Source organism: Protopterus annectens, chromosome 11.part0, assembly GCF_019279795.1.
Source record: "Protopterus annectens isolate FY-2018-M chromosome 11.part0, PAN1.0, whole genome shotgun sequence".
NCBI classification, from domain to species: Eukaryota; Metazoa; Chordata; order Ceratodontiformes; family Protopteridae; genus Protopterus; species Protopterus annectens.
Window position 1 is genome coordinate 963,009,127 of NC_056745.1, and position 144,179 is coordinate 963,153,305.

The following is a 144,179-nucleotide window of genomic DNA, read 5'->3' on the forward strand; positions in this document are numbered from 1 at the left end:
ATATAAAGTCATGGCTTCTTGAAAAAGCTGAAGAGAAAAGCAAAATATGAGAAATGGAATAAAAAGTAACTTGCATGGTGTGGGGAACCCAAGATGGGGAGAAACAAAGGCGAGTACTGGATGATATATGTGTGTTTGGGGGGGGGGGGCTGAAACGGTAGGCAGTGCACTAGGGCACCATTTCACCTAAGTCCAGCAGTGTACAGAGTTGTAATGTATCCTTGTTACATCTAAATGACAATAACTGTGACTGTCCCTTTGTGAGAAGGGCCAACATACTGTGGTACATAATCTTGTTGTAATGTAAGAGCATTGTAGCTATAGGCTAAACTGTGTGTACTACTCCTAAAAGTTTGCAGCATGAGCTAAAAGGATGGCTGGGAAGTCTGGTAGTGACAGGATGATACTTTTACAAGAAGTGCTCAGGGGGGCCCCCAGCTTGACATTTGCTGGGGGCCCCCAAAATGCTAACACCGGTCCTGGCCATTTTTCTAATTTGAAATAACTGTTAAATATGAAAAGAGTTAAGATAAACCAGGGATATAAGGGTTGTTATTCATGTGGACATTGTAAAATCTGCAGGAGAATCCTCAATTTAGATGGAACTCTCATAAATGGTAAAAAATATAAGGCTATGGAGTTATTTAATTGTAGATCCTGTGGGGTGGTTTATATTATTGGTTGTGGATGTGACCCTATTAGGTGGTCCATTGGGCAAACCAATATAATGGTAAAACATCGTCAAATGGAGCATCTGGGTGACATCAGACATGGCAGGATTGAAAATCCTGTGGCAGAACATTTTCAGACTGTTCATGCTGGTATTGATTCCAGTTTATTTTTTAGTGTCCTGGTCAAACCATTCTACAAACAGGGTGATGTTTTTCTGACTGAATTATTAAAATTAGAGACCAAATGTATTATTAATTATGGTACATTATTCCTTAGAGATTTAAATCAGGAATTTAACAATAACATTTGTTATTAAATGATGGTATGTTCATCTTATGCTGCAAACATTTGAGTTTTGGTTTAATTTAATGTAATGTGATATTTCTCTTCTTCATAAATGTTTTTTCCTCTTACAAAGGAGGTTATTCATGTACAACTTGTTCACAATATTTTTTATTTCTTTATATACTATGCTATTATAGCAATTAATAACTGAAGGTGATATTTCATATTGGGCATATAATGCATTTATATATTTTCATGTATTTAACCTCATGCGTCACACAACTTGGATTGTTTTGTGCATTTTTTCATGGTTTATTATGCACTATGTTTTATTCATTCATAAGTTTAAGTGTTTTTGATATGTTAAGACTTGGATGGACAAGATGGTGAAGGGTTACTGGGAAATGCTCACTGTTCAACACTGTAATTGAATGAGTCTCTCATCAAGTCTAATTGATGTACAGTTAAATATGTTGCGCCTTATGGTGTAAAAATTATTTCCTTTGAAAGGCTATTGAGCATGGAAAGCACCAGTAAAGAGTTTTATTTTACCTTTGGTGTGTCTTTGTTTTATTCAGCCTGGTTTTCAGTCTGGGTGTGTTTTTTGATATTGCTGGAGTTGGTTGGAGGATAATAGAACTCCCAAACTATAGCAATATCTTATTACACATCCATCTCTCCCTACTTACCATAAAACACAGTTCAAACCTGTCAATGTGCATACTGTTTTCTTCTTTCCTTTTACGATAATCACAGAGAACTTGGATTTCATTTAAAGCTTTCATTTCATTTTTTTCAGCAAAAGGATTGACACCCATTTGCTAAAAAAAAAAAACCTCTCATTGCAACAGTAAACTTCCCTACTCTTGTGACTCACATTTATTAAAATGCATCTGGCAATCTATTAAACTACAAGAGACTTACTTGGATTCATAGTCAAACTGCATATATTATAATACTAATTTGACAGCTATACGAAGGGTGCTGGGATTCAAAAGCGTCTATATCATGTTATCGAAAGTTTACTAAATCGAATTAATAAGGGTTGAACTTTATTGATCGATTAAGTAAAACATCGAATAACGTAAAAAAAAAAAAACTAAATGGCATACAGAGATTTCTGTTTACTTGCACGATGTTTTTCACTTTCGATATTGTTGTGCCGACAATATCAGACTCGATATTGTCAGCTTATGACAACTTGAAGTAGACCTGATTCAAAAGACACATTTGCTAACAAATGGTGGTCCACAGCTCATTGGGTGCAAGTGTCCATTTCCAGAGGCAGAACGGGAGCAGTCTCAGGTGAAGTGACTTGAATAGAGTCACACAGCAGAAAAGCGTTGAGAGCTTCAAACCTTCCACTACAGGAAGCAACCCATTAACAGCTGATGGCCTTATTTATCTTCCTTAGAAGCCAGACAGAGTTTGTTGTATCCCGACACAGTGCATTTCACATCTACCTGCCTGAAGAAAAAGCTAAATTAAAAGTGTTTTCATAGTTAAAATATTAACATTAAATTTTCAGACCATGCTATCCAGTTCATTCACGGTCAAATAATAAATATGCTGTTGTAATAAACAAAATAAGGAAACCAAGGATCAAAATTTAAGAACATAGCTCATAAGATTGAACTCCTGTTTGCTACAATTGATTTCTTTCTTTACAACATAACTAGTTTGGTATACATGAAGCAAGTATTTAGACACACACACACACACACACACACACACACACACACACACACACACACACACACTCACACAAATGCGCCATCAGTTACAACAACAGTGTAGACATCAGTTAATTCCTTATGACTAAATAAATGAAAAAGAAACATAAACAATTATATATAAATGTATTTCAGTTCACTGCTGTGAGAACCATATAGTGATACCAATTGCATCCATGAACTCTTTGCTCAAGAATCAGAAAAACACCAAAGATGTGGATTAGATTTAAACATAGCTATTGTATACATAGAAAGCATTCCTTCATTGAAGGTTGTGCATTAGGCCCGGCAAGCCAGCATGTAAAAATCTACTGCCAATCATTAGTGGACCGGAGTTCCCCTAACCGGGAAAAGCCGAAAGAGGAAGTATTGTATACATAGAAAGTCACTTGTATAACAGGCTTTGCATTGACAAGTATATTCTAAGGATATTATTTCTGAAACACTCACATTTCTGGCATTATATTGTGACTACAGTTTACAGTATTTTGCCAGAAAGCCTCAAACTGCATGAAGAACAGATGACAAAGATGAGATGAACTAGGGAATTTGTGAGAATTATGCCTTTTGTGAAAACACACACAGACACAAACACTTGCATGCACACTTGTGCACACACACACACACACACACACACACACACACACACACACACACACACACACACACACACACACACACACACACACACACACACACACACACACACACACACACACACACACACACACACAGATGTGACCATCAGATATGGTCATTTATATAACTATACCTCAGATATCTGCTTGAGATTGGATGACTGATTAAATATAGACATAATGTTCCAGAAATGTATCTCAGCTTGCTGCTATCAGAAACATATGGAGTAACCCACTGCAACTCTCCCCTCCCCTCTTAACTTCTATAACTCAAGAATCAGAGAAAATGACAAAAAAATCAGAAATAGTTTTTAAATATTCCTCTTATGTGCGTAAAAAGTTGCTATAATAAAACATTTGCATTAGCAATCATTTTTTTGAATTATGCGAAGACTGAAACTCACATCCATTATTATTTACTGATTATAATCTACAACATTTTAAATTGTAATCCAGTACATTTTTGCCAGAAAGCCACACATTTTACTTGTGACAGATCAAAATACCTCACACCTTCTTTGCTGGAGAATTCAGGAGAAAACCAAATATAATGGGGGTGGGGGCAAATTTTAAATATTATTCTATCTAATTGTTAACCAGGTATACATACTGGACAATGTGTCCCTATTTACAGAGACTTAGGAGTACTGCTGGATTAAATGACTTGTTGAAAGTCATAAAGCAGGCAAATATATGTGAAAAGAATTAAGTGCAGTACTTTTGATTACATTTCAGGCAGCTGCAGTGGTGCAGTGGTTAGCGTTGCCACCTCACAGTAAGAGGTTCTCCTGTTCAATCCTCAACTGAGGTGCCTTCTGTGCGGAGTCTGCATGTCCTCCCTGTAGTTGCATGGGTTTCCTACAGGTGCTCTGGTTTCATCCCAAAGACATGCTGTAGGTGGATTGGATATTCTAAAATTGGCCTTAGGTGTGAGTGTGTGTGTGTGCCTTCTGTGGAAGGTTGGGTGTCGGGCTAGCAACTCAACACCACTGCCAATCATGACCAGACAGGTGACCCCTAACCGGGAAAAGCCAGAAGAAGACTTTTGATTACATTTTGGTAACAGCTGAGAGCCTTACGATCCAGACAACACTAACTTTAAAAGTTAACAGAACAACAATTGTTACATGGACATGCATTTTTTTGACCAATAAAAATTATGAAACTCTAATGACTGAAATTACTGATTGAGTTTAGTCCTCATTGATTTACCAGAAAATGAAGAAGTTAATGGGAGATAGGGTAAAACATGAAGCAGTGTAGAAAACATTCTAAAAAATGGGGACAGATGAGAACAGATAAACTGAATAATTTGAAAAACTTTGCAGTAGGTTTGGCATTGATATTCATCTCATGAAAATTAATATATATGAAATGTGAATGATTAGCATTGTAGTGACACACTATAACCCCCACTTCCACAGTGATTTACAACAGGAAATGTAAGGTAGGTTTCAGAAAGGTTACCACAAAAGGGTGAATCACCACATAGCCTGCCTCTTTGGCTACTGCAAATGCTAATGAGAAATTCCAGTGGAGAGGCTTATACTAAATAGCCATGTGTGACACCCCCCCCCCCCAGAAATGTAGGCAATAAGGAATTTACACAGTTAAGTGATTTAGAGAATTGCTCACCTGAGTATGTTAGCTTGGCCAGTCATTTTAATGTGCATGGCCAAAAGCTTCTGTTCCCTCATTATTTCCAGTGGGTTGGATCACATTAAAGGAAAGTGCTGAGGAGTATAGCAGACAGGAAGAAGTGGTGTGGGGTGTGCATGTGTGTATGTATGCGATTGCATGTGTGAGTGCACTGGAAGATGATTGACCATAGGTGTGTGTGTGTGTGTGTGTGTGTGTGTGTGTGTGTGTGTGTGTGTGTGTGTGTCTGTGGATGTAGATATGTATGTGTTTATTTGCCTGGGTGGTGGCGGTAAAGGAGTTAGTTAGGAATAGGTAGGGTAGAGCATTATGGGTTCATATGAGTGAATGGGTACGTATGTCCGTGAGTGTGATCGGGTGAGGGGGTGCTGTGAGTGTGCATATGTGTGTGTGTGTGTGTGTGTGTGTGTGTGTGTGTGTGTGTGTGTGTGTGTGTGTGTGTGTGTGTGTGTGTATGTGTGTGTGTGTTTGTGTGCGTGTATTTGAGTGAGCTTTCACACCTCCACATTCCCTGACAAAATGAGCAAATACTGCAATATTGTGGGAAACCCCAGACTCCAGGGATACTCTTGTATTATAATTTAATATATTGCAGCACAAAACATGTGGTGCAGTGGAACACTAGACACCAGGGATATTATTCATATTATACCCTACATGCCCATAAAAAATAGACCAATATTTAGTGAGCATACAATGTGGGGCAGGGGGTGCACTAGACACCAGGTCTACTGCTCATATTACTTGAAGTCTAGAAAAAAAAAAACTTAAAACAAAACAGGAGTAGTATTTTAAAACTCTGCACACTCAACACACAATTCTTTTCAGAATGTTATTCCTCAGTGCCTGCACTAGAAAACAAGGATGCTTTTCACATATTACCTTAAGCCTAAAAAATAAATAAATAAATAAATAAATAAAAGAAGGAAATGTTTCAAACCTTGCAGTCTTAATACAGAAAGCTGCTTGACAAATCAAAGCTTTAAATATCTATACTTACTAAGGTGGTTTTATGAAGGTGTATTTTTACACTATAAGAAGTTTGAATCTAAAGTGTGGCATTATTCACTGACTGCAAGGGTCCATGAGTTACGACAAACCATTTCAAAATATTACTTGAACTCACTTAAAAAGTGAATCATGACGCAGTAGTCAGAAGAATGTAACTCTAAAGTCTGGCATGATTGACTATAAGGAGCCAGGATTTATAACAGCAAGGAAAAATAAAAAGAGACATTGGGACACGCTGTCAACTAATGGACAAGCAAACAGTGTGTGTGTGTGTGTGTGTGTGTGTGTGTGTGTGTGTGTGTGTGTGTGTGTGTGTGTGCACTTGTGTGCGTGTGCACATGTGCGTGTGTGTGGACGTGTGTACATGTGTGTGTTTGTGTGTGTGCATGTGTGTGTGTGTGTGTGTGTGTGTGTGTGTGTGTGTGTGTGTGTGTGTGTGTGTGTGTGTGTGTATACGTGTGTGTGTGTGTGTGTGTGTGTGTGTGTGTGTGTGTGTGTGTGTGTGTGTGTGTGTGTGTGTGTGTGAGAGAGAGTGAATCGGGGGGCCTGTGCCAATGAGATACATGGGCTGACAGTGCTGACTACCTCAAGAAAATGCTGATTCGCACTCATAGTAGTTACTGGCAAAGACATAAAACTTTGCTAATAATGAGATATTTTCTCATTGCAGCTAACATGTCAATGACTTGCATTTACCATAAAAATGGAAACAGTCTTTTTTGGCTGTAGTTTTTATGGTTGGCAGTGGGGTTCTTTCTTAATCCCAGGGGAAAGTTTTTATGAGGAAGGGCAACATACGGGGCAATATCAGAAATGTCAGGGACAGATGAGAGACAGATGGACAACTCAAATTCACTGAAAAAGTTAAAAGTGCAAGAGTTTCTACATTGACAGGCAATTTTGAACAAAAAAAAAACTATAAAATGTTAATGACTGGCATTTACAAGGATGAAGGCAATACATGAGGCAAAATCAGGGACATTCTGCAAACTCAGGGAGGATTTCTGACATGTGATCTGCTAGTGGGTGTGCATGCATGCATACATACACACCCACGCATACACACACCTATACACACGCATACAAAGACATGCATGAGTTTGCACGTGCACACACACAAACACATTGACATATCAGATACAAAGTAAACATGTAGTGGCCTTCAGTACAACACTGCTCAGTAGTGACTTTTTCCTTTCTAGTGCTAGATTAAAGGCCTGTCCACCACTGGTTCCTTTTGACCCTGACATCCACAAGGAAATGTCTCTCTCTCTCATTTGCTGTACATTCAAGATACTGAAAGAAAAGACAGTGCAGCATTTGCATGTCAAAGTTGAATGGTAGAACAGACTCAGGCATATATGTTGTTTAAATGCTTGATATCTGTGGACCTACCCAGTGAGCACTGGGTAGTAAGCAGCTGTATACGTCACCTTCAGATGAATTCAGCCTAAAGAATAAGCAGATTCTTATTTTATCATTAAACCGATTCTTATTTTCTTTGATTCTGTGAGCAAATTGTGTTTGTGCAAGCATTGGTGTTTGTCTGCTTTGCATCCACTATGGCAAACATTTCACCCAGCATCCTATGCTAGACCAGTTCTAACATTATACTATTAAGTAAATATATCTATTTGTCAGACACTGATGTATAGATGTTTTGTCTAAGCCCTGAATAACAAGCCCTGCATGCCTTAAAATGCCATCCTCTTTTAAAAATAGGCTTTTAACTAGCATCCACTGCAAAGCAAAATCTACCATGTCTATTGAGATATTGTGGCCTTGGTATATGTAATATTATTTAGAGATGGGCAGCATATATATGCCACGGTGGTACAGCAGTAGCATTGTTACCTCACAGCAAGAGGTTCTCCCATTCAATTCTTGGCTTGGCTTGGGAGTGCCTTCTGTGTGGAGTCTGCATGTCCTCCCCGTGGTTGGGTAGCATTTGAAAGACATGTGTACATAAATGGGAGTGCCTTTGTTGAAGGTTGGGCATCGAGCTGGCATTTCATAAAAATCTACTGCCAATGATTAGCAGACCAGAGTCCCACTGTGGCGACCCCTTACCGGGAAAAAGCTGAAAGACAAACAACAACATTTAGAGATGGGCAGCATAGCAATGAAAGGTAATCCATTTTACATGCTACTGGATATACTATCCATGTAAAGGAATAGTAAGAATGTATAGGCTATAATGAAGTGAAAACTTGAAGTACTTATGGAGAAAGACTTCAAAAGGTCAGCTGCACTGCAATTATGACTGTCACAGGAAAGAAAATACATTTCATGATAAGCCCCTCTTGGCAGGCAAGCACAATAATGCTGCAATGAATACACTGATCATCTGGGTGTTTAAATAATATACAGAGTAGTAAATAACTTGCAGTTTTTGTCATCCTTGTCCATTACAATAAGACAATTCTTTAATGTAATCAAGGTGCTTGAGATCTTACCAAGTGGCGTAGGACTGGAGCTGAGTAGCCATATAGGTCCACTGTCCTATCTTCTAGGAGGGAATATATTGCTGCATGACTATCCCTTGGCCTGCTTAAGACAAGGGCTTGCCCTAGGAAGAGAGGCTGGTATTCATGCCCTAAGTAGCAGATTTGTATGTTTCACACAATGCTATCAAAATATATGATCAGAATAACAGGTGGCTGTCCAATGTTTCTTAGTCTGTCAGGATCTGTTAGCTGAATCTAGAACACTACCTTCCTATCCCTGCTTTCTAAGATCCGTGACCTCTCTGCAACCTTAATTGCATCTTTGACAACAAAATCTGAGGCATATTAATGACCGCTGTCGTGTATATGCCTGTTTTTTTTCTTTTATACCTTACCATTTTTGTCCTTTCACCTGAATAGGTTCTAGAATATTATATTATGTTTTGTACAACTGCTTCTACAACATACTCTATTTAGAAATGAAGACTACTCTTATTTGTGTAACATGAGAATTATCATGTAGGAAATTAGATAATGAAATTTCTGTCAGAGTAATATTAGCATACGATCAAACAGCTATCTGCTGTCATCAATACATATATATATATATATATATATATATTACTGATTTCTTCTCACTTGAGTGTGTACAATGCAATTATATTTCACTATCTTGTAGCATGCATTTACAGGTATTACTTGCTCTATATCCATTTTGCCCTTGACCCTCAACAAGGTAAGCAGTCTCAAAAACTGGATGGATTCCATCTGACAGCAAGTATATACAAACACTGTCTTCTCCCCAGATTATCTGCTATATGCTTTTGCAGTAATTGCTGCTTCTGGTTACATATGCACATGGAACTTTTCAACATGGGTTGATGGATGCTAAAAATGAGTTCTGTTTGTATCAGTCAAATTGCTTCAATAAAAGAAATGTTATTCATTTTTTGTCTCTGAATTATTTAGATGCTTATGTCCCTTTTTGTCAATGCATATCATTTACTCCAATCTGCACGATTGTTCTGTGAAATTCTCTTTTAGTGTAGGTTGTTTTTGAATGCCATGTGGGTGGCCAAGATGGTGCAGTGGTTAGCATTGTCGCCTCACAGCAAGAGGTTCTCTGGTTCGATCCACGGTTGGGGTGCCTTCTGTGTGGTGTCTGCATGTCCGTCATGTGGGTTTCCTCCGGGTGCTCTGGTTTCCTCCCAAAGCCATGCTGCAGGTGGATTGGACACTCTAAAATTGGTCCTGTGTGTGCCTTCTGTGGAAGGTTGGGCACTGGGCTGGCAACTTGCCACTGTAAAACTCTACTGCCAATCATGAGTGGACAGGTGATCTGCTGTGGCAGCCCCTAACTGGGAAAATTCAAAAGAAGAAGAAGTTTTTGAATGCCATGCCTTTTTTTACCAAGAAAAAAAATGAGAATCCATTTACTCAGAAAATGAGTAGTATCTGGCAACAAATGGCCTATTTGCAAATCTTCTGCAGACTGCATACTGACAGCATGACTAGGTTTTATAACTCAGCGCCAGTGAATGCAAAAACATAAAACTGACACTGTACAGAAAACGGAACACTACCAACAGAATAAATGGTAATATGAGAAAACAGTTACAGGGTAACTTCAATCAACTAACATAAAAGAAGCCTGGTAACACATTTTGGTACCACACATTAAGAATGCAGATCTGATTAAGGTAGAAAATGACGAAGTAGGTAGAGACATGGTGGTTGCAGTGTAGTATATAACTTTAGCAAACAAGTAAAGAAAGACATATAACTCATAATACTCACCTTGTAGCAGTAATATTAAGATGGCTTAGAGTGTAAATGCCACCACAAAAGGAACTTAGCCAAGGTTATTTATCTAAGTTATGGATTCAGCAAGGGCATAGCTGGCTCACTCAGCACCTGATGCCATTTCCTGCACCCTCAACTCAAAATTTATGAGAAAAAGCAGTCCTATTGCAGGATAAAGGAAAAAAAAGTCTGTTTCTATTTTTATCAACTAGCAAGTAGCTTGCTATAACTTATACCGGCCCACACTTTAAGTGCTGAAGCAGTTCATTTCTGGGTCCCAACTGCAGAAGCATTCTATCAGCATTTTGCAGTGATGCACAGTACCACCTTATGCTCAGGGTGGCTGCCTCCTTCGCCCAGCCTAGCTACACTTATAAGATTTAGGATGTAAGCAATAATTAGGTGAAACTGATATCCTAAAACTCTTAGAAGAACAAAACATGGAAATACAAATAAGATATCCACCTTTATTGCACTGCATTAAATGTAATGTCTTTTACTAAGGAAATGTAGGTATTTATTTATTTGTCAGTTTGATCACTGACTGCGGTGGTGGTGCTGCGGTAGCGTTGTCGCCTCACAGTAAGACGTTGTCCTGTTCGATTCTCAGCTAGTGCGACTTCTGTGTGGAGACAGGCGTGAATGGGCATGCCTTCGTTGAAGGTTGTGTGTCAGAGCTGGCAACTCCGCATGTAAAAATCTACTGCCAATCATTAGTGGACCGGAGTTCCGCTGTGGTGACCCCTAACCGAGAAAAGCCGAAAGACACAACAACATGTCAGTTTGATCACTGCATAAGTGAACTAGTCAATAGATCCCTGTCACTCATGACCCTGGCATTATACTGAACTGAATTTACTTTGAGCTTACTTCATGGTGTATGCTAACAATCAATGCAGCAGCCCTAATTAATCACCTTAACTAATTGTGTGTTATGATTGGTTCATTATACCAGTTTAAATGTTTTTAAAGGAAGTTTTTAAAAGTTTTTTTGTATGTCTGAAGAAGTCTGCACACAGTGCAGATGAAAAGCGCTTCATTAAATTGTTTTCTGGTGAACATTAGCTTTTGACTTCACTTAATACTGCAAACTTTTGTTTGGACATTTTGGTGTTTATCTTTGTTTACATTTCCATTATATTGAAAAACACAAATAAATATAGATACATAGACTAAAGAATGTACACAATAGTACATAGTACAGTGACAAAGCAGAAGCAAATACATATGAATGTTGTTTACAATTATAAATGCAAATGACATTATTATTTACAGTAAGTACAATTAAGTAAGACATTCATGCAGTGGGTATTTGTTAAATGTTTTTCTTTATGTCAAAAATGTGACTACAGAATGAGCTGCAAGGACTAGCCATTCTCATGGAAGCAAAAGTAATTGGTGTCCTTAAACCTTTGTTCATTTAATTTGTAAACAATCGAAGTGTCTCTTACTGTCTCATGTGTGCAGGTAACTGATTTCAAACAGTCGTGCCTAGCCTATTGAAAGAGCTTCTCCTTGTGGAGGCTTTAAAGCAAGGTCTAATGAGGGTAATGTCAGCTTCTTGGCTGTCTCTTAAGTATGTAGTTACTCTGGTTGACTGTAATTTTGTTTTCAGGGAGGACAGTGTCCCATTTCAAACACCCTGCAGTTTTGAAGTGCGGGTCTGTCATTTACTAGTAGCCAGTTACACCACTGTAGAAGAAGCCAGTGATGAGTTTGTGTTTCTTCAAGAAGCACTAATCTGCTGATTTTCCCTATAGGAATTTGCAGTTTACATGTCTTTGAGCTGGAATTTAAACTTACAAGAGGGAGCCCATATTCAATTTTAGGGATAAGAACATTTTTAGCTAAGGCAATACACACTGTAAAGATATGGAGGTATGCGGCTCTATAGCATAGTTTTAATTGGTGCAATGTTTTGCTAATAATATTTTTAATATTCTTGGCCTGGGAAAAAGAAGGGTCCAAGGCAATTCCTAGGTACTTCTTTTCTGTTATTAGTGGTCTACATTGTTGTCTGTGTTAATATGATTAGATTTGGGGATTTAGGGAGATTTTGAAGTGTGCCAAATATCATGATACTAGACTTGAGGGAATTGATTAGGAGCATATTTTTATTGGTCCAGTAACATACCTCTGTAACGTCAGAGTGTAGTTTCTTTTGAAGGGCCAAGGTATTCATAAACAATTCAAGTAGAGAGATATCATTTGCATAAAGGAACAAACTGGGGGTTAGGCAGGTCAGCAGATATATCATTGGTGAATATGGAAAATAATAGTGGAGCAAGGACAGATCCTTGTGGAACTCCTCTGTTAATAATACCATCAGCCAAAAGGTAGGTTCCTAGGTACACTTGAAATGTTCTGTTTTGGAGGTAAATCTAAAACCATTTTATTGCATTTTACCCCAAAATTAATTTGCTAAGTTTATAGAGGAGCAGGTTATGTTTTACTCTTTTGAATGTTCTTGTCATGTAAATCAACAGACTCCCTTGAATCAATCACAGTGTTATAAACGGTGTCAGTGGCTGTGTATATTGCTGTCATGGTACTGAAATAATTTCTAAAACTGAGTTATTGTTCACAAAGAAGTCTATATTTTATGTGATCCCAGAGTTGTTTGTATATACGTATTTTCAAAAGTTTTTTTTTTTTGTTATAGGCACAGGTATGAGAGGTTGAATATATGTGTGAGAGGCATTGCTGGGAAGGGAGCTGTTATTTTCATGAAGGTGGGTGTAATTTTTACAGTCTAAAGCTGGCTTTTTCATTTATGTTGAGAAGAGCTGTCTTGACTTCTTTAACAGTGAGTTGCCCATACCTCTCAACATCTTAGCTCAAAACATCGGGACAAAGCTTTAAATAATGGAGGGAGAAAGGCCACAAATAGGTGTAGATCTTAACTATTGCTTCTATAAAATTTCAAAGTTGATAGAATAACAGGTTTTGCATTAGCATGAATTTCTGAAAGATATAAAATCTGAAACTCATATGTATGGCATTATTTAGTGACTTCAGTCTTCAGTGATTTACCAGAAAAAAAACATACATGTTATGGGGAATAGAACAAACATATGTGCGACAAATTTGGACATTCTATGAAAATCTAGTCAGTTGTGAGGTATGGAGTTGCCTGAAATAAAATGCTGTGCTGTAACCTGTTAAGGTGTAGAGTTTGAAGAACTAAATTTGGGAGTCTTGTGTTGTATTGTCATTTCATGGTGGGAGGTCTGAACATGGGCATGGTCATTAACAGTGTCCATTAGGAAGTTTTTATAGTCTTCAGCTGTATCATTGTTGGATTTTGTAGAGTTAGGGATGCTGCTGGATAAATATTTTAGCTCTTTCTAGAAGTGTTTTGGTCTGATGGCTGGTATGGTCTTTCTGTCTCTAAGAAATGAGACCATTGCTGCATAGATTGCAATTCTAATCCTTTCTTGTAGTGGTTATATCTTTCATGTAGCTGGTTGTTTGAGGGTTGCCATTTTAATCCATTCCAAGATGAATCCCTGAATTAATGTAGGTGTTTTAGTTGCTGCAAAAGCCAAGGACATTTTTGCCCTTTAACTGCCGTTTTCCAACTGGGAAGACAGATTCCTGAATTTGGCTCAAAGTTTTACTGGAGTGGCAAAAGACTGCTTTTGGGTTTGTGCAATTATAAATAGTGTACCAATGAATGGTTCGTAGGTTTTCATTTAATAGTTGATGTTTAGTTTCTGAGACTATTCAGTAGAAGATGGTACAAGGTGTGTGTGTGTGTGTGTGTGTGTGTGTGTGTGTGTGTGTGTGTGTGTGTGTGTGTGTGTGTGTGTGTGTGTGTGTGTGTGTCTTTTACTGATTCAAAGGATCACAGAGAAAGAACTTAAAAATATGTGGTGCAGATATTACATGAGAAACAAATGTCAATGATTGATAGACAACAGGTGACAAATTTTCATCATCTGGTAAAATCTTTAATGCCAACTAACCTGAGCAAAGCTGGTAGTTTTTTCACCAGTAATGAAATGGCAAAATAGTAAGTGTAAGTTATTTTACTGTTTAAGGCTGAAGGAAACTTCTGGTAAATAATAATGGGCTGAACAAGAAACATATAAAGTGAAGATGGCAGAAGCAACACAACAGAAAAAAGCAACTTACTTATTCGAAAAAAGGAAATGTGCTACAGGTTTACAACTATTACAGCCATTCATTTTTGTAGATGAGCCCTGTGGTTCAGAAAGACCATCACAAAAGTTTAGAAATAGGATATTGTTTGGAGTCTTTACTATGCTATTACTGCAGAAAAGTAAAAAGAAGAACTAATGAACTGTAAAATAAATCGGTACTTATGTATTATCGCAACCACATTTCTGAACTGGCAGAAATGGTTGTGTTTGTCAGAAAGGATGCCTGGTAACCTAACAAAAGGAGGGTAAAGTGTTTCATTCTACCATGTTACAACAGTTTTCACATAAGAAGAGGAATACCATGAAAAATCCTCTTCCAGGGAGCGTCCACTCCCGACCTAAACATAGGACTGGTGCTTCACAGTTGTCCTTAACGTTACAAGTCACCCAGACAACCAGACTCTTTCAAAACCCTTTAGCTGTACATGGTAGCATCTGTGATTGTGGAATTTGAAAGGATTATGTGTAAATCATTTCTCATTTACAGCACTTCTGGCAAGCAATGTAAGGGGCTGTGATTAACCGAGGTATCTCTGTGAAGCAGGAAAACTGTTACCACCTCTGGACCAGGAGTCCCACTAGCAAGAAAGGCAGCAGTCTTTGAGGGATCACTGTCCCGTTACTTAGTACTGGAGACAGATGCCTGTATTTGGCATGAGTGCTGGGCAGTAAAAGTTGCATGAAATATTCCTCAATGACTTGCATGTGCTGAGGTTGTGATCACGAATGGCCGAAAACTGATGCACTTTAACAATGTTCAGTTCACGTAAGAAATGAGTCACACACCCCCACCCCAGGAGCATGAAAATTGACCGTTGCAACTTGCTCCTCTTGCTGCCTCATTGCCACTGTCAGTGACTTCTGCCTACTTGCTTACACAACCATTTCAAGGTTAAGAAACTCAAAAAACAGTTTTCGCATAAACACAACCATTTCTGCCTTTACAGAAAACTGGTTACGATAATACATAAGTAGCAATAAATCTCCTCAAACTCATTTAATTTACTTTTGCTCAGGATATATGCTATTATGGGAAATACAGCTTCAGCTTGTATTAATTCAAAACCATAAACAGAAAGTTAGTACAGAAGTGAGACTAAGCTCAATAATGTTTGGAAACAAAACTTGGCAAGCTCACACTTGTATATTAGAAGTAATAAGACTCATATTCGATTGGTTATACAGCCAGCTCATAATATTTCTACTACACTTGCAAAATAGTTTTCATATTTTCAGTTTAAATATTTTTTTTAATTTTAGCTTATAACAGTAGCAGCAGAACATGTGTGTGTGTGTGTGTGTGTGTGTGTGTGTGTGTGTGTGTGTGTGTGTGTGTGTGTGTGTGTGTGTGTGTATGTGACAGTGTGCATGCATGATGGATTGTCTGCCTGAACATCGCAGGTATACAGCCAGAAATAAAATAGTTAAAAATTAAGAGAGATTCTCATGGTTGGAATACAAGGGGTCTATATTAGAACATCAAAGTTTTGAAACTTCAAATGTTCTAATATCGACTCCTATTCAGTGAACACTGAAAATAGCGAAGCTGCAGAACACCAAATTTTTTTCTAGGGAAAGAATTTGGTTGGCCATTTCTGTGGCTTTGCTATTTTTAGCACTGTGGTGGAAAGTTACAGGTCGGGTTCAGGTAAGTGTGCAATTTTGTGGACATGAGGGTTAGGGAGTGGGTTAGCTGAGTTAGGGTTAGGGTGCAGGTCAGGTAAGTGTGCAATTGTGACGGATGTTAGGGTAGGGTGGGGTAGGTGAGTTAGGGTTAGGGCACGGGTGAGGTGAGTGTGTGATAGTGACGGACCTTAGGGTTAGGGTTTGGGTTAACGTAAGTGGATAGATAGTTGTGTATGTACAGTTTAGTGTAGGTTTAGATGTGAGATTTTAAGTGTATGTGTGTGGATTGCTGTTTTTTTGGTGTGCTTGTGTTGTGTGTATGTGTTTCGGAACAGCAAATTTTTTCCCTGGGAAAAAATTTGCTGTTTTGCATGTTCGATATTGTAAGTGTTCGCTGAATAGGGGTTGATATTAGAACATTCGAAGTTTTAAAACTTCGGTGTTCTAATTTAGACTCGAATACAAGAAAACCTAAACAACTGTGCCATGCACGATACAGTTAAAAAATAGAACTGCTCAGTGGCATTTTAGACTACTGCTACATGTATCAGCATATGGAAAAGTGCTTTTTATTGCACATCTGCTTGGCATAAAGAGCAAGGAAAGTGCTTCATAGGTGGGGTGTTTCTCTTCAAAATTTTCCAGTCCCCTCACCCACATTCATTTACTGTCACTCACCCAAACAGTACTTCTTTTGTCTGAATCAAGAGATTAAATTTCATTCTGAAATTCAGAGGGCAGACTGGATTTGTGTACTGCTTCATCATTTTAAATTTCATCATGACAGTATTGCTGTGTTACTATGAAAAATCAAATAACAATGAACATCATTTGTGTTTCATTGTTGCTATGCATGATAAATAAGGCCCAGAGGTGAAGTTTCTGATATCCAGAAAAAAATATCTCATTCCTTTCCCTAAGACATTGCACGCTAAAAGTTTCAATTTGCAAAGTCTGCTTGTGCATGAAAATGGTAAATGATACTTTTGTTTAGATACTGGGAAAGTGAAATGAGAAGTTTAATTTTTATCTCAGTCTTTCCCATCTTCTATGAATTTCTGCTTACCTTGTTTTGTTATTGTCAACTTAGCTGAATGTGCTCTTGGATCAGAAAAGGCTGCCATCCATTATTTCTTTTAATAAGGTATTTACATCTTAAAACTGCTGGATAGTAAGCTTACTTCTATGCAGTAAATGGGATCTCAGTTAAAGAAAAAAAGAGTATAAAAAACAACGAGTTTCACTGATACATATGGAATATTTTATAATAATGTCTGTTAAACCAGCAAGAACATGTTTGGGAATACTGTAAGCCAAAGTCAGCCTAAATATCCATAATAAAATTGGAACTTCTAGCATTCATTCTTACATTAGCCAGGCTCCATCAAGAACAAGATATAATCACAGTGATTTATGAAACACAAGTGGCATTTATACTAGTTATGGCAGTTTTGATGAGAAGATGAGTGGAAATATGTAGTACAGCATGCTTTTCATTTCTCAGTGAAATCTAACTCTAGTAAATTGAAGAATGCGTGCTGAAGTTAACTCCTAGCTTGTATAGTAAGCACTTTATTTGTATTTATTTATTTTTTCCTTTTTAAACTGGATTTTAATTTCTTTAATCTGTTTCAGTCTTTTGATTGAAAATAAATACAGTCAGAGTTTTATAGGGTATGCTTTTTGTATACCTACTATTTTGGCTTTGTTTTTTAAAACACACAGCCCATGCATATTTTTATTTAATGGAGCAATTCACATTCTTGACTTGACTGTATTTCTGTATTTTTATGCACTCTCTCTCTCTTTGTGTGTATATATATATATATATATATATATATATATATATATATATATGTATTTTTTAACTAGTCAGCAAGCAGCAAAAAAAAAAAGCCCAGTTTCTTCCCTGCAGTCATGCATTACAGGAATTTACTGGGCAAGTCTAAATTCCTTTGCTTTTACTTACTGCGGCCATACCATTATTGAGACATGAACTGTTTATGTAATTTACTTTGAATGTACACATTCAGGAAACTGTAAGGAAAACATATGCTTTCTGTTCAAAGTCAGTGATGGAAACATCAGCTTTCAAAAAGCTACACCAAGAAAAAAAAAGAAAAACATAGAATATTTCCAGATAGATGTTATAGAGACCCAGCAGCTGTTCACACCACTGATAACCTGAATTCTAGAAGAGACTGCAGCTGCTGGCATGCTTGGCTGGGGTGCAAAAGAATGGAATGGCCAATGGCCAGCTTTCCTATCTGGGGGAGACTTTCTGGGGAAACACACTGCCAGTGTGACCTTTGGTGCAGACCAGGAGCCCTACAAATCATCTCACTTTAATACAGGGGGGTAATGATACTATCATGATACCACAGCACAAATTATTTGCACATCTAGGGTAAATAACCAGTTATGTTAGAATGCCAGTTTCTCATCTCAATATTTGCTGCTTCCCATTTGATTTGTCACTCTCAAGTCCTAGTAGACAGTAAACATTGAGATCAACTCTGTGAAGATTCAAGTTCCCACCTGATGAGTCCTACATTTAGTGCACCTAGAAAGGCGCAACAGTTGGATCCATGGACGAGTAAGCGGGAAAGTAAAGTAGGAAAGCCTGATAAACCTAATTGAAAAAATATGTTTTCAAAGAATAGTGCTTTCCTCCTTGGCTAATGCTGTTAAAATTCTTGTTAAGATGTTTCTCCTTGTTTCTTCTTTAAAATAACTTTTACTAAAATGAGATCTAAAGAAGGTTGATAAACCAAAAGTGCTCATCTCTCTTTTTTGTGTTACAACGCTAACTTTCAAATGGTTAGGTTGTAGTTTTTATTTTGTTTTTTGTTTTAAACTATTTTAGTAAAAGTTCTTTTAAAGAAGAAACAAGGAGAAGCGTCTTAACAAGAATTTTAACAGCAGTAGCCAAGGAGGAAAGCACCATTCTTTGAAAACATATTTGCAGCATTTCTTGGGTTTTCCATAATCGTTTGCTCACTTCTCTTTTTACCTAATTGAAAAAATATGTATTTATGCAAGAGCCAAACCCTGTCTGCATTACATGCGGATGCTGACCTCCCCTCCAAATTTTATTATATAACTGAGGTCATATACCCTTGCAGGAAAGGGCATATCTTTTTCCATGCTAGCATGAACTGAAAGGTTATGACATTCTATTCGTTCTCTATAACCATCCATGACATAGAACTGGAACCATTGCCACCAACTGTGACAAAAGGAACGCATCACTGTCACCAATATGATACTCAGATGATAGGATACCACCCACTGACATAAATCTGGTTAGCACTAATGAAGTCTGACTCTCACCTTTTCTAAACAAATGTGAAATAATAACAAGAAAAAAACAAAAACGTCTGTTTCACTACTTAATTCACACAATGCAAACTGGCTCCAAAAGCATAAATGAATATGCACTGCTGTCCTAGGTAAGAACTTCTAACATCCACATGCTGTCTGGAATGGACTGCACACAGGCTACTTATAGACCTAAGTTTTTGGCCAATCAGCCCCAGCCTTAGTCTTGCCTCCTTCTCTGTAAATCAATTAATTGCCCCTTTATCCATGTAACTATCTTTCTGATAAATTATTTTCATACACACACACATGCAATCTCCATATAAGGCTGGCAGAATGCTTAAATTCCACACAGCTTTCTTCCTGACATAGCAGTACTGACACTACTTTCAGTTAGAGCCAGAGACCTCTAATTACCTGGCTGCTCATAATCAAGCCAATGTAAGCACAGTAAATAATATCTCTTCACTAGTAGTGTAAATAAGGATTGCCCTCTTCTCAGATATATATATATAGTGCATAAATAAGTGTCAGCTACAAGGGCTTAATGATTACTAAGTGAACTTCACTTAAATAATAAAGAAATCAATGCAAATACAGATTAAAATATATGCAGGTTTTCACATAAGCAAGTATAGAATAAAAGGCAATCATATAAGCAGGGTGCATACAAAAAAAAAAACTGCAGATGCTTAAGTTTCCTGGTTATAGATAACTGCAAAAGTACTATCTCTGACTATTTTGTCATCAGATAAACTAATAACAAATCTTCAAATACATATGTTTTCTAGAGAAAACACCACTCAGAAAAGTCAAGATAGCATCTGTTACATAGCATAACATGGTACACAGTTATATACACTGATGTTTACTCATCCTATGACACCACCTCCCTGCCGTTCATCTGGAGGAAACAAATAGCCAGACCATTATGGTGTCTTAGTAATATGCAAGTGATTGCATTCATATGCATTTACTTCTCATTGGATACTTTCTTGTCCTCTATCTTTTTTTTTACATTAACAGAGGAAACATCAATTCTGGAGATCCAACAAACTTCAAAATACATTTTATGTGCTTTTATATTTGAAAAGGCAAAAATCACATATTCCTTTAGCCATGACAACCCCACACTGAGTGCAGATGAACATGAATGAAGTGAAAGAAAAAAATACATTATATTTATATTTTAGCTTGGCATTAACCCTGGCGTCATACCATACAAAAGGTATCTTATGACTTTCAACCATCTGGAAGAAACTGTAAAATTCTAACACATCCAGTGTAGAAACCACTTTATAGAAACATAATTGCATTTTACAGGACCTTGTAACAAACCAAAAATTAAGTGGTAGCATGTCCTTTTTATTTCTCAGTGGAGTTCATCTCTTGTACAATAAAAAATGTTTTCTGAAGTTAAGGTAAAATGTGTTTAGTGACATTTGATGAAACATGCGTTGTATTTATGGTTATAGAGCAGCTGTCTTATTTTCAGTTATTTATCAAGAAAGACATTGAATATAAAAAGTCATTACTTGTCGGTAAAACACTCAGGATTTTACCTGTTCAGTACATTTGAGACATTTCCTTGACTTCAGTAAGTGGTTATTTAATATGGCTTATCTATTCAACTTTATGAAATGTTCAGCCAGCCCAGTGGCTTAGATGGATAAAACCTAGATTAGGGCCCAGAAAACTTGGGCTTGATTACTAACTTTAGCATCTGATGGAGATGATCAGGAGGATAGACTTAAAAAGTTATAGGGATGGCAGTTTAGTTGTTGACCCCAACTGGAGTCCCAGGCTTAGAGAGCTTGCCAGGCAGGGCATGCAGGATATAGCTGCTCTAAGGTCTAGGGCACGCACATTCTTAGGCCATGATTTATTGTCTGCTAAGCCTAACAGTACAGTACCATCACACAAGGGAGATAATTTTAGGGTAAAAAATCTTTGTGCACTGGTCTGTGTGTATAACAGATCTGGCTTCATACCATGCCTGTTTTCTCGGCCAGAAACAACATCTTTAACTGCGGGAAAAACTGGTCATAAGAAGGTATTCTTCTTTCCACTACCCCCAGCAGGTGGTACTCAGCGGAGGCTAAAGCCCTGGAAGACATACATGTAGCTAATGGCCAAACAGATGGGTAATGAGGAACCACAAAAAAAAGTACTTCATAAAATTTTCATAATCAGCTTTCTTCCAAAGTCATTACAATTATAGGAATTCCAAATGTGTAACCAGGGTCACAAGGAACTGAAAACTATTAGAGCAACAATTACAAGATGTCTCCTCAAATCATAGTGTAATATGAAAGGTCAACTCATGCTGAACCCCTCAAGTACAATTTGATGCTTTAAAAGTGGCATGGCATTATTTTTCCCAACATTATTATACTTTATTTGCTGTAGAGTTGCATTGGAGTGCATTTTAAAAGAAATAATCCTTTCTCACAGTGCTATAACTAAACTCAATATACCTGAAATCTACATCTAGATAAAGGATTAATAGATAGATAGATAGATAATAGATAGATAGATTGATAGAAAAATACATATTTTTAAGTGGATCTTAATTGCTTCAAGATGATATAAACTTCCAATTTGCACTTTTTCACTGGTATAGAAGTTGTATTGTTGATCTTGCTATCTGTAATTCACATTTGATTGGTAACGTGAGTGCAAAAGGGTGCACATTTTGGAAGGTGTTTGGCATGAGTGATCAAGTAATAATATTCTCATTCAGGAACTGGATATAGGTCTTGCAACACTTAGCCTGACACCAAGCAGAAGCCAGGTCAGGGCTGCCTTTGTGCATATTACATGAGATGTCCAGGTGGGATACTGCAGAATAATCCCCTACATCCACAACGTATGCAAGCAAAACCTTGGAATTTGCTTCTAGCTACTGATGCTGGCTCCATGTCTCTGTCATCTTTCATCTGCCAGATGTCAGATACGAATACTGGTTTCGATGTCTATTAGAACAGTTCCAACTGCTGCTGGAATTGTACCCATGCCTTTAGCTGGTGAATACAAAAATACATTTATTTTGAATCTGTACTGGATTTGTTTCACGGTTTCTAAAATCATTTGATCAGTTTTGCATTCTTTAGTTTTTGAAGAAGACTAAAACGGAAAAGTAATTTTATTTATCTCTTTATTAAGTTTATGTTATTTTTCACTAGACTAATAATAAATCTCAACCCTCCCACTTCATTCCCAGTGGATTTGTGATAGATATTAGGACAGCTGTATCATGTGCCTTGTTTTTTAAACACTGAATCTACAAGCTTAATATGTTTCATAGGATGGTCTAAAGCACTTATAGTGATACAGCAGAAGCATTGTTTAGTGTGGGATTATATTTCCTTAGCAAATAATAGTGCAGGTCACCATGTCTGAACACAAGACACCTTGTTAGAGTACAGAAATCTAACTTTTAAGGGTGGGATAACATTAGAAAAGAGAACAGTGACAGAAGAACATAAAGTATAAACTAAGGAAGCAGGGCACTCAGGAAAAGACAAAAAGTGGAAGTAAAGGAATAAGAAAATAAATAGATGAACATATGGTCTCAACAACAGGCAAGGGCAGAGATGATAGACAGAAAAGTATACTAAGCAGGAGGAAGCCAGGAATTACCTCAACATATTTAAGGCAAAAAGTAGGATCTAAGATGGAAGTTGAAAGAGGCATGAGAAGGGGACCACTGCAAGTTAGAGGAGAGCCAGAGGAGGGTAGTCATTGAGATGGTTTGCCTACAATCAGTTATAAGTTGTGTGCCTTTTTCTATAGGTTATTCTATTTATTTATTTATTTTCCTTTGCTAGAAGTGATTGCTTAATTTGTCAGTTGAGCCATGAGGTTATCTGCTTTACAATTTAGGAAAATGTTAATTTTCTGTATTGTACAGCACTTTTTTTGGTTGCAGAGGTGTAGGCCTTTCAATAATTTGTTGTGCTACTTTCTGTGGCCTTTTGATCAAATGCTAGCTTGAGTATTTCTCTCCCTTTGGTTATATGTGACTTAGCAGGACTGGTATTATTTGGTATTGTTTGACTTTTGTATATGTGTATGTGTTTGCTTGCTTTTAGGTCACTGGTGCTGCTTCATTATCAGTGTTTGGGGGTCATCATCACAGAATCACTGAGTGAGAAGGCTGTGCACCGATTTCTAGAAATCACCACTTCTGAGCAAAACTTGAGTTAGTGTATGAATGCAAGGGATGGGGTGGGAGTACAAGTGTTTGACTCAGAGTAAGACTTTATTATTTTATTTTTTGGTATTCTCTTATGTTACAAAAGCATGTTTTGATGGATTGCTGTCACTGAAGTGCTGCTTTTGGCTGACTGATTCAACAGAAGGCAAGGGATAGGGTGAGATTGTCGAGCTATGCCTCTTTATTTTGGATAAAAGTGTTTGAAGATACGTTGGATATAGAGCTGTCAAGACATTGGAGAGGGATGTAAGGGGAAATAATAGAACTATATAGCTAGGTTAGTAGTGTATGAAGGGTCAGACATGGACTGGTGAGGTCAACCCAGTAGGAGAACATGAAACAAGATTTGGTTTGAATGGATAAGAAGACAGAAAAGAAAGGACAGCAGGACATGGGCAGAATTGTCAGTGGAAAAGGGGGAAGAAAAAGAATAAAAGAATGAAGAAAAATAATGTCATAGGACAAAAAAGTTACCTAATGAAGACATTACATATAGGAAAGAAGTAGGAAAGGGAAGCTAGAATAAGAAAGCAGTAGACTTGAGGAGTGAGTTGCTGAGAAGCAAGTAAACAAAGCAGAAGATGAGTTATGATAGCAAGAGAAGGAAAGTTAGAAAGGCCAGAGTTGTGCAGGAAAGAAGTAGTATCAGAGAAACGACAAAAAGAAAACAGAGAAAATACAAATACACAGGTAGCTGGATGAGTAGAAGGAAGGGATAGGTAGATAGGAGGACTGGAGTTTGGTAATTAGGTTGCAGGTGGAGCAGGCAGGTAAACTGGGTTACTCTGTCACTAAAAAAACTAAGAGGTGTTTGATAAATGTGGATATTAACTACCAATCTAACCCTTGACAGTACAAGCCAGAGACCAAGCTGAAATGAAGGAAAAATGATGGTCAGAAAATCAGAAAAAAAAATGCTTGGTTGGTAAGGTAGTAGTAGCAGCAATATGCAGGGATTATTTCAGCATGGTAACACAAATGTTACTTAGGCCATGCTCCAGAAATCTGAAAAAAAGATGTGAGCTCAATTTCAAAGGTTGTTAGGAAAGGTCAGAGGGGGTGAGAAACTGAGAAAGTGGGGACTGTGGGAAACTGTCTGAGAAAGCAAAGAGCTATTCTGCAGAGATATGATATAGCAAAGTCTCTGTGAAATGTACAGCTAAGGCAGGGGCTAGAAAGCAGCATTAAGAGGAATGTACATTTATAGTGATACATGAGGACGAGGCAAAGGAGAAGCAATGCAATGTAAAAAAAATAGAGTATTGGATGGCTGATGTTTGTGCAAAATTACAAGAATTAGAGGAAAACAGCATGAAAGTAGTTTGAAAGTGCTGTCATAATGGGCAAGATGCCAATTATTTTATGGCATAATCATAGCTGGCTTAGCTATAGCTGTTCTGGTACCATGAAGCAGTATCCCACCCATCTCAGCTCTTCAGGTGAACAAAAAAAGAAAAACAGACATTCCTTCTATTGACATAACAAAGGGGACCAGAGGTACAACACATCTCCCTCCTTCCTGTCCAGCCATTCTGGTCCCAGTTCTGTGCCCTGCCCTAAGCCTCATCCCATTTATTAAAAATAAATAAATAAGAATTTCTTCTTAATAAACAGTAGAAAACTGCTCGCTACAGTTTATAACCTGCCTACGTGGAGTGCTACAACGTTCGTGTTTTAGTTATCAAACAAAAAAATGTCTAACTTGTGAACTATAGCAAACTGTTTGCTACAATGTAGCAACCAGTATCTATAGGTTAGAGCCAACATAAAATGCTACAGCTCTCAGGTCTGACTGCAAATGCAGTACTGGCTTTTAAAAGCTGGTATTGCTTTAGATATCAGGATCAGCTGATCCCACCCCCTCAAACACTTTGCTCCGTGGGAATTTGCCCCTTCCTCACCCCACCTTAGTTATGCTACTGTTTTAGGGATGGACTAGAGGTGGTGTAAAACAGTAGTAAATTAATAGAAAAAATTGAATAGCAACTCAATAAAGATGGGTTTATAGAGAAAGCAGGACATAGAAACAATGGAAGGAAAATGACATGAGAGTTAAAGACCAAAAAAAAAAGAAAAAAAAAAGATGCGCATTTATGTTTGCCTATTTATTTAGAAATGTCAGACTTCATTAGCTGATGGCATTTATTTTATTTAGCTGGAGTTGGCCAACAAGCCTATTTTCAACTGTGATCTTGTTATAAAATAACAGCAGTGACTTATGTACAAGTAACACAAGAGTAGTACAGTGTAACATTACAGGCACAATGACAATGATGGCTAGTTCTTCATTTAAAAAAAGTGTCTATCCTCTTGTCAGATAGCTAGAGCTTACACTTGATTTTGGCTGTAGAATGTATTTATTTAGCCTGACAGCTGCAAATGAATGATTTGTGAATGTGCTTGCTAAGAATGACTTTTCCAGTTGTGAAGACTGTGAATGAATGCGGTGTGCAGCAGAAATGTGTCATTTTATTTAGTTCTCAAGTATAACAATGCTTTTGTGAACCACTCTAATAAATAGCTAGGGTAAGAGAAGTGAAGGGATTAACAAGTAATGATTAAAGTTACCAGATGGAAGATTTATTTCAAGGAAGGAACCTAGTGAGGGACAACAGCTAAGGTTAAGGATGCTGTTTGACAGTAGTGGTAAAGATACTATGGCTGTTATCTTGAGTGGTAAAAAGCTTTGGTTTGAAGGGAGGGTTAGAGTTGCTTGAAGCAGGATTTGATATTTATGCATCTACTGATTTCATTCAGCAAGGTTTGGTATCTATTACAGTTTGTGGAGAACTGTGCAGTCACAATAGCAGGCTATGTTCTAGTGTTGACAGAAGTACACCTTTTGACATGGTGTACCTTGCCTCAGTTAATGTGAGATATTCAATGTCTGATAGCCTGGAGGCTCTTTATTCCAGTAGTAATATAAACCAGATCTATGAAAAAGAAAAACACAAATATGTTTGAAGTGGTGCAGAGAATGTAATGCACCCCCTAATTATGAGACGACTTCTTTGAGAGGTGGGTGGCTTAAGACAGGCATTTAGTTTTGTCAAACTCTCTAGCCTCAGTTTTCTTGCCACATAGTATTAAACCTGAGGAAATGAACCAGAAGAGTGATATGCCCTGAGGCAACCTTAAAGTGTGAGCTAATGTGAGAGTGAAGTAAATCTGAAGCCTTTCTGATCATATCATCTGCACAACATAGTGTGGGAATATCAGGGTGTATGATCAAAAATGTTTTAAAAATAATAGTAAAGAACCTTGGATCAGTAACAGAGCACTGTTAGACTTCAAGGTTAACCTGATGAAGATGGATAAGAATTCTCTTCTTCAACCTGGAAGAAGTATGAATAAGATAACTGCAGCAGTTAAAGATATGATTAATAGCCAAACATAGCTAATAAAGTGTTACTCTTGTTAGAGATGGGATATTAAACTTAAGCTAACATCTTGGCCAAATTATTAAAGACTGTGCCATGAGTTTCCACTTTGTGCTAGTAACAATGTAGGTAGTGAGGTAGAACATAGTAGTTAAAGTACTATGCCCCTTTCCAAAGCTATGTTACTGGACGCTAATGTTATTTAAGGCAGTAACCCTGGTTGTGTAGACTACCTTGTCCCATTCAAACCAATACTGCTTGAAAGGCCAGCTGCACAGGGCTTTTATTTCAGTTTAACTTAACTCTACTACTGAATTGATGGTATTATCTGACATGAATGAGCATAGAAAATGAATTCAGTTTAGGGTGGAGCCTAGATGGCCAAGTGAGAGCAGCAGCATTTTAGAGCTCTGCAGATTAACTGAAATAATATAGCAAAAATAAATGTCTATAGAAATTTTCTCATACACTATTTGCTAACTATCTAAATATACCTCTCTTCAGATATTGAGAACTTTGGATAAAGTTTCATATCAAAATCACATGAAGACTTACTGATGAAATAAAATGAGCAATTCAAAGCATTCCTACCCTAAAACTTCCTTAAGGAAAGATAAACAGCTAGCAACCACTAGTCTCCAAGAATTATCAGTGAAAATGAATGGCTTATAGGAGAACCTGGAGAATTTGAAGGAAATTTGTTCTAAACAAACTGATATTTTCAAGGAGATGCTTTGGCAACATCAAACTAAAATTCAAGACATGACGTATGATATAAATGGATAACTGAAAGAAGGGGAAAACCAAACTGAATATCTCCTTTAGCAAAACACACGGCTATTAAACAAAATTGATGATATAGGAAACAGAGAATGAAGACCTAACCTTAGAATCTTTGAATTATCAAAGGAAACTGAAAGAGAAGACTTAATTTCCTTCTTAAATTCCTGACTACCAGATATATTCAATCTTTAAGAAGTGCTAACCTAAAGTACGGAGAGAGTTCACAAAGCCATAGGAAAGTCTATGCCTACTTCTCTTTCATAATTTCTGAGATCTATTATAGTTATTTTTTTATTACACAGATAAAGAATTAATTTTAAAAAGATCATGGAGAAATCCTCACATTAAATTTGGACAAAACGTCATAAGATTTGATAATGACTACTTAACTAAGACCATAGAACTGTGAAAACAGATGTTGGCCACTTGAGAATTCCCTGAAACAAAATGGTCTCCAAACTTAAATAATGTTTCTAGTAAAATTAAAAATACACCTACAAAATGGATGCAAAACCTTAAGCAACTTAGAAGAAGCTATTAACTATGCAAAAGACAATAATCTCATTTCATCGACAGCAGATATGGATTGGTCTTGTCCTTTCCTTAAAAGATCTTCAAAGAAAGGCAACTCGACCAACATGAAGAAGAAAAAATAAAAGACTGAATCCTTTACAAGTACCTAAACTAAAACAGCACAATAACCATGAAATTGGCGCCTATAAAATAATCAAAAAAACAATATTTTCACCATCAAGACTGAAACCTTTCTATAATGGCATGGTAATCCATTTAAGCTCTTATTTCCTTAAAGATAAAATAAAAAGTTTACTTAAAAACATGTGGAAGGAAGAAAGAAATATATAAGAATTAACTATAAAATGGATGTTTTTCTTCTTGACCATGAGCAGGTAATCCTTCCACATACCACTTAAAAACAGACACTTTTTACTTTGATTTCAGATTTTAACTAGTCTTATATAAGGCTAAATCCTGACAGTTGGGGAGATAGGACATTAGAAATTAAATAATTGGGTAGACTTAAAATGGCCTACAAGGGCAGTTAGCCTAGTACTAATCTATGAATGTATAAGAAAGGAGACATTGCATACTAAAAGTGAATGAAAGCTCCCCTTGCAGACTGAGCAAGAATAGGTATTGCTAGCATTTCTGGCGACTGCTATGATGCGTGGATATTAGGGAGATAGTGTCAATTACCAACTCATAGTGCTTTACTAAGCACCAATAAAGCAGTTAGCTGCGACAATGAAAAAAAACTAATTTCATTTAAAGATTATAGGGCTTAAGGCAGTACTATAAATTATGGGGTGCAGAGACCAAAAGCAATGATTATCACTAGAAAAAGGTGATGTTGAAATCGTCTGGAAATTAATACTAGTCTGAGGTTCAGGAGATGGAGAATAATATCATAGTAGCTTAGCAGTCATTGTTTGCAGAAAATATATATTTGGTCTGCATATCAGGAGTCTTCAGCTTACTCCACTCTGTAAATAATGTTGTGGAGGTTGGCTGTTTGTGTTTTAGGGATAAATATATGAATAGACTGTGGTAGCAGCTGCCTTTAGTATGTTTCTCTTCATGATAGCCTTAATGGCGAGTGTAGGCATGAAGGAAGCAGCTATTTCCTTAAACAAGATTGGAGCAGTGGAAACATTTGCATGCAACACAGACTTTTGTCAAATTTTTGTTCTGTTGCTTCTGGAAGCCAACATTTTTGCATCTCCCTTTCACATTTCAATCTTTATGAATAGATCACTAACAGTCTGATATCTGCTCAGGCCATATATATTCACTTTCAAAGCAAAATGTCATGCTTTTTTGTCTGGAGACAGAGTTAAGGTATTTTTTAATTAAATGCTATTCTTAGAAAACAGAAACACATCTAAAGAGATTTTATCAGTTTGGCGCAGCTCCAGGTTTCCAGTTACCATGATGTTTTGTTGTTGTTTACACTGAAACACAGTTTGTGACTTGTCACTGGAAGACACACAAAGGTATGTTACTGTTTAAATCTGTTGTTGTCTTTTATTTTATTCTATTTTATTTTATTTTTGTTAAGGCTATTGATCATAGCATGACAGAGCCTATCTACTACAAAAGAGCAGAAAGGCAACTTGATCTTGAAAAATAGTTCATTAAAACAGAGGGTATCTGTTTTGATGTTGGTTGAATAACAGCAATAGCTGTATAATGCAATGCACTAAACAGCTATATGTCGGGAGGATGATTCTGAAATTAGGATGCAGAAATGAAGGGAACATCATTTTAAACATCATAGATATTCAGAGGTGTTAGCCTGCAAAGTCCACTGTTTATATCAATAAATATATTAATTAAAACATCATCACATTGTTACAAAAAATGCTGTAAGTTCCATGTAAATAACCCTCAGGTACAGAAGTACAAAGTACAGCAAATCAGAAGCTAACGAAAAAAAATAAGCCACCAAAAATTGTTTCAGACAAAATAATATACTTTTATATGACATATTTCATCAGCATGCTGAAGGAAGACTTCAGCACACCAACTGCAGACTCGATTAATTGTGGATTCAGTTCATGTCTACTGGATTCCAAAGCACATTGTGCATGCCCAACGCAACTTAAATGCAACAAAGTACAATGCTGTCCCTTTCCAGAGTCCTCAGCAAATGACTTAAGGCAATATAAGGAAGGGAAGCTATTCCCATGGAATCATATGGCATCCTTAACAATACCGACAAAAAAAAAAAATGCAACCTGCAGTGAATGAACTGCAAGCTATGGAGGAGGATCTTGCTGTTTGTCCCACAGGCAGCCAGCTAGATGGACAGCCAGGCTACAACTAAGCCAACTCTCGTATCAAGAGATCTTTGACAGGTTCCACTAAAAACATACAGCTGGTATAGCCCATGTGCAACATGTGTGCTTTACACATTTCTGTGTGGACATTGCGAGGCAACCCTATACCTCTAAAATGAAAGTTTGTTTGAACTTAGGAGTACCAGCATCTGGGTCATTCCAATGATATATGTGATATGCCTTAAGAGTGTCCCAGACAGCTGCCAGTCATATTCTAGCACAATTTTTGGCAGAAATGTGCACCAAGGGAGATGAACACATGCACTTTCTATCTATGCCCACTGGGTGGCAAAATATCATGCGCCATTTTTATAACATCACAAAATTTTACTATGATCTTGGTGCATCCAAATCAATATTAAAACCCGCTTGCACCTAGAAGCAGAAAGCTACATCAGTAGAAAGAGGTGGCCATCCCTGAACTGCCAGGTGATGTGCACTGCAGATGGCAGCATAACAAAGGAGTGTTCTAGATGCTATCATATGGAGTGAAAGTGTCTGAGGGCTACATTCCAGCAAGGTGAAGTACCTGAGGGACCAGTGCTGGGTAAGTACAGGCGTAAAGCTAGGATGTAAGCTAAATACATCCCTGTCAACAGGTATAACTCTTTTAGTATAGATAACTCTTATTTGAATGCTCATTGTGCCCAAGGGTCTCAGGGTTTACAAATACCCAAACAAAGTTATCAATGGAAGTGACTTCCATCAGGAACTGCTATAAATTTTCGATAACTGTGGATTAGATATTTTAAAAGTGATTGTGAATAACAACAATCAGGAAATGGACCTTTTACAGAAAGAGATTGATGTATATAACACAAGTGTGACTAATGATTTATTTGTTGCTGTTCGATCTGAAAAAAGTAAATACTTGGATTTGAAAGTCCAGATTGATAAAAAATATAATGAACTGTTAAATAGAAAATATAGAAAATTAGATAGGGACACAAAGGAATATAAGAAAGGCAAATAGTATCCTTTGCCTAAAACTTTTAATCATACTTATGACACTGAGTATGTTGTACATCAACAGTCTAATTTTAATGATTATAATTTTCAGGTTGACAATATTAGTGACCCACCACATGATAATGCTGCCCATAGTTATGAAGATGTTGGCCCATGGAGATCTGATAGATTGCATAATAAGAACAATACCAATACCCATTTTTACAGAGGAACATACCATCAGAGGAGGGGAGGGACCAGGGGAAATTATCATCAGAATTGTTCATAGTGGATACTATGACAAATCAGGAACCACTACATGTGGTCAGTAGAGCAGGATTTCATATTTTGAACTACAGCAGTCTTGTGATTTCTGATGATTTTATTAATTTATTTATCAAAGGCTTTAAATTTGTGCCTACTACTAAAAGTAAATTACCGCAAGTACTTTTAGATTTAAAATGTTTATCAGACGGCTCAATTTATTGAATATTTTCGGTGATACTTCCACTGTGTCTGGGCCAGTCACTCCCAAGAAATTGAGTACTTTCAACCCTCCTATCCACCTCTAGCTTAGAAATTTGGAAAATGTACTTGAAATTGAGATACGTAAGAAATCCGAATCATTTAGAATTATTCCTAATCTTGATGATAGGGATCAAAAGTTATTGGACACTTTATGTTCCAATCCTAAGATTCATGTCATGGAACCTGACAAGGGAGGGTGGGGTAGTCATCATGGATAAAATTTTATATGACAGTAAAATGCATACCATTCTACATGATGGTTCTAGATATACTAAAGTGTCCGTCAATTATATCAATATTTCATGCAAAAAAATTGATTTGGCACTTAAAGATCTGTTTGATCAGGGTGTCATTGATCATGACACCTATCAATATTTACACCGTCCTTATCCCCGGGTATCCTCTATCTTTGGGATACCCAATGTTCATAAATGTGTAGATGACCCCCCACTTAGACCTATTGTGGCATAAGAGGATTCTAAGATTTCCCCCATAGCTAAATATTTGGATTGGAAACTAAAATCCCTTTGGGGTGGTGAACTTCATATACTTAAAGATTCATGGGATTTTCTCAGCAAAGTCAAACCTGAGTATTTCTCACCAGACCTTTTATTCACTACAATTGATGTATTGGATTTATTATCAGTGATTCCTTATGGTATAGGTTTGACTTGGCTAGAAGAAGCACTGAGAACTAGACCAGGAGTAACTGAGAATGAAATTTTTTTGTGTAATGAATTCGCGGACCTTGTCCTCAAAAATAATTTTTTATTTTTTGAGAGTGACTTTTACCGTCAGGAATCTAGAGTTGCTATGGGGACTAGTTGTGCCCCCACTTTTGCATATATAATAGTATCTGTGTGGGAACACAAATTTGTACACAACAGTCCCTATTCTCAGTATTGGAACTTTTACTCCAGATTCCTGGACGATATTTGTATTTTGCGGTTGGGGGAAAATGCACTTTTCAATGATTTAATTCTCTATCTCAACCAAACTACTGAATTTTTTAAGTTTACTCATCAGATTTATGTTTCCAGTGTTCATTATTTAGTTGTTTCTTTACATAAGATATATACTTGATTCAAATCAACTGTATTTAGAAAGCCCACCTTCTCTAACACTTACATCAGTTTCAGCAACACACATCCATTTTTTCAGAAAAAAGGTATCGTCAAAGGACAATATGTGCGCATTAGTCACATGACTTCTGACGATCTTGATTATGTATCTGAGTGTGCTGTGTTGAAACAGATGTTTCTTGAACGTGGCAATCCCATCAAACTTATCAATTCTATTCAGTTTGAGGTTACACAAGGAAGGAAAACTACATACAGTCCTATTTTAAGTATAGGAAGTCATTTTTCTAACCAACATGGATCTAGGACTCTCAAAGAGACAGGTTACAACAGGGCATTTGTCGCTAATTTTAGTGCCAATGCCCATCAAATCAAGAATATTGTGTTAAGAGAATGGGACAAGTTTTCAGATTTTACAGATTTACCTAATTTGAAAGGTAAATCAATCAAGGTGGTGTTCAGGAAGGGACAAAACATTAAAAATATTCTTGAATCAGTTAGATATAATAATGTTTTTACTCATAGAAGGAAGGGCACTTTTAAATGCAGGGCCTGCAACCAATGTTCTTATATTTCTTCAAAAGAACAGATTGTTTTATCAAGCAGGCAAAGAACCTTAAGTGCCCAAACTTATACCAACTGTAATTGCCAAGGCCTTGTTTACTTAGTGACCTGTGGTGGTTGTGACAGTTTCTATGTTGGCAAAACTGAGAGACAGTTAAAACATGGAATATACAAACATATGAACAATGTTAGTAAACGTAATGTTAACAAAGCATTATACAAGCATTATACACTTTTCTAATGCCAACTTTTCTTTTTTGTGTTAGAAACTGTCTCTAAGGAATTGAGAGGCGGGGCTCTGGGAACACAGGTTGGGATATAAAGAAACTTTTTGGCAGATATTTTTGGAATCTAATAAATCCCCTGGTCTCAATGACCATATATCATTGGTACCCTTGCTCAAACTGAGGGCAGCAAAATTATAGGAATTATATAAATATGTAAGAGCATATATATTTATTATATATATATTTTTGTATATTTGTTATATATTCAATATGTGTTATGCCATCCAATATCAATAATATTTGGTTTCTGAATGTGTTACATCTATTGTATTTATCCATGTTTTCAAAAAAAATTAAAATACATGTTTTTCACATTTTTGGTTTTATAGTTTTATATAACTACTTAGTGCTTGACATTAATTTATTATTTGTGTTAAGATATTTATCTACTGTCTATGTCCACAGTCCATCAGCATTTATTTATTTGTGCATGGAATTTCATGATTTTTCAGTGTTTATAACTTTGTAAATTATTCTGTTTTTAGATTTGTGGCTTTAACTCTTTGATTATTAATTAATTTATTTAATTGATGTGTGTATAAATTACTAATCAGAGTGGCATTTCAGTGATTGTTCTGAGGAAGTCTGAGGGTTACTTGGACGAAAACACGTATATTTTTCACGTTTGTGGTGTTAAAAATAATAAACTCATTGTACTTCTACCAGTAACCTTTGTGGTGCCTTTTGCTGTCCAGATTGTGGATTACAAATTTCTAATAAAAATAATTAAGTAAGGTGAAGGGCAATCACAGCCACTTGGCTAACAGTAGCTAACAATGGGTGTGGGACAGTTAGGTCCTGTTTTTTGTTTAGTGGAGAAGAGAAGGAAATAAAAAGACACGGAAAGAGAAGGTGAGCAAAAGAGCAGGTACACATATAACAAATATCACAAGGCATGACAGACAAATGTCAGTAATACACATAAAGAATAAGTAAGGTACATAGATACTACACATATAGACTACACAACACAGCTGAAAGAAAATGACCAACCATGTAGGGATACATACTAGCCATGGCACCACACAAACATGCATGCATACCAATGCACAGATCAGTGCTGAGATGCCAGAATGAGTATGAATGATGGTAGATGTGTCTGTGTTACAGGATGGAGGTGGACTTCAACAAAATGGGTATATGTCCATCACTAACAAGGAAGTTTTCCCCATTTGCAGTTCTAAAACTACACACAAACCAGCCCCGGTGAACTACAGACATGGACGGACTCTATATATATATATGAGTAGTTACTGTAGAATAACCTGTAATGCATGACGTGTGTTTGCAGTGACCAAAGACTTATGAGTTTTTCCCCAAGTTGTATATTCATTGACTGATTTACAGATACACCCTGATGCTTAATCATATAGTAATAGTAGTTGTGATTACATTCAATGAGATATAGGCAACATTACGATAACTTATCCTGTATGTATATTGTTTTTTGTGGTTATATCCATTAATGACTGCATAACAGATCATTTTCATAAGCTGATGTTTTACTGCACTATTTCTATATAAATTTCAGCAGTTGTGCTTTCTACCATATCTTGATGGTCATGTTTGGGATGCTGTCTATCACTTACTGCAATAATATCTGAAATACATCCCACATTCTTGAAGAAGAATTGGCAGGTTTGTTCAGATGTTCATCTAACTGTGGCAACACAAATATTTTAGTATTGTGTTTGTAGCACATTGATTATGTGTTTGACTCTTAGTTGTCATAATATCTACTGACATGGGTTCAAATACCATCTTTGCATTTATGATGTGCAAATTTGTTGAATGGATTGATAGTTGTGTATATGGATGCTGATGGATTAGCAATTATGTTCATTCCATTTATCTGCACATGACAGTGGTATACATGGCACAAACTGTTTTGAAAAGCTGTGCATTGTAAATGAGATGTAAGCCATTCATTTAACATATGCTTTTAACATTAACATGTCACTATGTAAGCCCCTATATAAACCGTAAGGTGTGCATATAACCTTATCTTGCAGATATCAAACTGCAATAGAAAAAGCCATTTTGCACTTCAAGAAAAATGAAATAATAATAATAGAGACTCTGTGCCAGCATGGCCACAAGCTGCTTGGACATATGGGCAATACTTTGTGTAGAGAAATCAAGTGTGGATGGATCTTACATAAAAGATAAATTGTTTGGGTGGACAAAATAAATCTAGGGAGGTCTGCCAGTGATGCTGCTCTGACAATGATCCAACTTGCATCCAATAACTCCATCACTATGAAAGGATGAAGAATGCCACTGAAAGTGAGTGAACATTGCACCCCTGGATAAGATAACAATGTTCCTAGCCTCCCGTCATAACACCTGCCAGGATCGTTGGATATCTGGGAGAGGTATTCAGTCAGGTACTCTAGAAAATATGAAATACAGGTATGCCCAACATTCACAAAGACTAACGCATACACCAGTTCTCACTGAAGGACATTAATTCATAAGTCTTAACATAATATCTGTGATGCAGACACACAATGAAGTGTTACAGCATGCTATCTTACCTACACAGTATATACCTAATACCGTTATCAACATGTGTGATGTGCTTTTTCATTTGTATACACCCATCAGTATCATATCAGTGGCAACATGTGTCACGTGTCTACATATCCTGTTAGTGTGATTCATAGCTCTGTATTTTCCTACTGTAATGACTATGGAATATACTCACATGTTGTTTATGTACCGTTTAACCCACAAATACATCTTTGTGAGACATGAGCCATGAGGACTAGGGCACAGACAGACCTGGCAAGGTTGCTCATAATGTTGCTATAGTGCAGCTCTATTTAGCACACCTGTGAGCTATGATATTAATGTTGGCTTACTACCTACACAGATACATCTGTACGAGGTATGAACCATTTGTCATGTAAGTGTCTTCATATCCTTTTAGTGTGATCTGTAGCTGTTGTGTGCCTCTGCCTCCTGTTATGACTGTGGTGTATACTCACATGTTGCTGTTTGTGTGCCATGAGACATAGACCATGAATCATTGGACACAGATGGATTTGATAAGGTTGTTCACATTGTTGCTATGGTGCAGCCCTGTTTAGCCCACCTGTAATCTATGATATTAGTGTTGGCATGTTCCCTACACAGATACACCTGCATGACATGCACCATTTATCACAGATGTGTTTCCATAGCATGTTGTGTGATGATGCATAGTTGTGTGCCTCTTCCTCCTGTTATGACTATGGAGTGTATTCACATGTTTTTGCTGTTGTTTGTGTGTCATTTTATAATACTGGTTAGGCTTTTACATTGGATGACATATTTCCCAGTCAGGGAGGAAGTACCTAGTAAGCCAGTTTGCATGGTTGCTACAGTTCATTACAGATAATTACATATGTGCCCTTCATGAGTAATGTGGTCTCGTTCACCTGCATAAGACATGTGCAATTTGAACTTCATTATTGCCTATCTATTATGCATATATCTTTTTTGCTGTATGTTATACAGCAAGTAGAATGCTACGTGATGCCTTATTTGTGCTTAATACCAAGTTGTGTACATTTATCTTTTCATATGATAATGGCATTTTGTCCCTCATCACTAGCAGTGAAGTTAGAGGAGGCCATGCCAGGTAGGTTTTAGTAGTTATATTGATATTATCAGTCATATTTGTTTGATATATAAATTACATGTCATATCTCAATTATATAGGGTCCCACAGCCATGAAGTCCTGGTAAGTCCATATCATAATTACCATTGTAGTTATATAGTTCTCCCATATTTCAGGACTATGCTGCACCATTTTTCTTCTGTGAATGTATATCTGTCTTTTTGTTTTTTTTTTGTAGCAATAACTGACTCCTCCACTAGCCCATCCATTGAACCTAAGGTGGGATATGATGTGCCTTACTGTGATAGCATGCCTCATGGCACATGAGACACTGAATTGGGTTCATTGTCCGGCCCAGATGGGGACAGAAATGTGGTTCTTGATGTATCTTCTGATAGGGAGGATAATGTGGCTAGCCATTCTGATGATGTAGAGACATCAGATGACAGACATTATGATGGCCATGACCTGTTGTCTCATGTATAGTGTTGGAATACTGGTGACTCTTCCCCATGATGGACCAATGCTGTCTGTCGGACTACACATGGTTGTGTAGCTGATTCCAAGAACCTATGTTAGAGGGTGTCCATTTACAGGCATGTGAATGTTCACAGTGACATGGCTCTAATCTGCACACACTTGTCAATGCCACTGATCATGTAGCACATCATCTGTATGTGTGACATGAAGGTCAGGACTGCAGACATGGAAAGGTCCTGGCAGTTTTGGCTGCAAAGCATGACACTGTTGTATCTGTTTCATGCTCTGTTTAAAGTCTTGTTATGGCGGTGATAGAGCAGTGCCATAGTATGAACTGGGTGTTACTTGTCCTAACTGTACTGAGCAGATTACCTCCAGTGGGGGGGAGGCAGACCCACTGTCATTAGACCCACACGAGGCCCTCATACATCAATGTCTAATCTGCAACATGCTACCATATCTGCTGTTGGATACTCACTTCCAGACAGACACACCACACTACTACTTCTTCTACCCACACTGCTTCCCCACATGCTAGTGTCACCACATCCGGCTCCTTGCTACAGTACCATGAGCCAAGTATTTCTGGATATGGCTGGGGTAGCCAAGAGTGCTGTAAGTGGCTTTTGGGATGTCTGATGCCACAGGAATTTGCTGATCATTTTTCTGACCTAGGTGACTATCTTCAAGTTGTGATATATAGTACATATTTATCATTAGTACATGTTAGTACAGATATTTTACTACAGCAATGCTTTATATGACAATCTCCATGTTTCTATGTTTACATCTCTTGCTAGTTGACATATAGCACATATTTACATAGTTTCCATCATGTTATATTAGTCATCCAGCATTGATTGCTAAATTACACATTTTCTTGTAGTCTGATATTTGCACATTCACAGGTATGCCTTTGTATGCATACCTGTATTACTTATAGCATTTTAATATGGTACAGCACATGCGTCACCCTCAGCACTCTCTACACTTCTGCGGAATGGCTTGCATTTTGTATCCTCATGCTGATATATAGATCACATGTGCACCTTTTCATACATCCCTGATTCCACACATATATGTATACTTATGTTGCCATATTGCAGACATTGCTGCATGTTCCACAGCTGCCGTGTAGTCACTGTCATTGGTGCTATGCATGATTGAATTATTCTTACATTAACTGGGTCAGGTTAGAGAATATCCTGTGCATCCAAGCATTGCCTTATGTTTACATTGCATGTCAGGCATGTTTGTGCATTTTTTTTCTTTCTTTCAGGTCCTTGGGATGGTTGCAATTATAAATGCTGTATGCTGTTCACCATGTTGTACCACACTGTTCCACATCACACAATGCTTTATGTGATGCATCGTTGTTAGTGCGTAGCCCCTGCTTTTAGGTTATGCTTGTACTGATACATTCTTATACACTATATGTGTTTAGATTTCTTGTGGTGCTGGCTATTTTATGGCTGCTTTTCCATGGTAGCTATCTGTATGATGACATCCTACCTGTACAATGACACCTTTTTTGTGCAAACCTTCTGCATGCCACACATTTGCCTGTGTGGTACTCTTTGGTACCTTGCAGAAAGACTTCCTGTGGTGATATTTCCTCTGTATACACCCAGATGGGTTCCTTGCTGAAAGTTTTGCATATGTTCTTAGAGGTGTTTCATATGCTTCTGTTGTGTATGATATTCAATCTGGACAACTGATGTTTTCTTTCTGTTAGTTGTACTTTGTGCTACTGCTTTGGGGCAAATCAAGAACATCACTGTTTAGTCTGTGTGCATGCATACTTGTAACTCAAACATGTGTGCTAGACACTGTTGTGTTACCTGAGATAAGACATATGGCCACATTCTTCATCTGTTTATTTTCACCATTGTGTTGTCCTTATCATCTTGTGGCAGCACTGATAGCTCAACATCAAACATCTGGACTGGAGTTCTTTGGGTAGATCACCCGCACCTGTTGCTGGCAGGTCCCCACATTTTAATGTTATCATGTTGTGACGCATGACACATATGGTGACCATCTGTGATGCATTTTCTGATGTGTATTGCAGTGCACCCTAGATGTGTCCAGACATCTGAATCTTGCTTTTAGAATGGCAGATACATGCTTGATAGTGTTCCATGTCACGGTATTTGTTCTGTTGTATGTATACACTGCAGGGGTTGATGGGGCTTTGTATGATGTTATTCTGCAAGGCTGCAGTGGATAACTGCAGTCACCTGTTTACAGCGGGAAGAGAAAGCATATTTGTTCATTTTGTTTCCTGTGGCAATGTCTTGCTACTGTTTACAGTGAAGTGGTGGTCATGTACTTACTGAGTAAGAGCCCCTCTGGTATTTCATCTTATTGGAAAGCAGACCTCAGAGCACCTTCCCTCCATATTGCTGCATCATTAACACTACCAGGGCATGCTGCCATTATATGAGTAATAAGGTCATCTGCAGAGCACACCACCTGACAACTGAGTGATCACACCACTTTCTATTGATGTACCATTCAGCATCAGGTGTAGATGGAGTATTGATTGGGACATTGGGGTAATCTATTGCACAGATGACATAGGATAAGTTGGTTATGACAAATAACTGTTAAATGAAAGTTCTGCACTTCATAACTGTCATTGCGACATGGATATATTCATTCACCTTGGTGCATATTGCTGCCAGGAGATGTGCGAGAATAACACTGACAGCTGTCTAGCAGTGTCTAGAGCACTCATCTGGCATCAACCATATGCTACTGAAATGTAACAAAGGCCAGTATACCTACACTCAGGCACATCTTCGACATACTGGATTACCCCAGAGACTGCATATATATGTGGTGCATACATCCTGCCACAGCCTGCATGAGCTCTCTGTCTAATCTGTATCTATTATTTCCTGTTCAGAGAGTTGGAAGCCTGCTATGTGCCTGGTTGTCTGCTTTCTGGGATGCCTTTGTGGATCATCCTCTATTATGGGTTGCAGCACCTTGGCCTGCTGTAGTGCATTAAATGCAAGCTGCATTTTTTTTAAGTTAGGTTTGCAGAATCCACAGGATTCCCTATGAATTAATGGAATGCTGTTGTGTTAAAATTAAACACACATGACTTCTGTTAAGTACTTTCAGAAAGTTGATGGGGAAGTACTGCGTTGAATTTAAATTGCATTGGGTGCACCTGTTGTGTTTTGAAATCCAATGTGCATTCACAGTCCACAATTTTCCTACACTGAAAATATAATTAATTGGTCTTGTTTTAGCATATGCTATGAAACTGCATCAGCCACTGGTGCTCTTATATATTCCTTTGGCGTGCTGCACTGAAATGTTGTCTTGGAATCTGGACCTATTTTATAATAACTGCAGCCATAACATGATGCCTACTGAGTTAGTTGTCCAAATTTTTATTTTCATTTGCAACATAGGAGTAAATAAATTGATTATTATGCAGGGCTTTGACCCCAACCCCATTCTGTATTGTTGAATATCATTTGTTTCTTATTCTTTTTTCTGCATTGTAAGATACTTACAAAGGCATTGCATTTCATTGCTTCAAAGCAAGTTTATTCATTTTTTTCTGAATTGTCCTTATAAAGTTTGATCTTTACTGTTTCTTTGTCACAAACAATTCATTGTCATTTCCTTCTCTGTTTTCAGTGTTCCTATTAAAATGTCAAGACTGATAATAGTGAGCCCTGAAATGTTTAAAAGGAAAGAATAAAAACACAGGAGGACAGCGAAAGTAGAACATCACTTTTTTCTTTTAAGCATGGATTTTGTGTGGGAATGGGGTAAGCTCCTCTACACCCCTCTACTGTTGGAGATAAGTTCTCTTCTTCTCAAATTTTACATACCAACTCTGAGATTTCCATACCTCAGGGAAAAGAAAATATTCAGAGGAATAGCAATCTCAGACTCGGTATATGCAAGCCCAGATTTTCTATCATTCCATCTTGCTATCTAGGACTTGCACAAACCAGTCTTTGAATTTCAGATGGTTACCCTGTTTTTGTATATTTTCAGTAACATATTTTCTATAACTAAGGTGACTAATTTATGTATCCTTTCCTTTTCCATTTTAGCAGTTCATACTATTGGTTGCAAAGTGTAAGTTTCCTCAATATCTTTACCTGTCTCACGTTCTTGCTTACATACATCAGTAGTTTCTAAGCAGGATTCAATAAACTCTATGTAGGCTTCATGTGAAGCCTACTCAGAGTTTACATGCTTACGTGGTGATCAGCAGCGCTACTTACATATCCATGCTGTTCACCTCATATAAACATAAACAAGTGCAGTTTCAAGGTAGGCAAAAGTGTTGGTGGCCAGGAAACTGCATTGCTACACGTTTAGCAAACCTGTTTTCCTTACAGCAATCTTGGTTAGGGGATTGTGTCGAATGCCATAATGATTACCAGAGTTTATCATATAGTAATGTATATGTTCCAAACACAGTACAGGACAGTGTATACAGTGTAGAATAGTGTAAAAACCCATCCAAGCCATTCTGTGCAAAAGTTGGGTAGATGATCTCTAAGGGTACATGGACTGCCATTTAAAATAACCAGTCAGTGGAAGTATTTGTATTGGATAGGGACACAGATGAATTGTAGGAATCAACACAGGGGCATAGGACAGTTGAAACATTTTAATGTACAGCAGATGAAGGCATGTAAATGGAAGACAGTTGTAGCAGGAACACTAATCACATATCAACATGGGACAATACGGACTTTACAGTCAAAATGTATATTATGTGACTGTCAGACAAGGTGACATAACAATGTAGAAGATATGACTTTGTTAAATAAGCATCCTGACATGAACAATGGAGATTACATCTATCAGGGATGTAATATACAATTGGGGTTGGGTGCATACTGTGAAGTTATGCAAACTGATATACCCGAATATGAGTGCAATGTCAGCAGAGATTTCCAAAAAGTGAGACAAAATTACAGACCCATGGACAGCAGTAAAAGAAGCACGCACAATCATGGAGAATATCAGAACAATATCACCAGTAATACCATGTCTCTGACACAACATATATGATTCTGAGTGATAATAGATGGCTCTGCACAAACACACTTGTACAATTATTATGACGTGCCAGCAATCTATGAAGGTAATCAAGCACACTGACACTGTACCATCTGCTGAAAGTGTTAGGAAGAATACTGCTATACCTGTATGTGACATTATGATAAATCCAGGCTAGTTTACTGGTGTGCATGTCATATATATGGCACAATCCTCAGGTCACATACCAACTGGTCTGCTTATAGGGTATGCTCTCTGCATTATCCTTGGTTTGTGCATTTGTTTTTATAATGTAACAAATTCTCCCAGTGTTTTTTGCTTCATCTCATGTGTTGTCATGGCTGTGGCAGCTATCTTTGGTGTGTGTTGATACTGTCTGAATTATACTTTTAGATAAGTATTGATAATGCAGTACAATTTTACTTATTCTCCCTTCTGTGTGTGTTAGTGTATTTTGACAAAGTGGAGTGTTTAAGCAGCATTGCATGGAGATAACCACACCACAGAAGAGATGCTCACCAATTCTTGACATTGGTGCATGATGTCAATCTCTGCAAGCATAGAGGCTGAAAAGTGAAAAGTTCTATTTTTTTTTTTTTTTGTAATTATATCTATTGTGTGTGATTCTATTTTTTTACCATATCATAGGTGTTAACATGGGAGAAATAGAAAAATAATGAAATGAGGGGAAGCAGGGGGAGAGCAAAGGGAAAACACCATAGAAATGTTCAGGAGGGAGGTAGAAAAGAAAGTAGCTATCCATTTCTTCAGTAGTGTAAAATGAGAATATGTACAGAATACTAGATAAATTTGGACTGCCACTTCCACAAAGACAGGTGACAATAATTTGCAATCATGTTGTATAGCCAATTGGACCAAATCAAGTGTGTCAAGAAAACATGTATGCAAAATGGAGAGCTATGTATAGGACAATATTTTTTGTGGGACAGATGGTCATTTTTTTTTATTCAGTAAGAGAGGGATGTTGAGTAAGGGATGTTGGTATTGCTGGGTCAGGTAAGTTGGGTAGGTAAGAAAGCAAATGTAAGCAAACAGAGCAAACAAGACATCATAGAGATGGTGAAGGTCACAAAATGTTATGGGACACCATGATTGGGGTGAGAGAAGGGACAACGCAAACTTAGGCCCATCAAACATGGGAATAGTGAGAATCTAGTCCTCACCTGCAGGACTGTTATCTCAGTTCCCTTACTCTGCTGGCTGACATCTTGACCTCCTACAGACCATGAGGGAGAGCACCCTCTCCATCTGGCATAGGCATACATCTATGGTACACTGCACGACCCTATGCACCAACCCTGACAGCTCCTTGTGGGTGATAAAATCCCCGACTCTGCCAGTACTCCCATAGGGTACCACAGCCCCAGCTGCCAGGGTAGTGCTACCTGAGAGTGTAGGAAATGCAGGGGCAGCAGAGGCAATATTGCCAGGTTGGGTCCCAGATGTGATGGGCATCAGTGCTGAAGCTTGTGGATCTGGAGCAGGCTGATCCACTGGGGCTGGTTGGTCTATATTAGAGATAAACCAGGGAAAGGAAGCCAACAAACTACTGAAACACAAAAATTAAGTCAGCAGCACCAAGACCCACCACAGAAAGTTTCAGGAATCAAAAAAATATAAAACAAAACAATTTATTGAAGCACTTTTCGTTGCTTGTAATGTAGCAACTTCTTCAGAAAAGATGCACAGTTTCAAACAGTAGTTTATAAGTAATTAAAACATATCATGTGATGACACACCTCTCAGTGAGTCAAATTCTTAAAGAGACATTTGCTAAAAAAAATGTATTCATGAAACCTGAATACAAGAGCTGCAAGTTTGTCAATTTAAAAGTGTCATTAAAACTGTTATAAATAATTATACAGAAGGCATAAAACTGTTAGACTCAAACAATAACAAGGTTAGACTAAACTTCAAAGTTACAGAATAATCAACCGGGTATACTTCTCAAAAATATTATAGAGCTAGAGTGATAGGATTAAGTTCCAGCAAAGTACCAGTCACCGTCTCAAACTTCTTAGTTTTAGAAGACAGGCAATGTTACAAGCATCATTTAAACCTGGTACAATGAATGCATTCAAACGGATCTGCCATTCCAACTCATGTTCCTCTAAAAGTAAATTCAGTGGGCCACCTCTCAAAATGGCTTGAACTTGATCTATAGCTTTGAAAGTAAATTTGTGGCCCTCATTATTTGCTATATGTCTTGCTAGTGGGTTGTCAATTTTGTTAACTGAAATGGCATAGGTGTGTTCGTAAACCCTGTCTCACAGTCTACGTTCAGTCGAAATGAAAGTTTATCTAATTGAGCACTACAATCATCGAAAATCCAGGATCCCGATATGGCTTTTGTGAGATTGCAGTTCAGTGAAGATGGGAATATTTTCCCGATCTCAGAGTTGGAATATATATTTAGCAGGGGGGGGGGGCAGCCCAAACTGTGATGTTGAGTTCCGGGATTTTCGATGATTGTAGCGTTCGATTATATAAACTTTTGTTTATCTAATATAGACCTGGGGCTGGCCTATATCACTGTGCTGTGAAGCATTTATTGATTTTGTCCAGATGGATGACATGGAGGCATTTTGACAACACATAATAGAAAATAAAAAACAGAGATAAGGGCTGGGAAGAGAGGGAAGAAAAGAGATAAAATTAGTACCATCATATTTATCTGAAGTATTAACAACTACAAGCTATAATTGCAGATTGTTCAGAGTACTCCTTGCAATGGGTGTATATTGCACATTCACTAGGTTCAATTATGCAGATTACAGTTAACAGCAGAGCCTTTATGCCACTTTATAGAGCTTAATTTATGTAATATTCAAAAAATGCAGTAGTGTATAGTCGTTACTCGTAGTATATGAGCCCACAACCGATGACTACAGTCTTACACTTGACTCCTAAAGTTGGTTTATGCTACAGACTTATGCATGCATACTTGCTTTTTCAGTTAGGATATGCATGCCCACAATGCTACTACTGTATAGAAAACAACACAAAAACTAATTTTAACTTTTAAAGTTACAATAATACTTTTCTTGTGCTGCATACATACCACTTGCCTCCCTCAGTCTTTCCAAATGATCAGCATGAACCTGCTGATTCAATTCAATTTCAGGACTGGCTGCGAAAAAAAGAAAAAGAACAGAAGAGCATTATACACACCAGTCTTGTTTACATTAAGCTTTCTGTGTATTCTAAATTCTCTTTATTAGCATACTTACACCGCTATAAGCTGTCTCTGGTTTGAAACTCATTCAACCGCTGGTTGAGCATCTCCCTCTTGCACCTTTTTAGGTCATTAAAATGGTGCCTACACTGTTCTCCAGTACAGGTAATACCAGTCACATTGGCCAGACTATTCCAAGCCTCAGACTGGTACTAGGAGACAAAACAGTTCCCTTCAAAAGCCTTTGGCTGTGACGCTTTACCAGGAGTGCAATAAATATCCTGGACTCCTGAACACCCCACCTCTGTACCCTAAAGTGGGCCAATTCCTTTCTAAAGCTAGACATGTCTAATCCCAAAGGTAGAGCAATGGCAAATGATGGCTTCCCAATCTATTCCTGTTATGGCATTTCCTGGTAGTGTACAAGCCTGAGAAATTATGCCAACTACTTTTGCAAGATGTTAAGTAGAGAGCAACAGTGCCAAGCAGGTTGGAAATCAAAGTTTTAACCTGGAAGCTTAATCTCACACTTAATGTTAGTTTGAAGGTTGTCTCCTGCTGTAACTATTAGGTGATTTAACCTTGCAGAGATACACTGGGGGCATAAATTTCATGACCTCACGCATTTTCGGTTTGGGTTTATGCACTGATAGAAATGATTTTTACATTGCAGGAATCAAACCTATGCATAAGGGACAAAACATTTTCTTCTAAACTGGTGATTTTCCATCTTTGCCACAGAAGAAATTATTCTTAAACATAGTCATGAATCATTCATAAATACAAATGGCAGTTTGAACTATTACCCATGTATGTGTGTGTGTGTGACTTGACAATGTCTTTATATATAGATTCATTTGTGTATGTGTCTTATTTATGTGTAAAGGTCATCCAAGTCTGGATAGCAAAATTATTCTTACAGAAATATAGTAGACAGTATACCCTCAGTCATATATCTGAAAACACAATAAGGGTGTCTTATGTCTCATACTGGTTTATATTAGTTCACCAAAACTGCATTTCAGTGAACACCTAATCTTCGAACCCTAATCAGTGAAAATCCCTTTCGCAACTCACTGAATTTACCAAGGCTAAAGAAGTAGTTTGCCAACTACACAACTTTTCCCTTTTCTCCACTGTAGTGCAATGTTGAACTTGGTATATATAGTTTAGGGGGTGTGGGGCACAACCCCCCACTTGGGTGGGTTTAATTTAGTGAGATGTTTGTCCATTGTGCTGCAGGGCTAGTATTTCATTGCCCTTCATAAATTTAGCAAATCAAGAAGTGATTTTCACTGATTAGGGTTCGATGAATAGGTGTTCTCTGAAATGCTATTTCAGTAAACTTATATAGACCCCCTCATATGTATATTTCATATCAGTTCCACTATCTAAAGTGTTAGAAGTGAGACTGAATATAATGTGAAATGGAACAACATTAAAAATGTCTGGAATGTCCTGCATTAGAACCCAGGACCATGTGTACAGCAGCCCTACACTTACACCTATTGCCACAAGACTGTTAAAACAGCACTTGTATATTTTTCTGTTTATCGCTATAAACTGGAATTTCACAACAGTAAACATATGTTGCCCTTCCAGTATTAGAACCGAGGATCATTGGTATTATAGAACTACAGTTACACCTGCTGCCACAGGAATAATTAAATGACAGTTGCATCATTTCTTATTTATACTTAATTTCTGTGTGTTAACCACAATGCAATGCCTCTTAGCCACTTTGTGTTTTACACAGCAGAATTAATAGAATCTCCATTTTAAATTACTGACTGTGTCCTAGTGCAGGTGATCAATGGCTGCAGATGTTGGGAAAACTTGCTAAATGCTGTGAAATGTTGCCTACTGACATTGCATGAGGGTAAGCAAAAACTGCAACAATATATCCTTTTTTTTTTCTTTACACTGTCTATGCCCTTTCCGCAGATTTTCTGTCTGCTTTTTGTGTGGGCCAGTAGTACGGGTTTGTGCACTGCTAAGTGTAGCACAACAAGATAAGCAGAACTAAACCTGACATTCATTGTATTTCTCCATTTCTCTTGTTTGGACTAAACGGAGCATCACGCAAACGCTGGCATTTTTTTAAAAATACAAAAAATATATAGGGAAAATAAATTGAAATGAAGAAATCTATGAAATAAACATTACAAAATATCTCTTGGTACACAAAATATTTTTACACTGGTCATGATTAGTACTTTTCCTCCACTGAACCTTCAAAACACAATAGGTGTGTCTTATCCCTCTTTGCCACACAAGCAGCTTTGCAACAGAGAATGAAATCATTGTGCATTCAACCAACTGCAACATCATCCACAGTACTAACAAAACATGTGACAGTTGTTTGTACATCTATTAATTTCAGATGTAGTGCACTGAGTGATCACACAACGATTTATGACTGCTGCTTAAACAAAAATGCAGCTCTGTCTTATCTCTCTGTGTTTGTTGCTCATGCGTTTCTTATCTGAGCAGTAATCTGAGACATGAAGTCTGTAAGGTATTCTGTATTATTGTCCTTAAAATGTGTGAGGATATTAAATGGCAATAATATACAGATGAGAACACAAGAAGGGGAGGTTGGATATTACTGAGCAGAAACTGAAATGTGTGCTGCTCACTTACATTTAAAACCTTGATGCAATTACTTCCACACTTTGTAAGTCTAAACTGGCTGACACACACCCACTGGGGTATGGCATACTGAATTGCTGTTGTGTTTTCCTTCTCCTTACCAGCAATCATTCACAGTTGCAATCCATTATCAACAAACACTGAGGAAGTGTTTGCACTATGTTTACATCTACTATAAGGAGCCAAGTAACTGGGATTCAGTGGTTCTAATGAGTGCACACCTCATTTGCATCTTCACCATTCTCACAACCCTGAATCTATGCAACAAAAGGGAACCTGAAGGTGAAGGGACTTATTTATGTAGATAACACAGAAGAGAAAGACTACTGACTTTGATAAGGTATGCTGAAATGTCATTAAGAAAAAAATATCTATCTATCTATCTATATATATATATATATATATATATATATATATATATATATATATATATATATACACACACACACACACACACACACACACGCGCACACATATACACATATATGCATTAGAAAATGGTACTGTGTGTTTGTTTATTTAAACTATACCACGGTAGCCTATTGATACAAGGTTATCCTGGTTTTCCACCTGAGAAATTAAGACAAGACTTACAGTTTCAGAGCAGTCCTTGGTCAATTGTGATTGTTCTTAACACATACTTGTCTTGCTTTGGCTCATTAGCAGCAGTACAAAGAACTGCCTGCTCACACCCTTGTTCTCCCCTCCCATTCCCTGTTTATTACCTTAAGACAATCCCAGAGTTAATAAATATTACCTGTGGCAGGCACCATTTGTAAAACTACAATCCACTCTGCTACAGGCCCCATGAAGGCTCAGTGTCTCTCCAGTAAGTGTTTTACAACTGTAAATGCCTATTTATGTTGAAATGTATTAGACATTTTACAACTGTATATGTTTATGTTGAATTGTGTTAGACGTCTAATATGTTTTATGCTTTATTTTTGATGTTACTATGGCATGCACCAAGTTGTTACTAGTATAATAGTATGTATGGTCTATTTGCATAGCTGCACCTTGTTCACTAATGTTATTCATGTAATAGTGTTATGTGTAGACAGCTCATACTAGTGTCTACATTATTTCTATAAGTTTGTGCTGTTACTGGTGGATACAATCACATTAGAGAACCACGACAGATTGCTGCTCGCTATATTTTTATCTGTGGCTGCATAACTGTCTGGTTTTTGTTTTCTAATGTTCTTCCAATTGGCTCAGTATCTGCATATACTTAGTAGTGGTTCAGGACATTGCATGTGGTAGCTATTTGCTCAGTGTGTTTTTTATAATCTTTATAATATATATTTACCATCTCAAAAGTGCTTACTCCTCTCTGTACTCTTCTTTTCTAGACCTAACACCACTCTTAAGTATTCAACTGCGGTACCACCTTTAACATTCCTATAAGAAAAGTGCAGTCCGGGTCTGAACTGTCTGCAAACAGCTACAGTTAACTTTGAGTATGTGTCTAACTGTTTGAGCCAATCTTCATTTTCCCCTGAGAGCACTGTGCTTTGGCTGTAAGCAGCCCCCCACCACCACCACCACACACATCTTCCACTTTCTCTTATTCCCTTCTGTTAGCAAATAGTATCCATAACTGATCAATACTGTGTGTTTGTTTATTTAAACTATACCACAGTAGCCTACTGATACAAGGTTATCCTGGTTTTCCACCTGAGAAATTAAGACAAGACTTACAGTTTCAGAGCAGTCCTTGGTCAATTGTGATTGTTCTTAACACATACTTGTCTTGCTTTGTGATTGTTTCCAGCCCCTCATACAAGAACCTAACAGGGTCTCTACCCGCTTCACTCCCCACCCTGCCCCCTATTCCCTCCTGCCCCAAGTGGTCCCACCTTTATTGCACTCAAACCCCTCCCATCTTTCCAATAGCCAACCACAGCGCTAACCCAACACTACCTCCTCCATATTCCCTCTACTATCACACCTCCTCAACTGACATGTACAAGCATACCTTTCCTTTGCTCACTGCATGCACTCTCCTTGCATATCTTACATCCTACCAAAGCTCCATCATTCCCCCACTCAACCACTACCACTGTACTACTACTCACACCACCACCCATGTCTCACCCATACTCAGCTCCCCTCCCACCAGCTCAAGAACCATCCCTATGCACCCCCACATATTCTACCAACTATATTACTCAAACGTAAAGCATCCCTACAACTTAACATAGTATCCCTCCCACCATACCTATTACCCACAGAGAACAATCATACAATTTCCCTTATAAACAAACACATTCAAAAACTGAGAAAACTAATAATCTCATGCATATCAAAACTAGCCCTAAGTGGAGACATCCACCCCAACCCTGGCCCTACCATCTCCAACCCCAATCCTCATAATCAGACTAGAAACAACAACTTCTCCCATATTACAGCCAATAGAAAGCCAAGTGACTTCCTTCTACTAAGCCTAAATATTAGAAGTATATCCAACAAAGTCCATGAACTCCATGCCACCATAGAGTTATACTCCCCAGATATAGTCGTCCTGACAGAAACTTGGCTAAAACCTCACATTACCAGTGAGCAAATACTCCCTACAGGTTACGGCATACTAAGAGTAGACCAGCTAAACAAAAAAGGAGGTGGTGTAGCTGTAATATTTAAACAACATCTAAACATCCAGATCTTAAAATCATCAGCTCCACAAATAGGCAATGAAGAAATAATATATACCAACCTCAAAATTAACCGAAACAAAACCATCAACATAATTGGATGCTACTTCCCACCTGGCCAAAACATCCCTCCACTAGAAAACCTCCTCAGCTGGTCTACCCACCATCTCCCCCAAGAAACTATCATCTTAGGTGATTTCAATATTAACTGGCAATCCTGTTCTGGCAACAATCCAACCCATCATGTACACCTTCATGGCTTCACCCAACTAGTCCAGTCACCAACAAGGATAAATAAAACTCCAGCAAGCACTCTACCCTGGATTGGATACTAGTCAGTAAGAACCCCAGTCATATATAACAGGCTGCTTATCAGATAGCCTCAGTGATCACTCCCCAACATTCCTACTCAAAAATACCTGTACCAAGCTAAACCTGTCATCTATCGTCAAATACGTAAAAATAAACTTTAACCCATTCACATTCATCTCATCCCTCAAAGAATGTAACTGGCATGCTCTAAAGTACCTCAGTCTAGATGACGCAGTTGAATCTTTTAATACTACCTTCCTGAACATCCTTAATTACCATGCCCCCATAAAATTTTCCAGAACCAAAGCACAACCCTCCCCATGGCTACAGAAAACCACTAAGTCAGAAATGAAAAACAGGGATAAAGCCTGGGAGCACTGGCAAAACCAAAACCCCACAGCTAGACAGAAATTCCTAGAACTACGCAATAGAGTCAAAAAGCTAATAAAACGGGACAAATTCCAATACTACCAGTCTGCCCTGGACTCCTCACAACACAGCCCCAAACAATTCTGGTCCTCCACAAACTCCATCCTCCACCCAGGTAAAGTCATACCCCTCCTCCTAACATCCCTCACTCCTCAGAAAATATTGCTACCTCATTCAACACACACTTCACCCAAACCATACTATCACTAGCTAAACAACACAACCCCCTCCTCCAACCCACACCTTCAACTAGTAATCTCCCCACTGCCTTCTCTTTTCTCCTGTACCTACCTCCAACATAAAAAAAAAACTCTTAACTAAACTTAAACCCACCAAATTAGCAGCAGACAACCTCCCAAGTGAATACCTACAAATCGCAGCTGATGCTCTGGCCTACCCAGTATCCATCTTGATTAACCGATCTCTGTCAGAAAGTTACGTTCCCACATTGTGGAAAGTCTCACATATAATTCCCCTCCACAAAGGCGGACCCTCTGCAGAACTAACCAATTACCGCCCCATAGCTATTCTCTCTCCACTCTCCAAAATACTAGAGATGCATACACTCTCAGGTCTCACACTACCTCCTTACTAACAACCTCCTTTCCAGTACTCAGCATGGTTTCCGACCAAACCATAGCACCACCACTGCCTTACTCTCCTTTACAAACACTATCCTTCAGCATAAAACAATGGCTATCTCTCCTCTGCTACTTTCCTAGACCTATCTAAAGCATTTGACATGGTCCCACACAAACAACTTATCTCTGTCCTCAATAACCTATCCTTCTCACAATCAGTTCACCAACTGGTTTCAGAGTTACCTGTCTGACCGCCAACAATCCGTTGTATGGCAGAATGACATATCTCCCCAACTACCTGTCTCCATAGGGGTTCCCCAAGGATCCATCCTTGGACCCCTACTTTTCTCTGTTTACACCAATAATCTATCCTCTGCCACCAAACATGGCACACTCATCCAATACGCAGATGACTCTACCATCATCTGCTCAGCCCAGTCCCTACCCAAACTGCAAAAAGTCACACAGGAAGCCTTTTCCTCTGTTGGTTATCCGATGCCCAATTGATACTCAACCCAAACAAAACTAAACTACTCATCTTCCAACCCACCAAACATACTCAAAACAACTCTCACTTTAACATCACAGCAAAAGACAACACCACTATATACCCAACTGAACACACCAAATTGCTAGGAGTGGAAATAGACAATAAACTAAAATTTGACATTCACATATCCATGACCATAAAAAAAGTCCACAAAAAACTAGGAGCGTTATACAGAAATAAACAATTTCTCACCAAAGCAGCAAAGATTTCAATAGCAAATTCCCACCTTATCTCCACCCTACTTTATGCCTCTCCAGTATATACCAACCTAAGACAATGTGATCTAAACAAGCTAGAGACCTGCTACAACAAAATCGCAAAATTCGCCACAGGGCATCCTACCGTAGTCACCACTGTCTCTCACTTGCTGAACTGGGCTGGCTTGAACTCCCTCACCTCCTTCAGTGGTATCAACTCTCACTCGCCCACAAACTAGTAAACCATCCACTAAATGTCCCATCCCTCCAGAATCTACTCCAACCCTATTGCACCACCAGACCACTAAGATCCAGCAACAAAAATCACTTGCAGATCACTAAAGCCAATAACTCTGCTGGTGAAGCACTATTCTCTTCGCCATAGCCAAATTATGGAACTCACTCCCGCCCACCATTACCTCCGTCCCATTATGCACCAACTTCAAAACTTTATTAAAAGCACCTAAAACATGCTGGCTATGCCCTTGCAACTCCCACTCTAATATCATCCACCCCATCCAACTACTACCTTTCTTTCCACCTCCACTAACTACCTTGATGATAGCAAGCTCAGATGCTCATAAGCCTAGTACTTATTATACAGCAGGAACTTCTCATTGTTACATTTGTTAATGCCTGTTATGTACTTCACAGATAAAGATTCTAGTTGTCTACTGATGTACTATGTTCTTCATCTGTAAATATGTTGTAAGTAATTTCTATGTTAAATTGTTAATCACTATGTAATCCAATGTAACTACTGTCTGTTTATTTTACTGTGGAGCTTTTCTCCCCGGGCCTCCGCTGAAAATGGACCCACGTCCAGTCGGACACTCCCGGTCAACAAATTTAAATAAATAAATAAATAAATAAATAATACTTGTATCTGTATGCATTTCTTAGAATTGTACTAATGGCATTGACATGTTTGTCAAGACATTTCACTTTCTCAGATGCACAACCTTAATAATTGTCATCAAAAGTACTAATGTTACAACTGTATTTCTCTGTAAATTTTCTATTGTTATTTCTGTGAAATGTAGCTGTCCTATGTTGTGAATGACACAGGGGGGTTAACCTTCTAGGGAGGACAATACACACCTCTAGGGGAGTGCTGGCCACAGATTTATATGACTGGCAGTAGCTTAAAATGGAATGTTCTGTATTAAATCTGTACATATTTCAGGGACAGTTTATTTGCTATCACTTTTAGCATTTCATTGATGATTGGTTAGCAAAATGTGTAATTTCCCTGTTCTTTTGGGGGTGGGGGAGCAAAGCTGCATTTCTGTTTTGACACAGATAAGGCTTTTGCTGTTCTTACTCTCCTTGTTTTGGATCCAACCTTGCTTTATGATTGTAATATGTTACAAGGACACAATTCCTTTTTTTAGGTTCATAGGTTCATAGGTAAGTACTAGGCTATCTGCCTGAGGGCATCTATAAACCTAGCCAGAATGTGTTGGCTTTCGCTGCCCCCTTAGATTAGTTCCCTGTGCCTCTGTCCAGAAGAGGCATTAGTTCCCTGTGCCTCTGTCCAGCAGAAGTTTAATTTAAATATCTTGTTTTATGTTTCTCCAGTGGGTAATAGTGAAATGCTACCTTTTATGTGTTATATCGAACTAGAACTTTTAGTTATATGATACTTATCACTGTTCCAAGAAACACACAAACAACACAAACACCCCAAAACAACATCAATCCACACACATACACTCAAAATCCTACATCTAATCCTACACCAAACTGTACGTGCACTACTACCTAGCCACTTACCTTAACCCAAACCCTAATCCTAAGGTCCATCACTATTGCACACTCACCTGACCCACAGCCTAACCCTAACTCACCTATCCCACCCTAACCCTAGTCTTTCACTTTCACACACCCACCTCACCCACGCCCTAACCCTTACTCACCTAACCTGTGCCCTAACCCTAACATCCACACGCTCGCACACTTACCTGAACTTGACCCGTAACTTCCCACCACAGTCCTGATACTCACGAAGCCACAGAAACAGCCCACTGAATTATTTCCCTGGGAAAGAATTTGGTGGGCTGTGGCTTCGCGATTACCAATGTTCAAACTTTACAGTTCGAACATCTGGTATTTGATATTCGGCTGTTTCGATGGACTGATATAAACCCCGTCAAATGCCTTAGTTAGATCAATGAAAGCAATGTACAATGGTTTCTTTTGTTCATGGCACTTTTCTTGCAGCTGCCTTAGTGAGAAGAGCATGTTGATCATAGACCTTCCCACTCTGAATCCACACTGTGCCTCAGGGTAAACATGCTCTGTGAGTGATTGCAACCTGTTCAGAACTACGTGGCTAAAGGCCTTCCCAACAACATTGAAGAGAGAGATATTCCACAGTAGTTGTTGCAGTCATTTCAGTCTCCTTTGTTCTTACACAGCATGATGATTTTGGCATCATCCATATCCTGGGGCACTGCTCCTTCCTGCCAGCACTGTAGCAGGAGCTTGTGCAGGTGGTCAAGGAGAGCATACGTCCTGCCAACCTTGATGACCTCTGGGGGAATGCCATCCTTTCCTGGTGCTTTACCACAGGCAAAGGAGTCAATGGCTTTGTTGAGCTCTTCTACAGAGGGTGGCTCATCAAGCTTTTCGATGATAGGGAGGGAAGCTGTGTTTTCAAATACTGCATCAGTGGCAATGGTCTCCTTTGAGTAGAGCTCCTGGTAATACTCTGCCCATCTCTCCATCTGTTTGTTTCAGTCTGTAATGAATTCACCTGAGGTAAACCTCAGGGGTGTACTCTTGACTGTACTGGGGCTGATGGCTTTCTTTATACCCTCATGCATGACACAGATGTTGCCACAGTCAGCAGCGAGTTGGATGCTATGACAGAGATTCAGCCAGTAATCATTGGCACATTGTTGACTGATCCACTGGGCATAAGTTTACTCATCAAATTTATGTTTCCAGTGTTCATTATTTAGTTGTTTCTTTACATAAGATATATACTTAATTCAAATCAACTGTATTTAGAAAGCCCACCTTCTCTAACACTTACATCAGTTTCAGCAACACACATCCATTTTTTCAGAAAAAAGGTATCGTCAAAGGGCAATATGTGCGCATTAGTCACATGACTTCTGATGATCTTGATTATGTATCTGAGTGTGCTGTGTTGAAACAGATGTTTCTTGAACGTGGCTATCCCATCGAAATGATCAATTCTATTCAGTTTGAGGTTACACAAGGAAGGAAAACTACATACAGTCCTATTTTAAGTATGGGAAGTCATTTTTCTAACCAACATGGATCTAGGACTCTCAAAGAGACAGGTTACAACAGGGCATTTGTCACTAATTTTAGTGCCAATGCCCATCAAATCAAGAATATTGTGTTAAGAGAATGGGACAAGTTTTCAGATTTTACAGATTTACCTAATTTGAAAGGTAAATCAATCAAGGTGGTTTGTTCAGGAAGGGACAAAACATTAAAAATATTCTTGAATCAGTTAGATATAATAATGTTTTTACTCATAGAAGGAAGGGCACTTTTAAATGCAGGGCCTGCCACCAATGTTCTTATATTTCTTCAAAGAACAGATTGTTTTATCAAGCAGGCAAAGAACCTTAAGTGCCCAAACTTATACCAACTGTAATTCCCAAGGCCTTGTTTACTTAGTGACCTGTGGTGGTTGTGACAGTTTCTATGTTGGCAAAACTGAGAGACAGTTAAAACATGGAATATACGAATATATGAACGATGTTAGTAAACGTAATGTTAACAAAGCATTATACAAGCACACTTTAACATTTTCCAATGCCAACTTTTCTTTTTTGTGTTAGAAACTGTCCCTAAGGAATTGAGAGGGGAGCTCTGGGAACACAGGTTGGGATATAAAGAAACTTTTTGGCAGATATTTTTGGAATCTAATAAATCCCCTGGTCTCAATGACCATATCTCATTGGTACCCTTGCTCAAACTGAGGGCAGCAAAATTATAGGAATTATATAAATATGTAAGAGCATATATATTTATTATATATTGTATATTTGTTATATATTCAATATGTGTTCTGTCATCCAATATCAATAATATTTGGTTTCTGAATGTGTTACATCTATTGTATTTATAAATGTTTTCAAAAAAATTTTAAATACATGTTTTTCACATTTTTGGTTTTATAGTTTTATATAACTGCTTAGTGCTTGACATTAATTTATTATTTGTGTTTAGATATTTATCTACTATCTATGTCCACAGTCCATCAGCATTTATTTATTTGTGCATGGAATTTCATGACTTTTCAGTGTTTATAACTTTGTAACTTATTCTGTTTTTAGATTTGTGGCTTTAACTCTTTGATTATTAATTAATTTATTTAATTGATGTGTGTATAAATTACTAATCAGAGTGGCATTTCAGTGATTGTTCTGAGGAAGTCTGAGGGTTAATTGGACGAAAACACGTATATTTTTCACGTATGTGGTGTTAAAAATAATAAACTCATTGTACTTCTAACAGCAACCTTTGTGGTGCCTTTTGCTGTCCGGATTGTGGATTACAAATTTCTAATAAAAATAATTAAGTAAGGTGAAGGGCAATCACAGCCACTTGGCTAACAGTAGCTAACAACGGGTGTGGGACAGTTAGGTCCTGTTTTTTGTTTAGTGGAGAAGAGAAGGAAATAAAAAGACACGGAAAGAGAAGGTGAGCAAAAGAGCAGATACACATATAACAAATATCACAAGGCATGACAGACAAATGTCAGTAATACACATAAAGGATAAGTAAGGTACATAGATACTACGCATATAGACTACACAACACAGCTGAAAGAAAATGACCAACCATGAAGGGATACATACTAGCCATGGCACCACACAAACATGCATGCATACCAATGCACAGATCAGTGCTGAGATGCCAGAATGAGTATGAATGATGGTAGATGTGTCTGTGTTACAGGATGGAGGTGGACTTCAAAAAATGGGTATATGTCCATCACTAACAAGGAAGTTTTCCCCATATGCAGTTCTAAAACTACACACAAACTAGCCCCGGTGAACTACAGACATGGACGGACTCTATATATATGAGTAGTTACTGTAGAATAACCTATAATACATGACGTGTATTTGCAGTGACCAAAGACTTATGAGTTTTTCCCCAAGTTGTATATTCATTGACTGATTTACAGATACACTCTGATGCTTAATCATATAGTAATAGCAGTTGTGATTACATTCAATGAGATATAGGCAACATTACGATAACTTATCATGTATGTATATTGTTTTTTGTGGTTATATGCATCCATGACTGCATAACAGATCATTTTCATAAGCTGATGTTTTACTGCACTATTTCTATATAAATTTCAGCAGTTGTGCTTTCTACCATATCTTGACGGTCATTTTTGGGGTGCTGTCTATCACTGACTGCAATAATATCTGAAATACATCCCACATTCTTGAAGAAGAATTGTTAGGTTTGTTCAGATGTTCATCTAACTGTGGCAACACAAATATTTCAGTATTGTGTTTGTAGCACATTGATTATGTGTTTGACTCTTACTTGTCAAAATATCTACTGACATGGGTTCAAATACCACCTTTGCATTTATGATGTGCATATTTGTTGAATGGATTGATAGTTGTGCATATGGATGCTGATGGATTAGCTATTATGTTCATTCCATTTATCTGCACATGACAGTGGTATACATGGCACAAACTGTTTTGAAAAGCTGTGCATTGTAAATGAGATGTAAGCCATTCATTTGACATATGCTTTTAACATTAACATGTCACTATGTAAGCTCCTATATAAACCGTAAGGTGTGCATATCACCCTATCTTGCAGATGTCAAACTGCAATAGAAAAAGCCATTTTGCACATCAAGAAAAATGAAATAATAATAATAGAGACTCTGTGCCAGCATGGCCACAATCTGCTTGGACAGACGGGCAATACTTTGTGTAGAGAAATCAAGTGTGGATGGATCTTACATACATGATAAATTGTTTGGGTGGACAAAATAAATCTAGGAAGGTCTGCCAGCGATGCTGCTCTGCCAATGATCCAACATGCATCCAATAACTCCATTGCTATGAAAGGATGAAGAATGCCACTGAAAGTGAGTGAACATTGCACCCCTGGATAAGATAACAATGTTCCTAGCCTCCCATCATAACACCTGCCAGGATCGTTGGATATCTGGGAGAGGTATTCAGTCAGGTACTCTAGAAAATATGAAATACAGGTATGCCCAACATTCACAAACACTAACACATACACCAGTTCTCACTGAAGGACATTAATTCATAAGTCTTAACATAATATCTGTGATGCAGACACACAATGTAAGTGTTACAGCATGCTATCTTACCTACACAGTATATACCTAATACCGGTATCAACATGTGTGATGTACTTTTTCATTTGTATACACCCATCAGTATCATATCAGCGGCAACGTGTCACGTGTCTACATATCCTGTTAGTGTGATTCATAGTTCTGTATTTTCCTACTGTAATGACTATGGAATATACTCACATATTGTTTATGTACCGTTTAACCCACAAATACATCTTTGTGAGACATGAGCCATGAAGACTAGGGCACAGACAGACCTGGCAAGGTTGCTCATAATGTTGCTATAGTGCAGCTCTATTTAGCACACCTGTGAGCTATGATTTTAATGTTGGCTTACTACCTACACAGATACATCTGTATGAGGCATGAACCATTTGTCATGTAAGTGCCTTCATATCCTGTTAGTGTGATCTGTAGCTGTTGTGTGCCTCTGCCTCCTGTTATGACTGTGGTGTATACTCACATGTTGCTGTTTGTGTGCCATTTTAACGTACAGATACCTCTTCATGAGACATAGACCATGAATCATTAGGCACAGATGGATTTGATAAGGTTGTTCACATTGTTGCTATGGTGCAGCCCTGTTTAGCCCACCTGTAATCTATGATATTAGTGTTGGCATGTTCCCTACACAGATACACCTGCATGACATGCACCATTTATCACAGATGTGTTTCCGTAGCATGTTGTGTGATGATGCATAGTTGTGTGCCTCTGCCTCCTGTTATGACTATGGAGTGCATTCACATGTTTTTGCTGTTGTTTGTGTGTCATTTTATAATACAGGTTAGGCTTTTACATTGGATGAAATATTTCCCAGTCAGGGAGGAAGTACCTGGTAAGCCAGTTTGCATGGTTGCTACAGTTCATTACTGATAATTACATATGTGCCCTTCATGACTAATGTGGTCTCGTTCACCTGAATAAGACATGTGCAATTTGAACTTCATTATTGCCTATCTATTATGCATATATCTTATTTGCTGCATGTTATACAGCAAGTAGAATGCTACATGATGCCTTATTTGTGCTTAATACCAAGTTGTGTACATTTATCTTTTCATATGATAATGGCATTTTGACCCTCATCACTAGCAATGAAGTTAGAGGAAGCCATGTCAGGTAGGTTTTAGTAGTTATATTGACATTATCAGTCATATTTGTTTGATATATAAATTACATGTCATATCTCAATTATATAGGGTCCCACAGCCATGAAGTCCTGGTAAGTCCATATCATAATTAGCATTGTAGTTATATAGTTCTCCCATATTTCAGGACTATGCTGCACCATTTTTCTTTTGTGAGTGTATGTGACATGACTTATCTGTCTTTTTGTTTTTTTTTTTTGTAGCAATAACTGACTCCTCCACTAGCCCATCCATTGAACCTAAGGTGGGATATGATGTGCCTTACTGTGATAGCATGCCTCATGGCACATGAGACACTGAATTGGGTTCATTGTCCGGCCCAGAAGGGGACAGAAATGTGGTTCTTGATGTATCTTCTGATAGGGAGGATAATGTGGCTAGCCATTCTGATGATGTAGAGACATCAGATGGCAGACATTATGATGGCCATGACCTGCTGTCCCATGTATAGTGTTGGAATACTGGTGACTCTTCCCCATGATGGACCAATACTGTCTGTTGGACTACACATGGTTGTGTAGCTGATTCCAAGAACCTATGTTAGAGGGTGTCCATTTACAGGCATGTGAATGTTCACAGTGACATGGCTCTAATCTGCACACACTTGTCAATGCCACTGATCATGTAGCACATCATCTGTATGTGTGACATGAAGGTCAGGACTGCAGACATGGAAAGGTCCTGGCAGTTTTGGCTGCAAAGCATGACACTGTTGTATCTGTTTCATGCTCTGTTTAAAGTCTTGTTATGGTGGTGCTAGAGCAGTGCCATAGTATGAACTGGGTGTTACTTCTCCTAACTGTACTGAGCAGATTACCTCCAGTGGGGAGAGGCAGACCCACTGTCATTAGACCCACACGAGGCCCTCATACATCAATGTCTATGCTGCAACATGCTACCACATCTGCTGTTGGATACTCACTTCCAGACAGACATACCACACTACTACTTCTATCCACACTGCTTCCCCACATGCTAGTGTCACCACATCCGGCTCCTTGCTACAGTACCATGAGCCAAGTATTTCTGGATATGGCTGGGATAGCCAGGAGTGCTGTAAGTGGATTTTGAGATGTCTGATGCCACAGGAATTTGCTGATCATTTTTCTGACCTAGGTGACTATCTTCAAGTTGTGATATATAGTACATATTTATCATTAGTACATGTTAATACAGATATTTTACTACAGCAATGCTTTATATGACAATCTCCATGTTTCTATGTTTACATCTCTTGCTAGTTGACATATAGCACATATTTACATAGTTTCCATCATGTTATATTAGTCATCCAGCATTGATTGCTAAATTACAGTTTCTTGTAGTCTGATATTCGCACATTCACAGGTATGCCTTTGTTTGCATACCTGTATTACTTATAGCATTTTAATATGGTACAGCACATGGCTTGCATTTTGTATCCCCATGCTGATATATAGATCACATGTACACCTTTTCATACATCCCTGATTCTACACATATATGTATACTTATGTTGCCATATTGCAGACAATGTTGCATGTTCCATGACTCCCGTGTAGTCACTGTCATTGGTGCTCTGCATGATTGAATTATTCTTACATTAACTGGGTCAGGTTAGAGAATATCCTGTGCATCCAAGCGTTGTCTTATGTTTACATTGCATGTCAGGCATGTTTGTGCATTTTTTTCTTTCTGTCAGGTCCTTGGGATGGCTGAAATTATTCATGCTGTATGCTGTTCTCCATGTTGTACCACACTGTTCCACATCACACAATGCTTTATGTGATGCATGGTTGTTAGTGCGTAGCCCCTGCTTTTAGGTTATACTTGTACTGATACATTCTTATACACTATATGTGTTTAGATTTCTTGTGGTGCTGGCTATTTTATGGCTGCTTTTCCATGGTAGCTATCTGTATGATGACATCCTACCTGTACAATGACACCTTTTTTGTGCACACCTCCTGCATGCCACACATTTGCCTGTGTGGTACACTTTGGTACCTTGCAGAAAGCCTTCCTGTGGTGATGTTTCCTCTGTATACATCCAGATGTGTTCCTTGCTGAAAGTTTTGTATATGTTCTTAGAGGTGTTTCATATGCTTCTGTTGTGTTTGATATTCAATCTGGACAACTGATGTTTTCTTTCTGTTAGTTGTACTTTGTACTACTGCTTTGGGGCAGACCAAGAACATCACTGTTTAGTCTGTGTGCATGCATACTTGTAACTCAAACATGTGTGCTAGACACTGTTGTGTTACCTGAGATAGGACATATGGCCACATTCTTCATCTGTTTATTTTCACCATTGTGTTGTCCTGATCATCTTGTGGCAGCACTGATAGCTCAACATCAAACATCTGGACTGGAGTCCTTTGGGTAGATCACCCGCACCTGTTGCTGGCAGGTCCCCACATTTTAATGTTATCATGTTGTGAAGCATGACACATATGGTGACCATCTGTGATGCATTTTCTGATGTGTATTGCAGTGCACCCTAGATGTGTCCAGACATCTGAATCTTGCTTTTAGAATGGCAGACACATGCTTGATAGTGTTCTATGTCACGGTATTTGTTCTGTTGTATGTATACACTGCAGGGGTTGATGGGGCTTTGTATGATGTTATTCTGCAAGGCTGCAGTGGATAACTGCAGTCACCTGTTTACAGCGGGAAGAGAAAGCATATTTGTTCATTTTGTTTCCTGTGACAATGTCTTGCTACTGTTTACAGTGAAGTGGTGGTCATGTACTTACTGAGTAAGAGCCCCTCTGGTATTTCATCTTATTGGAAAGCAGACCTCAGAGCACCTTCCCTCCATATTGCTGCATCATTAACACTACCAGGGTATGCTGCCATGATATGAGTAATAAGGTCATCTGCAGAGCACACCACCTGACAACTGAGTGATCGCACCACTTTCTATTGATGTACCATTCAGCATCAGGTGTAGATGGAGTATTGATTGGGACATTGGGGTAATCTATTGCACAGATGACATAGGATAAGTTGGTTATGACAAATAACTGTTAAATGAAAGTTCTGCACTTCATAACTGTCATTGCGACATGGATATATTCATTCACCTTGGTGCATATTGCTGCCAGGAGATGTGCGAGAATAACACTGACAGCTGTCTAGGGCACTCAATGGAGATGCCAGATGAGTGTCTAGAGCACTCATCTGGCATCAACCATATGCTACTGAAATGTCCCAAAGGCCAGTATACCTACACTCAGGCACATTTTCGACATACTGGATTACCCCAGAGACTGCATATATATGTGGTGCATACATCCTGCCACAGCCTGCATGAGCTCTCTGTCTAATCTGTATCTATTATTTCCTGTTCAGAGAGTTGGAAGCCTGCTATGTGCCTGGTTGTCTGCTTTCTGGGATGCCTTTGTGGATCATCCTCTATTATGGGTTGCAGCACCTTGGCCTGCTGTAGTGCATTAAATGCAAGCTGCATTTTTTTTAAGTTAGGTTTGCAGAATCCACAGGATTCCCTATGAATTAATGGAATGCTGTTGTGTTAAAATTAAACACACATGGCTTCTGTTAAGTACTTTCAGAAAGTTGATGGGGAAGTACTGTGTTGAATTTAAATTGCATTGGGTGCACCTGTTGTGTTTTGAAATCCAGTGTGCATTCACAGTCCACAATTTTCCTACACTGAAAATATAATTACTTGGTCTTGTTTTAGCATATGCTATGAAATTGCATCAGCCACTGGTGCTCTTATATATTCCTTTGGCGTGCTGCACTGAAATGTTGTCTTGGAATCTGGACCTATTTTATAATAACTACAGCCATAACATGATGCCTACTGAGTTAGTTGTCCTCATTTTTATTTTCATTTGCAACATAGGAGTAAATAAATTGATTATTATGCAGGGCTTTGACCCCAACCCCATTCTGTATTGTTGAATATCATTTGTTTCTTATTCTTTTTGCTACATTGTAAGATACTTACAAAGGCATTGCATTTTACTGCTTCAAACAAAGTTTATTCATTTTTTTCTGAATTGTCCTTATAAAGTTTGATCTTTACTGTTTCTTTGTCACAAACAATTCATTGTCATTTCCTTCTCTGTTTTCAGTGTTCCTATTGAAATGTCAAGACTGATAATAGTGAGCCCTGAAATGTTTTAAAGGAAAGAATAAAAACATAGGAGGACAGCGAAAATAGAACATCACTTTTTTCTTTTAAGCATGGATTTTGTGTGTGGAGTGGGGTAAGCTCCTCTACACCCCTCTACTGTTGGAGATAAGTTCTCTTCTTCTGAAATTTTACATACCAACTATGAGATTTCCATACCTCAGGGAAAAGAAAATATTCAGAGGAATAGCAATCTCAGACTCGGTATATGCAAGCCCAGATTTTCTATCATTCCATCTTGCTATCTAGGACTTGCACAAACCAGTCTTTGAATTTCAGATGGTTACCTTGTTTTTGTATATTTTCAGTAACATATTTTCTATAACTCAGGTGACTAATATATGTATCCTTTCCTTTTCCATTTTAGCAGTTCATACTATTGGTTGAAAAGTGTAAGTTTCCTCAATATCTTTAGCTGTCTCATGTTCTTGCTTATGTACATCAGTAGTTTCTAAGCAGGATTCAATAAACTCTATGTAGGCTTCATGTGAAGCCTACTCAGAGTTTACATACTTACATGGTGAGCAGCAGCGCTACTTACATATCTATGCTGTTCACCTCATATAAACATAAACAAGTGCAGTTTCATGGTAGGCAAAAGTGTTGGTGGCCAGGAAACTGCATTGCTACATGTTTAGCAAACCTGTGTTCCTTACAGCAATCTAGGTTAGGGGATTGTGTAGAATGCCATAATGATTACCAGAGTTTATCATATAGTAATGCATATGTTCCAAACACAGTACAGGACAGTGTATACAGTGTAGAATAGTGTAAAAACACATCCAAGCCATTCTGTGCAAAAGTTGGGTAGATGATCGTTAAGGGTACATGGACTGCCATTTAAAATAACCAGTCAGTGGAAGTATTTGCATTGGATAGGAACACAGATGAATTGTAGGAATCAACACAGGGGCATAGGACAGTTGAAACATTTTAATGTACAGCGGATGAAGGCATGTAAATGGAAGACAGTTGTAGCAGGAACACTAATCACATATCAACATGGGACAATACGGACTTTACAGTCAAAATGTATATTATGTGACTGTTAGACAAGGTAACATAACAATGTAGAAGATATGACTTTGTTAAATAAGCATCCTGACATGAACAATGGAGATTACATCTATCAGGGATATAATATACAATTGGGGTTGGGTGCATACTGTGAAGTTATGCAAACTGATATACCTGAATATGAGTGTAATGTCAGCAGAGATTTCCAAAAAGTGAGACAAAATTACAGACCCATGGACAGCAGTAAAAGAAGCACGCACAATCATGGAGAATATCAGAACAATATCACCAGTAATACCATGTCTCTGACACAACATATATGATTCTGAGTGATCATAGATGGCTCTGCACAAACACACTTGTACAATTATTATGACGTGCCAGCAATCTATGAAGGTAATCAAGCACATTGACACTGTACCATCTGCTGGAAGTGTTAGGAAGAATACTGCTATACCTGTATGTGACATTATGATAAATCCAGGCTAGTTTACTGGTGTGCATGTCATATATATGGCACAATCCTCAGGTCACATACCAACTGGTCTGCTTATAGGGTATGCTCTCTGCATTATCCTTGGTTTGTGCATTTGTTTTCATAATGTAACAAATTCTCCCAGTGTTTTTTGCTTCATCTCATGTGTTGTCATGGCTGTGACAGCTATCTTTGGTGTGTGTTGATACTGTATGAATTATATTAATATCACAGCTGGAGTCAATGATTGCTCACAATCTTTAGTCATCTAGACAGCTGTTTTGACACAGAATGTGTATGTCAATATTGACATCTGTGACATAAATAATGGACAGGAAAGGGCCTAGCAGACACCCTTTATGTACATACCTGATCACCGGACCAGAGATATATGCCACTTCACACATTTCAACATATTTAGATGCCATGTATGTGATCCAGTGGTCTATCCACATGGTGATATACGTGTGTATGGCCACATCTGACAGCACTGAGTGAATACCTCAGTATGGATTTATGTCAAATGTTTTGGTCTGGCCAAGTTCCACAGGATGATATTGTTCGCATCATGCATGCTCTCAATGATCTCTGCCAGGACATCATTAACAACTCACACAGGTCTATTGCACATGGCTGGAATATTACTATTGTCCATATAGAAAAGTTCCATGATTTTTCACTAAGAAAATACAGGCCCTACAAACCATGCCATGATGTATGTGAATAAACTAAAAGCCCTGTCACTGTAATTTGTATCATATAGGATATGGTGACTTGTGTCTGGCCTGCAGACCAGTCTCTGACCCTTCCCTGATGGGAATACTAAACATCTGTAAATCAACTATGGCTGATATCATCGGCAATGACTGGTCAAAAGAAAATTCTAATAGCAGTGTTCCACATGCTGATGTAAAATGCTCTCTGTAATGTAAGGCAAATGCACAAACACACAAGCACACCCCAGTTGACTCCATTGAGAACAGAACTCCTGCCTATCTAAGTACAATGACTACACAGCTCAATTCTGACTTGGAGAGTGTCAGACAATAGTTTATAGGTGATGGCATCAGCAGTGTATGGCAAGGAGAAAATGCTAATAGCAGTATCCCACATGCTGGTGTAAAATGCTTTCTCTAATGTCAAGCAGCTGCACAAACACCCACACACACTCAAACACACACACACACACACACACACACACACACACACACACACACACACACACACCAGTTGACTGCAGTGAGACTAGAACACCTGCCTAACTAAAACCATAGGCTAGAGAGCTCAGTACTTTATGCAAGTGCCATGGCACAAGTCTGACTTTTACAAGACTGCAGTACAACTTATAGTGGATGAAATCAGCAGTGGATGTTGGAAGGCCTGCATGAAATGGATGTATAGGCATGTATATGTCTCAAAAAAGCAATCCGTGGGATTGGAGTGGTAACTGCAGGATACATACTTATGGTCTTCCAACTACATAGACACATACAGACACCTCTCAGTGGACTGCACTGAGAAAAGAGCATTTACCTAAGTACACATACTGGAGAACTTATTACTTTACACAAGCACCACAGCACAAGTCTGACCTTTACAAGGCTGTAGGACAATTTATAGTGGATGACATCAGCAGTGGATGTTGGAGTGAAGATTGTGGAAGGTCAGCATGAAATGGATGTGCTTTAAAGGGTTGGCTTTAGAAACTATATGTAAACATGAGTTTACATTATCAAGTACTGAGAGGGGTGGGTTGCAGTGGGGGGGGAGTAACACACGGCTGCTTAATAAATGTGTGACATATTCTTAGATAGGGCCTTCATTTTTCATGTTTCTGCATGTAGTTTCATGACATGAAGACTTAATGGACAGTAAACAGATCTAATACATGCTATTATTTATTTTGCATAGCACACTGCCGAGCAGCAGGTTTGGGTGATGACTGGTAAAGTATGCATGTCAGATACACATTTTTACTGCTTTCTCTGTTTTCATGTAGTTGAGCAGTGTGCAAATATGAGGCTCATTGCTAAAATTATAAGAGTTAGTAATGAGTGTATGATGCACGACTGCTGCATAGCTGACTCAGTGGCAGCAGGTGTAAATGCAATTGACACATTCCTTTCCCAGCCTAGATGATAGGGGGTCCAAATTCAGTTGTATGTAATACTTTTAGATAAGTATTGATAATGCAGTACAATTTTACTTATTCTCCCTTCTGTGTGTGTTAGTGTATTTTGATGAAGTGCAGAGTGTTTAAGCAGCATTGCATGGAGATAACCACACCACAGAAGAGATGCTCACCAATTCTTGACATTGGTGCATGATGTCAAACTCTGCAAGCATAGAGGCTGAAAAGTGAAAAGTTCTATTTTTTTTTGTAATTATATCTATTGTGTGTGATTCTATTTTTTTACCATATCATAGGTGTTAACATGGGAGAAATAGAAAAATAATGAAATGAGGGCAAGCAGGGGGAGAGCAAAGGGAAAACAATATAGAAATGTTCAGGAGGGAGGTAGAAAAGAAATGTAGCTATCCATTTCTTCAATAGTGTAAAATGAGAATATGTACAGAATATTAGATGAATTTGGACTGCCACTTCCACAAAGACAGGTGACAATAATTTGCAATCATGTTGTATAGCCAATTGGACCAAATCAAGTGTGTATCTAGAAAACATGTATGCAAAATGGAGAGCTATGTATAGGACAATATTTTTTGTGGGACAGATGCTCATTTTTTTTTATTCAGTAAGAGAGGGATGTTGAGTAAGAGATGTTGGTATTGCTGGGTCAGGTAAGTTGGGTAGGTAAGAAAGAAAATGTAAGCAAACAGGGCAAACAAGACATCATAGGGATGGTGAAGGTCACAAAATGTTATGGGACACCATGATTGGGGTGAGAGAAGGGACAATGCAAACTTAGGACCATCAAACATGGGGATACTGAGAATCTAGTCCTTACCTGCAGGACTGTTATCTCAGTTCCCTTACTCTGCTGGCTGACATCTTGACCTCCTACAGACCATGAGGGAGAGCACCCTCTCCATCTGGCATAGGCATACATCTATGGTACACTGCACGACCCTATGCACCAACCCTGACAGCTCCTTGTGGGTGATAAAATCCCCGACTCTGCCAGTACTCCCATAGGGTACCACAGCCCCAGCTGCCAGGGTAGTGCTACCTGAGGGTGTAGGAAGTGCAGGGGCAGCAGAGGCAATATTGCCAGGTTGGGTCCCAGATGTGATGGGCATCAGTGCTGAAGCTTGTGGATCTGGAGCAGGCTGATCCACTGGGGCTGGTGGGTCTATATTAGAGATAAACCAGGAAAAGGAAGCCAACAAACTACTGAAACACAAAAAATTAAGTCATCAGCACCAAGACCCACCACAGAAAGTTTCAGGAATCAAAAAAATATAAAACAAAACAATTTATTGAAGCGCTTTTCGTTGCTTGTAATGTAGCAACTTCTTCAGAAAAGATGCACAGTTTCAAACAGTAGTTTATAAGTAATTAAAACATATGATGTGATGACCACACCTCTCAGTGAGTCAAATTCTTAAAGAAACATTTGCTAAAAAAACATGTATTCATGAAACCTGAATACAAGAGCTGCACGTTTGTCAGTTTAAAAGTGTCATTAAAACTGTTATAAATAATTATACAGAAGGCATAAAACTGTTAGACTCAAACAATAACAAGGTTAGACTAAACTTCAAAGTTATAGAATAATCAACCGGGTATACTTCTCAAAATATTATAGAGCTAGAGTGATAGGATTAAGTTCCAGCAAAGTACCAGTCACCGTCTCAAACTTCTTAGTTTTAGAAGACAGGCAATGTTACAAGCATCATTTAAACCTGGTACAATGAATGCATTCAAACAGATCTGCCATTCCAACTTGTGTTTCTCTAAAAGTAAATTCAGTAGACCACCTCTCAAATTGGCTTGAACTTGATCTATAGCTTTGAAAGTAAATTTGTGGCCCTCATTATTTGCTATATGTCTTGCTAGTGGGTTGTCAATTTTGTTAACTGAAATGGCATAGGTGTGTTCGTAAACCCTGTCTCGCAGTCTACGTTCAGTCTAAATGAAAGTTTATCTAATTGAACACTACAATCTTCGAAAATCCAGGATCCCGATATGGCTTTTGTGAGATTGCAGTACAGTGAAGATGGGAATATTTTCCCGATCTCAGAGTTGGAATATATATTTGGCAGGGGGTGGGGCAGCCCAAACTGTGATTTTGAGTTCCGGGATTTTCGATGATTGTAGCATTCGATTATATAAACTTTTGTTTATCTAATATAGACCTGGGGCTGGCCTATATCACTGTGCTGTGAAGCATTTATTAATTTTGTCCAGATGGATGACATGGAGGCATTTTGACAACACATAATAGAAGATAAAAAACAGAGATAAGGGCTGGGAAGAGAGGGAAGAAAAGAGATAAAATTAGTACCATCATATTTATCTGAAATATTAACAACTACAAGCTATAATTGCAGATTGTTCAGAGTACTCCTTGCAATGGGTGTATATTGCACATACACTAGGTCCAATTATGCAGATTACAGTTAACAGCAGAGCCTTTATGCCCCTTGTATAGAGTTTAATTTATGTAATATTCAAAAAATGCAGTAGTGTATAGTCGTTACTCGTAGTGTATGAGCCCACAACCGATGACTACAGTCTTATACTTGACTCCTAAAGTTGGTTTATGCTACAGACTTATGCATGCATACTTGCTTTTTCAGTTAGGATATGCATGCCCACAATGCTACTACTGTATAGAAAACAACACAAAAACTAATTTTAACTTTTAAAGTTACAATAATACTTTTCTTGTGCTGCATACATACCACTTGCCTCCCTCAGTCTCTCCAAATGATCAGCATGAACCTGCTGATTCAATTCAATTTCAGGACTGGCTGCGAAAAGAAGAAAAAGAACAGAAGAGCATTATACACACCAGTCTTGTTTACATTAAGCTTTCTGTGTATTCTAAATTATCTTTATTAGCATACTTACACAGCTATAAGCTGTCTCTGGTTTGAAACTCATTCAACCACTGGTTGAGCATCTCCCTCTTGCACCTTTTTAGGTCATTAAAATGGTGCCTACACTGTTCTCCAGTACATGTAATGCCAGTCACATTGGCCAGACTATTCCAAGCCTCAGACTGGTACTAGGAGACAAAACAGTTCCCTGCAAAAGCCTTTGGCTGTGACGCTTTACCAGGAGTGCAATAAATATCCTGGACTCCTGAACACCCCACATTTGTACCCTAAAGTGGGCCAATTCCCCTCTAAAGCCAGACATGTCTAATCCCAAAGGTAGAGCAATGGCAAATGATGGCTTCCCAATCTATTCCTGTTATGGCATTTCCTGGTAGTGTGCAAGCCTGAGAAATTATGCCAACTACTTTTGCAAGATGTTAAGTAGAGAGCAACAGTGCCAAGCAGGTTGGAAATCAAAGTTTTAAACTGGAAGCTTAATCTCACACTTAATGTTAGTTTGAAGGTTGTCTCCTGCTGTAACTGTTAGGTGATTTAACCTTGCAGAGATACACTGGGGGCACAAATTTCAAGACCTCATGCATTTTTGGTTTGGGTTTATGCACTGATAGAAATGATTTTTACAATGCAGGAATCAAACCTATGCATAAGGGACAAAACATTTTCTTCTAATCTAAACTGGTGATTTTCCATCTTTGCCACAGAAGAAATTATTCTTAAACATAGTCATGAATGATTCATAAATACAAATGGCAGTTTGAGCTATTCATTTGTGTATGTGTCTTATTTATGTGTGAAGGTCATCCAAGTCTGGATAGCAAAATTATTCTTACAGAAATATAGTAGACAGTATACCCTCAGTCATATATCTGAAAACACAATAAGGGTGTCTTATCTCTCATACTGGTTTATATTAGTTCACCAAAACTGCATTTCAGTGAACACCTAATCTTCGAACCCTAATCAGTGAAAATCCCTTTCGCAACTCACTGAATTTACCAAGGCTAAAGAAGTAGTTTGCCAACTACACAACAATTCCCTTTTCTCCACTGTAGTGCAATCTTGAACTTGGTATATATAGTTTAGGGGGTGTGGGGCACAACCCCCCACTTGGGTGGGTTTAATTTAGTGAGATGTTTGTCCGTTGTGCTGCAGGGCTAGTATTTCATTGCCCTTCATAAATTTAGCAAATCAAGAAGTGATTTTCACTGATTAGGGTTCGATGAATAGGTGTTCTCTGAAATGCTGTTTCAGCAAACTTATATAGACCCCCCCTCATATGTATATTTCATATCAGTTCCACTATCTAAAGTGTTAGAAGTGAGACTGAATATAATGTGAAATGGAACAACATTAAAAATGTCTGGAATGTCCTGCATTAGAAGGACCATGTGTACAGCAGCCCTACACTTACACCTATTGCCACAAGACTGTTAAAACAGCACTTGTATATTTTTGTGTTTATCGCTATAAACTGGAATGTCACAACAGTAAACATATGTTGCCCTTCCTGTATTAGAACCCAGGATCATTGGTATTATAGAACTACAGATACACCTGCTGCCACAGGAATAATTAAATGACAGTTGCATCATTTCCTATTTATACTTAATTTCTGTGTGTTAACCACAATGCAATGCCTCTTAGCCACTTTGTGTTTTACACAGCAGAATTAATAGAATCTATCCATTTTAAATTACTGACTGTGTCCTAGTGCAGGTGATCAATGGTTGCAGATGTCGGGAAAACTTGCTAAATGCTGTGAAATGTTGCCTAGTGACATTGCATGAGGGTAAGCAAAAACTGCAACAATATATCCTTTTTTTTCCCTTTACAATGTCTATGCCCTTTCCGCAGATTTTCTGTCTGCTTTTTGTGTGGGCCAGTAGTACGGGTGTGTGCACTGCTAAGTGTAGCACAACAAGATAAGCAGAACTAAACCTGACATTCATTGTATTTCTCCATTCCTGGAGCAAAACAAACTGTTGAAGTCACCATGAATAATCAGGAATCCTTGTTAAAAGCATCCAATATTTTATTCGAAACAGCAAAAGAAGATGAGCGCTTTCACATGCCACCTGCACGCTTCTTCAGATCTAACAATATGAATTTGCTAAGGCTTTATATAGCAAAGCCTATTGTTTTAATTAAAACAATAAAGCAATAAATCAATTTAGGATACAATGATCCTTAAGTATCCTACATTCAAGAAGCTTAAAGTGCTAGTGCTTATTTAACATAGCATTTGAAACAGTTCATAACTTACATATATTAACCAAAACCTACTTATCCTTAAATATTTGACAAAAATAAAAATATAGATATAAAAATAAAAATAGGCATATATCTCTCAATATATATACATATTTTTTTTATAAATTAGACTAAAAACAAAACATCTAAAAAATTTTTCTATGACATCTATCTGAAAATATAAATCAAATAACTAATAGATATCCTGAATCAGAACAAACATATCACAGCGTATCATAAGATATTTTTTTTAAATATTTAATTGATCTCAAACAACAAATAGAACTGATCATAAAAACTGATTGTCTATACAAAAAGAGCATAACAAATTTAATACAGACATATAATAAATATCACAGTTAAACATTTTATGCAAAATAAAATAATCAAAATGGTGTTATAGAAAATTTCTCAAATATATCTAGAATACTACTGATGTCAAAATACTGGATAGAATAAACAATAAAATTGTGAAAATATGTTAATTTATTCTATCTGCGAACGCTATCTTCTAGCACAGGTTTTAAGGAAACATAATGATTCAGGCCTGGTGGTAAATGTGCTCCTGATCTAAAAATCCATTCCAATTCAAGTCTGGCTAAATAGTTCAAGTTGTCACCTAGTCTCAAACTAGGTGTAACCACTTGTAAAACCCTAAATTCAAAGCTATGATCAATATGTACATTAATATGTCTGGCTAGGGCATTCAACTCATTCTTTTTTCTGATGTCATAAATATGGTTATAGATCCTCTCTTTAAATTTTCTTTTAGTCAGGCCTATGTAGAACGCATCACACTGTAAACATGTAGCCAAGTATATCAGATTGGTGGTATTGCAATCTGCATAAAATCTGGGTTCAAACTTGAAAAAACCAGAAGGATGTTGAAACACTTGTCTAGTTGTAATATATTTACACATGTTACAGTTCCCACAAGGGAAACTGCCTTTGTGTGATTGGTCTATCTTAAAACCTTGTCTGATATTATTACTATCATGACTAAAAATTAATTTAAGACTATCACAGTTTTTAAATACAAAACGAGGTCTATCTCCCACTATATTTCTAACAGAATCATCCATAGTCAGTACATTCCAATGCCTAACAATAAATTTTTTAAAGTTCTATAACATCATTGGTGTACTTCATCATATAATTCAACTTGTTATTAAGAGATCTATAATGTGAAAAACACGAAGTATGTTGAAACTGTTGGATATTATCATTTGAACCCTGTATATGTTCAACAGTAAAATCAGGCAAACCTAGAACAGTGTTTTTTATAGATCTAACCAGACTACGAGTATATCCCCTATCTATAAATAATTGTTCCATGTCATCAGCCTCTTTTACCAAACTAACATTGTCTCTACATAATCTAGTCAGTCTGACAAACTGACTTTTAATGATGCCTGGAAATATGTGTCTGGGATGCATACTATTAAAACTCAGTAGTGTGTTTTTCCAACATGGTTTCCTATATAAATTCGAAACTAATCTACTATAGTTATTGTACATAAGATTCACATCCAAAAAACTAATACTCTCCTCTGAATATTCAGCTGTAAACCTCAAAAACTCTGTAGTTGACTCAAGGTAATATAAAAAAGCTTGAAACGTACGATGTGTCCTTTGCCATAAAATAATGACATAGTCTACAAACCTCCTGTATAGCTTAATCTTATTAAACCATACACTATTAAATAAATGTTGCTTCTCCTCAAAAAACATGACTAAATTAGCATAGGTATTAGCACATGGGGTGCCCATGGCTACACCCCATAGCTGTAAATAACATTTCTTATTAAACAAAAAAATATTATTGTCTAATACAAGTTCTAACAGTTGACATATCAAAATTTGTCTATCTACACTATAAGTGGTCTCACTGGCAATCACTTCTCTGATGGCTTGTATGCCGTATTCATTAGGTATACAGGTAAACAAATTTTTGATATCAAGTGTTACTTTAAAGATTTCCCACCTCAAAAGAGTCATGCTGTAAGCATTCAATGTCATTTAGCAACTGATATGTATCCTTGAGTATTGTAGATATAGTGTCAACTATTGGTCTTAATAATTTTTCTAAGAAAATGGAAATGTTGGAAGTAGCCCATCCTCTGCCAGAGACAATCGGGCGCATAGGAATGGGAGATACATTTTTATGAATCTTAGGTAAACCCTTCAAACATGGAATTAAAGGATTAACAATATGAAGGAACTCATAAATCTCACCACTAATTTGTCTACACATTAGCATATCATACAAGTTATCATGAATGTTTCTCACTCTAACATCCACTTCACCAACTATCAATGCTCTATATGTGCTGGTATCCTCCAATAATAATTCCAATTTGCCGATGTAGTCATTCGAATCAAGTAAAATGACTCCCCCACCCTTAGCGGCTGATTTGATAGTTATATTATCATTCAATCGAAAAGTTTGCAAAGAAGCAAATTCTGTTCTACTCAAATTATAAAACCTATTAATTTTATTACCAGTAGAATAATGTACATAGAAATCCCTTTCGCATAGCTTTATAAAACATTCAACTGCAGAGGGTAATGCAGGTGTAAATGTACTCTTACGTTTAACCTGTGAAAAAAACGAAGCATTATTATTAAAGTTCTCACTGTTTTTAAAGTGCATTTTAAGTGCTACCTTGCATCCAAATAGCCTGAGATCAAGAAAAGTTTCATTTAACTTACTGGGCTGAGACGGAATGAAGCCCATACCCTTATTAAGTAGCGAAATGTCAGAGTCAGATAAAATATGGCTAGAGAAATTGAAGACCAAACTATTCAGTTCCATGCTGTTCTTTTTAAGCCATACCTCTCCTGTGAATGTTTTCGTTTCTTCGGGCCCCTGCTGTGGGATCTCCCTCTCGCAAACCTGGTTTGCTTGATTGGAAAAGGAGATTATGGTTTATCAGCAATTGGAAGGATATTACCATGTCGCTTAATCGCTCCTAGCCTCAACTCGTCACCTGGAACCTGGAGAGCTAGTTGGTTGGGCGGCGGAGTTCCAAGCGAAGTCGCATTATTGACGTCAGCTACAGACGGAATGGGCGGATCAATAACAGCAGTTAAACAACATCTTCTTTTGCTGTTTCGAATAAAATATTGGATGCTTTTAACAAGGATTCCTGTTTATTCATGGTGACTTCAACAGTTTGTTTTGCTCTAGTTACTTCTCTTTTTTGACTGTTGGCTCTTCAGGAGGTTTGTGATATTATTTGCTCACATTTCTAGGTGATAGTCCCAAAACTTATTATATATTGGAATTAGTTGAATTTTGTTTAACTAACAATATTTTTGAATTTAATGGCATTTTGTATAAACAACTGATGGGCACAGCCATGGGAGCTGCTTTTGCGCCAGCTTATGCGAACTTATTTATGGGAATGTTTGAAAATGAATTTTTGTATAGACAACAATTTTTTAAGAACAATGTTATAAAGTATTATAGATTTATCGATGATCTTATTTTCATCTGTAAAGGTGGCTTTAATTCATCTGCACAGTTCATTCATGAATTAAAGAATAATAAATTTGGTATTAGTTTTAGTGATATACAATTGGGTTGTCAGGTAAACTTTCTAGATATTTCTCTTGAAGGTATTAATGGCCATTTGATACATACTGGTATCTATAGAAAATTTGATGAAATTAGTAGGAAGATGTGGGGCAATAGTTGCCACCCTTCTCATACTTTAATAGCTATTCCTTATGGAGAATTTACTAGAATAAAAAGATTAAATACTGATATTAAATTAGCTTATGATGAAGCTCTCAAAGTAGCTGAAGTGTTTATAAATAGAGGATATGATCCAGTAAATGTTAAGAACAGTCTTAGTAAGGTATTTAAAAACAATAATGTTGTAAATACATTCAATAATTGTTACAATTATAACAGTTATAATACCCATAAATCAAATGAGGAGAAGATGTTCTTTGTTACCAAACATACAAATTTTTCATATATTATTAATAAATTAATTATAAAGTATTGGAATTTCATTAAGAAAGATATTATTTCATTAAAAGATACAAAACTAGTTATATCATATAAAAAAGGTAAAAGTATTCAAGATTTTCTAGTACATAGTATTTATAAGAAGCCTAAGACCAGTATATTAAATAATATGAAAGTTGTAGGAACTTTTCCTTGTGGAAATTGTTCCGTTTGTAAGCATATAGTGTCTGAGGTGGTTAAGATAAACGGAAGAAATTTCACCACTAGAGCAAGATACTCTTGTATGAGCAAAGGTATAGTTTATGTTATTTTTTGTACATGTAATAAATATTATATTGGTGAAACCAAGAGAATGTTAGCAGATAGAATCAAAGAGCATGTTAGAGATGTAAAAAATAATAAATTTAGTAGCCCTATTGCTGAACATTTTAATTCTGTACATAATGGCAATATTGATTGTATAAAAGTTACCATACTGGAACATGTACCTCTTTATTATAACAATTTGGAATGGCAAAAGAATATATTGAGACAGAAAGAATCCATTTTAATTATGAAATATGGTACTTTACATCCTTATGGTTTGAATAGAGAATGTAATTGGCAAAGTCTTATTTAGAATTGTGACTTTAAATGTGTATTATACTTTTTTAACTGGTTGATTGTATAATTGATTTATTGTTTCATGCTGTATATATTCTGAATTTTTAAAGGCTTCATTGTTTTACTCTACAAAGGCTGTTGGCCGTGGCGCTAGAGAGATTCGTTTGAGCTGAATAAATTTTATAATCACGGAAGGTAGAGCTGGGACTCACTGCTTGTTCTTGTTGTTGCTGATAAGTATCTCATTCTTTTGTTGTTTTTCGTTATGACTAGTGAGTCCATGTGCTCCTTTCCACGTATTTTTAGAGAAACTGGTATGGAAATGTTTCACCGTAATGGTGATACCAATGGCCGCATTAATGTTACACCTACTAATGACACTGACTCATCGGGTATGAAGAACGTAACACCCGAAGCTCCAGGAGGCTCAGGTTTGGGCATTATGAAAAAATGGGAAAATTCCCGAAAAAGAACTTCTACCAATCCGTTTGCCATGGTAGGCAAAAAGAACATTATTCCTGATAATCCGGATGCACAAGATCTGTGCTCCAAACTCGAAAAGCTAATTTTCAAAGAGACATCAACTTTTTATAATATTGGCAGCCTAGAAAGATACATTGAATTAGATATCACACCAAGGGGTTTGAGGTCCATTAAAAACCCATCTACACCGTTTGATCTCACTGATGAGATAGAGCTCAAATTTCATGAACGGTGGATAGCAGCTGCACATTGGTGTAGTGTAGAGTGGGTCTCTATCTTAATTGAAAGAGATAATGTAAAGAAAGATAAACTTGTTGTTGAAACAAAACAAGTTTGTGAACAACTAGTTAATATTACCTCTAATTCTACACTAGAAAACTTTCTTATAGGCATTAATATGAAGCTAACCAATTATGAAAAGGATTTGGTGGACCGGAAAAAATCAAAACTAACTAGAGACATACGAGATTACGAACACAAGAGGGCATTTGTGTTCCCCAACCACCAGAGGAGCCGAAAAAAGAGTGTATCCTTTCAAAAAGGAAATCCGGTCTCCGAACAATTTAAAAATAATAAAAGCTTCCTGTCTGGTGAAAGAGGAGAATCATCGTGGGAAGAAGATGACAGGGAAAACTTTCCCGAATTACCAGGGGCAGCTAATTCGGAAGCCTTTCGAAAGACCTATTCGGAATCCAACGGACATTATGCCAACTCTAGGAAAAGGGGATGGACTAACTCAGAACGCCATAGAGACTCGGGCGATGGGCAATATAAAAAAGGTAGATGGACATAATTTACATAGTGATATTTCTACTAATAGCTATGTGGTTAGCCTATCGAGTTATAAACTTGATAGTATTGAACTATCTATTTTGGAAAAAGGCCTTAAATTTGTACCTACCTGTTTTCCCAAAAAACATGAGTTAAAGGTTGAATTATTTCAGCTATGTCGGAAAATGCATTTAAGGGAATATTTTTTTAGATTGAATAACAGCTCTAGTAATGATGTTAATTGTTATGCTACCCTAATATCTGATAGTGATATAGAAAGTGATGAGAGTTTCTATTCTTGCTTGTCGGATGATGAAAGTGTAAGTAATGCTTACGGTTTATTGGATACACATATGCTGAAAGCCAGCAGCTGTTTTTTACCTCCCTGTAAAAATCCCTATATACAGAAATTTGAGTCTTTGTTAAATATAATGCTGGATAAAGAATTGGAAGAATTCATGAGTCAAAAGCATTATTATAACCTAACAAAAAAGGAATGGGATAAATTACAGCTATTAAGTAAGAATAATTATATAGTTTTCAAACCATCAGATAAGGGGGGAAAACTTGTTGTATTAAACTCTTGTGACTATTATAGTATGTGCATGAAACATCTTGACAATAAAACTGTCTATTGTGAAACAAATATAGCATATTTAAAGAAGGTGGAAGCCGATTTTAATGCCTTATTACAGAAAGGCATTAGGTTACACTATTTTACTAAGACAGATGTTGATCGTAAAATAAGTATAAAAAATAATAAAGTGGCAAAATTTTTTTGTTTGCCAAAAATTCATAAAAACCTGGATAGGCCACCTGGCCGTCCTATTGTTTCAGCTTACGGCTATTTTACTTATAACCTTTGTACTTTGTTACATGAAATCTTACTTAAAAAGGTTTTGATGTTACCTTCATATATTCAAGACTCCTACGATTTCCTTCAAAAAATTAAAGGTATATATTGGACAGAGGGAATGTACTTTATTACTGTTGACGTAGTGAGTCTTTATACAAATATTTCCCATATTTTGGGTTTAGAAGCCATAAAATTTTTTCTAGGTGATAGTCCCAAAACTTATTATATATTGGAATTAGTTGAATTTTGTTTAACTAACAATATTTTTGAATTTAATGGCGTTTTGTATAAACAACTGATGGGCACAGCCATAGGAGTTGCTTTTGCGCCAGCTTATGCAAACTTATTTATGGGAATGTTTGAAAATGAATTTTTGTATAGACAACAATTTTTTAAGAACAATGTTATAAAGTATTATAGATTTATCGACGATCTTATTTTCATCTGTAAAGGTGGCTTTAATTCATCTGCACAGTTCATTCATGAATTAAATAATAATAAATTTGGTATTAGTTTTAGTGATATACAATTGGGTTGTCAGGTAAACTTTCTAGATATTTCTCTTGAAGGTATTAATGGCCATTTGATACATACTGGTATCTATAGAAAATTTGATGAAATTAGTTGGAAGATGTGGGGCAATAGTTGCCACCCTTCTCATACTTTAATAGCTATTCCTTATGGAGAATTTACTAGAATAAAAAGATTAAATACTGATATTAAATTAGCTTATGATGAAGCTCTCAAAGTAGCTGAAGTGTTTATCAATAGAGGATATGATCCAGTAAATGTTAAGAACAGTCTTAATAAGGTATTTAAAAACAGTAATGTTGTAAATACATTCAATAATTGTTACAATTATAACAGTTATAATACCCATAAATCAATTGAGGAGAAGATGTTCTTTGTTACCAAACATACAAATTTTTCATATATTATTAATAAATTAATTATAAAGTATTGGAATTTCATTAAGAAAGATATTATTTCATTAAAAGATACAAAACTAGTTATATCATATCAAAAAGGTAAAAGTATTCAAGATTTTCTAGTACATAGTATTTATAAGAAGCCTAAGACCAGTATATTAAATAATATGAAAGTTGTAGGAACTTTTCCTTGTGGAAATTGTTCCGTTTGTAAGCATATAGTGTCTGAGGTGGTTAAGATAAATGGAAGATATTTCACCACTAGAGCAAGATACTCTTGTATGAGCAAAGGTATAATTTATGTTATTTTTTGTACATGTAATAAATATTATATTGGTGAAACCAAGAGAATGTTAGCAGATAGAATCAAAGAGCATGTTAGAGATGTAAAAAAAAAAAAAAAAAAAAAAAATAATAAATTTAGTAGCCCTATTGCTGAACATTTTAATTCTGTACATAATGGCAATATTGATTGTATAAAAGTTACCATACTGGAACATGTACCTCTTTATTATAACAATTTGGAATGGCAAAAGAATATATTGAGACAGAAAGAATCCATTTTAATTATGAAATATGGTACTTTACATCCTTATGGTTTGAATAGAGAATGTAATTGGCAAAGTCTTATTTAGAATTGTGACTTTAAATGTGTATTATACTTTTTTAATTGGTTGATTGTATAATTGATTTATTGTTTCATGCTGTATATATTCTGAATTTTTAAAGGCTTCATTGTTTTACTCTACAAAGGCTGTTGGCCGAGGCGCTAGAGAGATTCGTTTGAGCTGAATAAATTTTATAATCACGGAAGGTAGAGCTGGGACTCACTGCTTGTTCTTGTTGTTGCTGATAAGTATCTCATTCTTTTGTTGTTTTTCGTTAAAAAAATATTATTGTCTAATGCAAGTTCTAACAGTTGACATATCAAAATTTGTCTATCTACACTATAAGTGGTCTCACTGGCAATCACTTCTCTGATGGCTTGTATGCCGTATTCATTAGGTATACAGGTAAACAAATTTTTGACATCAAGTGTTACTAATAAAAGATTTCCCCCCTCAAAAGAGTCATGCTGTAAGCATTCGATGTCATTTAGCAACTGATATGCATCCTTGAGTATTGTAGATATAGTGTCAACTATTGGACTTAATAATTTCTCTAAGAAAATGGAAATGTTGGAAGTAGCCCATCCTCTGCCAGAGACAATCGGGCACATAGGAATGGGAGATACATTTTTATGAATCTTAGGTAAACCCTTCAAACATGGAATTAAAGGATTAACAATATGAAGGAACTCATAAATCTCACCACTAATTTGTCTACACATTAGCATATCATACAAGTTATCATGAATGTTTCTCACTCTAACATCCACTTCACCAACTATCAATGTTCTATATGTGCTGGTATCCTCCAATAATAATTCCATATTGCCGATGTAGTCATTCGAATCAAGTAAAATGACTCCCCCACCCTTATCGGCTGATTTGATAGTTATATTATCATTCAATCGAAAAGTTTGCAAAGAAGCAAATTCTGTTCTACTCAAATTATAAAACCTATTAATTTTATTACCAGTAGAATAATGTACATAGAAATCCCTTTCGCATAGCTTTATAAAACATTCAACTGCAGAGGGTAATGCAGGTGTAAATGTACTCTTACGTTTAACCTGTGAAAAAAACGAAGCATTATTATTAATTTTCTCACTGTTTTTAAAGTGCATTTTAAGTGCTACCTTGCATCCAAATAGCCTGAGATCAAGAAAAGTTTCATTTAACTTACTGGGCTGAGACGGAATGAAGCCCATACCCTTATTAAGTAGCGAAATGTCAGAGTCAGATAAAATATGGCTAGAGAAATTGAAGACCAAACTATTCAGTTCCATGCTGTTCTTTTTAAGCCATACCTCTCCTGTGAATGTTTTCGTTTCTTCGGGCCCCTGCTGTGGGATCTCCCTCTCGCAAACCTGGTTTGCTTGATTGGAAAAGGAGATTATGGTTTATCAGCAATTGGAAGGATATTACCATGTTGCTTAATCGCTCCTAGCCTCGACTCATCACCTGGAACCTGGAGAGCTAGTTGGTTGGGTGGCGGAGTTCCAAGCGAAGTCGCATTATTGACGTCAGCTACAGACGGAATGGGTGGATCAATAACAGCAGTTAAACAACATCTTCTTTTGCTGTTTCGAATAAAATATTGGATGCTTTTAACAAGGATTCCTGTTTATTCATAGTGACTTCAACAGTTTGTTTTGCTCTAGTTACTTCTCTTTTTTGACTGTTGGCTCTTTAGGAGGTTTGTGATATTATTTGCTCACATTTCTCAATTTCTCTTGTTTGGACTAAACCGAGCATCACACAAAATATATAGGGAAAATAAATTGAAATGAAGAAATCTATGAAATAAACATTACAAAATATCTCTTGGTACACAAAATATTTTTTACACTGGTTGTGATTAGTACTTTTCCTCCACTGAACCTTCAAAACACAATAGGTGTGCCTTATCCCTCTTTGCCACACAAACAGCTTTGCAACAGAGAATGAAATCATTGTGCATTCAACCAACTGCAACATCATCCACAGTACTAACAAAACATATGACAGTTGTTTGTACATCTATTAATTTCAGATGTAGTGCACTGAGTGATCACACAATGATTTATGACTGCTGCTTAAACAAAAATGCACCTCTGTCTTATCTCTCTGTGTTTGTTGCTCATGCATTTCTTATCTGAGCAGTAATCTGAGACATGAAGTCTGTAAGGTATTCTGTATTATTGTCCTTAAAATGTGTGAGGATATTAAATGGCAATAATATACAGATGAGAACACAAGAAGGGGAGGTTGGATATTACTGAGCAGAAACTGAAATGTGTGCTGCTCACTTACATTTAAATCCTTGATGCAATTACTACCACACTTTGTAAGTCTAAACTGGCTGACACACACCCACTGGGGTATGGCATGCTGAATTGCTGTTGTGTTTTCCTTCTCCTTACCAGCAATCATTCACAGTTGCAATCCATTATCAACAAACACTGAGGAAGTGTTTGCACTATGTTTACATCCACTATAGGGAGCCAAGTAGCTGGGATTCAGTGGTTCTAATGAGTTCACACCTCATTTGCATCTTCACCATTCTCACAACCCTGAATCTATGCAATAAAAGGGAACCTGAAGGTGAAGGGACTTATTTATGTAGATAACACAGAAGAGGAAGACTACTGACTTTGATAAGGTATGCTGAAATGTCATTAAGAAAAACATTATATATATATATATATATATATATATATATACACACACACACACACACACACACACACACACACACACACACACACACACACACACACACACACACACACACACACACACACGCACACACATATACACATATATGCATTCGAAAATGCTACTTGTATCTGTATGCATTTCTTAGAATTGTACTAATGGCAGTGACATGTTTGTTAAGACATTTCACTTTCTCAGATGCACAACCTTACTAATTGTCATCAAAAGTATTAATGTTACAACTGTATTTCTCTGTAAATGTTTCTATTGTTATTTCTGTGAAATGTAGCTGTCCTATGTTGTGAATGACACAGGGGGGGTTAACCTTCTAGGGAGGACAATACACACCTCTAGGGGAGTGCTGGCCACAGATTTATATGACTGGCAGTAGCTTAAAATGGAATGTTCTGTATTAAATCTGTACATATTTCAGGGACAGTTTATTTTTTATCACTTTTAGCAACATATTTCAGGGACAGTTTATTTGCTATCACTTTTAGCATTTCATTGATGATTGGTTAGCAAAATGTGTAATTTCCCTGTTCTTTTGGGGGTGGAGAGCAAAGCTGCATTTCTGTTTTGGCACAGATAAGACTTTTGCTGTTCTTACTCTCCTTGTTTTGGATCCAATCTTGCTTTATGATTGTAATATGTTGCAAGGACACAATTCCTTTTTTTAGGTTAATAGGTTCATAGGTAAGTACTAGGCTATCTGCCTGAGGGCATCTATAAACCTAGCCAGAATGTGTTGGCTTTCGCTGCCCCCTTAGATTAGTTCCCTGTGCCTCTGTCCAGCAGAGGCATTAGTTCCCTGTGCCTCTGTCCAGCAGAAGTTTAATTTAAATATCTTGTTTTATGTTTCTCCTGTGGGTAATAGTGAAATGCTACCTTTTATGTGTTATATCAAACTAGAACTTTTAGTTTTATGATACTTATCTGTATTATCTTTCTGTTGTGTTTTAGGTCACCTAAGACTATAGCACTGAAGTGTCCCAATCCTTGACCCCCCCCCCCACAGTGACTCTGAGAATGAGGACATTGTGGAAGCTTTTAGGGGACATGCTGCCTTTCTGCTTGAGAGGGGGCATGGAGATACGTCAGACAGAATGCAAATTTGGCTGCTGATAGTTGCTGATGTAAACACAATAGGCAGCCATAGCAGGACATATGATCAGGTCTGCCATAGGGCCACTGACATGATTTTATTTGTATGATGGAGAGCAACTGCAGTGGTCCGTGAACTTATGTGCACCAGGGGGCTTGCTACAGAGACACCACAAACAGCAAAGACAGAGTTCCTGTCTACTGTCAGGAATCCAGGAAGCTCACTGGAAAGTGCACAATGACACATCATTGACGTTGGTGTTACTGTTTCAGGGAGAACAGGTATGTCCCAAGAGGAGCTTCCAGTTAGACTTCTCTATCTCAATTGTTAAATACTTCTTGTATAGTAAAATATTGACAGCAGGACTTAAGTTCTGTTTAACATTAAATTTGTTTGGGGGGATAGTTGCAGATTGATACAGTTATCAGATTCTGATTGATAACACATGATCTTATGGTAGACATGTCAACCAAGGTCTTGTTAAAAGTATCATTAATGGCCTTTCTTTGTCTCAAGAGACAATAAAGTTTCCATCATGAAATCAGTCAATGGTTAAATTGCACTGCCTCTTGTGACTTTAAAGTCTGATTTTTGACTGGTAGACTCAGTTACAATTTATGCAGGTGTAGTTGATGCCTAGTTGTGTAGGTACCAAAGCTGTTCTCTGCTGTCTGCATTCTTGATTCTCCTACCACAGCTCCTCTGTCTTCATCTTGCTTATATGGCTACCTGCCTTGATGGCCATTCTTCAAGTGATGTGGTCTGCCACTATGGCTTCCCAGCCTGTTGGACTGATGTAGTCTGCCTTAATGTCATGCTTGCAGATATCTTTGAAGCACAGAATGGGCCTTCCTATGGGTCTAGAGCTGGTAACAAGCGCACCATACAGAAGACCTTTGGGGAATTGACCATCCCACATAAGGCTGACATGACTAAGCCAGCACAAGCACCTTTGGGAGAGCAAGAAAAATATGCTTGATATCACTGCCTGCTCTAGGACGCTCTTATTTGGAATGCAGTCCTGCCAGGTGATGCCCAGGATCCTTTTGAGGCAGCATAGATGAAACCCATTGAGCTTGCGTTCTTGGCAGTATTACAAGGTCCATGTTTCACTACTGTAGAGCACCACGCTAAGCATACAACCTTGGCACACCTTCATCTTAGTGTTCATGATCAGTTTGGAGTTGTGCCAGACCCTCGCTGTTAGGCGTGCCATTGGTGTTGCTGCTTTACCAATCAAGGTATTCATCTCAGCATCCAGGGTGAGGTACATGTTGCTGGCAATGGTGGAGCCCAGGTAAGTGGAGTCCTTCACCACCTCGAGAGTGTGATTCACTGATGAAGATGCAGGGGTGCTGCTGACATCCTGTTTTATGATGTTGGTCTTCTTGAGGCTGATTGTGAGGCCAAACTCTCTGTAAGCAGCAGAGAAGGAGCTTATGAGGTGTTGTACTGCTTTCTCAGTGTGAGCAATCAGGGTAGCATCATCTGCAAACAGCATCTCTGTGATCAGTACTGTCTGTACCTTGGTCTTCACTCAAAGGCATGCAAGTTTGACGAGATTACCAACACTTCTAGTGTGGAGATATACACAGTCTTTGGACTCGTTAAGGGCATGGGACAGTAACAGAGAGAAAAAGATGCCAAAGAGTGTCAGAGCAAGTGCACACCCTTGCTTCACTCTGCTGCTGATTGTGATTGGGTCTGAGGAGGAGCCATCATATTATACAACACCTTGCATGTCCTTGTAGAAGGATGTAATCACCATCAGGAGTTTGGAGGACATCCATTCTTCTGTAGCAGGGTGAAGAGGCCTTTCCTGCTGACCACGTCAAATGGGGTCTATATCAGTTCATCGAAACGTCTGAAGTTCGAACACCATATGTTTGAACTTCAAACCACGAACTGCAAAAACATTGAAGTCTTAAAGTCTTTCCCAGGGAAAAAAAATCACTGTTCCAAGAAATACACACGCAACACAAACACACCAAAACAACATCAATCCTCACACATACACTCAAAATCTAATCCTACACTAAACTGTACGTACACTACTACCTAGCCACTTACCTTAACCCAAACCCTAATCCTAAGGTCCATCACTATCGCACACTCACCTGACCTGCAGCCTAACCCTAACTCACCTATCCCACCCTAACCCTAGTCTTTCACTTTCGCACACCCACCTCACCCACGCCCTCACCCTAACTCACCTAACCTGTGCCCTAACCCTAAAATCCACATGCTCACACACTTACCTGAACCTGACCCGTAACTTCCCACCACAGTCCTGATACTCACGAAGCCACAGAAACAGCCCACCGAATTCTTTCCCTGGGAAAGAATTTGGTGGGCTGTGGCTTCACGATTACCAATGTTCAAACTTTACAGTTCGAACACCTGGTATTCGATATTCGGCTGTTTCGATGGACTGATATAAACCCCGTCAAATGCCTTAGTTAGATCAATGAAAGCAATGTACAATGGTTTCTTTTATCCATGGCACTTTTCTTGCAGCTGCCTTAGTGAGAAGAGCATGTTGATCATAGACTTTCCCACTCTGAATCCACACTGTGCCTCAGGGTAAACATGCTCTGTGAGTGATTGCAACCTGTTCAGAACTATGTGGCTAAAGGTCTTCCCAACAACATTGAAGAGAGAGATATTCCACAGTAGTTGTTGCAGTCATTTCAGTCTCCTTTGTTCTTACACAGCATGATGATTTTGGCATCATCCATATCCTGGGGCACTGCTCCTTCCTGCCAGCACTGTAGCAGGAGCTTGTGCAGGTGGTCAAGGAGAGCATATGTCCTGCCAGCCTTGATGACCTCTGGCAGAATGCCATCCTTTCCTGGTGCTTTACCACAGGCAAGGGAGTCAATGGCTTTGTTAAGCTCTTCTACAGAGAGTGGATCATCAAGCTTTTCCATGATAGGGAGGGAAGTTGTGTTTTCAAATACTGCATCAGTGGCAATGGTCTCCTTTGAGTAGAGCTCCTGGTAATGTTATGCCCATCTCCCCATCTGTTTGTTTCAGTCTATAATGAATTCACCTGAGGTAAACCTCAGAGGTGTACTCTTGACTGTACTGGGGCTGATGGCTTTCTTTATACCCTCATGCATGACACAGATGTTGCCACAGTCAGCAGCGAGTTGGATGCTATGACAGAGATTCAGCCAGTAATCATTGGCACATTGTTGACTGAGCCACTGGACATAATTTTTGGTCTTCCTGAGTGCAGCTACAGTCACATCTGCAGGCTCCCTCTTGTAGTGAGCAGTGCTGCTCACCTGACTGAGAGTGTTGGTTCAAGCTCAATGATTCTTGCTTCAAACCAGTCTAGGTTCTGCCTCTGTCTTTTACAAAAGGTATCCATGGCAGAGCTGTAGATAGTGTCACACATATGGTTCCACTTCACTTCAATACTGCGTTGTGGGTAGTTCTTGAGGCCCAAAGCAATCCTATTGTCAAAATGCTTATGCAGCTCTGGCATTTATGTCCTGGCAGTGTTGCTATGAAGAGGGGTTTCTGCTTTAATCAGTGGATTGATTTGGGTTGGAGATGCACCTATCTGCCAACCAGGGAGTGACCAGTGTCAAAGTCAGCTCTGTGATAGCTGCAGGTGGCAGGGACAGTTTAGCAAGCATCTTTTAGTGATGACAAGATCCCGCTGGTGCCAGTGATGGGACCTCAGATGTTGCTAGGATACTCTATGCTTAGCCTTGGTGGCAAAGAATGTGCTGGTCATGCAGAGGTTGTGGTAGGAGCATAACTCTAGCAATCTCTCCCCATTCTCATTCAGCTTGTCAACATCAATCTGTCTGATGCTGCTGGGCCAGGAATCATGGTCAGCTCCAACTTGGGTGTTAAGATCTCCAAGCATGAACAGGTGTTCTGTGGTAGGTAGCCTTCTGATAGTGGTCTCAAGCTCCATGTAAAACTCATCCTTTGCCTCAGCTGAAGTGTAGAGTTTGGGAGTGTAAATGATCAGGATGGTCACTGGGTCTAAAGACATTGAGAGACAGAGAGAGAGGATTTGAGTTGTGCCTTTTGGTGTCAGTTCAATTGAGGATAGTAGGAATTTCTCACTGCAAAGCTGACATCATGCAATCTCTGCTCTTCTGGTTCCTTCTGTTGCCAAAAGAACATGTAACCCTGTTCTATGAGGATGTCATTTGCTAGAAGTCTGGCCTCCTGAAGTGCAGCAATGTCGATGTGGAGCCTCTTGATTTCATGATCGGTGATGGCTGTTTTCCTGGAGTCATTGACCTGGTGAATATCATCAGAAAGGACATGGCATAATGTCCTGACATTCCAACTTGCCAGTCCCAGTATTAGGCTGCCCAGCTTGAGGAGGGCAATAGCTGACTAGTGGGACTGTGATGGTCCCTCCCACTGTCAGAGACAGCTCATACCATCCAAGCTAACACCAATCGATCTGGTCGTATAACTCGGAACTGTTATTCCTATGTTGTTTCTGATGTGAGCAGTGGCACTAAAGTGACCTGTCCAGGACACAAGTCTGGGCATAGTATATGGAGATTCTGAGATACCCAGTTGACAGGATCCTCCTCTCGAGCTCCCTTATGTGGAACATGGACCAAGACATTTGGCATCAGGTTGGTTGCAAGTGCTACCAGAAGGAAGTCAGGGTCGATAGTCAGCCACCTTAGGGGCTCCACTCCAGATTTTCTGTCTGGGTTTACTCCCATAGCTTTTTCTTCTCCCAAAGATGTCCACAAGGCAGTGGAGCCATCATCCAATGGCCCGATTTGTTGGTTTGAATCAGAGCTGCCTTCTGGTAGATGAACTGCCTGACAAGGCTAATGAGCTCCATCTGCCTGGGTTTGGAGTCTGAGTTTACCTTCTCCTAGGCTGGTTTCCAACCAAGGCTAATGAACCCAGCCTGCCCACTCAGTTATACCACCAGGCATTTTGGTTTACCACACAGCAGGCTCTGTGAAAACAGGGGCCCTGTATGAAGGTGCTACTGTGGACACAATAGTGTAGTAGAGGCCATATGCAGGGACCTCCTGTCTAGTGAACCAGACAGTAGTCCTGCAGCAATCACTACACCTGGAAAGGAGAGGCTATAAGAGATTCTTCACTTTCCTTTAACGAGCGGGACATTTGATCCATACCTCAACCGCCCAAAAAAGTATCATTAATGGACATATAAAGGGCAAAACGTTTTAACCACCTGTGTGACTGTGAATTGTGATGATGGTGTCCTTATCTTTTGCTTAACTTCTTCCAGGACCATCATCCATGGGAAGTGTAGCATCATCTGCACATTGTAAGCCAAATATTTTTTGTCAATAGTGATGAGCAGTTCAAAGAAATATTTATTTTATCCATATGCGTGGTGTGGGTGTCAAGACTTTTGTGTGTATTGCTGTACTGTCTGTAGTAGTGGCACCACTGTTAAATTGTTAGCATACATTTGACTATAGTAGTATAGCTATTAATTTCTTTCCTGTGTTTGTTGCTTATTATCACATGTGATCCTGACAGTGGAAGTAGAGGACTCATACCAACTGATGTCAAAGTATCAGCAGACTCTGATGATGATGTTGGCCAAACAGAGGCACATTGGGGGGGGGTGCACAGATTGAATCTGACATTGAGGTTATCATTCAGCTACTGCCTGTAATTCCATTGGACACAGCTAGTAGGGCCTACACCAACCTTTTCCCGTGAGCTCTCAGATATTGGACAGATGAAGAGTGAGACACTTGATCAGGGAAGTGTGCTTACAGCAGCTTTAGTGCCTGTTGACTCTGACCATAGCCAAAGTATGGGAAAGGTGCTATGCAGGAGAGTTGTTAGGGATGCTCAGAGGAGGCCTGCTGTCCATCCTGCAACTGATCCAGGTGTGTCCTCTTATGCCACTCGACATTTGTTTAGGGCCATCATGGAGGTGCAGGCACATTCCATACTGTAGGTCCTTCCAAAGGGTTGTATATGTGGCATAGGCTGACATGTATGACTGCCTCCACCATGTTAAAAATTTAAAGCATAGTTGGAATGGCATGTTCGAATGGGTGATGTCTGTGATGGAACATCTGCTGGTAGGGGGATGGCATCCTCGTAGGAGTAGGTCAGCCATATCATCTGCTGTTAGTTGATGTGGCTGTGCCCGATCATGCTCCCATAGTTGCACTATTTCCACTGCTCCATCAGTGGCTGAGGTGTCCACAGTCAGACATGGCAGGCCATGCGGTCATGGTCCTGGCCATTTTCTCATGATGGGAGTTCATCCAGTAGACATTAGTCATGTTCAAGTAGCAACATGTATTGGACTGTGGGCATGGATGTGCCAGTAAAACTGGCAGAGATATTGGTTGGGTATGACAACAATGAATTGTCTCCTCTACCATGCACAGCCCACACTTGTCTGTCATGCCAAGATGTAGAGCTAACACAGACATTGGATGTACTCCAGCAGACACTCACACACCATTTTCACCTGGAGGACTCATACAGACACAAACACAATTACATGGTTCCACCATGAAGCTTAAAACACATTTTGTCTCACTGGCCATTTGTTACTTTACCTGAATGTCTGCTTCTCTTTCTTACTCACACACACTGACCAACCTTTTATGTCAGCCTAGGCATCCTGCCCTCCACACACCCACACACACAACACCCTGTGTAAGTGATGATAAAAGTGCCAGATCCTTGTTTTCAATCTTTTGGATTCAGGGATACATAACATTTGTATATATAGTAAAAAATAAACAACACCACAACTGGGAATTGTACAATAAAAGCAGGTAAATAAAAATAAAATAAAAGTACCGAGCCTGCAATTTATTATCTGTATTGAGAATGTCTGATGGAGCGGTGTGAGAACCGTGAAAATGCTTACTTTGTTGTACTTTGTTCTCTTGTGTATTAAAAACTGGTTTTATTTTAAGCCTTGCAGGTTCAGTACTTTTATTTTATTTTTTTTTTATACATAACATTTGTGTCTGATGCTCAGAGTGTAGAGCTGATTTAATGCTTAGTATATCTGCACTTGTGATGTTGTTTTGCTAATTGCACTTTTGACATATTTTGGTCTTAGTAAGTTAGACAGCTGATAGAATCCAACATTTTTTCCATCAGTATTTTTAATAATCTTCTCCTGGTTGTAAGGTCTGAAGCTGAAATGTGTCTCATTACTTTCTAATTTCTCTCTAATTCTTTTCCATTACAAAAGTATGATGCCAAACTGAGGATATTCAGTGACCATCAGTACTTTTGAGAGGTATGAATGTACGAATCTTTGATGCCTGAGGCCTACAACTTGATAGAGGACACATGTATTCACATAAGTCTCTGCTGTCACACATTGAAGTCATTTCTGTCAAATCACCCACCTCCTACTTGCTTACATTACCAAGTAACAACATGCAAGGATATGACATGTATTTGTATTATTACATAATGCACTCCAGGTTCAGCACTTACCTTGTAAATGCAGCAGTTGCAACAATTTTAGTTCAGGGCTGACTCTGTCTCATGGTAGTAGTACACAGCCATTATATAGGTAGGTGAAGGTTGTGAGCAATGCCTGGCATCAATGTTACTATATGTATGTAAGTAGGATGAAGGTTTTAGCCCCTTAGGTGGTGAGTGAGTGTGCTATGCATTGCCTCTTAGCCAGTGCAAGGGCATACTGAGCACACCAACATCTGCCTACACCCACAGCAACAGCATGGTTCTCCCCCTGATTTTTCACCTGCATGTGGCTGCGGTGACCTTGCCATTGGTGGTGGGATGTGTGGCCCTTCCCCTCATTAATCCTGTTGAAGCTGCTTTCTCAGGATGATGCTGTGTAGCATGGCACAGATGGTGAGTATTTCAGTACATGTATGTGGATTGTACTGCAGGACTCCCCCAGATGTATCTAAGCACTGGAACCATGACTTCCGCAGCCCAAACACATGCTCTATGATATTTCTGGTCTGAGCATGTGCCTCATTATGGCATTCTTCAGTGAGTGTGTGTGCATTCGTGATGGTCATCATCAGCCATGGTTCCAGTGCTTAACCTCTATCTCCTAGTAAATGACCCTGTGGGATATCACCCCTAGTGAACATCTGATACAGCTGGGAGGTGTGCCAGATATATGAGAGATGGTAACTGCCTGCGTTGCCAACACACACATTCAGGATGAGTCCTTTGGCATTACACATGCCTTGGCAGTTAATAGAGTAGAAACTCTTTCTGTTTATGTAGAACCTTCCCTGTTATCTGGGTAGTGCCTTAATTTCTATATATGTACAATCCATGGCACCCAGCACTTCAGGGTAGTGTGCTACAGGGTAGAACTCCTGCCTGTTTGTGGCCCTATCCTCAGGAGTATGGGGAAAATATATGTGGTTACTGACATGTTGGAGCATAGCATTCAGGAATTGATGGAAGATCCTGGATGCTGATGCCTGTAACACCCCCAGCATGTCCTCTGTTGGTCTCTGAAAGGTTCCTGTAGCTAAAATGCTAAGCATTACACATACGTTTGTCTCCACTGGTATGAGTTCTCCCTGGTTCATCCTGATCTGAACTGAGGATGACAGAGGTTGCAGAGTTCCTGTGGTGTGTCTCTATTCATCCTTTAGTGCTCTACAGTTTCTACTTCATGTGGATTGTGATAAGTTAAACAGGGTCTGACAACTATTCTCCTTCTTGGCTGTGTTCTATTATCAGCAGCAGCAGCATAGACTTCAGCCTGTTGCACATACATATGAATTAAACCAACAGCAGCCTCTAACAGTCTTTTCTGTGTAGATTCCTTTCCATGGCTGTGTTCTGATAGGGTTTGGAATTTGCAAAGAACACCGCACTGAGTCTACACAGTTGCTTTATAGCTTGTTGAATATCTCCTCCATCTTGGATTATTTGATTAGCATATAATTTAACACCTCATGCCACAGTGTTTACCATGGTATGTTGAGCCGTTAACTGAATACAAAACAGTATGCTACTGCATATCTTTACTGGGACCTGTCAGACTATATGCTTTTAGTAACTGTCAGATTTCCATGGCTGCAGTCACTACAAATAAGATCTACAATAGCTGCATCTCTTGAATGATTTAACAACCTTTACTGAAAGCAAATCTTGGTTCTTGCTTAGATACAACTTCAATAATTGCTTTACTTTGTGTTTCTGTTACAGTGATAGTATACATATGGATACATATGGCTGGAATATGTTACTTATCAGTTCATCATGCTAGTCATTTGTACTGCACTGTGTACTGTAAAGAATCTACTATGAATATCAGGTCAGACTTAGTATGAATCTGGAAATGGCATATATATGAAACAATGACTTTTAAATACCACAAGTTTTAAGATAATTGCATGTGCCCACACATTTACAATCAATGCAAGGGCTCTATTTTATCAATTTGGCAATGTGTATAGCATTCAAAATTAATTAATCATGTAGCTCTTAACAGTTTGCTATTTAACCCATTTCATTCATGTTAGTTGAATAGTGTCAAAGAATGCCCTTTGTATATTTTACAGAAGCATGTGCTAATGCTGCTGCTATTGCAGTATTTTCATCACTGGTAGTCATTGTGGCTGTTCGCACAATCTTCGCCAAGCAGGTTTGTTCATAAACAAACTTGAATGCTTCTTGTTTTTGTGCTTGTGCTGCTCTGCATGGTTTCCTCGTGGCAGCAATGTTGCTGGCCACAAAACCATGCTTGTGTATGTGTAAGTGGATTGAGCAGCATGAATATGAGAGTAGCGCTGTTGCTCATTATGCTAGCATGTAAACTCCATGTAGGCTTTGCACAAAGCCTATGTGGAGTTTATTGAATTCCTGGGCATTTGTTTTCTGACTCATCATAATTTGCAGAAGCACAAAAGAGATATGCCTGTATTGAAAAAGAACTGTCAGTAATAATGTATGGAGATGGTAAATTAGGAGAGCATATCAAATATTGCATGATAACTATAAGAATCAATCAGAAGAGGTTATAAAGGATTGGGAAGAGAGACTGGATAAGCAATTAACAAAGAAACATTGGGAAATTATGTTTGTCTCCAAAATATGCAATAAGGTCTAGAAGATTTAGGATATTTTCTTGAAAGACTATACGTGGGTGTTTTTATACCTCAAGTAGACTCCAAAGAATTTTTCCTCAGGTAGACAGCAAATGTTGGAGGTGTGACGGGGAAGAAAGAGATAACTGGGGGCATATTTTTGGGAGTGTAATGAGCTGGCACATTTTAAAGGTTAAGTTTAGACTACTTTATCATTAATACTGAGTGAGCAAATTGGCATAACTAAGGAAATTATGTTTTTGAGCTACATGACAAAATCGGAACTGCTTAGACATAGTAAGGCCTTGTTGAGTCTAATTATGGTGGCTTCCATAAAAGCAAATACTAGAAAATGGAAAATAAAGTCTAAACCAACTGTACTAGAAGTAGTGAATATAGTAACAGAGATAATACAGCTGGAAATAGGATCTTTAGAAAAGGGTACAATTGAATTACATAGGAAAAATGGGAATTGTGGGGCAATACATGCAGAATAACATTCTGTAGGAGGAATGAGGTCTAAAAGAAGACAGGATCTGAATGAGGTATGTAATGTTTGACAATGACTAGAATATAAGTGATATATAATGTTTGCAACTTAAAATATGTCAGTAGGGTTTGTTTTCATTTATATACATGTATGATTGCCTATGTCATATGTCATAATTTAATAAAGATGTTTCTTGTTTAAGAAATAAAAGAAGAAGCATGAAGAGTTACAGGAAGAAAAAAAAAAAGATTATTTGGTAGCATTCCAGTTACTGTCACGGAAGAAAAATAATTTCTGAAAGGTACCGGCAGTGATGCAGAACTACAAGTTACTGACAAATACAAGTGTAAGCATGATTGCCACATTAAACTCTACAGCCTCAAGAAATAGGATACTCAGTGTTTTCCTATATGCCAGTGCTGTCCAATAAAAGACTCGATAATTCAGATGTACGCATGGGTGGCAATTCACTTAATTTCCAGTCTGCAGCACTCCATTCACGATATAATGGGCAAGTAACTAGAGCCAGCTAAACAGTGATGAAATTGCAGATAAAAGCACAACAGGTATACAATGAAGCTGAAGTTTCAGGGAGAAGACCAACACAAATATTCTTAACAAGTACTATTACAAGTAGAGGCTGTCATAAATGTGGTAGCAAAGAAAGGTAGTCAGAGAGTGCTAAAGTAAAGTCTCAAAATTCAGTTGTATACAGCAAATACTGTTTCAAAAGCAATACTGGAAAATTGTGTAAATAGCTATCCATGTATGGTAGACCATTTATTGAAACTAGGGAGATAAATAGACTCTTCCAAAGTTGAGAATTATGCTAAACACTGAAAACTTTAAATGTGGTTTTGAATATGTTCAAATAGGGTTGTTGTGTTGCAAATAACCATGATATGAATATTACAGTGTTAATTCTAACTTATTGTGATCAGTGTAACACAATGCAGGCTACATCATAACCACATATATAAACTAAATGGTAATACGATCCCATTGACCAACCATTCATAAAAACTACATGAAAGATCCAGCCAAGCTAGAATCTTGGCAGTGTAATACCTTAAACATACTGTAGTGGAGTCCCGTTCCTAAAGACATAACAGTGACTCAGCTACAAGGTTTCAAAATGCTTAATTTTTACTTTTTATGTTTTTATGTGTATGCGGTGGTGGTGCTGCGGTAGCATTGTCGCCTCATAGCAAGACGTTGTCCCATTCGATTCTCAGCTAGAGCGTCTTCTGTGTGGAGGCATACGTGAATGGGGCATGCCTTTGTTGAAGGTTGTGAATCAGGGCTGGTAACCTGGTATGTAAATATCCACTACCAATCATTAGCGAACCGGAGTTCCGCTGTGGCGACCCCTAACCGGGAAAAGCCGAAAGACACAAACATGTTTTTATGGGTACATTTAGGTCAATAAAGTCAACCTCTACTAGCTATGGGCACAGATGTTTTGGCCCTTTTTCATCTCATAAAAACAACATAAGAGGATTGTTTGGGTAAACTTTTAAGAGCAAAGAGATTAAAATCAAGCCTGATGTCCATAAACAATAGTGTGCCTGCAAAATGGCCCAAAATAACATCCAAAGGTTAAAAGTCACACAGAGAAACATTCAGTAAAAACTGCAAGAAGGACCCAGCAAAGCTAGAATCTTCACTGCATAATACTTTAAACCTAGGTTTATATACATGCGTGTATGTTTATATCTATATCTATCTATCTGCATATATATATGTATATATATATATATATATATATATATATATATATATATATATATATATGTATGTGTGTGTGTGTGCGTGTGTGTGTGTGTGTGTGTGTGTGTGTGTGTGTGTGTGTGTGTGTGTGTGTGTGTGTATTTATCTATTTATATAGACAGATAGATATAGATATACATATAAGGTATACATACTTCAGTAGATGATCAAGAAGAAAAGCAATGTGTAAACCTTGGCTCCAGATGATTGTCACTGTTGAAGTGACACCTCGACCCCATGTGCAGAAATGGGAAAAGGGGGTTGTGGATGGATGGATGGATTAAAACCTCACAGCGATTATAATGTATTTAAAAGTTTGCATTTCTAGGTTTAGGTGGTTAATTTCTAGGTTAACCTAGTAGTTGAGAAGTTCTGAACAGGTGAGGCTACAACTGAGTTTAATCTCCTGTTATCTGACTGGATAATCAGTGCTTGCTTTTAAAAGCACTGCTAACACAGTTTCTGTTAGACTGCCAACAATAATACTATATTTGTCTTTCTTTTTCATATTTTAGCAGTTGTGCAACAGTGGAGTTAGTATACTTAAATGGTGTGGGCAGTGAGTTCCCCTCAATGGCCACCTTCAAAAAGCTTATGCTTTGGCTTCATTTTTTTGTTAACAGTAGCCTAAAATAATGTTGCCACAAATAAATAATTAGCTGAAAATGCATATGAGGCATAGTGGCAAACACAGAATCCGAATCATGGTAACCCTTAAATGTTGGGATCTGCTAGAATGAGTCTCGAAACACAAAGACTGAATGGCCAAAAGACTGGACTTACATATAGTAAGTCCAAGATGCCACTTTTTGGAATATTGCATCTTCTCTGTGGTATGGTGATCTTGGAGTTGGTATATATAAGTTCATGGGATGAGGTGGGCTTGTACTCCCCACACCTGCAAAAATAAGTTTTAAGGAGAAGAGCAATTTTTGAAATTCATTCTTCTCCTTTGTTTTTTTTTTTTCTGCTTGCTGACACTTGAGATTAGTGTTACATATGGGGACTCAGTTATTACAAATCCTGTTGAGCTAGCAAATTTATTTCTCAGAAAATCTCACTTAAAATGGATAAGGATTATAACTGCATTATAGGTATTAGATCTGATGTTTGCCAAATATCTGTCATAAGTTAGCTTCAAAGGTATTGGAGGACAATGAAAAAGTGCAGCTGCATGGCCTGACAGTTTAAATGGTTATTTTTTTTCTGGTATAGCAGTACTCTTTGAAAAATCACTGGAGGAGGGGCATGCTCCCAACATATGGATGGAAGCAAGTGCTGTCCAAATACCAAAGGGATGTATATAACAATCACCAGACAATTATAGACATGTCAGTTTGACCTCAGTACTGGGAAAATGTTTTGTGTGAGCAATTTGTAGTCTACTTCGCAGGGCTATAGGATAAAGGACTGATTGAGTCCTCCATGACAGAATACTTGATGTAATGTTAACACATAATATGAATGTCTACATGGCATGTTGGATAGCCAATTGGCTATCAGGAAGGAAATTTAGAGTGAGAATAGGACATTCCTTTACAAAATAAGAAAAGTTGATTTGGAGTTCACCAAGGATGTGTTCTCAGTACAATGTTGATCCACTATCCTATGCTGATTGTCTCAAAGCCCTGTCTCTTTACTCAGTATCATACAGACTTCTGAGAAGTGATCTTGCCTGGCATACAAAGCGTACCCGGACCTGTTTTGACGAGCACTTTTCTCATCTGCAAAACAAACAGCATTAAAAGTACTAGATTAAAGTTTGCTTGTGACAGAAATAGGACACGTTTGAGAGACAGATATGTTTCTCAGAGAATTCCCATTCTCTGAAGCAGGTTCCTCATCTATGTGAAGTAGAATTCCTCCCTATCTCTATTTATGTGCAACTTGGTCCAGTTGATTGGTAATTGGAAATTTACCCCTGGTCTGATTCTTATGTCTTTGATGGACAGAGGCAGTCAGTAAATCACCCCTATATAAATTAAATTTATGGGTCACATTTGCGTTACACAGCTAGACTTATAGGGGCCCCAGTTGTTGCTCACCTAGTATACACCTATGAACCTATGGACTATTGATGTCTGAGATACCGGTATGTAATAGCACCTGGCTAAGTACATTCAGAGATGAAATTAAGGTGGAGGGTAGAGTTACAAACATTTGTGATCATAGTAAATTGCAAAATTATCTAGACATTTTATTTAGGTGGGCTACTAAAAATGGGACATAATTTAATACTAAGAAAAGTCATGTGATGCCTTTTGGTTCAGGAAATAACCATGATACTTATGCTCTGAATAATGAAATTTTGACCTGGTAAGTTCAATGAAAAGTTTAGGGTACATGGTGGATGATGCTTTAGACATCAATGATCATATCAAGACAGAGCGGAGTAAATGTTATGGTATTTTAAAAGACAAATTGAGGTGTGTCAGTAGTGGAGAGAAGAAGTCTTGATTTCACTTTTTGCTTCCACCATATGGCCTAATAGAGAATATTATAGGTCTTTAAATTGTTATAAGACTTGTCAAATAAATAGACTTTAAGAAATCCAGAAGGTGGCCACTAGTCAAGTGAGAGGACTTTAGTTATTAATGAAAGAATGGAGACTGTTTACCTGTAGTCAGTTGGATATAGGCTTTTAAGAAGTGACTTGATTCTAGTGTAGAAATCACTAAGAAAGGAGGCATTGGAAGTCTGTCTTGGTATTACACTTTTGGGGCATAATAACAATACCAGGAATAACAATTTATATGTTAGACTGCCAGATGCTAAAGCATCAATTAAGAGCGAGTGTTTCCATAATACAGGAGGAACATCATGCTACTCTCTCTTTCCCTAAATATATAAGTGGAGTTGGTGGCATTAAGCTTTTTAAGTTCTTGGTAGATAAATTGCATTGAAATTAGTTTATATTCCTGGTTTAACTGTTGCCAAACTCTTAAATGGCTACTAAGAACCCTGAGTTTGAATTTCTTCTACACTAAACACTGAACATATACATGCATACATACATACATATCGATCACTATCTGTAAAGTCATTTAAACGTTAAACCTGCTATGAAACTTGCCTTGTCATAGTTTCTGATGTCTTGTTTTATCTTATTGCCAAGCTAGTGCTGCTAGTGCACTCTAACGACTGAGGCAGATTCGTAGCAGAAGAATGACAGTATGCTAGCTGTGACTCAGTTTTGAGCTAGGATGCAAAGCAAAGGCCAGGAATGATGTTGAAACTCAGGGCTGGATTCCAAAAGTCAATGGCCCATATAACAAACAGTATTTGTGCCAACAAGGCAGTTTATATCTAGTGGACTAATTCTTCTGTGTGTGGGTTATAGTTAAATATTGACATACAAAATTATTTGTTCCAGGTGTATGTCATTTAATCTAAAATCAGAATATTGAAACACAAAGGACCTAATGCAATTGATATAAACACCCTTTATCTACCCCCTCCACCCCCACACTCTTAACCTATATATTATAAGAACTTCAAAGTTGTGCAAATGTGGAAAAAGGGAAAATCAGTGAAAGTGCACAACGAGCTTGCACAATGCAGCACACTGTGATAAAGCAAACTGCAATATTACTTATAATTATGTAAGAAAACTATTATAAGTCACAAGCATTCATAACTTTTCCTTATTATTAGAATTATAACTGTTTAAATTCACTGGACGTTATCACTAGATAAAGTGTGATTAGATGAAGTGATAGTTAAGATCACTTGAATGGATCCATGAATACATATTGTATATATGTATGCATGTATATATTTATGAGACAGAAAACATACTGTATATGATTATTATATAGTCTGACTTTTCTACATAGCCATACAGATATGCAACTACTTCTTGCATATGATACTGGAATGCAATATATGATTATTGGGGTCTATATTAGATCACTGAGTGCTTAAAAAAGTGAACGGTGATTAATTGACCCTGTGTAAGTTGAAGCTTACAATTTCGAATTGTCAGAACAGCGATTATTTTCCTAGGGAAAAAAAGCGCTGTTCCAACAAAACAAAAACGTACTTTAAAGATTACATTAAGTGGGGGGCTTTGCCCCCACACCCCCCAATGTGGGGGACTGTGCCCCCCACCCCCTACTTAAATATACCAACTCTGAGACTGCACTACAGTGCTGAAAACGGCAAAGTAACAAAGTGGCCAAGCAAATTATTTCCCATGGAAAGAATTCGCTTAAAAGCCACTTCGATATTTTGCCATTTCAGGCTTTTGAGTTCGACCAAGACACATTCAAAAGAATGCATCTTCAGTCTTCTAATAGGGAACCGATTATTGGCAATTGAGATCATAGGATTATAGGAGTTAAAACACAACTGAGCCTTGAGGCCATTTCTACCCTGCCGCTTCCTACCTTTAGGCTATGATTCTCATTTCAAGAAGGGCCAAGTGTTAATTTATGAACACCCATCTAGTTGCAGCTCATTTGTAAAGACAGACAGACAATGTCCCACACTGCTGAACTTGCAGAGGGAGTTTACTCCACAGAAGGAGTAGGTGTTGCATGATAAATCTCTTTGTCCTAGGCTTATTAATTTGTTGGAGCAGAGTTAGATCTCTGACGTTAGTGTTAGCTGGACTGTTTGAATTACTGAGGCATAAAAGTTCTTGGACTACTGAATTCTGTATACCCAGATAAACAAGGCACAGGACATTCCTATATGAATCTGAGTATAGGGATAAAACTTACAATCTTTCTTTGTAGTTCAGATATTTTAGGCTCCTGATCTTTTTGGTTACAAACTTCTGGACTCTTTCCAATCACTTGATATTTTTAGTAAGTTATATCCTAAATGAGATATTATACTATTTCATGGGTCAAATCAAAGGGAAGTAAAGGAGATGAGAACATATTTTGATGTGGACGAAGTGCCATTTGCTAAGACCTGTGTAAGGTAAAAGGATTTCTTAACCACCGTTGCAATGTGATGGTCAAATGTAAGGGAGCTATCCACCTATGTGGCATGGCATTTTCATTTTGAAGTGGTGTGTTATCTATGCTATAATCTGGAGCTAATGGATGATGTGCTACAGTCTTTTACATTTAGCATTGAGTTTCAGCCTATTTTTCTTACACCACCCACTGACAATTCTAAGCTCATGCTGGAAGTACATGTATGTCAGATGAAGACTTAATGACAACTACAGTCTTACAATCATCCATAAAAGATCCTTAATTGATTAGTGGAGATCTGAGAAGTAAATACTGAGCAAAAGAGGTCTCATCACAGCTTTCTGTGGAATTGTACTGTCAACTTCATGCTCTCAGAGGATGCTCTTCCTACTCTTACAGCCATTTGGCTATGCACCCAATTACTTACAGGTCAATTTAAAGCTCCTTCAGCACACATAGTATATTTGCATGCTGTATGACATCAAATGTTTTGACAAGGTCAAGATACACTGTGTAGACAGCTTGTCTACAGTCTACAGTCTGAGTAACCTCCTCAAAAAAGATTCTAAAATTCTTTAGACAGGATCTACCCCTTCAGACTGCCTACCTTTCTTAAATCTAGTTGGTACTGCTAATGTAATAAATTTGTCCAGGTGCGAGTAGAGATTTTCTGTATAACTTTGCAGCATCAGCATTATAGATAATATTGTTATACTCAGATTTATAGATCTCGTCATAGACTAGTAGGTGATGTGTATGCTTGACTACTCAGATTTATAGACTTCATCATAGAATAGTAGGTGATTTGTATTCTTGACTACTCCGATTTATACACTTCATCATAGAATAGTAGGTGATTTGTATGCTTGACTACTCTGATTTATAGAATTCACCATAGAATAGTAGGTGATTTGTATGTGTGACTACTCCAATTTATAGACTTCATCATAGAACAGTAGGTGATTTGTATGCTTGACTACGATTTATAGACTTCATCATAGAATAGTAAGTGATTTGTATGCTTGACTACTCTGATTTATAGACTTCATCATAGAATAGTAGGTGATTTGTATGCTTGACTACTCTGATTTATAGACTTCATCATAGAATAGAAGGTGATTTGTATGCCTGACTGTGATTTATAGTCTTCATCATAGACTAGTAGGTGATTTGTATGCTTGACTACTCAGATTTATATACTTCATCATAGAATCATAGGTGATTTGTATGCTTGACAACTCTGATTTATAGACTTCATCATAGAATAGTAGGTGATTTGTATGCTTGACTACTCTGATTTATAGACTTCATCATAGAACAGTAGGTGATTTGTATACTTGACTACTCCGATTTCTAGTCTTCATCATAGGATAGTAGGTGATTTGTATGCTTGTCTACTCAGATTTATAGACTTCATCATAGAATAGTAGGTGATTTGTATGCTTGACTATGATTTATAGTCTTCATCATAGACTAGTAGGTGATTTGTATGCTTGACTACTCCGATTTATAGACTTCATCATAGAATAGTGGATGAGTTGTATGCTTGACTACTACGATTTATAGACTTCATCATAGAATACTAGGTGATTTGTATGCTTGATTATTCCGATTTATAGACTTCATCATAGAATAGAAGGTGATCTGTATGCTTGACTACTCAGATTTATAGAAGTCATCATAGAAGCGTAGGTGATTTGTATGCTTGACTACTTAGATTTATAGACTTCATCATAGAATCGTAGGTGATATGTATGCTTGACTACTCAGATTTATAGACTTCATCATAGAATAGTAGGTGATTTGTAAGTTTGACTACTCGGATTTATAGACTTCATCATAGAATAGTAGGTGATTTGTATGCTTGACTACTCAGATTTATAGACTTCATCATAGAATAGTAGGTGATTTGTATACTTGACTACTCAGATTTATAGACTTCATCATTTATTTATTTATTTATTTTATTTTATTTTACATTTGCTGACCGGGCTAGTCTAGCTGGAGACATGTCTATTTTCAGTAGAGGCCCGGGGAGAAAAGCTCCAAGAAAAATACAGAGTTTCTTTACAAAGTTAAAAACAGGAGTTATACAGATAATAGAGATAGCAGTATTACAAAAAAAAAAGTTTTTTTTTTTTTTTTTTTTTTTTTTTATTCAATAGTACAAATTGTTGTTATCATGGTCATTTTGTAAGGTACAGAGTAGAATTAAGATGGTCATTTTGTAAGAGACTGAGGTATGATGTAGATATATACTAGTAAGATAAATGCAATAATGAAGTTTATGGATACATAAAAGGGAGCTAATAAGGGATGAGGTGAGATAAGTGGGTGGGATACTATCATAGGATAGTATGTGATTTGTATGCTTGACGTTCTTGAATTCTGTAATATTAGTTTCCAGTGGTATGGAGATTCTGATGAAGAAGGTTACTAGTTTGTGTTCTAATCTGACCAGTAAGGGGAAACCTTCAGGATGGTACATACAGGTGCTATGTTTGTTAAGACCATGTCAAGTATATTTTGTTTTATAGTAGATTATTTAGTAATCTGGTTTAGGGAGTTCTTATTTATAAAACTATAAGACGTTTTGAGCATATCCTATATTGGTGGTTTAGGTTACCCAGTTAAATATTGTTTAGTTAAAATCACCTGGGATAACAGTGTTCCTACTTATGGAGAGTTCATCTGGAAAATTTAGGAATGTTGTTTGATTTTCTGGAGAAATGGATGGGGGTCTCTAGCATGCTGTGAATGATGGCTGACCTTTAGCATGATTTGAATACCAATATGTTCTGCTAATTGTTCTCTAGTTATCTATCTAAAGGTACATTGGTCTCTATCAAACATAGATACACCACCACAGTTTACATTAGGTCTAAAAGAGTGGCACCCACAATACCCAGTGTTGGCAAAGTGCTCACTGGGCACTTAAACCAGTATCTATAACTACACATACATGAATGTGTTCCCAAATGTAGGAGAGTCTCAATGTCTATCAGTTTGTTCCTTACACTTCTACAATTAAATGAAAACAAGCTGTTGTAAACCAATGGTTGATTCATTTTGGGAGTTATGTTAGGAGGTTCATTAGCTGTGCCTTGCCTAAAATAGTCACATTGGTGACTACAATTTTTTTCACTAGTATACAGTAGCCTTGGAATGAAATGTGCCGACCATCCCTGGTGAATCAGAAATGGTTGTCAGGCATCTTACCTCATGCTTACAAATATTGGATCCCCTAGGGCAACACCAACTATTTAGCCAATTGTTGAAGCCAGTCACTTTTTTCTTTATACAACATTGTCATTTTAGTTAATGAAATAAATCCACTCAATCCTAGGCTCCCTGCTGCATATGAGACGTGGATAGAGAGCTCTGTCATGTTTTTCTTAAAATTTCTTAGGATTCTGTGCACCAGGTCATTTACTCCAGTATGGACCTTAACCATGTCTTTCTCATATTTGTCTGTTTTAAGGGCCCCTATTGCATCAGCAATTTTGGCTCATGCGAATCACCCTATTTTTATTCAGCCCTGTGTGTGTAGAATCCATATGCCTAACTATGGACTGACCAATCACTAGCACATTTCTATCTGCTCTTGAAGATTGTTTCAGTGTAATTGGTCTAGGGTGTGCTGTTTCATGGTGACTTCTAGCTCTTTTGTCAGTAATTGGTGTTACAGTGCTTAGTCTATGCTGAAGCTTGCACATACTAGTTTTTTTCAGCCTGGATAAGGATAGTTTAGTACCTCGAATTATGATAATTTTTATTATGTGCAGATTGTGGTGTAGGTGAGTGATGATCAAAGGATGGGTTTGATTGAGGGAATTTGCCCTCGGATTTACTGGGTAATTACATCTCTCCCAAACTGACAGTGATGAGTTAAGTAAAATATCGTCTGTGAGCATCTGGCAATTCTTATATTGCCTGAGCATACCAAGTGCTATGAGGCTGACAACAGAGGGTAGACTAGATAGCTGACCTTCCATTCTAGCCAAGGGTGTGAGAAGATTCTAAGAAGAACAAGAGAACATAATAATCTTTCTGCTCCTGAGTGAAAGTATTTGTTCATGAAAAACAGCAGTCAAAAGATTTATTGATGCTTTGTGCATTAACATAACAATATCCAGTGAATATTCTAGTTTAGCCTAGCTATAAAGTTGGTTTAGTGGGTGAGCAAAGTAGGAGAAAATAATAACATTAAGATATTGATTTCAGGAAAACTAATAAATGTAGTTAAAAATAAGTTTAAGCACCAAGTCCGGGTAAGCAATAAATAATTTGGTCTAGACTGGCTATGAGATTGACTTTTGACATACAATGATGCACAGTGCCTTAGCACTGGGATTTATGCATTTATAAATGGAAAGTAAAGATTATGAAAATGAAAATGCCTGCCACAGTTGAATACAGGGTTGCACATCAGTACACTGAGCATTACTACACAGTTATCCTGTGGGCAACAATTGAAAAAAACTTAACTAAACAGTTGAAACTCCAGCTTTTAATGTCCACCCCCTAAAAAACAGCAGGCATTTATTCCCTGCCACTGAATAAACACAACTGCTCTTCACAGATTTACACCCTGAACAAAAACAACTGAAACTGTACTTTAAAGCAAGTTTAAGAGGTAAAATTTGGAAAAAAGTGCTGTCACAAGGGAAACACCTTTAGTATAAAATGAAGATGTTATCATATAAATTAACAAATGATTAATTGTAATAAAAGGAGGATCTATTAAACTCCCAAACCATCAGGGAAAAATAAAGTGCACAATTTTAGCGACTTTAGCTAAAATTGTAAAGTATTATGTAAAAAGATGGAAATAAAGAGGTAAAAAAGTGCAAAATTACAGGGAGAACACTTAGATTAACTAGAAGAAAGTACAGCCTGATATTTAAACAGTCAACTGAATGTTCAAGACACAAAGCCAGCAACATTAACCAAACACACTGCAAGAAAAAGTTGTAAAATTTGATAACATATGTAGGCAACATAACATAGCTATGGAAAAAATGCATATAAGAAGAAATATACAAGAGTATCAACAGAAAGTGCCACCAATAAGCATTGCAGTGAAGTACTGCAACCTATATTAAACAATTTTCAAAAGAAGCATCACGGCTGCAATCAACACCACAGTATACAGGTTGCATCTTCCATGAAAACTGTTCCATAATGATAACACATGGCAGGGATACTGCAGTCATACTTGTATAGAACACAGGCCTGACTGCAGTCAGTACCACAGTATACAGGTTGCATCTTCCATGAAAACTGTTCCATAATGATAACACATGGCAGGGATACTGCAGTCATACTTGTATAGAACACAGGCCTGACTGCAGTCAGTACCACAGTATACAGGTTGCATCTTCCATGAAAACTGTTTCATAATGATAGCACATGGCAGGGATACTGCAGTCATACTTGTATAGAACACAGGCCTGAAAGTGATGCAATCCAGCACATGTGATATAATAGATAAGTAGATATACCGTGAAATTAGGCAACCCTACTATCTCACTATGTGGAGGTAACAATCTCATACAATGAGCGTCTTAGAATACTATAGGTTTGTATTACATACTCACCACAATATTTAGATCTATAGTGTTGTACATCATTAATGGGTCTCAATAGTATGCAATGTTTCAAAACCTTGCTCTGCAAAATGTGTGTTATGGAAGGGACTGCTAGCATAAGGTGCCAATATTCATAACACTCTTGCAGATACAGTATTATGTGCCAAAGTCAAATGTCTTGCAGATTAAGTCAGCTATATTTGTATGGGGGGATGAAGACCTCACAATGACTTAGGAGACATGGGTACATTTGTACAGTCCAGGTGCATTTAGAAGCTGTCAGGGAAAAGGAGGAATAATGGCACTATGTCACCTTAATTTGAGAAGAGGAATATGGACAAAGTTTTTGTGTGAGGCAAGTTATCTTTGTGGCCAAGGGCCTTGATCAAGATAGGAACCATAAAGAATAGCTGGTCTCTGTGAATGAGTGACCATTGTAAAGTAGTGCTACTTTATGAGGGAAGTGGGCACTTATAAAGGGAAGCATATGTACACAGTTCTCAGTCACTTTCTGCATGGTGACAGTCTGTGGGAGTATGGCTTGCTATCATGGTTCAAGCCATTCTGTTGGAACATCAGTCATGACTTTCAGGGTCACACTTGCACCAAGCTGGTGAATTCAATAGATAGGGTTTAATTACCTGAGTGACACTGTATAACTGTGCAATAAGTTAGAAGAGGACTCCACATATACTTTTTGCTATTGAAGACTTGCATGTAAAATACTACCTGTATATTATAACACTGCCAAAATGTGTGATACTTCCTTTGAAAACCACTGTATGTAGATGACAATACTTACTCTCTAATACTTATTTTGAGTATCTTTTGTGGGCACTAGTGCATGTTTTTCCAAACTTGTATGTTTTTTCAATTGCCCCCAAATGTGTGCTGCATTCCCACACCATCCACAAATAGTTGCATATCTATGTGGCTGTATAGAAAAGGGAATCATTATAAGTTCAAGAAAGGATATGTTTTCTATGTTTTCTTTCTATATCTATTCATATTATAATTCTCTCTCTCTCTCTCTATATATATATATATATATATATATATATATAAATATATATATTACATGGTTTGCCATCAAAATAACAAATGAAGGTTCAGCAAACACGACATGTCAAATTATGGTTGGCTGAATCTTGTGTTGCCAAACCTTCATGTTTGCTAGTCTCCAGTTCAGTGAATGCACTGAGCATTCACACATGTTGTGGTTGATCTTATTACTACAGATCATGACTCGTGGTAGAATGTGGATTGGGAAATTTACCCTTTTCCCCACTGTAGTGTGATCTCAGAAACAGAATATATAATTTTCAGGGCTTGTGTGGGGTGCAGGGGGGGGTTTTCTCCCCTGCAAAAATGTGAAGTTCAGTGTTGTACAATACATTCATACTGTTGACAACCAGAACTTAAGTTACTCTTGTAAAAGGTGCTAGGGAAATAGTATGTCAAATAATGCCAAATTTGAATAATCGGCATGATATTCGACATACTGACCTAATCAGTCTTCCATCTTCATTGTTGTGAGTCACAAAATGAACTTTTCTTTTGTCATTCACAGTTTTGATAGTAAACCTATATAACACACACTCACATATATTTATATATATATATATATATATATATAGAGAGAGAGAGAGTGAGAGAGAGAGAAAGAGAAGGAAGAATAAACACATATGTGTGTGCTTGTCTGCATGACCATAATATAAAGAAAGCCAACAAACACTGCATTACTGCATTATCTATAAATCTCCATAGCCGGTATTGCAATTCACATATGCACATCACACATGAGCTCTGTTTATTACATCGTAGCTTTAATTATTCCAGAAACATTACATCACCCTTTATACTTTACTCCTAGAGCAATGTCTTGTAAGGCCTTTTGGAATCCTTTCCTCAGATTGCCTCCTGTAGGAAACCAGTACATGCACATAGGAGGTCTATTTTCTGCATGGACTTACTGGTGGACAGGATAGTATGTTCCTACAGTCTTCAGTCTTGGTACTATAAGCCAGGAATAGAAGTTCAGACCTTGTCTGTGATTCAACCAGTCTTCCGTTTACTGAATTCCTTTTACAAAGCTGTGTTTTGACATTAAGAAATCAAGCAGTATAGCAAGACATTCTCAAACCTGGCCTTCTCCTTTATCAGGCTGTAGACCTTGTAAAAGTACTGAGGTCTTTACTGCTCTAACTTCTAACATGTAGCTCAAAACACAGAGTCAGAATACAGTAGTACAACAACTTGCCTCATCTGGGAAGATGTTGGATACATGGGTGTAAAATAAGATGAAATGGAATGCAATAAAAAAGTGTTCAAGATTACAGTTCCAATCAGGAAACATCATGGTTATTACAATGCATTTATCTAATATAACAAGTTTTACAATACATTTTGATCATATTTTAATCTGTGATTTATTAACAAGTAGTTAACTACCTGTATGGAAATGGTTTTCATGTGATAGGCAATGTGGAAACACATTCTTTCATTGCAAGTATAGTCTCTGGCTTGTGTCCCAGAGTGATACCTCTAAAATAAATATGTCAAATTATGGTATACGATACAGTCTTTTTAACAAGTTATGCATGATAGACTGAAAAGCTTGGAAAGTTAGTTCACATCCTAGCAGAGGAATACCATAATAAGAAATCAATAGCTTCCTTTAGATCAGCCTAGTATTTTTTCACATAGTCACAGGGAAATATTTTTTTTTTTAGGATTTTAGCTTTTAGTGTGGTTAGATGTGAGATGTCTGAGGTTTTCTTGGCCAACAAGTTTAAAACTGTTTCTGTTGTTTATTTTTGTTGGCAATCTGTTCCACAGGATTTAAAGGCTTTGGTCTGACATTTTAATGGCAAACTTGCATTTGTCTGTTGGCAGGATTCTGTTGACCTGGAAAAAATAAGAGTTGATTTGTTCTGATTGAAGAAGTTTGCTTTGTGTCCAAGAGCTCGGAAATAATTTTCTTTTCAGTTTTAAGTGAACTGTATAATGTAATACAGGTGACATTTTATTTACTTTATGTAACCACAATGGATTACACCTCGATACGCTGTGTGTAAAATAGCAACATTACGGAAAGAGTACAATGATGCAACATAACTTAGACTTACTGTATTTTGCATGAGACTGGGAAATACCCTAAGATCTCAGTTTTTTTTTCTAAGATTAATGCTGTTTCCAAAATTCTTGCAACCACACAATTTCCAAATTAAAGTATTTCAGTGTGTGTGTGTGTGTGTGTGTGTGTGTATGTGTGTGTGTCTGTGTGTGTGTCTTTGAAAAAAAGGGTCAGCCAATTGTATCGAATGATCAAAACATTTAACCTAACATATACTTTTCACAAATTAAATACTATCCCAGATTTTCTTCAGTACTGGGTATATTTTATATGAAAACCCCATACATATGCTCCATGCTAGTTATGTCACCACCCAGCAATTAAGATCACACTCCCCTAGCTAACTACTCCATTGTTAGAACAGAATAGGTTTTGGTAGCTGACATAAATCATATAAGTAAAACAGAAAGTACCATTTCAAAATTATTTAGGGGCTTTCCTTATGCTGTGCAGAATGCACTTAGGTGTATTTTCTTCAGTGAGTAAAACATTAAATGCAGTAAACTAGGAACTCTGGCACTGGCGTATATGAATACTAGAAACGGAGATATAAAATGTGTAAACATAATGTTAAGGAGCTCACAGTTGTAAAAATCTGTGTTTACTCTTCTTATCTATGCAACTTATATGTGGCTGTGTATCCATTGCTCAGATTCAGAAACATCTACTGCATCATGTTAAGCAATTGGATGTAAGAAGCAGCCATAGACAGGATGTGTGCAATTCAGAGACACTGAAAGCATGACTGGCATAACTGCTTGTGGTATGCACTAATGAGCATATAATAATATTGTAATGTCAAACATTACTAAATTACTAACTGCTTGTGGTATACACTAATGAGCATATAATAATATTGTAATGTCAAACATTACTAAATTACTAACTGCTTGTGGTATACACTAATGAGCATATAATAATATTGTAATGTCAAACATTACTAAATTGCTAACTGCTTGTGATATTCACTAATGAGCATATAATAATATTGTAATGTCAAACATTACTAAATTGCTAACTGCTTGTGGTATACACTAATGAGCATATAATAATATTGTAATGTCAAACATTACTAAATTGCTAACTGCTTGTGGTACACACTAATGAGCATATAATAATATTGTAATGTCAAACATTACTAAATTACTAACTGCTTGTGGTATACACTAATGAGCATATAATAATATTGTAATGTCAAATATTACTAAAATACTAACTGCTTGTGGTATACACTAATGAGCATATAATAATATTGTAATGTCAAACATTACTAAATTACTAACTGCTTGTGGTATACACTAATGAGCATATAATAATATTGTAATGTCAAACATTACTAAATTGCTAACTGCTTGTGGTATACACTAATGAGCATATAATAATATTGTAATGTCAAACATTACTAAATTGCTAACTGCTTGTGGTATACACTAATGAGCATATAATAATATTGTAATGTCAAACATTACTAAATTGCTAACTGCTTGTGGTATACACTAATGAGCATATAATAATATTGTAATGTCAAACATTACTAAATTGCTAACTGCTTGTGGTACACACTAATGAGCATATAATAATATTGTAATGTCAAACATTACTAAATTACTAACTGCTTGTGGTACACACTAATGAGCATATAATAATATTGTAATGTCAAACATTACTAAATTACTAACTGCTTGTGGTATACACTAATGAGCATATAATAATAATGTAATGTCAAACATTACTAAATTACTAACTGCTTGTGGTATACACTAATGAGCATATAATAATATTGTAATGTCAAACATTACTAAATTACTAACTGCTTGTGGTATACACTAATGAGCATATAATAATATTGTAATGTCAAACATTAATAAATTACTAAAATGAGTTGCAAATGAAGCAAACATGATGGCAGAGCAATTCAGAGATGCACTAAGGCCCCAGTGTGATGAGTCGACAATAGGTTTAAAGACAGCATCTAAATTCTCATGTATATGCAGCAGATTCACTTAGCTATGTTATGGGTTACTGCTACATTAATCAAACTGTATAGCCAACAGACTATTATTGCTGTTATGGGCCACTGTCATGTGTGCTATCACCCTCAGAGATGCTGTGTCATTTGTCTGCATTTAACACTCCATGACATTCACAGCATTATCATTGCAGACTAGTTTCCATCTGGAAAGAGATACCATGCTGGAGGTGGTAGATATCGGTCAGCCTCATCTGTGGGCCCATAGGATTTGTGGATTATGCATCCCTGTAGACATAAAGATTTGTATGGCTTTACATAAACTAGCTACAGAGACTTTCAGTGATGAACAGGGGATACAGTGGAGGTATCTCAGACATTCTCCTTAAGAATATGCCATCAGTTTCCTGATGCCATGCTTTAGCATGTGGGAAAATATATTGCCTTCCTCGTATCTAGGAGGACAGAACTAATACTATATGGGATTTTTGTAATACAACGTGTTTACATGAAGTGATGGAGACCATAGACTCACCTACACTAAAATAAAGGGGCTAACTGCTGAGTTGAGAAGAAAGTATGTAAACTGTACAAGTTATCCCTCAGACTTATACTAATGTGATTTCCCCATGGGAATCTTATTGGCTATGCTGGATATGCCCTGGAGCTAAGTCAGATGGCACCCATCCAAAATCCACAGTGAGTGCTAGGCAATGACTATAACTATGCCTTATCACAAGCCCGGGTTATTCTGGAGCATGAGTTTGTGCTGCTGAATGCACGCTTTTGGTGCCTGGATGTATCCAGTGGTGCCCTGCAGTATCACCCTGGTGCATGGCCAAAATAAATTCACTGCATGTGCCCTGGGAAAAATTCACCATTCAGGTATTTTGTTTTTGCAATTTTCATCTCACAAAAATGAAATTCCATGATGTGGCCATTCAAATATTAGAAGGTGATCCACCTAAACACCTGTGAGGTGCATCACACATGTGTAGGCAAGAACATAAAAAGGGGGACATACATGTAGTTCCATGCTATACAAAAGAGACGCCATAGTGCAAGCTGCTATGACTCATAAGGCATGATGCACTCTACAGACCTTGCTGCTATTTTTATGCTTCGCATTTCACTCTTCCATTATTCTACTTTAGTGCCATCTATGACATGCTCCAGAACTGTACATGCAACTGAGTCACTCTCTGTTGTACTGCAAATCTCAAACTAGATCATGGGCATGTTTGTGAGATGCCAGGTATACTGATATCTGAACAACAGATCAAATATGGCTGGTGACGGTACAGTGTCTTCCATGGTTCCACAGTGATGTGCAAAGAAAAGAAAAAGGTTCATGCATTTCCTTCATCATAACGACCCTGTTAATTTATTACACGAGGGGTGTGATGACCCTGAACATATGGTCAATGTCTGACACAGTCTTGTCAGAGCAGTCAGTGATGCAATTGTCATCCACAGAACTAGCAAGCAGTACCAGCATCATTAAAGAGATTAAATACAATGACAACCTGACTTCACTGGCCTGTGGAAGGCTGAGGTTACAGCCATAACATCACAATGTCTTGTAAGTACTTCTTCCTAAATAGAAATCTATACTGACAGAGTGTGGAGTACAGAGTTTACATTTAGCTCTGTTAACTCCACATCCCAGACACCATAGCAGAAAAAACACAGCTGTAGAGAAGGCGGTCAGAGTGCCTCTCCAGCCATAGGTGGAAGTACACCTACTTACTACAGTACAGGTTTGAATAGCTTCGTACGTCTTACTAAGTATTCATGTTATAGACTGGCTATGTACTATGCTTATAGCTGTTGTCTGCAAATAACCTATTTGTCCTGTGCTGCCAGTTCAGCTCACAGGCCCGTACCATCAGTTTGCACTGTGATAAACAACTTTTTTAAGCAGCTGCACACAGTGCACTGCATTACAACTATATAGTTGTGGATCTTTGCTGACACGTTTGTTATAGCTGTAATACACATTTACCAGAAACATTTAGAAGTTTGGTTATACTCATCTCTTTCACAGTGCATGCCTTCTAATTAGGACAGACTGCTTGCAATGGTATAGATTCCTGGTCTTCAATAGTTTATTTTGGTATTGTGAATGGTTTGTTTTATTGTGAGCAGCCTGTGAGCTGCTCCATTCATAGGCTATTGTATTCTGCAGTTTTCATAGGAGTTTGATGATTAGCGATTGTACAGCTGTAATATTAAAGTAGATCAGCAAGATAAAGCATTTCTTTTTTTTTTTTTCATTTGGCTGAGTTGTTTTATTTAGGTACAGTTCCCTTCTGGTATATAAAGTTAATGTCCCTGGTTAGAGGCTCGTTACAGTTTGAATTACAGTAGTCATTAGGCCATAACAGCATAATACCTATGTGATGTATTTTTTCATTAGATTTGTAGTTTTTTCTCTCACACTCTTTGTCTTTAGCCTTTCTGTTACATACTTTTGGTCGGGTAGTTATGTTGTTTTTCTCCTTTTATTTTTGCCGTTATATACAGTTGCACCTAGAACTGTGGCTGTCACTACACTGAGGATTGTTCCTGCTTGTACCAGTGGCAGTGGAGGAGACCAGTATGTCACACAATGACATCTGATCGAGATGATGGGGAACACAGGTTATCACCATGACAGTCTCCTCCTGTGAATTATTAAGACATGGTCCTATCCACCACAGGCTGCTTTACTGTTTGTACTAAAACTTATTGCTAACGATTCTGAGTCAAGGCCCAGTGATGAAATATACAGTTTAGATCCCCAATGGGACCACAACAAGCAGGAAAGTCAAGTGGGCAGTCTGTCCAGTCTCCCAATATGGTGCTCTCAACCCTTTTATGTGTATACTTTCCTTGTTTGTGGTCCAGTCCTCTTCATCACTTGTCTTACCTTTCCATGTCTAATGTCTCCTACTGCACTGTGCTCCCGATTCTTCAGTCAGCACCTCTTCAATCAGTCTTGTTTTCCCACCATTTCTCTTTGTTTGTTCCTACTCACTCACCTAACCCTCTTTCTATTCCATGACCTCTTCTTACATCCTTCCCAATCTGGCCTTCTTGATATACCCCTCAGCTGTACATGCTTGTCATTGATCATCCATTTTTCAGTTCCCATTTGAATTCATAACAGATCATCCATATTACTTCCAAGTATTTACTTGCTGATTATATTGTCTGCATTGCCTCAGATTTTTCACAATTGACTATAGCTATACTGTATGGCATTGTCACACTTTGAAGGTATCACAGTTTGAGGTATGCCTCTTTGGTGTATATATAGCATGGTTACCTGCACTCTCCCCAAAAAAAAGCAGACCCCCTTTCCCTCCCCCATCCTGTTTTTCCTCTAGCAATTTCCATATGTGCTCTCCAGTGCTTGCTTGTCCAGTTTCTATACTGTCCTATGCACCTATTAGCACCCTTTAATCTGGTAAAACTAATAGATTTTAAATAATGTTGTATGCCATTTCATTGTTACAGCTTCCTTCCTCGGCTTGCACTTCTGTTTCTGTGTATTAACACACATGGTGAGACACATCAAGACTTATACATGTACTCTCAGCAACTGACTTGCTTGCCATATCACTCAGTCCCTTCTAGGGGTTATGTTCCATCATCACAGACCCTTTTCTGGTCATGAGCAGAATTATTAATGAGCTCCTATTTAAAGCTAGCATTTACCCTTTGTTAATAATTTGTGTTCTTAGAGTGGCATTATGCACAAGAAGTAAATAGCAGCCTACAAGTGTCATGTTTCTGATATAACAGGATTTTTATTTCAGTCTCCATAATATTGCATGTAACATCTACAACTGCATGCTTCCATAACACTTGGTAACAGTATCACAAATGTACAGCAACACAACTGTGGCAACTCTAATGATTTAAACAGTATGGTGATATGTGCATCCATTTGAAATAATACAGTCAGAAGTGGTCTGTCATTATGTAATGATACAATCCTGTATTGAATTCCATACTCTTACAACAGTATATACAATCAAGAATGTAAATCCAAGATATCACTAATCTGATTATTGCATGTGGCATCACTAATCTGATTACTGCATGGAGCTCCTGTTTCCCAGGAGCCAGAAGACACCAACAATCAAATGCCACTGACTGTTTGTAATGGAAATTACTGCTGATGCAGTTTTTCCATGTGCCGTGGCAGTGATTCCTTTGTCTTGGAAGATTTCATCCTATTCAATGTATGTGTATCCACAGAGTTGGTATGTATTATTTTGAGAGTCTGGGGACAAGCCTACAATAATGGGCTACACTTATGCTTGTCCCTCTGTAAAAAATGCTTACAGCTTTAGATTTCTCCATTGTGTGCTTCAGACATTTGTTTTCAGTATTGTGGTTCATGAGTTCCAATGCATCCAAGGTTTCATAGTGGAATTTGATACAATATGACTAGTTTTCCATCATATAAAAAAGACGTCAGCCAATCCTTATAAACAAAGCTCAACAGGATCCTTTCACATCATTTCAAGACTAAGGGGAAAATATTTTATTTTTGGAGTTTTTGTTCCTTCTGTTTTATGACTCTGAGTTCAGCGGGGCCTGGACATGTTATAAAAAAATGATCCACTCTACAAATTTCTCCTTTGACATGTATCCTGCATAGCTTACATTGCTTTTTTATATTGGCGTTTTCTGACTTTTGTTGGATAGCAGGCAAAAATCAGTGGGAATTCCTTACTCTCACCTGTTATTCTGAACTCTTCCCATTTATATTTTGTCATATCTGTAGTTTGACATTGATGAACTGTGACGTAGTAGTTTGGGGTAGGTATAATATAGGTTACAGTGTTTACCTCATAGACACTATATACTGAGTTCAACAAACCTTTGAAAAAGAAGCTGGCTAGACTAAAAATGACTGTCAAGGGAAGCTGTCAGTTCTTACTGTGTATGCTTACAAAATACACTGTTATCACCAGGTCAGGCTGATAAAAAAAAAAAAAGATATTTAATGTCAAACTGATAACAGAGAAAATTTAGTTTTCTTAATTTAAAGCATAAAAAGTTGCAGGGGAAGTAAGACACCATGTGTAGATGGACTGTATGGAAGGAATTTTAGAGTAAAACTGGATTCCATTCATGTGTAACTATTTTTCCAACATAAACCTCATTGTGTCCTACTTCATTTCTGTTTTGTTTCTAGATTTGCAACACATTTGTAGCGCTTTAATATTCTCCTTCATTCTTATGTTTTTCTGGGGTAGATGTTATAACTATTTTGTTAACCTGGGCATACTGCATGTCAAGCCAACTGTTTCTACCATTTCTGATCTTGCTTCTAAATCATTACTGTTTCACTCTGATGCATGAAGCATTCATTTTCTGATTGCCCACTTAATCAACCTCAGAAGTGCATGTAGAGAAACAACTGAGCTGACTATTCTCTGAGTATTATGCAGAGAAAGTAATCTTAAATAGGGTGTTAATCCATTGCAAATTGCAGACACACACACACACACACACACACACACACACACACACACACACACACACACACACACACACACACACACATATTCACACACACAGGCACACACAGGCATACACAGGCACACACGTACACACATATACACACACACGCACACACACGCACACACAGGCACACATGTACACACACACACACACACACACACACAAGCACTCACACATGCGCACACACATAAACACACACACTCACGTGTGCACACAGACACACGTATACACACACGTGTACACACACAAACACACACATGCTCGTGGCATGTATATCTATGAATGATATGAAGGACTGCCAATCCATCTACAGCAGATCTTTGAGATGTAAGATGAAACTGGAACATCGAGTAGTCACAGGAAGGATGTGCAGTATTCACACTGAAAGCATCCTAGCAGATAAAATTGAGTCAAAACTCTGTGAGGCAGCAGCTTTAACCACATAATTTCTCTAACTTGTTTTAATATTTAGCTCCCTTATTTCTATTTATTGCCAGATTGTTCAGTACTTTTAGGATACTGTTTACTTCTCCTGCATTTACACATTGTAAGTTATTTCATTTGTAGCTAGATCAGTTTTAGTTTTGTGTCAACCTCTGTTGTCATATTTGCAAATAAATATGTGAGTTAACTTGATATCCATTTTATCAAGGCCTAACGTTTAAAATGGGCATTTGTCAGACTTGTATAACCCACTTCCCAAATGGGATACAACATATTAATGAATCCTGATGCGATTGACTGTTGTAGACTGGTACCCTGATAGCAACTGTTTGGCGTGCTTAAAAAGTGAGAGTGATATTGTATCCTGTATTTTGTGTGCCCACATCACTCGAGTAACATGTTTTCTTTACAATGCAACTGCAAACAGGAGACTGCAGAATTAAGGAAAAGATAAAATATTTGCTCAAGCAAACTATGTGTCAATGGAAGGAAGGGAAAAAAGAAAACAAAAAAGAAAGAAGCATTGTGGAGTAGTTAAAAAATCAAAATTAAATAACATTCTCATACCTTCTAAATGTAAAATCAAAATCTGCATACAATAATTGGATATAAATAAAAAAATAAGAAAAAAATAGAGATACTTTAAAATCATTCACAGACTCTTATTTTGTGACACAGTACACTCATATATTACTAATAATGCAACACGTTTGTAAAATATATGTATAGATATCCTGATTGTCAACAACAGACAGAAATAGTTAAATGTGAAAAAAAGGGAAGAATAGCAGATGTGTTGGATGAATTGCTGGGAGGTTCTATGTTTAATAGTCGAGGCTTAGAATGATATTCTTTTTCAAGTGGCACAGACTGGGATAAAAGTGTGCCTTGTCTGCTGAGCATTAGTGGAGGAAAATAGAAAATCTGACAGAGGATTTAGCACAAGCAGCTGCAAAAACATCTGTGGGTATATTCAAAGCATTCAGAATATTGCATCACACTATCCTTGGTGAAGACAGAAAGCTTCAGATTTCTCAGAAATCTCATGTATGAAGTAAATAGTGTCTTCATGCATGTGTCTAAAAGATAGACATGGTATATTTGAATTATTATGGCAAAAACAAAAGACTTGCATATGGGAAGATAAATAAAAACATTCAAAATAACTTACCTTCTTGGGTAGACCTGCATTTAATGAAAAGATGCATTAAATGAAAAAGAAATGGTAATAAGGAATGACCTCAGAGTGGCTAAGAAAACAATAATCTGAAATCACTTTCTATAAACTGCTAAACAAATATGATAACCTGCATCATACAGCTGACAACTGTCCTAGCTGAAACAGATACATACATGTGGACCAGACAAAATCTGCAGTGATCAAAATACCAGACTATAATACATAAAACTTGTTTTGCTCAGTGAGCTGAATCACCTACATTACAGAAAAATAATGACAGCAAACTCACTGAGAGAACCTTCAACAGAGGTTGAGATTCAGGACTGGCTTTGTATAACCAGACATTTAAGCTAATATGGCAGGATTAAGTAAATGAAGACCATATTTCTTGTCTAGGGAGGAGAATAGGATCTGTCAGATCTTGTATAACCCAAGGCGGATTAAAGGTACCCAGTAAGATTAGACAATTACAAAAACAGAGGCGGCATGGAGCTATGCAGTTTGAGTGTGAGTGTGTGCATGTGGGTTTGTAGGGGGAGTTTGTTTGAGAGATATCACTAAATATTCCAAATCCCAGAGTTAGGAGGAGAAGATGGGCTTTTCCAGTTTGAATACTACTAGTCCACTGTCACATCCAGTGAAATCTCCAATATATGGGTCAGTTATAAGACTCTGCCTCAAAGGAATGTTGTCTGTCTAGTGAAGAGGCACAGCCAGGTCAAGTGGTCAGCAACATGCATTTCTTGTGAGGTCTATACAAAATATGAGTAACTAGGTGATGATGACACTCATTAAGGAGCATGGAGGACAAAACAGACCAACTTAATCAGAGGATGCATCATTTTTGATATTAGTGATTAGTAACCGGATGATCTTATCTTGCAACCTACTAATCTGCAGATGATAAAATAGACAGAAGGATAACTTGGGTAAGTGGTATATTTTTCGAATAAAATGTCTAATGTGTATGAAAAGAAGTATCTATTTGCCTTACCATGGTAACATCCAACTCTTCGAAATTATACCAAAACAACTTTGAAATTAGAGAATACCAAAGAAACAAGCAGAAAATGGCAGCCATTTTGCAAATTTTACTGTGCTAGCAGTTACAGAAATATGACATTTATTTCTTTCTAGATCTGGAAATATCTGTGTAACCCTCCCAGCAGAATTGTGTCCTCTTGAAGAGAATTTATACTTTAATAGCATTTGGTTATACCATACCATGAGTGCCAAATGTATAATAACTGTATCCAAGCCACTAATCTCTAAATGTAATATTCTATAATGGCAAGAAAACTGGAAACAAACCAATATGAATAATGTCTGCATTTTTAAACATTTTCATCTGCTTGTTCATCTTTCTATTAAAAGTACTTGTTCATTTGAAATTTCTTTTTTAGGGCAATGAAACAATGTGGTAAAAGATGAATAGCATGGTTATTAAGTAATAAATATCAGGCACAGTATAAAACTAGTCACTGAACAGGTGTTCCCAAAAATGAATACAACAGAAAAAGGCTGAGTAAACAGCAGTTCAGCCTTGCAGATTCCATATTTTTCTTTTTACTCAGGATTTGGAGGGGGTCTGAAAAAACAATGGAAAATTAGTGAGCTGTGGTAATGGAATCTATCTGTAAGTTCTTATGCAAATCATGCATACATGCAAATTCACAGTTCTTGTGCTTCAGGACAATATCCATGGCTCCTGCTGGTTACAGTCTCCTCCAACTGTCTCCACGTTAGTTTGCAAATTCCTGTCCAAGAGAGTCCAGGTATTCTACCTTCCGGTTTCTGGGCATCCCTTTTTATAAGAAGAAGAGTATGATAGCCACCATTTAGGGCATGTGTATAGGATCCTGCTTCCAGAATTATGTAACATTTCAGCTCCACACACCAGGCATTGTTGCTATGGGCCATTTTATTTCATAACTCACCCCAACTCACTCCTGTGGGAATGAGTAACATTAGCCAGCCAAATCCCTCCACTGTTGGCCCACAAGCTCACAAGCACATAGTTACTTTTCTCTATGCATGTTTTCTAGTGTAGATAGTGTAAGGCAACATGTCCAACTTGGAAACAGGTTCAACACGGGAGTTACTTCTGGTCATAAGTAATCCTCTCTTATATGGACTCATCTTCCAATATCACCTATTCAGTCAAAACATTAAACTATTAGTTGCACCTCTTTTTTTGGTGGTTTTAAATACTCTTTTATAATTCTGTTAACTTTCTCTGCTGTCATATGATGTGAAGCATACAACACTTGGCTATTTATGGGTTTTGAAGCAAAGAGTTTGAAAAAGTAATGTTTAATTAGTTTTCATTGCTTGACCTCTTTCTAAATTTTTTGATGGCATTGCCTGGCATCCTTGTAGGCCTTGAGCCAGCACGGATTTTATCTTTTTTCTTTCTCTGTTCCTGACTGCATAAGACATAACCGAAGAGAACATTGTTTAACTTAATTATACTTTGGCTATAAGTACCAGTTGGCTGTGAGAAGGACGTTTAAACTGTGTTGTAGATATTAAAGGAAATCCATTGTAAACTTTATTGCCAGCTGACACTATAAGTTCAGAGTTGAACATTGAGCATATTAGTGCTGGTGTTCTGTTGAATTCTCTGACAGACCTCAAGAACTAACTTTACAGGTATAAGTGATTGCAATGGCAATGTCTTTGCCTCAAAGCCTGTATACAACTTAAGGTTTCTTTGAGAGGCCTCCATATTTTAAAGATGCCTACGTATGTTGATATTTTTCTTGACTTATTAAAGCAATGGCAGATTATGAATTTAGATTTAAGTTTTAAGTCCATGCATGGGCTTATAGATATTTTTAAACTTACTGAGAATTTTCTGATGGTTGAAATCAATACTTTACATAAAGCTTTTACAAAATGCAATTATTTTCAACCATCCTTCTGAAGTATTTAATCATAAACTGGATGATATGCTTGATAATATTATGGCTTATAAAATTAGATTACAGGCCCCTAAGCTTAAAAAAGCTATAACATGATGTATCTGAGTTTTGCAAGGAACAAATGTTCTTGTGGCCTAAAACTATTAATGTTAATGATGTTGTTTCACATATGCATGCTGACCCATATAGTGTTATTATATCTGTTTCAAAGACCCATGCAGATGTTAAAATATCTGATGCTTCTCCTGTTGTTTCTGTATCTCCTTTAGAATTTCCCCCTTTACCAGAACCAGTATGGGTGGAGGAATGGGTAGAGATGGGGGGTATCACTCAGTCAGGGAAAAAGGGTTGCAGGTTGCAGAGGAGGTCCGACTTCTGTACATAGGATCAGAGACATTGTCACATGCAGCATGATACTAACAACTTGATTTATAACATTTCTTCTGTTCTTCTAAGCCAGGATCAGTTAAATGTATTGAATAATGGTTTATCATTTATTCTGGAAACTAAATCTAATGTTGCTGATGTACTCCATCCATCCATCCATCCATCCACCCATCTTCAACCCCTTTTTCCCATGTTGCACATGGGGTTTAGGTTGTCACTTCAACAGTGACAATCATCTCGAGCCAAGGTTTACACTGTTAGGTGGCTAGCTGAAATTATTTGTGAGGAGTATTACCCTCAAATATTTATTTCTTGCTGGCTTTAATGCCCTCTCTCTTTAAGGAAACCAAGGGTCTTTGTATCTAATCAGTACCCACTTATGGAAGCTTTTCTTAAATCACGTGATGTCTATGATGCCTTTTCAACAGAATGCAGAGGTAGTTTTCATAACTTGCAAGACCATTTAACTAAATCTGAAGAATTCTGCTCAGCCACACTTTGACTTAAGTTTGTCTTGGTAACTTCAAGTTCTGTAACTGACTGGTCTATGGTTACATGAAGCACAATAGTCTGGTTTTCATTATGGTTCTGTTTAGTTGTTTTTATGGCTTTCAAACTTTGAATGTCTCCACTGTTCCCCATACATGGTGAGGTGGATGTCAAACTGGCTAAAAGACAGAATCCTTCACTGTCAGAGAGTCAAGCTGTTCTTCTATAATTGTGATGGTGTTCCCATGGTAAACAAGTGGAGTATTAGTTTGTCTGAAATCAAATGCAAAAAAGTCAGCATTATCTCTTTTTGTGAAGCAGCTTTTCATAAGAATACAGTATAGCTAATTCTATTTCACAAAGTGATAATGTAGTTAGGAACCTAGGAACCTGGGTAGATAATTTCTTCTCATTCAACCATAATATATCTACAGTAAGCACAGCTTCATTCTATCTAGCACAACTAATATCTAAAGGCATATAATACAGGTGAAAAGAGGTTGACAAATTCTTGTATGCTGCCATAATTAGGCCAATTATAGCGAGCATTGCCACTTTTGGGATGTTTTTTCTAGACATGATAGGCATGCCACTTGTGGGATGTTTCTATATAGACATGAAAGGCAATGGGAGGTTCTGAATTAAGAAGATTGCTTCTAAAAAGACCCTGAACTACCAGGTGAGGTCTGAAGTATTGTCCCTTTGCTTTGTGACATATATGCTGTTCTGGGGGCACCTATACTTTGCATTCAAAGCCATTACAAACTGCATCTTTCTTAATTTATTGCATATTAAATCAAACAGCTCTAGTATTATCAGAACAAGAGACTAAAATCTCCTCAAACAGACAAGTAAAATGTGATTTACGACCAATTTTATTATCCAGTGTTTTACCTACCTCTGGAAAAGACTTTTTCCTGCAAGTTAAACAATGAGACATGCTAGCAACTTACAAACTAAGGCTGAAGGATTGGATGGTTTCTGTAGATCAATGTGTATGTATCTTTAAGAAGCTATTCAAGGGCTTGCACAAGTGTTAAATACTGAGCATATGTGAGCCTGACTACCATTTTGTAGTAAGCTGTTGAGATGTAAGCATGTATGTATGTAAGGTCTGTCTGTTACCCAGTTCATTTATATTTTATAATGCTGCTATCCATCCTGATGTGCTTCTATATATTAAAGCATATAAACGAAATACACTACCTGTTTGTCATCTATGTTAGAGAGGGATTAGTGACATGATGTCAGAAGTGGGATTTCTAAAAGGACACGGGGCCAGGATGGGATTCAAATTCTTCAGTTCGAGATCGAGAGGCACTCAGTTGAAACTGGAGGAATATACAGGAGTGAATCTTCCCTGCTGTACACGTAATTTACAGAACAGGTCAGAAATGAATTTCAGATGTTAAAACATGCTCAGCACTATTTCTTATTCACAAAATATGAAATGAGGCACACAAAATGATATTTGCATAAACTGATGTATCCAATATTGATAAAAATATTCGAATTACTACAGACAATGTTTGAAACAAAGTCCAAATTGCATAAAATTAATAAAATAAGAGGAAATTATCGCATTTTCACTAAGCACATATTTTTTGTATTTGTTAAAGTATCTAATTTATCAGAAGTGCATAGTTTTCGCTTGTTTGTGCAGGATTACAGTAGAGATATTTCACAAAATATAGCCATTTCAGAGCATATTTCACAAAGTACAGTATTTTAAAGAGTGTTTTGTGCATTTGAATGTTATTACAAGCTCACAGAACAGTTTGTTCATATGTAATTACAAGGGCCATATTTCAGTGTGTTTGTGTGTAATTTGTGGTCATGGCAGATGGATTTCAAAAACCCAGTGCACTTATGTTTGATACTAATATTGCTGAGAACTGGAGAGTGTTTGAGCAACAATACGACATTTTCCTGCAGGTCGCATTTTCTGATAAAGATGACCATACAAAGGCATTTATTCTTAATTTAGCTGTGTCAGAAATCATTGAAAGGGAGCATTAATTTGTGTATGCACCTGCTGTCTATGAAGAGGGGGAAAACCATCATATTGTTGTAATGGCTAAGTCAAGGGAGGACCCTGAGTGCTTAAAATGTAAATTCAGAGAAATGTGTAGCCCCCAGAAAAGTGTTACTATGGAAAGGTACCTATTTTATACAAAGGATTAAAAGCCTGGAGACGCTTTTGCAGCATATATAACTGATTTGAAAAATAAGGCTAAAATATGCAGATTTGGTGATTTAAGGGATGAATTGATAAAAGGCACACTCGTGTGTGGAATAAAAGATGATACTATGAGAAAGAGTTTGCTTTGTGACAGTGATTTAACTTTGAATAAGGCCATTGAGATTTGTCACATATATGAGCTCACATAAAAGCACACAAAGATGCTTACAAATGTGAACATTTCTAGAAGGCACAGTGATAAAGCTCATGGTGATAGTATGCAGCATGTGGCTAAAAAAACAGATCCAAGCACATGGCAGCAACTGTAGCCCCTGCAGCACTCACTGGTAAACCCCAGAACTTTCTATCAAATTACAGAGTTATCACAGTCTCAGTGAAGCATAAGAGTGAGTCATCAAACTTAAAGTCTAGGTCCCAGCCCAGTTTCATTGCTACTATCATAACTGTGGTGGAAGTCATGAATCTTCTTCTTCCTTTGGCTTTTTCCTGGTTAGGGGTCACCACAGCGGATCATCTATCCACTCATGATTGGCAGTGGAGTTTTACGGTGTTGAGTTGCCAGCCCGGTGCCCAACCTTCCAAGGAAGGCAAACACACACACACACTCACACCTAGGGCCAATTTAGTGTGTCCAATCCACCTACAGCATGTCTTTGGGATGTGGGAGGAAACCGGAGCACCCGAAGGAAACCCTCATGACCACAGAAGGCACCCCAGCTGAAGATCGAACTGGAGAACCTGTTGCTGTGAGGTGGCAATGCTAACCACTGCACCACCGTGGCTGCCCGGTAGAAGTCATGAATCTAAAAGAGAAAATGTTTAGCGTTACATCAGCAATGCCACAAATGTAGTAAGTGGAATCATTTCAAAAGGTTTTGTAAATCAAAAGGCCCACATTATTTTATTAAAAGGGAACATTTTAAGAAACAATTTGATAAATTAGAAAGCTGCAACCCTACTCTTTATGTCGATAGTGTGTCAGTGCTTTATGAAACAGTCAATGCAGTAATTTAAGGGCAAAGAATGAAGTATTTTGTACTGTTGTTCAGATAAATGGAAAACCCATAGATCTCAAAGTTGACACAGGTTCCAAGTGCAATTTTATGTTAGCAGAAACATTTGCTTGAGTGTGTCATGGTGAAAGGCTTGATTGGGCAAGTTGTGTGAAGCTTGTTGCTTATGGAGGTAAAGAAATTCAAACTGAAGGCTCAGTAGTGCTTTCATGTTATTCTGCTGGAAGATGTTATGACTTGTTATTTTATGGGATTAAGAGGCACATCTAGTCATTATTAGGGCTCAGAGACAGTTTGAAAATGGGGCTGCTTTCATTTAATAAGGAAATCCATAAAGTCAGCTTAAAAAAACACTACTCTAATTTTGCCCAGTACATTTTTTTCTTCCTATGCTGATCTTTTTGAAGATAAACTAGGGAAGCTTCCAGTTGTATACTCCATGAAGTTAGACCCAGAGGTCAGTCCAGTTATTAACCCAGCTCAAAAAGTTCCATTAGCCATGTGGGATAGAGTCAAATCCGAACTAGATAAAATGGTGCGACAAGGTGTGATCTGTCCAGTTGCAACTCCAACTGAATGGGTATTAGCCAGTTATCCCTTGTGAGACTCAAACCCTGCACTTTGTGTTTGTAAGGCAAACACCTTAACCATTAGGCCACCCCCCAACATCTTCCATGGTGTTAGCTCATAAGGAAAGCTCAGATGATCAGAATATGTATTAACCCACAAGAGTTGAGCAAAACACTAAACAGACCTCATCATCCAATGTACACAGTCAAAGAAGGCACAGCTTTGATGCCAAATGCCATTATTTTTTTCTGTCTTAGATGCAAAGAGTTCATTTTGGCAAATTCAGCTTGACAAAAAATCCTCAATCCTCACTACTCAGTACTCCATTTGGAAGGTACAGATTTATGAGAATGCCATTTAGGATACATGATGTAAATGAAGTATTTCAGTGTACAATGGAGCAACTTTTTTCTGGGTATCCTTGTGCTATTATAGTGGACTTCATACTGGTAGCAGATAATGGTGAAGCTGAGCCTGACAGAAACCTCAGAAAAGTTCTGGAAAGAGCACGTCAAGTGACTCTTAAGCTCAATCCACAGAAAAGCAAATTCAGGCTGCAAGAAGTTACTTATGTTAGTCATCTATTTACCAGTTCAGGCCTATGACCAGAACTTTCAAAGCAAACAGCCATTCTTGAAATCCCAGCTCTAGACAATGTTCAAGGCCTGCAATGTTTTTTTTTTGGCATGGTTAACTATCTAGGTAAGTTCTTTCCAGACTTGAGCCAACATTCAGCACTGCTTAGAGAGCTGACACATAAAGAGATACCCTGGTTTTGGTTAGAGCAGCATCAATGAGCATTTGATGTCCTGAAACAGAGAATTGCTAGTCTACCAACTCTCAGGTACTATGATGTTCACAAACCAATTATTCATTCATGTGATGCTTCATAATTTGGTCTAGGTACTGTCATTCTACAAGAGGATCAACCTGTTGCCTATGCATCAAGAACTCTTACCCAAACTGAAATGCAGTATGCCCAGATCAAGAAAATGTTTTTGGTAATTGTGTTTGCATGTTTGAAGTTCAATGATTATTATCCACTTTGAAACAGACCGCCAACCTCTAATCATTATCTTGAGAAAGCCTATGCATTCAGCTCCAGCTGCACTACAACATATGATGCTGAGATTGCAAAAGTATAATTTTAATTTTGTGTACAAGAACGGCAAACTTCTTTATCTTGTTAATACATTGTCCAGATTGCCCAGAAGCACCACTGAACAGCATGAGAATGAGAGCCTTGATTTGATTTTGAAGTCATGCAAGTGAGAAATGTTTCTTCCACATGTCTTGATGAGCTAAGAGATCACACAAACACATATCCAGTTTTATAAAGGCTCAACTACTTTATCAATCAAGGATGGCCATCAAAGCAATTTAGTTTACCTTAAGAAGTGCAACCTTATTTTACATACAGAGATGAGATTTTGTCTGACAATGGTATCATTATGAAAGGTCCAAAAGTGATTGTTCTAAAGTCCTTGCAACAAGAGTATATAACTATTTATTTATTTATTTATTTTTTATTTTACATTTATTTTACATTTGTTGACTGGGCTTGTCTAACTAGATACATGCCCATTTTCAGTAGAGGCCCAGGGAGATAAGCTCCATGGACAAAAACATAACATCTCATATTCAAAACAAAATCAAATATACAAAAGTTCATATGTACAAAGTGTGTTACAGTATCGAGATAATTAAAGAGGGCAGACATTCATAACACAGTGCAAAAGAATTGCAGGTGCAATACAATAAGCAGGTTAATACATAATGTACGAATAAGGTAGGTTATAATATAAAGAAGTAAATATGAATATAAATATAAATGTGTTAGTAATAAGAGGTTGTTATAATAATGCTTCCAGAGGATGCAATTGAAAGTATATAGTAGGACAAGGTTATGTTGTAAATTAAGGAAAGTAGATTTTGATTAATGAGAAGAAGATGATAGGCAGAAGCAAGATTAGGAGAGCTAGTTTCTTAGTCAGGCTTAGTACAGGGGCACAACCAGTGTGTTTTAAGGAAGACTTTTAGTTTGCTTTTGAAAAGTGATATAGAGGGTATTGAGGAAAGTTCACTAGGAAGTAGGTTCCGGTATCTTCCAACAGTATTAGAGAAGAGCGAGTCCCCAGCCTTGTTGTTTAATTTAATAATATCTGCAAGAAGTTTGTGAGATGATCGTAAGGTCTTCAGATTGGCATAGGAAATGATGAGGTTAGATAGTATAGGAGTATTAGCAGGTTGGTAGAGGGTTTTATGGGCAATTGTTAGTTGGTAGAATTTAAGCTGATTTTGAAGTTCAAGCCATCCTAGCTGCTTCAGATGATGGCAGTGGTGGGTTCTGAATTGTTTTCCTGTAGCAAATCTGGCTATGTTGTAAGAATGTTCCATCTTATTGAGGTTGTTTTTAGATAGATTTGTATATATGGATGAGGTGTAGAGGAGTGTAGAGCTAAGATGAGTGGGAGCAATAGTTATTCTTGTTATAGGAGAAAGAAAGGGCTTGATCCTATAGAAAGTGCCTAGTTTTCTGTTAACAGCTTTTAGAGTATTATTGATATAGGTGTCAAAGTTGAGGTTGTTGTCTATGGTGATACCTAGTAGTTTGGTTGTTGGTTCAGGGGATATGAGGGTACCATTAATTGATGTAACTGTAAAATCAATAGTAGATGACCTACAAGTAGGAGTAAAAAGGAGGAGTTTGTTTTTTTTTAGGGTTCAGGAGGAGGAGACAGTGCTGTATAAACCATTGTTCAACTGTGCTGAACACCTTTTGGGTAAGGGAGTAAAGTTCAGATTTAGATGTGGATGAGCATATGAGAGTAGAATCATCTGCATATTGGATGCATTTGGGGAATTGCTGCTAGGTGAAGGTGATTGATAAATAAAAAAAAAGGGGGGTCCTAGTATGGACCCTTTGAGACACCAAGGTTAACAGGCGTTCATCTAGTGACAGGGATTTACGGATGTTTATAAGTATCTGGTGGTTGATGGTTTTGGCTTTTTTTGTATATTCAGTTCAGTGGTGTTGGTCGCTGGAGGAGATAGATTTTTTTTTTTGGATAAGGGGTAGAATATAAGTCTGTGCCTGTGGGGTTTAGTGTGACAGATTGTCCTGGAACTTTGTGGGTTATTATGCTGGGTGAGCTGGAAGTGTAGTAGTAGTTTTCTTTCTTTTGTCAGAGTTTTTTTTTTTTGTCATTTCTCAGCTGTCTGAAGTTTTGTTTGTCTACTGTGTTTTTGGTCATACGTCATTTGTTCCAGTATTTATTTCTAAGATGGATTTTTTGCTTGGTTACTTTTGAAAGCCATGGGGCAGATTTAGTTCTAATTCTGATAGAACGGGTTGGGGCATGGTGGTCTAATATGGTTTGGAAGTTAGAATTAAAATATTTAACAGCTTCCTGCAGTGGGAGGTATTTTAAGGGTGACCAGTTACATGCTCTAAGTTTGCTTTGGAAGAGATTGGGGTTAAAGTTTTTCTTTGCTCTAATTGTCCTACATAAGGTTGGAATGGGTGGATTGGTCTTATGCTTGATGATGTAGGTGAGAGAGTGGTCACTTACATCTTCAGGGAGGGTACCAGCTTTATAGGTTTGGGGGTGATTATTTTATAAGAATCCAATCTAAGGTGCTTTCTTTCTTATTAGGCTTGTTTATTCTTGTAGGGGAGGTAATGGTTTGAGAAAAAACAAATAAATTAATATGGGTGGTAGGGTGAGTTCCACTACAACAGTTCCAGTCAGTGTTAAAATCCCCTAGGATTATGGTTTCTTGGGGTAAGTTTTGGGATAACCAGCAAAGGATATCTTCTATGATGGCACTGTTATTGCCAGGAGGTAGATAGGTACAGATAATATAAATGGATTTGAAAGTGTTAATTTGCAGTTTGGAGATAAAAAAATTAGCATTAGAGTATTGAGGTGGTTTAAAGTCATAGGTAGTAATTTGTAGCCCTGATTTAAATAAGATAGCAATCCCACCACCCTTCTTAGCCACACGGTCAAGTCGTAAGATATTACATCTTGTATCATTGTCACCCAGAAATTGACTCTACCAAAAGAGGGGTGAGAGGTCTAGTACTTTGGCCTTCTATGTCACTAGATTGAGACAGTACTTTCATCTTGTTCTATGTGTAATAGTACAAAGCCACATCAACCAAAGGAACCAGTTAATCTAAACCAGATTCCTGAACTACCTTGGTCGACAGTAGCCACTGACATTTTTGAGTGGAATGGTCAACATTATTTGGTGTTAGTAGACTCTTACTCCAATTGGTTCAAGATTGACCTTTTTCTTCCTAACCTAGCATCCATTACTGTCATTACTAAGATGAAGCATCATTTTGCAGTACATGGTAGTCCTCATAACATTATTTCAGACAATGGCATGCAGTTTACAAGTCAACAGTTCAAAAGATTTGCTTAAGAATGGGACTTTACTCATGTCACAAGTACCCCTGAGTACCCACAGTCAAATGGTTTGGCAGAAAATGCAGTTCAAAGTGCAAAATAGTTACTAGAGATGTCAAAACAAGATAATAGTGATGTTTTACTAAATCTCTTGAATCTCAAAAATGTTTCTTGTAATAAACATCTTGTTTTACCTGCTCAGAGACTTCTTTCAACACAAATCAGAACCACATTACCAATCAGTAGTCTATTGTTGGTTCCATGTGTTAAGAACAACAGGTCAGTGAAAGCCGATCTGTTGAAGAAGCACCTAACCCAGAGGTCTTACTATGATAAAACCAGCAAAAAACTCAATCCATTATGACAAGGAGATGTGGTAAGGATGCAAGTGTCCAGAGGTTATGATTAGATTGGTGTCATAAAGAATATTTGTCCATAGCCACAGTCATACATTGTAGAATCACAAGGAGCAGAGATTAGGTGGAATCAGAAGCATTTAGTACTGGTGCCAAGCCTGGACCACAGCACATAGCCTGTGAGAAAGATGATATCTCAGAGTGAGTTGTCCAGTGTTCCAATTCCAGTGGAAGTTTCAGAGAATACTCCTGTTCCTGTTATGAATCCAGAAGTTCCTGATAAGAGTTGTTCACCGAAGACTGTCTTTGTTGCTTAAATTCAGTCCAAATTGTTATGTTACGAGATTTGGTCATATCTCCAGACCATGTAACAGATACCTGGCAACTTGGACATGAACATTGTGTTTTGCTTCTAATGTCTATAGCAATCCATGTCTAACTCTAATATTGTTTTTACAAAGGGTAATCTTTTTAAGAGGAGGATGTAGATCAATTTGTGTGTTTGTATTTTTCAAGAAGCTGTCCAAGGGCTTGCACTGCTGTATAAATACTGAGCACGAGCGAGCCTGACTGCCATTTTGTAGTAAGCTGTTGAGATGTAAGCATGCATGTATTTAAGGTCTATCTGTTAGCCAGTTTGTATTTTATGATGCTGATATCCATCCTGATGTGTTTCTATGTATTAAAGCATATAAACAAAATACCCCACCTGCTTGTCATCTATGTTAGAGAGGGTTGAGTGACAGTTCCCCATAATTTTGCTGCTGGACTAACCTATTTTGACCTTTTTGAGAATGGAGTTATATCATAAGCATGGGTGTTATCAGAATGAAGATGATTGTTTGGTTCATCTGTCATGTTATCATAAGGACCTATAAAACTATATTGCTCACCTGTTTTAGCTTCATAGGGTTTTCTGTTTGAGGGCATTATTCATCTTATGCTTTTTTGTTACAGCAATAAAACTTTCTAGTTTTGATTTAGTATAAGCAGTAAGGATTAATAAACTTTATTTTAGTTACTATTTCCTTCCTTCAAAGATTTGCTTTAGATTTTATTTTCAGTCTCTACATTTTTGTTTTTACTGATTAGATCAAGAATAACATCATACAGTTCTTCCATCTTGCAACACAATATTCTTCTGTCTTCGTACAGTTTATTAACAAGGTTATCATTCTTTTTGCATTTTTGTACAAGCTTCTGGGCATGTTGATTAAGTGAAGTTAAGTCATAGTTATTGTAGCTCTATATTTATTATTGTAGCTTTATATTTCTCTACATATAACCTTTCTGAGTCTCTTGCTTGCAAGAGTCAACAATTGCTATCATTTATACTTTTAGACTTCTTTTGGTTGTTTAAGCAAGGCCAGTACTTAGTACTGAAATTGAATTTGTTCTCCATTTGTTGGAGGTGCAACATAACTTTGTTTTCTAACTGTACATCCTAAAAGTTTGCTTTTAGATCAAGTAGAGCATTGTCAACTTTTGCAGCTCCTGCCACAATTGTCCATTTTCATTCTATAGCTGCATAATAACAACTTGGACCTGAAAGTGACTTCTCGTTTGTCTGTCAAGTTCCAACACAAGGCTACTTTGCTGTTTATCCTTTTGGCTTCTGATGTCACTTGACTTAAGCCCTGATATTGTCTAATAAAGGAATTCAGTGTTGTGACTGTGTCTCACTTACTTTTCCTTGTTTCCTTTGTTTCATAAGCATATTTCATATAGTCCAATATAGTTTGCTTATATAACTTTAATGTTCTTTTGTTTTTGTTGTCCATCTTGCTGGATAAAGTAACTGTAGCCTTGTCACGACATATATGTCATTCTCATCATTCTCCAAGGTACATGAATTAGTACACTGGCATCTAGAATACAAAGAAGTGGCATCTTCAGCTGCAGTGCTTCAATGGAGCTAAGTCCAATCAATGACTGGTGCAGTGGGCATTTAAAGCACTAATTCTCTGTAATGCAAGTATTAATATTGCACATCTAACTTCTGTCTTGAGGAATTCCTAAACTTTTGAGCTGTTGGGGTCCATGAAATCTTGTTGCGCAACACTTCTAAGTAGACACTAAGATATTAACATAAATATGATATTTATACATATTTTATTGGCAAATAAATAACAAACATTTAGAAAGTGGTGGAGGCAGCAGCTATAACTGTAGTCTTCCAACATTTTTGTACAATAAGTAGCATGAAACTAATGTCTGGCATGGCATTACTGACTTACTTTAATCCTTAGTAACTTACCAGAAAATCAAACATTTTATGATAGACAGGACAACAGTATGAGGTACTCTCATGGACATTCTGCAATATCAGAGACATCTAAGATGTATGCTTCTTATACCCTCTACTGTTGACTTAAACCTGCAGCAGAGATATGAAAGAAGTGGGTATCAGATGATTGGCTGAACAGAAAGAAATGTAGCACAGAGCTCCTTTAAACTGACTTCTGTATAACAGTACTTTTCCTTTCTGTGATGCACAACCCTGAAAACTGGACTGTCCATGAAGGGGATTAAGAAACTGCTAGGAAAAAAGGATGTTTTTCAAGAAAAAGAGGGAATTTTTCAGCAGTAGGATCAAACAGATAACAATTTATGTTTATGTATTGCACTGAGGAGTGACAGATGTGGCAGGCTAACTACATAAGCAACAGAATACAATTATTGTTCATTAGATTCAAGATATTTGTTCTCTTGGAGGATATGCTTTTTCTCTATATTACTGTACATATCCAAAAGCAGGGCATCTAGTAATCCTGTTTTTTTTCAAGCTTAGAATAAACATACATTTTTTCTTTTGTGTTTTTATTTTAAGGAGGAGCACACTGTTCAGATGGGGTACAGTCGGAATGGAAGTAAAGAAATGTATAACCCTGTAGGCATTGTATTGCAGTACGTATAAGGAGTGCTATAGGTGTGACTGGGTTAATGCATTTTAAACATTCACAAAGATAGAACAGATAACATGAACTGTACAGAGATTCAGCAAGAGGCTGTTCAAAATCTATACTGTGATTGCACTTTTTTGGAAAATGCAGAAGCAGCCTTGCTCACTGAAGAAAGACATGTTTCAATGCAAATTTAACAAGCGTTTGAACTTCCTGGACATCTTTACCTGAGTTTTAGTATGGATGCATGCATGCATGGGTGGTGCAGTGGTGCAGCGGTAGCATTGTCGCCTCTCAGCAAAAGGTTCACTGGTTTGATTCTTGGCTGGGGTGCCTTCTGTGTGGAGCCTGCATGTCTTCCCTGTGCTTGTGTGGGTTTTCTCTGGGTGCTCTGGTTTCCTCCTATGTGCAAAGACATGCATCTGGAGTGTTTCTCCCCAGGCGTCTGCTAAAAATTGGCTTCATTCCAAGTCAGACTTTCCCAATTAACAAATGTTAAATAAACAAAAGTTTCACATGCAGTAAGACATACCCAGAAAAGGTTATCACAGCACGTATATATAATACTGACTTCCTATTCTGAGGTCTATGCTGAGTGTTATCATCACCTAATTGCAGCATTTCGAATTGAAATAAATAGGCAGTATTTCCTATGGGGATGTCAAATAGACATCAGGCTTTAAGCTATGTGTTTCCAAAGTATAGACACAAGTTTTGCTATTTACTGTTTGCTAATCAGGTAGCTGAGCTGTTCTATTTTTGACATTGCATAGCTGTATAACAACAAGAATTTATACTCTGCTCCTATATAAAATCATCAGAGAAAGGATATGATAGCAGGCAAGTATATTATATATAAGGCCTTACCTGTATCCATCAGGTCTATACTTTCTAGCTAAAATCTGGCTGTGTTCTTGCTCAAAACCAGGATAAGCTATATCCCTAAATGTGAACAAGTACCTTTGCATTCCTTAAACCTCCTTTCTCTCCCTTCTTCATTTACTTCCTTATTGCTATCTAAATCTCTTCCCAGACCTTCTATCTAAATATACCATAAGCCTGCTTTTCCTTCACTTCATATTGCAATTCCTATTTGTATTACACTAACTTAGCATTAATTTTTCTAAAACTGTCTGAAATTTTTCTAAATATTAAATGATTGTCATATACCTTATATTGATTCTTACCCAATGTTTTTTATATTACGTCTAATTTGTTGTAATTATTTAAACTGAAAATGTTTTTGTTTTATTTTTGAAGATTATAAAATTATTGTTCTTAAAATGTTTTGTAATAATTTGAAACTTTTCTCCCTGGGTTTCTGCTGAAAATGGGTATCTACCCAGTCAGACTTTCCCGGTAATCACTCAACCAATCAGTCAATCAATCAATTAATCAATCAATAGATAAATATATCTCCCCTTCTCTCTCTCTCTCCATATATATATATATATATATATATATATATATATATATATATATATATATATATATAGAGAGAGAGAGAGAGAGAAAGAGAGATATCAAAAATGAGAAAATTAATTGAACAATAACAACTCTAGATATTGGCATATGAATCACTGAAATGGACTGTTGTCAGAGATTCTAATGTAAGATCCATATCAAAGATCACTTTGTAGTATTATTAAAAAAAAAGAAAAAAGAGATCAAGCTGAAGTTGATTGTTTAAATCTTGGATTATTAAGTTAAAACAAGAGATGAGCGCTTTTGCACTTGTCACAGCTTCATCAGATCTAAGTTATATATAGCAGTAAGAAGTAATATATACTTTTCTTTGTTCCATATAAATAGCCACATAAATTACAATGAAGGTTTTACTCCAAGAGCAGTTAAACAGATCACATTTAATGACAGTGACTGGAGCACTGGTACATTCATAGTTTGCACTGTTGTTGAGATTGGTGCTGTTAACTCATTTAAGTAATTACAAACTCACAATGTATGTAGCTGTTTATCAGTGTTCTAGGTATAATGTCAAATGTCCTGGATTTTTATTACGTTAATTGGGTGACGCAGTGGTGCAGCAGTTAGCAATGTTGCCTCACAGCAAGAGGTTCTCCTGTTCGATTCTTGGCTGGGGTGCCTTCTGTGCAGAGTCTGTATGTCCTCCCTGCATTTGTGTGGGTTTCCTCCGGCTGCTCCAGTTTCCTCCCACATTCTAAAGGCATGCATTGGGAGCATTTCTCTCCAGGTCTCCACTAAAAATGGGCTCTGTCCCAGTTGGACTTCTGAGTAAAGAAATATTAAATTAATAATTAAATAAATAATATAGTACATAATAAACCAGATGTCAGTGATAATGTTTATGCTGTAATCTCTGTAAAAGGCTGTGATGGGTGAGGGGATGAGACTGATAGTTACCAGAATTCTAAAACAGTAGTCTGCTGCTAAGAGCATAGATATTAGGATTTAGCAACTGTGTGTGAGTCTAGAAAGTCTCACAGAGCCAGGAGAGCTCTTTATTTTGATTGGTGCTAACTCTTTAACTAAGTACAAATTTATATCTATCTATCTATATATATATATATATATATATATATATATATATATATATATATATATGTATGTATACATATATATCAAATGTTAAATGACTCAGCCTTGCTGGAATATTTGCTGTATAATACCTTAAACCTTCTGTAGTGGAGGTCCATGAGACATATGCAAATTACCCAGTTATCTAAGTCAGACTGCTTATGTAAATGCCAGATTTGCGCCGTAGTGGCCTTGCTGAGTGATAGAAAGATGTTATTTTCTGAACTGAAGTGCTAGACTGTATGATGTAGGTCACTCCTACCAACCATCCTGTGGGTAAATTGCTAAAAGTATGGTGGTTGGCTTGACCTTGTTATAACCCGTGATGTTTACAGTGCCACATAGTGAAAGTAGCTTTGGCTCATGCCATACATTGCTTTGTTGCCCTGAGAATATGTAGATCTTTTCCTGCCTTATCTGCAAATATTGAGCCCATATGCTGTACAGCTGGGTTCAGTGATTAGTGAAAAACAATTAAAATTTAATAAATCTCAACTAACATTATTCTACTGTGGAGCTGCTGAAACTTACAGTGCTCTGAAAAAGAGCAGAATGAGCATTGCTGCACCGCTCAACCGGCAATATGTTCAAGGAGAGCTGAAGAGTTACTGACACACCAGTGAAGTTTTTGTAAGTCAAGGACTACCTCTTCTTGTGAAAACATGACAAAAATGCTGCTGAGAAAAAGCAGAAGATATAGAAAACTGCTGAAGTGGAGTAAGGAGGGAAGATATGTGAATGATGCTGTGAATGAAATCACTGAATTTATGGCTCATTAGCTTCTGCAAAACCCTTTCGGACAAGTAAGATTTAAAAAAATGTAATTTTTAATGGTATAACTTACAAGGTTTGTGATATTATTTGCTTGCTATTACAGTTACTCATTACAGCTCAGTGACTGTTAATCTGTGTATGTTTATATATGTGTGCATCTCTCTCTCTCTCTCTCTGTGTATATATATTTTATATACATATATATATATATATATATATATATATATATATATATATATATATATATATATATATATTTATACATATTTACTGTGAAAGTAGGACTAAAACATGTTGCATGAGACTGTTTCCCATAAAGATAAACAATGCTTTAACCTCTCGTAATGTATCCCTGTATTTTGGGACAATATGCATAACATTTTCTACACTCATGTGATGTGATTCAACAGCTTGTATCTCTGTATTTTTTACATTTTGTAGTTGTACATGTACCTTCATCTTCTATTGTAAACCTGCATTATTTTGTTGTACCATTCAGGTACATGGCTTGTAAATGAGAAGGGTCAATAGAATAGCTCACCTGCCCGATTAACAATGATAAATAAATAAATAAATAAATGAAATCCCAGGTGAATCTTGGCTTGAGTCATACAAGACTACTTATATGTGAGTGATGGGTGTCCTTGCTAATGTTTACAAATATTTTATTGGATGCATGTGGTTGGAATGTTAGATTCAACAACAATCACAAATTCACAGAAAAATGTTATAGAAATGTACAACTTGTGACTGAAACTACTTGCCAAAATTGGAAGAAAGTATCCATTTTCTCTGAATATGGACTATAATAATCCTTGCTTGGTCTTTCTACTGCAAAAAAGTATGTGAAAACAAACTTTACTATCACATGTATTCTGAGATGATGTCATCTGTCCAAGTCAAGTTTATTTTTAGAACAAATGCATGACTTGCAATCCAATTCTTCTGTTGAGTGGTAGACAAATGTAGTGCTCTGTTTGAATTACTAGTTTGTTTGATGTACTTTGATCATACCCAACAGCCCTTTGTAACTTTGCTTGCTAAGACATGCAATTACCTTTATTTTTTGTGGCTGATTTGTTTCTTCAACCCAAGATGTTACATGCAGGTTTGCAATTTATTTCATTATTGCCTTCTACATGTGCATGGACTCTGTGGTTTCATTCTATTTCTGACCCTAGTCCTGGAAACCTACTATGCACTTTATATTCTGAAGCTGGGAATAACCAAGCTTTAGAGTTTGAAGTTGCACAGCTTGGCTGTTTATAGCTTTATGTTACACTGAGCCATCAAGTCTCTGGTCTGGAATAATTTGAAACTGTTAAGAGTCCATGTTATTCATCTTTTATAATTGTTGTTCACAATTATGTACAGTTTGTGCTACAGTGACCAAATAGCACAACGGAGCCAGCTATTTTACCCTTATTGCCAGTTACACCCATCCCACACCCTTTCCTGTTGTCATCCAGGTTCTTGGCAATCCATGCCTCACTATGAATTGTATGCTCTTGCTTTCTGGTGAAACTATGTAACTTTCACAGATTATGGAATGGTAGAAAGATATGGTATACGAAATTAACAGCAATAGTGTTAATACTGGATTACTTCCGCTGTGGTGCAGCGGTAACATTGTTGCATCACAGTAAGAGGTTCTCCCTTTCAATTCTCGGCTGGAGTGCGGGGAGTGCCTTCTGTGTGGAGTCTGCATGTCCTCCCCGCAGTTGTGTGGGCATTCAAAGGACATGCGTAAATGGGCATGCCTTCGTTGAAGGTTGAATGTTGAGCTGGCACCTCGGCATTCATGAAACTCTACTGCCAATCATTAGTGGACCGGAGTTCTGCTGTGGCGACCCCTAAAAGCCGAAAGACAACAACAACAGTGTTGATACTGGATTACACATCAGCTCTAGCTTCATTTGTAATTTTGCACAAAATGTATTTGTTGTTATTCATAATGCAACTCCAGTTAACATTAAATATATGTATTGGTTGTATGTAGAAAATGACTGACAAATTACCATTTTTAGGTCACTAAGTGTCCTGTGCTTCCACTTCTTCCCCAGCCATCAACATCTTCTGGAAACCATAGGTGGAAGACTCCAAGCAAGAAGAAGCACTAAGCATGAATGAAGCTAGTCAAAATATCTCTACAGGTTCAACATAGGAAAGTACGGGTGAACGCATAGCTTAAAGCAGTGCTCCATACTGCAAAGGCAAATATTTGTTGGCACAGTTTTGCTCTTAAAACAAACAATGTTTAAAGTAGCAAAGAGCATACCTCTCAACTGTCCAGATTTTCAAAGAATGTCCAGATTTTTGCCTCATACTTTTGCTTTGCTCCTCATAAAATCTGTAGTTTTCTGGCAAATCTCTGGGATGATCTGAGGACTGTAGTCACTAAATATTAGCATACATTTGAGTTTCAGACTTCATATCCTTCAGGAAAATTATTCCTAACTTAAGTTCTGTTATTCTAGCGACTTTCTAAGTTTATAAGATCAAAATTTAAAATTTGTCTCTATTTTTGTGCTTTTGCGCACCCCCCCTATTATTTCTGGCTTTGTCCAGCTTTCTAGCATAAGAAGTTGAGAGGTATGGCTCAGTAAATTGCTTATGCATATATTGTTAAACTACTGAAGGGATGTGTGGGAGAAATTATTCATTTTAGTGTTACTGAAATACTTGTGAATAAACAGACAAACTATTGAAGGGTTGTTGGGGGAAATTATTTGAGTGTCAGTGAAGTGCTTGTTCAAAAATCCCTGAAGTACACTTCCAAAACCAACTTTGCTATCATTCCTCTATTCTTGGCAGAGAGTTTTCTGGAATGTCCAGTCATAAGACTTGGACTATATCAGGAATGTCCAAAAACGTTAGCTTGGTGGTGCTGAAGAGTTTTTTTTTTTTTCCAGAGATAGGTGTGCCTTTCAAATTATCAGAACATAATGCTTTTTCTCTGTGATGTATCAGTCAAACTTCATTACATTGAGTTTCATTGAGAACAGCCCTCTACATAGAGCTTGGCGGGGGCATTTCACAAAAAAAGATCTATTTTGTTAATCTTGCTTTCTTTACTACCACTGATGCTTGAGTTACTTGATGATGTATACTCCTCAGTGTACTACTACTGGATGAAAAAGTGCAGGTGAATGTTTTGCATACACTTCTCTCAACGTTTTTGGTTAAGTATTACATATTATGAGTAACAGAATATTCATGCACAGTGTTTTCTGGAAATAAGATGTCCCACCAAATTAAACTAGTTTGATCTAATGACAAGCTAAAGGCAGACAGATATTTATGAATTTCATAATACATCTGAAAAACCTATGAATTCCATTGACATTTACCATGTTTTTCAGGTTTGCATTTTATATCATTACTGGGGCATACATGGACAAACTTAATGTAAATATATATATATATATATATATATATATATATATATATATATATATATATATATATTTATATACACACACACACACACGCACACATTCTTGAAAAGGAATCAGATGCCGTAACTGACATACTAATATACCTAAACCCCTTTGAAAGTATTTGCAAATCCTTGTAAATACATTACTGATAAAATCATACAACACAACCTCAGATGTCAAACAGATCAAAACAATAACTTCACATATAGTATACTTGCACATTAATAGTAAGTAGATGAGTGTTCCATCAAATCCCATGAGTAGTTTTTAAGAAATGAAGAGCAAATTGTATAATGTACAGGCATCAGGCATAGCTGAGTACAGAATCCCTGGGATTCAGGAAGGATTTTTTCCGTGCAGGAACAGTGTAAGAGCTCCTGCATGGCAAATCGCCGCCAAGTGATTCGGGATAATGCCATTATATACGTGCATGAGCGGCCCTACACTGTTCTAGCATGGAAAACTGGCAAATATGCAAATCACCTCATTTGCTGGTGAAAACCATGCAAATGAGGTGATTTAGTGATTCACCAAGCTGCCAGGTCCCCATGCTAGAACAATGTCAGTGCAGAAATGTATTCGGAAAATAACCAAGTACATTTTTGCAACTGACAAAATGAAGGCATGACAGCTCGTGAAAAAGCATGTATTATGTACATTAGACATGCCAGTGGCCAACTATAAGGCCATTGGCATTAAAAATCGATTAATTATTATTAAAATTAAACTTTTTTTGTAGCCGATCTCGGCCATTTAAGCATTGGGCAGCAGCGTGCAAATGGGATCATGCTCAAAATAAAAAAAAAAATGTGAAAACTCAATTTTAAGTTAATTCTGCATTTGCCATTATACTCAATGGCATGCAGAATGTAAACAATACCAGGAAGCACTGGTTGTCAAGGGGAA